Raw genomic sequence first — 144,179 nt, 5'->3', positions numbered from 1 at the left:
TGCAGATAGCTTCAAATAAACAGGGTTTAATAAACACAGAACAGGAACAAAGACGAAAACTACAAAGGACGAGGAAGAACAACATACACTGACGATGATTCAGCACCGATTACAAATAGACATGACGATTAACAATAGGAAACAGGTGTGCAGAGACAGGGAGGAGTAAACAAGGGTGGGGCAGACACATGACATGGAACATTAACAGAAGCACATGGCCAAAAGTCCGGGCTGAACCGTAAAACCGTTGTACCCTGCTCCTTTCCCATTAAGATCAAGGCAGTGGATAGCCAGCCTACAGTTACATTATTCACCACACCATGCCTATCAGCCTACAAATGTGCTGTTTCATGCTGGAATTTACATTACATCATCTCCTACTAACCCCATAATTCTCGGGTTTCCCTGGTTCCACTTACATGGCCCTCATATATCGTGGCAAAAGACGGTGTGGCTAGATGCATACAACCTCATCAAAAGTCAAGAGGGGTCCCAGGCCACACAGCAGGCACTTGACCAACTTAAACACTGATTTACCATGGCCCCCATCCTGGATGTAAACGCCTCATCCTGTGGCAGAGGGGCCACATTTCTATTCTAAAAAACTTACTCCAGCTGAGTCAAATTATGATGTGGGCAACCAGGAGATGCTCTCAATTAAGAAAGCACTTGAGGAGTGGAGGCACTGGCTAGAGGAGTCCTGGTGCCCACACTAACAGCAGACAGCAGAAATCAGACGATTTGTTCAAGCTTGCGCTCCAGAACCCCCTGACAATTGGCTTCAGGTCTCCTTGAACTATTACCTATCCCACATCACCCATGGTCACACATTGTGATAGACTCAGGGCCACACTGCTATCTTGGTGATTTTTAATAGGTTCTCAAAAGCCTACAAGTTGGTACCCTTCAAGGGCCTTCTCATAGTCATTGGAGACAACTAAAGAACTGTTTAATCATGTATTTCATGTGTATGGACTACCAGAGGACATTGTGTTTCCGATCAGGGGTGCAATTTACATCCAGAGTCTGGAGAGCCTTTTGCAATAGCCTAAAGATAAATATCAGTCTAAAATCCAGATAACCATCCCCAATACAATGGCCAAGCAGAATGCCTCAACCAGGAGCTGGGCCGTCACCTACTGTATACCACTGTATTTAAAAACAGCACCGGTGGAGTAAATTCCTACCTTGGGACGAATATGCTCAGAACTCCCTTATCCAATCATCCACCGGCCTCACTCTGTTTCAGTGCATGCTGGGATACCAACCTCTGTTGTTTTTGTCATGAAGAGAACCATTAGAAGTCACAGCTGTAGAGGACTAGTTCAGGTGCAATAGTGAGGTCTGGGAGAGCGCACACATATGGCTACAAAGGGCAATCAGATATAAAGAGAGCCAGGCCAACTGCTGACACCAACCCACCCGCAATATCAACCTGGCCAGTTTGTCTCGCTTTCCACAAGAAACCTTGTGGAGAGCAAGGTTGCTCTCCGGTTGCACTTTCGGCTTCACACTTCCGGGTTTGCATATATATAAACAGTATGCTAGCCAAGAACTGATGAGTAGTATTGTTAGTTTAGCTACAATTCTGTTTTCCATGTATGACCTGTTTTCCTCCTCCTTCGGTTTTTGCTCTTTGTATTGTTTTTTAGTCTATTTTCTACTTTGCTGCTATTACCTTTTTGGATATTCTGCCTGTTGTTTCACCTCTGATCTCTGCTTGCTGTTTTGGAATTGTGTGCTTTGCATTCACTATTAAGCAGGAAATGGATTTCTCATCTCCTGCTTCTAATTCATCACAATATCATCATCATCTACCTCCACCATAACACCAAGAAAAACATAAACCATTCGCAAAGAAAAATTCCTAATGCATGTACATAGTGAATAAAATCAATCTAATTCTAATTATGATGTAATAACCACAAATGTGTAGAAGTCACTGAAACATGCTTTGTGCTCTGAAGAATCCAAACAGAATTGTGAAATTACTATTAACCAAACATAGTGTGGATTTATTGTTTCCTTCCGTATACTTATTGAGGTAAATTATCTGCCAGTTGTGCCTGATTAAATCCAGTGCTGGATAAAAGCAAGCTCATCCTTTCAAGTGCTTTGAACATACACTGATCATATCGGCATCAGATTTTAACCAAGCACCCATTGGAACACATATACTATATTGTCTGAGCACATGCTCATTGGGATTTTTACTTTTTGCTCATCTCCTGAATTTTGCCCAGTTCTACCCGATCACTTTCCTTGTGTGTTCAGCTAACAAATATCAATTGCTGTGTAGAAACATGCCAAAGGAGTCTCGATGTTCTATAATCCAGGGAAGGGAAACAAACATATCCAAACACATCTCTCATCACTGTCACAGGAGCCTAAGGAACCACATCACTTCATTTTAAGGAAATAGATGTGAAGTAGTTCTGACATGTTTCCCCTGTCCGTTTGCATCACCTCATAGTTAATTTCCCAGACTAGCTGTGTGACAGTGATGAATTGTGAATGAATACAACTGTATCATGTTAGGCTAGCACTTACAAGTGTCAATTGCAAGCTAATGTGGTGAATACAGTCAGAATAAAAGTATACATATAATCACATTTTCTAAACTTTTTTGCTGTTTTGTAAGAGGCATCTTAAATTTATGGATATGGACCAAAGTGGAAAGTTTAATGTACTTAATATAATATATGTAGACATCAAAATATGTTTAGGTAGAATGGTGATACAGAGGCCTTAGTAGACAAATCCCTTGAAAAAGTAGATTTGTCTTAGTAGTATGCATCAATATGCAAGTTATGCAGCTTGAGCACAAAGGCACTGTCTTGGGATATCATACTGTAGAAACCACTAGGATTAAAAAAAACTGTACTCTAGCACTGATCAGAAAAAAGCACTGACCAAGTCATTTTACAGGGGTCAGGGGATTTACCTTCTGTGAGCATGATTCATACAACGTATGTCAGTGCAAATGCACGGCCATATACAAGTGAAGTTTTTTTTTATCAACCAGTCATGAGATAAGCTTAATGGAAAGGTATTTCTCCAAGTCTCTTTGAAACCAATAACTGGGTTATATATTATAAGAGCTGTTAAGCTGTTCCGACTAACCCAATGCAATCTCGAATGACATTTTTTTAAAGTAAATGGGAAAATGGGAAATTTAATGAGATCTTGGATTCACATTCACACTATAGATGACTGAAGGCATGCTTCCAGGGATCATACTTTAATTGCTCCAGTACTAAATCAGAGATCCTAATCAGGTTAGAGAGAGAGGGGGATGCCATATGCTTGACTCCCCTACCTTCTCCTTGAATTACACAGAAATACAGTGCACTGGTGTGATTGATTATATATATATATGTGGTACGGGCTGTGAGATGTAGTAGCCTAGTGTTTAAGGCATTGGATTATTGATCGGAAGGTCATGAGTTTGAGTCTCTGGTCCACCAAGCTGCCACTGCTGGGCCCCTGAGCAAGGCCCTTAACCCTCAGTTGTATAAAATAAAATGTAAGTCACACTGATAAAGGTGTTTTCTAAATGTCAGAGATGTAAATATATACACACATATATTTTGGCTCATAGGCCTGCAGAGAGAAGAACGAAGTGCCTTTACAGTGTGATACAAGAGAGTGACAGAGATTGGTCTGGCGTTCATTGCCTTCATTCTCTGAGTGATATGCCGCTGCCACTTGAGGGAGGGAAGGAGGGAGGGAGTTGGTGCAAGGAAAATGACTGACATAGAAAATGAAAGAGCTGCTAGACAAAGAGAAATCTAGAGAGTGACAGAGCAAGAAAGGGAGTTAGATAAGAAGTCAAGTGGCAAAAATTTTAAGAGAGAACAAGAAAGATGAGAATGCAGAAGTTGAAGAAGTGCAGCAACAGCCATGTATCCTCTGCTCAGAAGGTTTATAAACATGTACTTAATGCTATTTGTCTATATGGGTCCAGATATTTACTTTTATAGCTTCAATTCAGATGACATGTTTTTGATAGGGTTAAAAATGGAGAGCGAGGTGGTCATTGCAAAGCATTGATTTTGTGTTTACACAAACATTTATTAATCCTGCTTCCTAAAGGTTTCGAAAAACAGAATGTGAATGGTTTCTCCAGCTTTGTCATCAAAATCACAACAAACAGCTGAAGCAGGAGGAAATGCAGATCAAATCATACTGTTACCCAAAACTGCTTACTGTGTCCAACTGTGACCTGAGTAATACGGTTAAAGATCTTGCAACAGCAATCAGTTGCTTTTCCCCCTTTGTCTTTCCACTCTCCATATGTGCATAGGCAGTCAGCACACCACACACACACACACACACACACACACACACACACACAATAAATACGAACAAAGCCAGCCAAATGGCTCATATTTCCCTAGCGTATGTACAGATTGCTTGAACAGATTCCATTTCCAGACTAAGACAAATGAGAGGGCATTAGTGCCTCTTAATTGCAGTTCTACATTTTGTTCATTGTAGTTTGTTCAGAATGCCAAGTTGCCAAGTGGACAAAAATTAAACTGGCAGAGCAAAAAGTCTCCCAAAAGGTGCATTAGCCCATTTCAGATATTTTTGAAATAATAATCACTGTTTAATCACAGCCCATCTGTAATTCAGAGGTGCTTGGAAAGTACTAGTAGTGCTGAAAAAATCTCTATTAGTGAGAGCTAAAATAGAAATGGCTAAATGTGTGTAAGGCATTGTAAGCAAGCTGTTCGTGGCAGAACGTGAGATCTCTGAATAACCAGGGATGAGACTGGGTGATAAATTTAGGAGTTTATATGTGTTTGTATGTGAGGTAGTAATGACTGGGTATGTGTAAGTAAGAATAGTTTGTGTGATGTACACAAATTAGGCACTTAAATAGGAAATGTAGAGACAGCACAAAAGGCAGATGGGCAACAACAGCAGAAGAATACAACAGCAGAAGACTACATTAAGTTTTACTCCTATTGACAAAAATGTATTGATTATTGATGCAACATTACTGTAACTGAAGCATTTGGCTTGTATGTGCAAGATTCTATGTATTATGAGGCAAACACATGATTGGCTAAAAGGATAATTGCGTGGATAAGCAGGTTTACAGGCGTAACTATTAATGTGTCCCGATACACACCTACTGATGTTTTAAAAGGTGAGTGGAAATCATAGAACATAGAAAAAATCTTAATGTCAGATAGCGGGGGTGTCTTAACAGATAAAATACAGACCCATATGCAGGAATAACATAAAAAGGGTTTTATTTAGGGAAAAATTTAACCAAGGCTAGAAACACTGGAAACTAGGAACATAAAACACAGGAACACGGAAACAGGAACACTGACATAGAAACAAAAACAACAGAAAACAAGAGACAACAAACAAAGATAACAAAGAGACAAAGACTCAGCAAAAAACAGACACAAGACAAATGGTATAAATAAGAACAATCATTGAAACACAAGGAACAGGTGTGCAGAGGCGGGAACAAATTAAGGATAGGGTGGGGCAAACACAGGTGATGCACAAAACAAAAACAAAAGCACATGGCATAAGACAGAACATCCCCCTTGTGTTCAGACAGAAGTCCAATCTGTTCCTGACAGGAGGAGCGAGGAACACAGCGAGGCAGGTGGGGAGAGCGAGGAACACAGCGAGGCAGGTGGGAGAGCAAGGAACACGGCGAGGCAGGTGGGGAGAGCGAGGAACACAGCGAGGCAGGTGGGGGAGCAAGGAACACGGCGAGGCAGGTGGGGAGAGCAAGGAACACGGCGAGGCAGGTGGGGGAGGGAGGAACACGGTAAGACAGGTGGGAGAGCGAGGAACACAGAGAGGCAGATGGGAGAGCGAGGAACACAGAGAGGCAGATGGGAGAGCGAGGAACACAGCAAAGCAGGTGGCAGAGCGAGAAACGCGGCGAGGCAGGTGGGAGAGCGAGGAACACGGCGAGGCTGATGGGGGAGCGAGGAATACGGCGAGGCAGGTGGGGGAGCCAGGCACACAGCGAGGCAGGTCTGTCAGATAGTGGGGGTGTCTTAACAGATAAAATACAGACCCATTTGCATGAATAACAATAAAGAAGAAAAAATAACCAAGGCTAGAAACACTGGAACACTGACACAGAAACAAAAACAACAGCAAACAAGAGACAACAAACAAAGGGACAAGGAACAGACACAAGACAACTGGTATAAATGGGTGGGGGGTGGGGGGTGGGGGGTGGATAGCCTGGGGCAAACACAGGTGATACACAGAACAAAAACACTTATATTTATATTAGCATTTATAACATATAGTATACAGCAGATTATTTTATTATACAGTACAGTATATATATACTGTATGCAGTATAGTATAGAGTGTAATATAGTGTTTAACACAAAGCAATTAAAAGTATAGTATAGATTAAAGTATTTCTGGATGGATTTTTGATAGATTGCATCACAAATATTCCATCATAATCATTCACATTTGACACCAATGTGACCAACCATTTTGTAATACAGAGATTTGACAGATTTGAGTTACATATAATTAAAAATCTAAACCATCAAAATAGACATATCTTCTCTGGAACATCATGTGTTGAGCCTCATAAAAACTTTTTAGTTATTTATTCTGTTTTATTATTATCTACATCTTTATTTTCAGCAGCAGATTGTACTTGCTGATTCTCATTCTCTGCATCTTAGCAGAGATTATATCCTTCAGAGATCAAAATGACCTAAATGACTTGTTAAGGACAAATGCACTTTAATGGATGACAAAAACCACTCTGACCATCCTACTCCGAGCAGCACCTCTGGCATGTCATTTTGCAATGAGCTAAATGGACCCATTCTCCGCTACACGGAATACTAAGGTTGTTGCATTATACTGTTGTCAATTTGACACATTCCTGTATTTACCTGTGCTTTGAAGCACTTGTTGGACTTGGCAGAAAAACAAGCCCCCATGTCCAAGAACAGGTTAACTCAACTGCCAAACAATCCAAACAATGCCACATTTGTCTATGACCAGGACAACAATGGGCTCTTTTGGGTGAGATGGCAAACTTGGGTTTCACTGAACTCACTGAGCTTTAGCTGCCCTGTGGTGTATCATGAGCAGAGGTGTTGCTGGATGGCTTAGCCTTCTAGGATTGGTACATATTACTTGAATGAAATAGGTGCACAACAAGAAAAGATCAAAAAAGATTATGCCAGTCAACACACAAGGCTTCTAAGGACTCTAAATAGTACACCTAAATTTATGGACACCAGAATTCTAAAATATTAGTAGGAGTTTGGGTTTAAGAATTTGCGACTAAGGATCACTTCCCTTTCTGACATAAAGCAAAACCAGAATTTTTTTTTCATCTCTATTCCTGTGCAGCTTTAAATCTATCCTTCATCTCTGATATTCTGTATTAAACAAGACAAGCAAATGACCTAATATGATCATATCATGATTATGTTAATCTTATATTTTTTTCTACATTGATAAAAGATAAGATAAAAACTAGTTAATGAGACGGGTCAAAACAGACCCAACTAACTATGATACCGATAATGTCATAATGATATACAATGACAATGTATATCTGTGAGTATTTAGTGCAGAAATGTCCTGCATTTGTTACTGAAAAGGATTCCTTAGCTGGTGGATATGATAGTATGTGTCATTAAAATAGATAATGCTGTTGATTACATTGCTCAAAATGCTTTCACTACAGAGTTATTTAGAGTACATTTACTGTACAGTTATGAACTTGCACATAGAAGAATTAACTAATTACTACACTACATTAACTACACTTGCAATATTATTGATGTAGCCTTTGTGTATTTTCTGTAAACTCTAGATATTTCTCTAACTGTACCATATGTCATGGCTCTGTTCGTTTTTCTCACAAACTGTACTTGACCTATACATTTATTAATCATAACAAACAAGAGTGTTTTTATACTGAATATCAGAATAGTACACCAGCCAAATCAAATCTGTGCCAAAATTGGTGCAATATTGCTTTTATATAACATTGTATAATGAATTGAACTGATAGTTTAGACCCAGTATAGGCAAATACTGTAATTTGTTTGAGCCAAAGTACAGTGAGGGCTAGTCAATTGCATCACTGCCTTTGTCAGCCAGGAACTAGCTACACACCCTGGCCACATAAGGCCGGGCATTGTCTTGCACCAGGAAGAACCCAAGGCCCACTGCTTAAGAGTAAGGTCTGACAATTACTCTGAGGATTTCACCCCAGTACCAAAGTACCAAATCAGCAAGGGTATGCTTGTCTAGCAACTTACTGAAGCACCACCATACCCGTCATGCTGGATGATGCCCCACAACAGCTCACATGCATCTCCAGACACTTTAACATCTGTTATGTGTGCTTAATGTGAACCAGCTATCATCCATGAATGGAATGGGGTGCAGTGTTGGACCTGCCATCTCTAGTGTTCTCGGGTGAATGGCAATTGAGGTGCACTGAAAACAGGTCCCACTCATGCCACTCTCATGGAGTCTATTTCTGACAGTTTGCTCAGAAACATGTACACCAGAATCCTCCTGGATGTCATATTGTAGGGCTCTGATGGCAGTGCTCCTCCTGTTCCTCCTCAAACAAAGGATACAGGTGCTGCTGCTGAGTTGTTGCACTTTCACATCCCTGTCCAACTCTCCTTGTGTATTGATCCTTGTATCTCCTCCACGCTTTATAAAATGTACTGGGAGACACACCATACCTTCTGAGAGCATGTATGGATGTGCTTCCTGAAGGAGATGGACTACCTGTGCAATCATTCTGCCTCATGCTAAAAGTAGTGATAAGGACCTTAAAAAGCACAAAACTAGGAACTAAACAGTCAGGAAGGAATAAGGATAAAGAGAGAGCAATTGTCTGTGGCCACCACCTGCAAAATCATTCCCATTTCGTGCGTTGTCTTGCTGTTGTCGTGCGTTGTCTTGCTGTCTTGCCTTTCCAGTGCTTCTATTTTCACTTTCATTTGCATCAAATCAAGTGAAACTGATTCACAATTACTTTTGCTTCCTAAGTGGACAGCTAGATATCAGATTTTATTTCGTGTGCTCATGGCTGGGATTTGGATTAAGATTGGATTTTTCTCACGCCACACCACAGGATAAAGTGTAAATAATCATTAGCTAACGGGAACAAGATGGGCCAGCTTGCTCACATAGCATACTCACACATTCAGCTTGGCAACAACAACCTTACTTTCAGAATCAAAAATAAAGTAACAAGTATATGACATTAAAATTTAAATGTGGGTTCAACTGCACGAATATTAGTAGACAAATATTTTCACAAAATTATGACATTTATGATTAGATTTGTTCATACTTGCTCCAAGGACAAATGTACTATGTGTTATTAATGCAACTAAACCTCTTCAGTAAAAGCTGTATGATTGCAACTCAGTTTCATTAGGATTGAAAAAAGAAATCAATAGTGGTTTTAAAAAGACACAAAATGAAGCTTGGATTTATTCTGCAGATTAAACCTTTTTGTATCTTGGTGATGTTAAAGTGGGAAGTGAAAGCCAAGAATGCAGAGACTATAACTGGGAGAAAAAGTAAAATAAAAAAGTTAAAAAGAAGACCCATGTTACTTTTTTATTTAAAAAATAGACAATATTGCTAATAGTTATGCCAACAGCTATTAAATGGCAATAGTTAACCAATCACAAGACTGTCCTTTTCATCCTCACCGAAATCGGATTTTATTCATAAATTTCATTACCATCAAATTAAGTGACATAAACAGGATCTACACCAGCTCAATGCAAATTTTCCTTGTAGTCCCACACCTTTCAATGCTTGGTCCATTTTCTATCTTCCCTATACACACACTATCTTTGTAAGGTTATATCCTCACATTTTCATACCAGTATGCTAATGATACACACCTCATTCTCACCCTTCCCCCTTCAACATTACCGTTTCTACTCAGATTTTGGCACTGAGCATGAAAATCAAACCGTAAATTATATCGCAATGGGAAACTGTTTACTCTGTAATTACGTGCCCTTCTGGCTGAATTATTAAATTTGACAACCACTCATCACACCAAACATTTTACTCACTAATATTTTATCCATTAATATTATTTGGAGACTCAAATTCTTAGCTGAAACCCAGTAGTTCCAGCAGGCACCAAGGAAACAGCTTAGAAAGGCCAACAGTTAATTAAGTCTCTGCAATTATACACACTGAGTCAGCCCCCTTATAGCTTATTAATGTTGTTAGAGTGAAAGGCAAAATGCTCATTCACATGGAAATGCCATTTCTGTGTGTGTTGACTCAGACAAAATGGCATGACACTGTACAGTATGTAGACTTATTGATTGTATATCAAACTCATATTTGATACATTCGAGCACATTACATTTTCAAATTCTTATTAACATTTTAATAACAAAACTTTTTCACATACAAACAAGTAGCACCATGAACACCAAGAAGTGATCTAATCAAGTCTGGGATAAAATTTTGAAAAAGTCAAGTCAGTCAAGGTGTAGTTATTAAAATATCCTGAACTTTTAAACTCCCATGGAGAACGGTTAAATACATTATATAAAAAATGGAAATAAAATGCCACAGTTGGTACAACCAACAAAAGGCAATAATGATGTATAGGGCAAAGCCCAAAGGTACAGTAACCCTGAAGGTGCTACTGGCAACCACAGCACAGATGGCTCAAATGGAAGAAGTGGTTCATAGGACAACCATAGCCCAGACATTCCACAAAGCTGTGCTTTATTATACAATAAGAAAACCATAACTAGTGGGAATAAGCCACGAAAATGTAACTTTGTCTTTGGCACAAACAACCCAACAAAACATCCAGATTCTTGAATTCGTACTGCTACTTCAGCATGTAATTGCTGCTTCCATATTACACACTGTCTGTTTCACTGTCAAGGTTTCCCCAGGTCTGTTGTTGTGTCCTTAGTGTGTCCCCAGGTCTGTTTTTGTGTCCATAAGGTGCCCCCAGTTCTGTTGTTGTGTCGTCAAGGTGTCTCCAGGTCTGTTTTTCCACAGGTCTGTTTTTCCAGATACCCACAGGTCTGTTTCTGTATAATTAAGATGCTTTTATATCCATAGGCTGTCCAACAGGTTGTTTTTGTCTTTATAACTTATTTCTATTTCAGCATTCATCAACACCAAAATAGCCAGGAACTTCATAGAACATGTTTTGGTTCTTCACCTCCAGATTGAGACTCTGAACCACTGAAAGCCCTGTACAGCTCATCCATGAGGAGTCAAAACATCAGCCATCACATATTCCCACTTTAATATATGCAAGAGCCCTGCACAATGAGAAAATTCTCATTTGTTTGGCCACTTACAGTTCCAAAGTCATCGTAAAGCCTGCAGATACAGTAATACAACGATACAATGATGAGACACATTACTGCCAGGAAAACAATCACTTGCCTAACATCAAACAGACTAAGGACCTTATAGACAGGACAGGGAGTGCACTTGCATTATACGTGGTGGAACACCAGTGGAGCAGGTCAACAGCTTCTAGTTTTTTTTGTTCATATCTCTGCGAACCTCACATGGTAAACTCACCCTGATGCAGTGGTGAAGATGAGTGAGGGAGTTCAGATGCTCAAATCATACTATAGTGAGCTACCTACCCTCTAGGACATCTACATCAAGTGGTGTGTGAGGCACAGCACATCATCAGAATGGATGGAATCAAAACATCAGATCCCACATCTTCTTTCTGCAGGTCATCAGAGTTTTGAACTCTTAACACCACCACAAGCACAACCCACTCTATATTCTAGACGCTGCACCGTATCATATACATTTCCACTGGACTACGACTGATAGACTGACAGCCTGACATCAGCCACTGACTATTCATTATATTCCTATACAACTTTACATTCCATTTGCATTACTGTATACTATGCTGCTCATCTGCAATCTGTGTACCTGTCTATGTGTGTATGTGTACTGTGAATTTTAATGTAATGTAAGTCACTCTGGATATCTGAGTCTGCCGAATGCCGTAAACGTAAATGTACTTTGCGGTGCTTGTACACTGTATGTTAGGCACCGTGCATTGTATATTATATTAATATTGAGTTCTATTATATTATATGAAGATTGTCAAAACCTATATACTTATGGTCAGGTGACAATAATATAGTTATGGTCAAGTGATAATAAAGTGATTTGATTTATATGTCTATATGATGTACTCATATGATTTAATGATCTAATGATCTGATAATGGTTCTAACTGGGTAGCATTTTTTTTTACTCATAAATTGTCACTGCAGAGTAAGAAGGATCAGATCAGCTCATTTTTGTATAAATGGGAAAGTCTAAGATCTTTAATCAGACTAACTACTGAATTTTAACATGATTTCAAGACGCTGATTTCTCTTTGATCGTTTGATTGGTCCACATAAGCTTTCTTACACTCACTACTTATGGGATTTAACATACTGTATATTTAACCTACATTAATTATACTGACATCTGTGTGGTGCAGAGAGCAGCAAGGAGAGTACAGTATAGAAGAAAAAAAGTGATGTTTGGTGATCTTGGATGTCATGTTAAATTACTTGACACTGCTTAAATGGCTTTAGGGCATAAAGAAGTGGCTTGGATGAAATGAAAGCAAATCAAACTGAATTTTAAAGGTAGATGTATGGAGAATCTTCTGCATCTGGATGGAGCACCTGCAAAGTTCTACTGTTCTGCCTATACTACAGACATTAGCAGATTGTAGGGCTTGTGTATAAAAGGAAGCATGCAGACGACATATCACATACACATTTTCTTATTCATCCCCTGCTGAAAAAAAAAGAAAACTCTCTCATCACACTGGTGCATTGCACACTAAAAGCTGGTTTATACTTCTCCAGTGAAGTGCAGATTTATGACTCCACAGGAGTTCACAGACTGTAGGCTATGTATTTGTGCTACTGTGCATCACTGTTTGGTAGTAGAGGGAAGTATCAACTACTGGAAGTCAAATAGCCAACAGACATTCTAGTTGGTTTATTTTTTAATCAATTTCAGATTCTTGATTCTTATTCCGATATATTTGGATATGCTGCGTCTCATTTTAACCACTGAACTTTAATCTTGAAAGACGCTAGTGGGTCATGAAAAAGAAAATGAGAAAATGGCAACCATATAAACATATAAACATCTCTTTAGAGCCAATTATTTTGCCAGTATAATGTAGCCTGAATAGACAATTATCACATTAATCATATTAATCAATTAACATTAATGAATCAAAATAAAAGTAAGGCTTCTACCATCTTATAAAATAATAATTAGCGCGTTAATTTTTTCCATAAATGTTTTTAATCATTTTGGATTACATGCAATTTGGTATCATCTGTTTATAAGACACCAGTAAGACCCATTACAAACACCTAAAGAACATTCAGAATCGAGTACTCCAGATTCTGATGCTGACTGTGAGAAAGCCTCCCAGCTCAACAAGGCTGCACCCATGAATATGTTATTATCGGATAAAACAGAAATCTATTTGTAGCCCTTTAACTCTTTTTACCAGAGGCCAAAAAATGGAATGTCCATGTTCATGTTCACTGTTGAATTTTTTGGTCACGTCACACTCCGCATTTGTGGTTAATGGCTCATATGAAAGTAAGTCCTCAAGGCTTTAAGAATTTCTGTCAGAAGTATTTCTGTTTTTAACTCACCTACTGGGGCAAGTTACTAAGAATATCTTAGAAATGTTCTAAAAAAAATTCCCACACAATGTTTATCTCTCCAAGGTAAATGCTGATATCAAACCTATTTCTGCTCTCCGAGATGCCCCACAATTGAAGGCTTTATATTCAACCATGAAAACTTGGTTATATATATTCCAATAGACATAAAAAAATACTGAAAGCCAACAGTGACGTGACGTTAATTTTATATCAGACTTGTGACAATAAAAAAATTCATTTTTATATACTGATTGAAGGGGGCACGGTGGCTTAGTGGTTAGCAGGTTCGCCTCACACCTCCAGGGTTGGGGGTTCGATTCCCGCCTCCACCTTGTGTGTGTGGAGTTTGCATGTTCTCCCCGTGCCTCAGGGGTTTCCTCCGGGTACTCCGGTTTCCTCCCCCGGTCCAAAGACATGCATGGTAGGTTGATTGGCATCTCTGGAAAAATTGTCCGTAGTGTGTGAGTGTGTGAGTGAATGAGAGTGTGTGTGCCATGCGATGGGTTGGCACTCCGTCCAGGGTGTATCCTCCCTTGATGCCCGATGACGCCTGAGATAGGCACAGGCTCCCCGTGACCCGAGGTAGTTCGGATAAGCGGTAGAAAATGAGTGAGTGAGTGTATTTAACCGTTCTCCATGGAAGTTTAAAAGTTCAGGATATTTTAATAACTACACCTTGACTGACTTGACTTTTTAAAAATTTTATCCCAGACTTGATTAGATCACTTCTTGGTGTTCATGGTGCTACTTGTTTGTATGTGAAAAAGATTTGTTATTAAATTGTTAATAAGAATTTGAAAATGTAATGTGCTCGAATGTATCTAATATGAGTTTGATATACAATCAATAAGTCTACATACTGTACAGTGTCATGCCATTTTGTCTGAGTCAACACACACAGAAATGGCATTTCCATGTGAATGAGCATTTTGCCTTTCACTCTAACAATATTAATAAGCTATAAGGGGGCTGACTCAGTGTGTATAATTGCAGAGACTTAATTAACTGTTGGCCTTTCTAAGCTGTTTCCTTGGTGCCTGCTGGAACTACTGGGTTTCAGCTAAGAATTTGAGTCTCCAAATAATATTAATGGATAAAATATTAGCGAGTAAAATGTTTGGTGTGATGAGTGGCACAGGCTCCCCGTGACCCGAGGTAGTTCGGATAAAGCGGTAGAAAATGAGTGAGAGAGTATACTGATTGAAAAGTTCAGATAAGTCTTTCTGTTGTTGGCTTAAATAAATTTTATATAAAATGAGGTTTCTACAAGCATTTTTTAAAACTAAGGATGAAACCAGAGAACCCAGAGGCTACATACTTCATCACTGTGCTGCCTGAGAAGCACTTCAGAGTACCAAGTGATTGCAGAGTGATGGATTAGGAGTTTGGTTCAATACAAAAGTGTATTTGTCAACCTAAAAAGTTTCATTGATCAATTGAATTTCTGTCACCCACCACATGAGAGTTATATTCACCCTTTTGTTCGCAAAATAACAGTTTTATAGAGTCCTTCTATTTGCAGCAAGTTGAAAAATAATGCATTCTGGTGAACAAAATTTGAATATCACCTGCTAAATAGACTGCTAAAAAGTCTGATGAAGATAAATTGTAAAATGCTTGTTCTCTTCTGTGCTAAGAACCCATGTGTCTTTTATTCTAGATACACAGCAAATCCAAAAGTAGACTTATTTTTAGAAGCATTTTGAATATTCAGTGATTTTCATCCTCTGGTGAACGAGGAGGAAGGTTTCAGAGCAGGGGCGGATCTAGGATTTCATCTTTAGGGGGTTTTATCCCTCAGTGAGAATTTAAAACAAGAAGAGTTTTATATTATATATTATATATGACTACACAGTAAGCCAAGAGTTATGGTATTATTAAATGGCAAAAGTGGACACCAAAATGTTTTGCATGATGTAATGATGCCAGTCTTGAATCAGATCAGTTCATGTATGTGTGCATTCTCTACAAACAGTGTGTCCAATGAATGCAGTCATTAATAAAAAAATATTCACAAGACAAAGACCAAATCAATAAATGTTATCTTTATTTAGTATTGAATGGATTGTTTGCATTAATATTTTGTTTGTGCTATCAACTCTGGTAATAAGAGTAGTGAAATTTCACTGCTTTTGGTTGCCGTCTTTGCGGTTTAACCGCTGATTAACGTTATAGATAAACGCCTCCAGCTCTGACTGCGCGTGCACGCGCTGCGCGTGCCTGTGCTTCTCCGTTCAAATAAAGCAGACAGCTGAAGACGCACATTTAAAAGACTAAATCGCACGCGCTTAAAAGCAAAGTAAAAAAAATCGCTCTTGGATCAAACTGATAGATAATTTTCTTTCCCATCGACGACATGTCCTGCATTTTAACGTAATTTTTACTGTTTATTTATGAAAGTAAAAAGTATACTTATAGTTTTAGGGTGGGGGCTCGGTGGCTTAGTGTTGAGCACGTTCGCCTCACACCTCCAGGGTTGGGGGTTCGATTCCCGCATCCGCCTTGTGTGTGTGGAGTTTGCATGTTCTCCCCGTGCCTCGGGGGTTTCCTCCGGGTACTCCGGTTTCCTCCCCGGTCCAAAGACATGCATGGTAGGTTGATTGGCATCTCTGGAAAATTGTCCGTAGTGTGTGAGTGCGTGAGTGAATGAGAGTGTGTGTGCCCTGCGATGGGTTGGCACTCCATCCAGGGTGTATCCTGCCTTGATGCCCGATGACGCCTGAGATAGGCACAGGCTCCCCGTGACCCGAGGTAGTTCGGATAAGCGGTAGAAGATGAGTGAGAGTGAGTGAGTTTTAGGGTGGCTGAGATCACAGACTGGAGCTGGAGCCACCCTAAAAAGGTCTAGAACCCCCCCTGTTTCAGAGCATACTGTAAAGTTGAGTGAAAAAAGACAGAGAGATGGAGGAAGAGAGCAGGATGTGGAGGAACCACAGCAGAGTTTCTCAGCTATTGTATAAGCACAGACAGCTTGATTTTGCTTTGTTTTGAGGACACACATCCTCCCACACTCTAAAGGGCTTTTATCACTGTGATTAAAACCTGCATTTAACCCTGAGTAGGGTAATATTTTACTCTGGTAATTTAGAAGCGCAGTTATGACACTCTGCACTGAAGCAGGGATCGTGCTGCTTTTGCAGAGTTAATCCTGAATTGTGGTGCAAAGCATGTACAGTGAGAGAAGATGCGGTTGCTTAGATGCGTAGCAACAGACACCCAAACAGAAACTGAACAGCGCATGCATCATATCAGGTAGTGTCAGGTGGTGAACAACATAGAAGTGTGTCATGCAGCATGGGGTTAATACAAGACACTAATAAATTTAATAATGTAAAGGCCAAAAAAGTTTACAAAGCTGTAACAGCTAACAATACAGTACCTACTCAAAAATATGCAAATAAGAGTTTTAACCCAGGGATTAGTGTGTGTATGTACAATGTGAAACATCAGAGTGTGATCTAAATACTCAGGATTAATTGTTAACCCTAGGTAAAGTATGTGGAGTATAAAATGTGAAACAAATTAACCCAGGGTTAGCTGTTTCAAGTGTGATTAGCCTTTAAGACACCCATAGCTGCATTTGTTCTAAATAAAGCAATACTCACAAGGAGTTTTAGATCATCAAGAATTCTACAGCATGTCACCGGACCACGCTGACCCTAAGGTATGCATTCTAAGTAAACAGTCATTCATATCTTAATCAAGATGAAGTCAATATGATGAAAAATGATTATCAAAGCACGTTGTTTAAAATCGAGGGTGTGTAATTCATATCTCTAGCTTAAAAGCAACTTTCTAACTACTCAATGTCAAGTAATTGTCTAGCAATATAATACACACAATGTATAGTAGTAATTATGAATACGGCAAAATCTAAAATTGCAAGTGGAAAACAACCATCGTGACATATGAGGCAGTGTGCTGTAGGTGAGTGTGTGAAGGTTAAGTAGAGGTTTCAGCACACTGAACATGTTATTACTGAATAGGGTGTTAACAGCTGGCCGAACTGACATATACACTTTCTGCCTGCACTCCAGCAGTGCAATGTTATATGTTTTTATCTGTGAAGACCAAGTACACACAATGGCTATTAAGCATACCCTCACACAATCATTACTTGCCTGGATAAATAAGGTAATATATGTAAGCATTATACATGAAGGTCTATCCCTCTCTCCCTCTCTCTCTCTCTCTCACACACACACACAGACACACACACACAGCAACACGCAAGGGATGAATAGTTTGGTTGCATGTGTTGGAAATATGTTTGATGTACAGACCAATATACTTCTTTCGTTGTTATTTCCTTCTCTCTAACCTCTCATTCTCTTCCTGAGAGGATCTACCGTACAAGAACAATTAACTGCAGACCTGTATCTAGTACAGCTATATTTTATGATAAATTGCTATGTATGAATCACATAGTGTGACTCCGGGCAGCCCTGTGAGCAAATGACACATGATCCAATGAAACAGAGTTCTAATTACAAGAAAACCGGTGGTTCACTCTGCAATGACTTCAGTTCAGTCACACTTCTCCTGCTGATAGATAATTTGCTGAAATATGTTCAGAGGGGAGAGTGTAGAAAGAAACAGATGGCATCACTTAAGTGTTACAAATAGTAGAGATGTGTCAAATTATGGAGATCTAATTTACCAAAACGGTGGCTTAGTGGTTAGCAAGTTCGCCTCACACCTCCAGGGTCGGGGTTCAATTCCCGCCTCCACCTTGTGTGTGTGGAGTTTGCATGTTCTCCCCGTGCCTCAGGGGTTTCCTCCGGGTACTCCGGTTTCCTCCCCTGGTCCAAAGACATGCATGGTAGGTTGATTGGCATCTCTGGAAAATTGTCCCTAGTGTGTGATTGCGTGAGTGAATGAGTGTGTGTGTGTGCCCTGCGATGGGTTGGCACTCCGTCCAGGGTGTATCCTGCCTTGATGCCCAATGACGCCTGAGATAGGCACAGGCTCCCCGTGACCCGAGGTAGTTTGGATAAGTGGTAGAAGATGAATGAATGAATGAATGAATAATTTACCAAAACACCAACAGGTTTTAAGACCACATCTTCAAGTAGCATGCAAACTGAAGACTGTAAAGGACTGTCAGTAAAGAATGATATCTTATTTTCTTGGATTGATATATCCACTGTGAAAGGATTCAGAAATTGACTTCTTTTTGTGATTTCTTTTTTTGGTTTATTTTGATTTTTTTTAATCAAATCATGAATATTGCTGCTGCTGTCAACCCTTTGAACCTCATATTATAAAGCGAAGAAATATTATAAGGTGCTTTCATTTTTATGGTACTTTTAAAAGTAAGAGTTTATCTGCTTGTAATATACAGTACTACCGAATTAGGTACAGTAAGTGGCACTTTTAAATAGATCAAATACCATGCACTTCTTGGGTCGCATTAGACATTTAGACATATAGACACATTAAATATCAGCTGACAAAAAGTTTATTCGTAGTTTAGAGATGCATAACTAATAGCACGATAAAATGTTTTGCTTATTTTCTTCCATTTAACTCACTGCTTAATTTTGTACAGTAGATGGTCTTAAGGTTTACTGTCCTGGAGGCTTCTTGGGCTTCTTGTCCATGCCAAAGTTATTTTTTAGCTGTTGTTTGTCAAACAATATTATTCTTGGATTATACCACACATATATTTCATATATACATATACCATATTTGTGACTCGATAATTAATGTCTTAATAATGTACACAGCAGCATAGATGTGAACAAAGCAAAGCATTATCTGCCTCATCGACTGTATTTACATATATTTTATGGTTTAATAAACCCGGAGCTTTGGTTGGAGAATGGATCACTACTGTAGTCATTAGAATGATAAAGAAGATTCACTAAAATGGGGATGCTGAATGAACTGAATAAAGTAGGGTAAAGTGCTACTGGCTAATTAAAATAACTATATCCACTCATTTAGAAGTACACTATGTTACTGAGCAATACGAAAAAGTTGCCCTTTAAAATGTTTAAAAGTTCAAACCCATTCATTCTGAATAATAAATGTCTCTTAAGCTCTTATTTAAAGCTTAATCTTTTCTTACATACAGATAAAATATATTATTTCAGTATTTCTTTTAAGGTATTTTTTTTCTCTTCAAATTTGTAATGAAAAGAAATATAAACAATATAAACTATAAATATAAAATATAAACAATTTGGGAGTCCTTATCCCAAACTGGTCCCAGAATATTCTGTATAATTTTTAAAAAACAGAAATTCAAATCTTAATTGCTTAAAGATTGATAAAATTTTTTTGATAAAAAAATTACTCAAAGCTTAATTGATGAGCTTAATTGAAAAGTATAAAATGTACACTGTAACGCTCTCTCTCTCTCTCTCTCTCTCTCTCTCTCTCTCTCTCTCTCTCTCTCTCTATATATCTATATATTATATATATATATATATATATATATATATATATATATATATATATATATATGTACTGTATCACATAAGATTATATTCACCTGTTTAACCTGTAAGAATAAACTACTGTAAATGCTATAATTGCACGCATTTAATATATGCCTAGCTGTTTTGTTGTTTAAAGCAAATAGTGTTCCTCTAAAATGATCTTTTTACAAGTGAATTGTTTATAAAGAGATGACAAATGTAAAAAATAGAATATAAATTTTGAACTTAGCTGGAAAAAAGTGAACAAAAGAAAGAATTAATGTACATATCAGGGTTGTTTTCAAAAACAGGAAAGAAAAAGAAAGATATATTTGCAGCAAAATCCTATTCATTGCTGCTGTTAGACCCCCTAAGTTTTCTGTCAACTTTGTTACTGAATCATACTGAACCTAACCCCAACTGAAAAAAATAAAACATGATTTTAAGGCACTCTTTTGCCTAATTTACTTGTGAAGGTGCATCTGTTTGTCAAGTCGCTACTGAATTCAATGAATTCCTTAGCAATACGCAGATTATTTAAAAACACTGCAATTCATGATAATGACCCAGTACTTAAACACCACAGTGTATGTAGAGCATTTAATGAATCTGCTGTGCTGAAGAGGTACATGTAAAAGACAGATATGATTAATCTCTGTGCCACCATGATTACACATTCTTAATTCCCAAAAACAAGAAATGCTCATAGAAGCATTTCGACCTCTTAGCAGGTGAAGATATACAGGTTAGTCATTTCATAGCTAAACATGGAGCGCAGCCTTATGCAAAAAGCCATATTTCACTCGAAAGCCTTAATATACTGACACTCCATACAGCGTCCTTTACTTGCTACAGAGTAAACAGATTCTTTAAGCACTTATCAGATCAAACAGAACAAAAGCAAAAAAAAAAAGCCAAAAACATATTTCCATCTGTTTATTACTTTCTGTGTAACAGCGACAAACTTCACCAATTTGTACCTCTTTAACAGCATATTACTCCAATGAATAAGTAAAACAATATTCACTGGTTTCAGCTGAAATTTGCTCTAATGATCAGTGCATTTCCTGTTACAAAAAGATCTCTGAATGTTTTCAATTGTGTTTTTAATTATTACATAACATTTTCCTCCTGTTTGTTCATTAGCCTTGTAAAGAGATGGTTTAAAGCTTCCTAACTGCACATCTAGGCTGCTTAGCTTATTGAGACAGTGAACAAATGGCACTGCACTGCATTATGTGACCCATTTACAAATGAGAGACAGTGTGCAATGAAAACAATAATGCAAATTTAAAGCATTAAACGCTGTAGGAATCTGCAGGTTAATATTAGTACAGATTTTGCAGCTCTGTATAAAAGATAAAAAAATGGCAAAACCTGGCTTTAAGAAGGTGAAGAGGTGTGTGTGTGTGTGTGTGTGTGTGTGTGTGTGTGTGTGTGTGTGTGTGTGTGTGTGTGTGTGTGCGTGTGTGTGTGAAATTTTGTTAAATTCAAAACTCACTAGAGCCCAGTTACCCCAAAAATTGTTTTTATTATAACTTAATTATAAATTGACATATATTGACAGATAGGATACAACAGGAAAAATGAAATGTTTCCTGGGTGTTTAGTTAGAAAATACAGTAGTTTCTATTTGATCAATATTAGTCTTCACAGCTCCAAGCAAACCTAAGCCTCTGTCTCTAAACATAATTAAAATTCTTTTCTCAGAATTAATTAAAATTGTGCATCCAGTATGTAATGACATACTTTAACGTCAATATTTCAATACAGTGCGGTATAAAAATGACAAAAGACAAAACCTTTTCTTTTAGCTACTACCAACCAAGTAGAGCTTACTGTGAGAGTCTGAACAAGCAGCAGTCTGCCTGTGAATCTGTGACCTACTATGGTGTGCAAGCTATGGCAAGGTATACTTCTTACAGAAACAATGTTCATGGGGCTTCATCTTAGAATATGAAGTAATAATGGAGAAAATGCACAACTGCTGAAGTCAAGTCAAAGCTTTGCTTGGCTGTCACACATGTTGGAGCACACACAATGGGATGCACTCCATGGAGGAACACAGTATGCTGTAATACATGACAAAAGTAGGAAATAAGCAGAGGATTCAGAGGATTCAGATTCAGACTACAGTTCAGTGAATGGTTCAGTGAATGCACCACATTGTGAGATTATTTCAGGGCGGCCATTTTCCCTTCCTACAGACTTGTACTGTCACCTGCTAAGTAACATTCGGTGACTAGTTCTTAATGAAACTGCATAGTTCCACTGAAGCAAGTCAGTGATGCATGGCCACTTCTGCTTATTCAGGCAGTCACATTAAGAGCTAACTGACTGATTACAGCTAAAAGACCAGCCTGAGATTAATTAATGTGAAGGAGAATGATGCAACACCAGCCGCATTATGAAACGTTCTAATTTTAAAGTCTCTTCCAAAAACATATTTCTTCCAGAAAGGACAAAGTTATTCATTTCTAATGAAAAATATAAAATAAAATTCAAGATGTTCGCAGTTTCAAGTGTTTTTTCTGACACAGGCTTCTGTGAGCGATTAACAACCCTCGTAAACTACACAATTCATTGGCAAAGCAGATGGTCCATTGTGGATAGAGCAATAGAAAACGTTTGTGACAGTCATCAGAGGCTTTAAATTAATGTGAAATAGAGGAAACTGTGAATCATAGCACGATTTTTCAGTAGGACCCAATCATCATGCGTTCTGTAATGAAATACCTTGTCAGCAGCTGATACTACCTGTCAGAAGATCTCAACATTTCTTTGATTCTCTTTCACAAATGTGAATGCACTTAAACAGGCTACAGACTAACTTTTATTTTACACTCTTTCTTTGTTGTACATCCAGCCTATGTACATTAATCTGCCTGAAAAAAGTTTGAATTATAATACAGCCATACACTGTCATTTTCTTTACCTTTTTATACTGTCAGCTCAGTCAGATCCACTAATTTCCTATAGTGCACCAAAGCCTACCAACATTGATGTACCGTACAACAACACCTGCAACGCTCGTGTACTCCCGCCTTCATTTTGATCGCTCACACCTTTTCACAATCACCATGCACTCACAGTCATTGTGTAAAAGAACTGTCGTCTTTATCTGACACTATCCATTACTGGCAATTTAAGAAGGCTTAAAAATGAAATAAGCTTTTCATCTAATACCTACACATGTAAACAAATGTCATGTAAATAAACAGTAAAATACTAGCAGCAGGGTTGCCAGTAGTTTACTGTTAATTTTACAGTTATCCTAAAGTTATTTCACAGTATCTATTTCACAGTATGTTATGGTAATTATGCTGATTACTGAATTACAGTACATTACTGTATTTTCTTGATTTCACAGTAGACTACTGGCAGCAGGGTTGCCAGTACATTACTGTTTTTTCAGCAGTATTACTGTTATACTATGTACTAATACACAGTATAGTGCTGTATTTTATTGAAATTACAGTACACTAGTGTTAGGGCACAATATTGTTTTTTTTCTAACGTATTATGGCATTTCATAATAATCCAAATACAATACCATGTAGTAATTTTTGTAAATAGCCCATATTAATGACAGCATTGACGACAATTACTGTGAATTAAACACTGTCTTTACTCCAACATTGATTAGCGATGTTACTGTGGTATTTTATACAAAATATAATCAATGATACAGTTAATTAAAAAAAAAAAATATATATATATATATATATATATATATATATATATATATATATATATATATATATATATATATATATATATTTATTTTATTTATTTTATTTATATATATTATTTACAGTTGTAAATTTAAGTATGCATAACATATCAGAATAACAAAAATCCTCACATTTTTGTGGAGTGTAGCATATTTTGTAGACAGAAAAAATTTTGGATATAAACTAGAACATAAATTGGGAGCTAACCATGGCTGTGAACTAAGTAGAAAGCTCTCACTGACCAATGAAATTCCACTCAAAGTTTATAAGGTTTTTCAGAAGAGTGGACACATAAGTGTTGACTGACAGATTTCTTCCGAACAACTCTCCCTGTCCTTTTGGAGACTATCTTACCACGGCTGGCCTTGGTCCCTCTTTCTGGGTTGATTCCAATGTATCGCCTGACAACCACAATAGTCTGAGATTAGAGGTTGAGTAAAAATAAGATCTGTTATTATAGAAAGTAGGGCTGGTTTATGCACAGCAAAGGGTTGTAGTAAGGTGCTGATCATTGAAAATAGGCTTAGGAGAGCATAGGGGGAAAGAATTTATTGCTCCATATTCATTTTTCTTTTATTTAGATGATGTTTTGTCCCTCAGGTCTCCTTCAGAACAAGCACTGATAGATTATGTACTATCAGAATATGTACTATCAGATAAATCCTACCAGCAATAGATCATACAGTGACTACACAATCCTATTCCACTATCAATGTGAGAAAGAAAATCAGGACGCCTTCGACAAATCAAAACTCTTAAACAGTGACAGGGACTACAGCCAGTCAGATTACATACTATCACCACTATGTCTCATTTCAGACAGATTCAAATTTTTTAAAGGGTATCCAAAGAATGCATTAAAATACACTTATTGTAATGCATTATTTTTTAAAAGGTATCCAAAGAATGCATTAAAATACACTTATTTTGAATAAATTGCTGAAAGAAATACAGAAAGATAAATATCAGCTCTATATGAAAGTAACCTAAATATGTAATTAATTGAGATACTTTACAGAAAATACTTCAAGTCATACTCATCATTCAATCCATCAGATCAGAGTTCTCTATTATACAATTAGATACACCGTCTGAAAACCCTATGACCTCATGGACAGCATATAGAGTATGACTTGAAGTGTTTTCTGTGAAGTAACTGAACTTTCTGTATATCTGTTGGACGTCTACTTAAAATAAATGTCTTTTTACATTTCTTTGAGTTACCTAACAAAATATTTAATAACTTTTAATCTGTATGATATTAGACTTAATGGTTTTTGTCACTTTGTTTGAATTGATCTGATTTTCTGTAGTTCTTGTCACTGTTTATTTAGACTTTATATTTTATTCCTCACATTGATTCTCTGGCTCTGTTTTTAGACATTAAGGAAATGAAACCTTATCTAAAATCATCACTAACAGCTGTGATTACCCTACAATTTCTTGTCAAAATGACTGCTGTTTAACAGGTCTGTTTGGCAACACAAGCCTTACCTTTGAATGAATTCAAATGTACAGGCATCCTCCTCTCGGTATTATAGGCTAAATATGTAGTACACTAAAAACAGAGCAGCAAGCCCTGTCACAAATGTTGGATGGATGCCCTCAAATGGGACCTGATACTCAAGGCTGATCGCCCAGCAGCCACACATTCTGTTTCACTTGAAACAAGAAATAGTAATTTAGGAAAGCATCTTGTCCATCTTCTGTGTGTATTTCTACATGGGATACAAATAACTTTAAAAAGCTCATCTGATATGAAATACACAATATGTCATTTCAATGAATACATACTGAGCAGTATATTAAAGGTCCTCTCAACATCAGTAACTGTGGCATACTACTACAGGGAACAATCGTATTGAAAGTCGAACAATAGTATTGTAGTGGGAATGTTAGCTTCATAAAAATTAATTTTAAGATGGCAACAATTCAAGGCAATAAGGAGTGAGCCGTCTGCACAGTTCTGGGGGTATAGCCTCACTATACTTTGGCAAATGGTAAGACACTGGAAGTGTGTTTGGTTAGCCTCATCTTTCCTCATCAATGTCTACCATCGCGCTCACCATCTGCCACCAGTCTGCAGGGGAAGGTCTTTTTCCATCTGCAATGGCTGACGACATTCCCAGTGGCATTTGGTCCCATGGCACTTGAAATGTTTCCGGCCATGTTTTGGATATCTGGGATGGAAACCTTCTACTGCTTGGGCTGCTCAACTCTGATAGGCTAGACAATGAAGTGGCTGGGGATGATAAGCTTGATAATGTTAAACTGCTTTCCAGTGTTGATGAGGTGGAGAGTGATGCAGGGCTTGGAAACACTGTGGATTCAGAGTGGCTGTATTTGTCTCTAAAACAAAGAAAGCAATGCATTAGTAAATGACAACCTCACAAAGTTGCTTGTAGAATTATAAAAAACTACTCGCAGCCAAAACGTACCAGTGTTATTTGATGTCATTCATGTTTCAAGGCTTGATTATATCCACTATCCATCTACATGTGGAGTCACATTGTATTACCTAATTTAAATGCATCCAAAAGCTTCCAAGAGATGAATAACAGGCAAGAGGTCAAACCTGTCGCCCTGTTGTACATATTAGTTGCAAATTAGTTGCAATAGAGTATCTTCTGAAAGATTTGGCAATGATTTGAGAATGATGCCCTTGATTTCAGCATCTAAAGTAGGCATTGCTTACAGTAAGAGGAAGGAACGGTAGAGAACAATTAATGCCATGCCTCCCACAGTGTATTCAGGTAAGATGTAGTAATTCATCAGGTTCTCTTGGCTAATGCAGTACAGTATATATTATTAGTACCATCCCATACACCTCGAAGAATATCTCAGATGGAACTTGGGAGTGTACTTGCTTGTATTGCTCCCTCACTGACTGACACTGAAAGAAAGATTCTATTGTTTGTTTGATTGGGACATACAGTACTAAGCAAAGCACTCTCTGCCTGCCTCATTTTGTCCCAAACAAATGGACACTAGCTCAACACAATTAACAAGTGCACAAGTGTTCAAGTTATTTTTGAACACAGTTTTTATTCTTTTCAGTGTCTTGGTATGGCAATCCTCTGAGAGATCTTGAGTTTCAGCACATCAATTACCCTGTGTGCATTTCTTACATTTGAATTTTCAGATTCAGAAAAATTTTCAGTTTCAGAAAAAACGTGTCAGATTCTCACAAGTGGCACTGCAGACGTCGACGTGACAAAATAGCTCAATTACACCACATAATCTTGACTCAGAATGAACTTGAAGTACTTGATAATGTCTTTAAGCATTGAATTTAAACTCTGCAAATTTTTTAAATGTCTTTTTGCAGTCACGCAAGGCACACTTGAAAACACAGACCTGTCATAGGAACATTTTGATAGCAACTGCAACAACAATTCAAAACTGCCAATACAAAAACACAAACGTTTTAGTTCATTGAGTCCTATCACAACTCACTAACAACAACACAGGGGAAAAAAGGGCTTCAGAAAATGGGTATAGTAGGAATTGTTTCCTAGGCTGCTCACACAGACTTGCAATTGAATAACCTTTTCCTTTTCTATTTAAACTAACTCACCAGACAATTTCAGAACTACTTAAAGCTGACCAGACATTTGTTAATGCGAAAACGCACAGAAAAAAGGAGGACAACAATACTTCTAGCCGAGGATCGCAAGCTATTTTTTTTAACTGTAAGCTAATGTTACTAATCCGTTCCAGTTTCTTTAGTAGCTAATATGAAGTTAGCAGATAGATTAAATTAATTCACCTTACCGTGTAATTTGCTTCTAAAATACAGGATTTGGATGAATAGTCCTGGAAAAGAAAGTCCAGAGTTGGCTCCACGCCTGTTGCCATGCCACTTTGAGAAATGCTGCTGTCTCGTTTTTGAATGGGCTGTTTGCTGTTGATTCCAACATCACTCCCAGAATGCAACGCTATTTACAGTATATAGTATGGGTAACAGCAAGTTGCACATAGATATTTCCCATAATGCATTGTTTTCTACATTATAGTACCGTTTTAAGGGAAAACAGTATGGTACTTTTGGAATTTGGCCGTTTTCTTACAGCATTTTGTTAGTGTACATATTTGTATTTAACAACTTAAACCCTTCAGTGTTTCAACTACAGTATACGGCATATACAGATTCTACAGTGTAGTATTCAGAAAAAATTGACTGGCAGTTCATGTTTTCAGAAGTGCTGTATGGTAATGAGCTTAGTCAGCTTGGGATCTATTTGATCCTTCTGAAAATGGAAAACAGCAGTCATGGCTCGTAAAGATAATCTGAATGTGGCATTTAGTGTAATCAAAAAGACTAGTGTACATTACACAGGATATTTAAACTACTGTAATAAATGGCTTTTTGGAACATAATGGGACATACTTATCCTGCCTATAATGATTTAATACTGTATAGTGGTACTGGCTTCAACAATGACGCTGGGAAATTGGCAATTGAGAGATGAAAATGAGATGGAAAACTGTCAGGTTTAACTGGCCTAGTGTACACCAAAACACTGACAGGTGACATGAATAACATTGATTATCTTGTTACAATAACACCTCTCAAGTGGAGGGATATATTAGGCAGAAAACATTCGGTTCTCAAGTTGATGTGTTGAAAGCAGGAAAAATGGGCACGTGTAAGGGTCTAAGTGACGTTGACAAAGAACAATTGGGATGACTCTGTTTTTATCAATGCGTTACAAAATAATAAGTTAATGTTCACATCAAACATCAGAATGAAGAAAAAGCATCATGTCTGTGACTTGATCGTGGCATGGATGTTCTATCAGACAGGTTGGTTTTAGAAATTGTAAATGTTTCATAATCTTTTGATCTCCTTTGATTTTTTACAAGCAGCAATCTATAGAGTTTATACTGAACAGTGCTACTGTATGAAAAAAGGGAGATATTGAATCACTGATAGTTGCAAACTCACAAGCAGAATCAAGAAAATAAACCGGATCTGTGAGTTCTTTCAATTAATCTATGTATTAACTGCTGAACTAACAAAAGATGGTCACATGGCTATATTTCTCTAATTACAATGATACTAGGCTTCACACATAGAACTGAATGATGCATTAGGCATCCCTAAATAACAATAATAAGCTAGAAATTATGCAGCTTGTGCATGTGCAGGAGAGATTGTGAATGCTACAGACATTTTTCAGTAGAACAAACTTTTCATCATTACTATAGGGCAGCACAGCCATGTGTTATCACAGGTCAAAGACTTGCAGATGGCTGTCATGAGAAATTGATGATTCTAGCGCTTTCCATTAGTAAAAGAATGTCTAGAAGCCTATTGAGCATATCATTTCAATACACAAGTATACATGTAAGCACATATAAATATATCCATAAGCATCGTCCTTTTTAGTGCTCAGAAATGCTAGTTGCTAAATTCTCAAGAATGGCACACTGCATCTTCCTCTCATCTTCAGAAAGCTATATGCTGTGAAAATGTTGAAAGAGATAATATCAAAAGCACATGGATAAGCTTGTAACAGGCAACAGCAACCGTTAATGAAAAATGTAGGCTGGAGTAAAGAGATAAGCAATACATCACTGAGCAATTTATTGAAATATAACCAGAAAAAAACATAATATCTAGATGTGAACTGAAATTGAATAAAAACATTTGAATACAAATGGGTTCTGTGAAATGGGTTCTTTTACATTTTTAAAAATGTAAAAATGATGTGCCACTAATACATTAATTATTACTATTATTATCTACATTTAATAACCCATAAAAGGTTTTGCATTGTTTATTTATTTATTTATTTATTTTTATAAAACCATCTGCGAACCCCTGCTGTACAGTTTTTTTATTTATTTATTTTTTTCAAAACTCAATTTTGTTGTATTTTAAACCTTTTTAATATACATTTACATTTGCAGCATTTCGCAGACACCGTTATCCAGAGCAACTTACATTATCTCTTTTTTTTATACAGCTGAGCAATTGAGGGTTAGGGCCTTGCTCAGGGGCCAACAGTGGCAGCTTGGTGGACCTGGGATCGAACTCACAACCTTCCAATTGTTAGCCCAACACCTTAAATACTAGGCTATCACATGCCCGTATATATATATATGCCCAATATGAAACCGCCTATATTAAGACACCATAATGGGTAAAGCAGAGGTGCAGTGATCAATTTGTAAAAGGTGTCCTGTTGGCTTTTCATTTGATAAATGACTTCTGAAAGGACATGCAGAAAAATTGAGCATGACCTATTACTGACCTATGATCTTGTGCTACAAAAACACTTGCTTACAGGTAGAGCAGCTCTGGATAGTGTTTTGACGAACAAAAATAGATGACATTGACTAGGCGAACCTCCAGCCTTTAAAGTTTTACACAATCTCTATAAATAAGCTAAACATGTAAGCTAATTATATTTATGTCTAAAACATAATCACCCAAATGAACTGCAAAGTAATAAAACAAGCATAAAAAACAAAATATATGAGTTAATTACTATTACCATGGATTTAGCTATATTAGTTATAGGTATTTGAGTTCAACAGAAGCAATTACCGATATTAAAGCTGCTTGCTGCTGTCATTCTACAGCCACTGTGTAGTTAAAAATGTTATGAATGTTGTGACATTAAGGGAGACATGAGGCCACTTAAAAAGGTTTTAAAATGGCCTACTCCACAAATAGTCAGCTAAGGTACGCAATGTGCATTATTCAAAGCTCCTGTTTCAGGAGCCATTCCATTTTCATAATAATCCACTTCTGTGTTGTATTTAGCATTGACTGCAATAGATATAATGTTTTTTTAGTTAAATAATCTCTTTATGGGGGCACGGTGGCTTAGTGGTTAGCACGTTCGCCTCACACCTCCAGGGTCGGGGTTCGATTCCCGCCTCCACCTTGTGTGTGTGGAGTTTGCATGTTCTCCCCGTGCTTCGGGGTTTTCTTCGGGTACTCCGGTTTCCTCCCCCGGTCCAAAGACATGCATGGTAGGTTGATTGGCATCTCTGGAAAATTGTCCCTAGTGTGTGAATGAGTGTGTGTGTGCCCTGCGATGGGTTGGCACTCCGTCCAGGGTGTATCCTGCCTTGATGCCCGATGACGCCTGAGATGGCACAGGCTCCCCGTGACCCGAGGTAGTTCGGATAAGCGGTAGAAAATGAATGAATGAATAATCTCTTTATATTGAGTTTATTTCATAGAGATGACTTCAGTTCTACCAGTGTAACAATTAAAACTAGCATCCCTTTTACCCTAACCACAGAAATAAAGTGACCTCTTTGTCACATTAGAAATTAATTAAATATTCCCTAAAATCATAAAGAAACAATTGCCCTGATTACACTAGTAAGTGATTAAAATTCTGCTCACATAACTGACTCAGATTTTTATGCTCACTCACAGTGAATAAGTTTTTAAGAAACAATAATGACATGTAAAACTGACAAAACTGTGACTCCCATTTTAAAGTCTTAAAGGCAGCTCCCAGTCTCTCCCTTGTTATGTGTACTAGATTTCTTCTAGCTCACTAATAATTACCTAAATATGGCTATTTCTTCCTATATGTTACATTAATTGGGGCTGTATTCTTCTTTATTAAAAAAACAACCATTAAAGTATTATTCCTGTTGCTTAATGACTAAGTCTTCAAACTGTCATGTATGCATAAAATAATCAAATTTTATTTTTTATAATATTTGTAGCAATTTCAGAATCATGCCTCTAGAGGAAGACAGCAAACTCGGGGTAAGTCTGTATGAGAGTTTTTATTTTTCTCTTCTGCCCCCTAGCACATTTATTAAAGTCGAAAATGCAAACAGAACCTTGTGAGCTCTCTCTGCGTCTGGGCTGGTTTCAGTTTTGCTCATTGTAACATGTTCAGCTGAGAGATCGTCTAAATATATACTTAGGATAACAGAGCTTATGTTTGCCATGTTAACCATCACCCCTCTTTGCCTCTATGAAGCCATGCTAAAACCATGATCCCAACCTGGTGCACTTTGGGATATACAAGCACCAGAGAAACATGAAAAAGCAAATCGACACCATGTGTTTCTTCACAGATATGTTGTCACAAAGTTGGAAGTGCAGTCTTTATATGCTGTAACAGTACAATAACCCTTCACTGGATCTAAGACCTGTTCCAGCATCGTAATGTACCTCTGCTCCGTGAAGACATAGCTCCGTGAAGACATAGCTTGCCAGTGTTCACTTTTTAAGAACTTGAGTATCCTGCACACAGCCCTGACCTCAATCCCACTAAACATCTTTGGGATGAACTGGAACACAGACTGCACCCCAGACCTTTTTACCCATCACCTTTGCCTGATCTCACTAATGCTTTTGTGACTGAATAGCCACGTTCTGAACAGCCATGTTCTAAAATCTAGTGGAAAGCCTTGAAATTATTCTATCAGCAAAGGGAGACTAAATCTAAAACTTCAGTAGTGTCTATATCACTTCCTTTATACAAGCACAAAGAAAAAAATGCAAGATAGAAAATGTTGACTGAAGCTAGTTTTAGCTTCGTTTCCCTTTTGATGCAAATAAACTATTTTGAATAGAATGCCTAGCTTATAAATGACACTTTACTATCAGTGGACAGCTGCTATGTGGTTAGTATGCAGCCAACGTAAAACTAAGATTGGTGATTTTCCATGTTTGACCAAGCAGACACAGGGAATTATTACATACCGACATACACTTGTATATGTACAAATATGGAGAAGCTGCATGTGTTTTATGACTCACTGGTTGGTAGTAGTGGCTCAGTGGTAAAGGCTCTGGGTTAATGATCAGACGGTTGAGGTTTTCTGTCTCAGCACAACCAAGCTGCCACTGTTGGACTTTTGAGTAAGTCTCTGCTCTGCAAAAAAAGAATATATCCTCTGTTTGCTCATGACTGTAGAGTTGCCTACGTATTATCTGTAAAACTAATTACTAATTACAGACACAATATACTGTAATGTGGGATGTTTTTCATATCCTTTGGTAAGGACAAAGCTTAAGGAAGATCGTCTTTGCAAAGATTAAAGAATACCCAGTTGATGTGGCACAGGCAGTAACTTTTTGTCACTAACCTTGGGTAGAACACAGAGAACACAGAGAACTTATTTGAAAGGTCATATTCAGCATTGTAATTAAGTGGACATCCTAATTCCTAACATAATCGCAGTAATTTAATGATGATTTGTAAGTTAATGAACTTTTACAGGTCACTTGTGGGCAGACATGCACATTCATTAGGTGGCTTACCGTAATGGTATATATTGTATATAATATAAATATAACCTTGTAAGACAATTCCTGTATATTTCACAGAAATATGCATGTGTTATATCATATCTATTTGTTTTAGTAGAACAAAATCAAGGTGCACATTACCGATTTAATTCTCACTTACTAATAAACATCTTATAAGGCTTAGGCAGCTTATCCTTCAAATCATGGCCATGTTTTCTTTCAATTATAAAAGGCCTAAATTTACTCGCAACTTTTGACTAAATTCATTCATTCAAGTAATATGAGCAGAAGTAATTTTAGGGGTTTGAGCATTGAATCCAGATTATCATGTCCTTGGAAAATAATAATAACTTTTCAGCAGCAGCAACAAGAAAATCTTAGTATTTGTATTTGCTGTATCTTGTAAATCGTGTCCTATATTTTCATTGCTTACAGCAGTGGAACCTGATGTAGTCTTCTGCTGTTGTAACTCGCTCACCTCAAGGTTTGAAGTGCATGCTTTTTGGCATACCATGGTTGTACAGAGTGGTTGTTTGACTTACTGTATCCTTCCTATCAATGAAACCCTGTCCGGCCATACTCCTCAGACCTCTCTCATCAGCGACTGCACCTGTGCCATTTAATTTAATTTTTTTTTTTTTATTCTTCACACCATTCTGTAAAGACAGTAGAGTGCGAAAATCCCAGGAGATTACAGTTTCTGAAATACTCAACCCTACTCAGCCTGTCTATCAGCACCATCCATGCCATGGTCAGAGGCACTGAGATCACTCAACCTTCTGATAATTGATGCGAAATGTGACTTTAGCAGCTTGTCCATATATGTATTCCTAATTAAGTGCCACATCTAATATAGCTTGTACTTGCTACACTAGCAATGAAAGAGAGTAGCTGGTCTTGGTGTAAAGCTATTGATTGAAAGTTTGTTGTTTTTTTAAATAGCAGTTTGGAACAAACTGAATGACAGCAATATACTGGAGGATATTAAAATATACCAAAAGCAGTGATGTTGGCACTATCAGATGTGACAGCTTTGAACGCTGAATCCATTTAAGACACAGATGAGTTGTCCAATTCTCACTGAGAGGGTTTGAGGACAGAACACTTGTCATAGCCACAGATTTATTGGTAGTACTGTATGGAAGAGATGCTTTGTGCATCTATTGCTGGTGTTCTTTCCACAGAGCATGGATGCAGCTCTCAGCGAGAAAGGAAAGCATGAGGTCAGAGTGCATCACAGCTGACTGAGTCAACACAGTCTCCATGGACAGCCTGTTTAACACTGAGCTTGTTTTCTGACAGTGGGGTAATAAGATGTCACTTTGTAAAGAATGATTACAGATTTTATGTTAGAGCTCAAATCTAGAAAAAAAAAGATGACCATATAGGTAGAAACTTAATCTACAACTACATTTATTGTAACATACCATTTCTGTAGAGGTAATTTGCAATTGCTGGCAAATTTGCAATTAAGATGTACTGTATATATAATACATGTGATTTAAATAAATTAAATGTTTATCAGTTTATCCATACTATTATTCATGGTAACATTCAACATTTCATCTAATCAAAATTTCAAACGTCTCACCGCAGTATCATGCTGCTCATTCACTTAATACAAACTTGTTTTGGTGGAGTACAACTTGTTTAAAAATCTCCTCTGAAGCCCATAGACATGTATCTGATAGAAATCCATTGATGCACAGATTCACAGGGTTTCTAGAGCAGACAATGTACACTGTGTAATAATGGGAGAAAAGTTGATGCCTCGCTGAAAAACATTCACTTAATGAGTCTCTTTGGGTTCCACCCAGATATACGACTTCACTAAGAGTCAGTAAGAGCTTCAGGGTTCAAGTGCTGGTGCTTTTCGCTCTTCCCGCCTGGACTCACAGCTTTTATATATGCTGATTGAGAGGATCTCAAAGGGGCTGAACCTTATAAACAAGTGCCAATCTGTAAAACAATAATGAACATGACTTACAGCTATTTAAACTCAAATATATTTTTGCCAGCTAGTCAACATCATGCAACAGTGTTCAGATCTGTACTGTAGTGGCCAGTAGCCTAATCCTTAACTAGGTTTCTTTTTGATTTTTAATTGATAAATACAAATTATATTATATAAATCAAAATAGAGGCATGATTCAAAAATGTCCAGGTGTGTGATTAGTAATCAGATGAGTGCGAATGTGACAGAGTTTGGGTGTTATTTGAGCCATTATTTATTAAGTTTAACGACCTTCTTTGTTGAAATTTAGCTAGTTAGGAGCTTAGCTGCATTTAAGCAGCATGGGATATACTACTAATTTTGCCTGCTTGATTTTGGGGAAAAAGTGATTCATTTTAAAATATAACATTTTAATATTAGACAAGAGCTACCAGTTAAAGAAAAAAAAATCTGTTGGCTAATCCTTGTTTGTCAAAAGCATTTTGTCATACAAAAGATGTCTACAGACACTATTAATTAGAAAATATCTCCTGCCTCTTAAAGGTCTCTCCTCCACTTCTGCGAATAGTACAAATTATATATATAATACATATATAGTCCATTTATTCTTACAAGCAAATACTTGTAATGAAAAATCAATTATTAATGTTTAATTAAATAATATGTGCATTTAGGGACACTGCAGTGATTGTAAGCTGTATTTGCTCATTAGTTTTGAAATGCTGTTACTTACATTTCTGCATTTGTATCATGGAAGTGTCCAAAAGGTCTATTAAAGACATGCATATGGATTTATCTGATTTTGCTTCATACACATTGAATGCATTTCTGCGATATTGTTTTTTGTTTAGTTTTTTTTTGTTTTTTTGAAGAAAAGGCAGCAGATCTTTTTTTGTTGCTGCTAATTAAGTGAAGTAGAACCATGCACAATATACAGTACTCATGATACAGTTCACTGGCTATTTATAACCAGATTAAATGCAATTTTTCTCCATTTGTGTAATGTTTTTTTTGCTGTTGGGCATAGCAAATTAGATTTTTCTTGGCAGACTTTTTTTTTCCTAGACAGAATATAAAACTACTCAATTTAACCAGAAATGGAATGTTTCTGGCAGATTTTCAGGCACTCAGCATGCACCTACATCTGAAACTGAAACATGTGCAATAGAAAAGCTTAACACTATAATTAATAGGCATCACATGAAAAGAAAAAGTTCAGCAAATTAATCATGATAAGTTGAAAACTACATGTCATACTGTGCGCGAACCAGACTTAAAAGGGAACCGATCCTCATCAGGGTGCTACCAGTGCAATTATAAAACATTTTCCTTCTATAAGTCTACACTATATAGTCATTGGCAATTGTGTAACCAGGAGCATTTAAGCAACTTGTGTACAATTATAAGCACGAGTGTAACTTCTAATTTCCTGATTTAATGATATGTTCTAATTCTTTTCAGCTGAAAAATTCAGTTAATAGGTTTGCCCTTATGGACAGTAGTTGGCTGGTGTATTAAGTTCAAGTTCAAGTTCTCTTTATTGTCAACTCTTCCACATGTAAAGTGCATACATAGAGAATTGAAATTGTATTTCTCTCAATCCCAAGGTGCATATATTTATATATTATTTTATTGCTGCTATATAGCAAGACCTTCTGAAACCAGGCGTTGATAACGTCAGATATTTAACTTTTTTTTTGCTGCATATGAGTGACATTAAAAAAATGTAAAAAATGGTAAGAACTCTAAGATGTTTGGATAGAGTTATTGACATTGTTCACTCTATGTTCATTCTGCACAAAATAGCAGGTTAAATTGATTCTCGCTAAATCATGTTAGTCATTAACAATCATGTTTCTTGGTTTGGGTGCCTATCTCAGGCGTCATCGGGCATCAAGGCAGGATACACCCTGGACGGAGTGCCAACCCATCGCAGGGCACACACACACACACACACACTCTCATACACTATGGACAATTTTCCAGAGATGCCAATCAACCTACCATGCATGTCTTTGGACCGGGGGAGGAAACTGGAATACCCGGAGGAAACCCCCGAGGCACGGGGAGAACATGCAAACTCCACACACACAAGGCGGAGGTGGGAATCGAACCCCCAACCCTGGAGGTGTGAGGCGAACGTGCTAACCACTAAACCACCGTGCCCCTGCCCCCTATCTTCATGAAGTTGCACTCTGGAAATGTGCCTGAAAGTCCTTGAAGGAGGTGAGAAAGGCTCCAACTGAAAACTTAATGACTCTTAAGGCTAATCACAGCTAGACTTGATTGAGACTTGCAGCATGGAAAGTGGAAGCTGAGACTTGAGTCAGCAAGGTAGAGAAAGAACAGTATTAGGGTCATGAAATGTGGTGCCTTTACTGACAGTGAGAAATAATCAATTATCTGTGTATCAAAACAGACTCGACCTGCCCATTCATGTCCCCATGATGATGACGTGTGACTGACACTTGGTCTGCCTGGCTTTTGTGATTCAACAAGATAGTCAGGGGAAACAATAATTTCTATGAGGAGGAAATCTATTCTCTAAATCTATTCCTCTATGGGGAATTCCATGTGCTAGATGGCATTGTCTATAGTTAAAGCGGGTAATGTAGTACTGATGAAAAAATGAAGTAGAAAAGTAGAATTTTTATTTATCTGTAATACAATGATCCCAGAGAGGTCCTACAGGTCACAATGCCTTAACCACTGAAAGAGAGATAGAGAAAAAAAAAGATAGATAGAGAGAGAGAGAGAGAGAGAGAGAGAGAGAGAGAGAGAGAGAGAGAGAGAGAGAGAGAGAGAGAGAGAGAGAGAGAGATGATACACAGAGAAAAATCACTAAAACTAGTATTAAAGACTGTCTGTTTTCCTTTGGGATCCCTTTCAAAGTTAAAGATACCACACTGAAAAGTGCTTGGTGGAAAATAAAATCCACCATATCTTTATTCTAACACACACTGGGTTCCACAGACAGAATTCTGCTAGTAAGGCTTATCTGAGTGCAGTGTTCAGCAATGTCATGTCAATTGCTGAAGATGAATCTAGAGCTTGATACACTTGTTGAGCTGGTACTAGAAGGTCCTGCATAGGATCATGAACCTGTGGATTTGAGGGTTGCTGTATAGGCATCAGCATTGTGGGAATGCCATCACAAGCAGAGAAACAATGAAATGGTATTTTCTTTTTTAAAAGAATTTTTACAGGTGGTAGGTGAGGCTTCAGATATGGACTTTCTCTCAAACTTCACAATCTATGAGTAAAGTGACACTCTTTGGCATGGTTTGGGTGTCTTAGATCTTTTTACATCTTTTAACAGACTCTTAAAACATATACACTGTCAGCTTGACTGCATGACCTTTTTGCTTTGTGTGCTTGTATATTTTTAACTACTAGGCAAACCAAAAGTAGATCTTAACATCAAGAACAGAGATTAACAACCAAATAAATGTGCATCCTAGATGCAAAGTCAATCACTGGCCCATAGAGATTAGCAAGAGTCTGCTATCAGACTTCAGCAGAAAGTAGGAGGGTGAAAGAGATAAAATACATCGATTGTTTAAATCTGATCACGTTGCACCAGACTACTCCAGAGTCTGAACACATTCCCCATTCATCATTTGCATCATGCAGCCCAACAGTCATAGTGTTATGTCTCACATCTTGACCAAAACATGTGAACATTTGATAGGTGACAAAAGGCTTCTAAACTGAATGTTGACTCTTTAAGGCAGGTGGTTTGGAGCATGGCCAAGACTGCTCTCAGTGTTTGTAGGAAGGCCCTTGTTAGCCATATCCTCTGGTCTGCAAGGTCTGTTAGCAGTAGCACAGGGTTCATGTTGATCTGAGCTCAGAACAATGCTTCAGAAGAATTCTGAGTTTTTTAAAATGGTCTGCTAAAACCTAAAAATCTCAGATGAGCTGATATAATATAAACTAGTACTCAGTATGAACTCTTTTTACCAGAGGCTAGAAAATGTTAATTGCCAAGAGGAATGGACCAGAATTGAACCTCAATGTTGCAAAAACCTTCTTTCCAGCAGCAGAATGGAACACAATGGCAAAAAGGGTTAAACATTATGTCTCCAGGCTGTATCTTTAAGTCAGACATCAAGATGCATAGACAGCAGGCTACCAATGTCTAATAATTCTACATGAATACACATATATCACATACTCACCCTACACAACCTAGCAGTATGAACGTGATGTTTCATTGATTATTCCCCTGTGAAGTGCACATAATCTTCTAAGTGTAGTGACCATGAGGGTGTCTTCACTCAAGTGATCGCATTCATGGCATCATTCTACCACAGTTAAGCAGAGTTCCAGCCTTACAGCCACTCTTGGTAGAAATAAGCCATTTCACTGTGTCACAGAAATTCAATAAAACATGAAAGCATGTTGGCTCCTCCGCAATAAATAAGGAGTGCAGTCATCCGGGACTGAGCCATAAGCAGCAGACAGGACACTGTATCTGTAACACCAACACTTTACAAATGGAAACGGCAAAGAGGAGTTGAAGAAAGGTATTTTCTTTATACCTTTACCTTGGCAGTCAGAGTTGATCAGTGGCACTGCGCTATGGTTAACTGGCCATCTGCTGTAAACACACGGAGATGGCAAGTAGGTATACAGTAGTATATAGTGTATTTGCTATTTAATACTGTATATCATCCGTGCATAGATCCAATTAAATGTACTCACATAATGTCTTTTTGACTTTGACCTCGATTAGGAAGTATGCATACAGTAAGTATAAATAAATAGGGACATATTCGGATATACCGCAAAATAATTACATTTCAACATTTTGCAAAACTGTTACTGGCAATGACAGCTTCAAGATGTCTACAGTAAGAAGGTTTTTGCAACATTGTGGTTCAATTGTGGTCCATTCCTCTTGGCAATTGTCTTCAATTCCCAGAGGTTGCTCTGATGGACTTGCAATTTCAAAATCCTCTATAAAGGGATTTATGTGAGGAGGTTGACTAGGCATTCTTTAGTTATTTTGGTTGTATGTTTGAGGTTTTTCTCTTGATGAAACATCCATCTTCTCCCCAATTCAGTTTTGGAATATGAGATTAGATTGTCATTTTCTATGGTCTGGTGCACTGCTCCATTCATGCTTCCCGTGATGTGCAGAGAAGCCTTTCCATATCACTGAATCTATACTATCTATCTATCTACTGCATATATACTGAATCTCACTGATTCGCTGGGTATATGGAGTTCTGGGATTATATGCATGACGATTCATTGCACAAACATGACAAGCTGAACTTCTATTTTTGTGTCTTCTGACCAGGTTCCAAAAGAGTTTTAGACGAGTCTAAATGTTTGATCTACTTTATTAAGTAGAGTAAGTACAACAGAGAGAAAGAAGAGAAGAAACTGCAAACAGGGTAAACCAAATGTTCTGACTGACTGACAGATTTTGTGGTGTTCTGATCTCTAAACAGAAAACAGGCCCCTGCTGCCCCCTATTGAAGAAACACAGAACATATCAAAGCCAAATAAATAAATTATGCGGACGCTACAAGTGTTGATGTGATATGAAGGTTAAACTATAAAGAAAATCAAAGGAATTAACACACAAATACTGAACAGTTTATTTGTTTTTTTACTACAACAGCCAATAACCAGTACAGGTAAATAATTGTCACATAATGGAATGATGTAACCAGTTGTGTTTATAATTACATATAGTTATATTTACATCCATGAGACAACTGAATTTCTGTCCATTTACATTATAGCAGCTATAAACAGTCATTGCCTTACCTGTCTCCCTTCTTTGTTGAAATAAATAATACCTCAGCTTGATATGAAATGGACTTGAACGATAATAATAATGCATTTTGTCAAGACAACCAATTCCTTACAGTAATTGTCACCATATCAAGGATTATACATTTGTTAATTACCGTGCTTATTATTAGATGTAGATCATATGGCATGACACCATATAAGTCTCTGTATAGGAGTTATTGCTATAGAAACAATAACGTATTAGATCAGGCTCATTAATACAGACCTATCAATAGGATTACAACCTGAATTACTGTCAAAGCCTGGGATGTTACACAAAATTACTCACGTTAAACATCCTCTGACCAGCCAGATTTGGGATCAGAGCTGCGGTCAAAGCTGTAAGTTGTAATATGTTATTGTTTCCATGGTAACAGCTAATTCACAAGAATCTGTATGGCTGAAAGTCTGCAATAATTCAATGCAAATAACAAGCAAATTCTTACGTCATTGGCTAATAAATTCTCTCTCACTCTCTCACTCATTTTCTACCGCTTATCCGAACGGTCACGAGGAACCTGTGCCTATCTCAGGCGTCATCGGGCATCAAGGCAGGATACACCTTGGACGGAGTGCCAACCCATCACAGGGCACACACACTCTCATTCACACACTATGGACAATTTTCCAGAGATGCCAATCAACCTACCATGCATGTCTTTGGACCGGGGGAGGAAACCGGAGTACCCGGAGGAAACCCCCGAGGCACGGAGAGAACACGCAGACTCCACACACACAAGGCGGAGGTGGGAATCGAACCCCCAACCCGGGAGGTGTGAGGCAAATGTGCTAACCACTAAGCCACCATGCCCCCCGCTAATAAATTATGTTTTGGTTAAATTAGGAGATGTTTGTTTAGTTACATTAATGTTATAACTATCATATTTTCCAAGCTTTCCAGGATGAGAGAGTCTTTCAATTTTCTCTTCATTTTTATATCAGCTGAATCAGAGAGAAAAGATGGTGAAGGAAAGGTTGTTTTTAGCAGCTATAACGTAAGTGATATCAGGAAAATACTTGTCTCACAGAAGTTCCACAACAATAAAACGCAACTATAAATATTTAAAAGAACAATACGTTGTTCTTTAATAAACAATAAATTGGTATTGTTGGAAAACTGCTGTTGAATGAGACACTTCAGGATGTGCGGTTATTAGAAAATAATCAAATTCTGAGTGGTAAGAGAATCTTCTGGAATTCAGCCTTCATCACATTCCCCCAGCATGTATTATCTTTCACTAACAGCACACCCTAGCGTGTTTTATTCCTTACACAGCGGACACTGATTCCAGGATTGATTCGGGAACAGCAAGCAATATATTTCTCTGTGCTTGACATTTAAAAGTCATGGCTTTTGTGATTTTAATGACAACAGGAGCAATATCCTACTCAATCCGACAAAACATGCCACATAAACGCTGCTCTTGCAACATTATGGCAAACAGCTGAATAAAAAAACCACACAAAGAGCTTAGTCACTGCGTGTTTATTTCCATATTGCATCACTATTCACCTCACTGGTTATATATTCTGCATTTGCAGGCAGTTATTTGGACTGTTCTGGTTTCAGGCTCTCCTCGTCTCAGCTAGAGCTCTTTAACCTCTTGAAGCAGAAGAGGAGGCAATCTAGTGCACTTTTATACAAAAGATGTGAGTAGAGGCCTCTCAGAGAGGGTCTTCTGATATACATAGCAACAGCACACACTGACACTTGAATGCAAGTCACATCCTGAAGCAAAAAAAATCCTTGCAAACGACTTGGTATGGAAATAAAATAAATATATCTAGGATTAAAATGTTACATCATTACTTGAAAATGTTGAATGTTTTATATATATTTACATCATTTTTATATTTGTAAGCACACATTTGTTCATCATTCGTATTGGTTTAAGGGTGATGGACAGGACTGGACAATCCATTCTGGCTGGACTGAGGAGGTGCTGCAGGAACAAGCTAGGTGTAGACAGGACCGTCCATCTTCCCTAACTTACTTTAATGGAGGGTAGACACTTTGTCGAAATGCTGCTGTTTTGCTCTTCATCACTCGTTTTCTGTGCAAGACGAGAAGAGGTGCGGAGTCTAGTGAAGTCTGTAGTGTCCTCGGGTTAATTTGAGCCAAGAAAACTCCACAAAGTTTATTTCTTATCTAAATGAAGAGAAGTAGGGATAAATCATAAACATTTATTTACAATTCCTCTGGAATGTCCTGTATTTATTCTTCCTCCAACTTACAATACTAGAAGAAAAAAAAAACTCACAGCCTAAATTATTAACCCACAAACATTTGTACTCTTCCTGCCTTTATTGAACAGATTGATTAATAATTCACAGCCCATGCAGGAAAAAGGAAATGAACCCTCGTCTCTAATAACTGGTGGCCTCCTTTGTCAGCAGTAACCTCCACCAAATGTTTCAAGCAGCTGCTGCTGAGACATGCACAAAGGAGAGAGAGCAAGAAATCCTTCTAAAAATCTTTCAGTTCATCATTTATTTCGTTAACAGCCTTCAGGAGCTTATGCCATCAAAATGAAGGTCCTGACTCTGACTCGTTCTTGGGTATTCAGAAACCAAAATTTTCTACTATTCAAACAGCTTGTTCATTTACTTTTGTAATTTCTGTCACGCTGCATCAATTATCTTCTATTAACCTACCAGTGACACACAGCTAAATAGATTTTGAACATTTTTCTGTCAAGGATTGCAAGTACTGGGTGCCTTTGCAAAGCTGCGATGTGCAGAAATGCTTGCTTTTGGAAAGTAGTAGTCCTCATGGTAGCTTTATGTTAACAATATTCTATCACCTATCACCATTAGTTTTTCACAGTGGACCCAGAGCCCACATTAGGTTCTAGAAACTTCTTGGGGTCTTCTGTTACCCTTCAGTTCCATTCGAAGACATTAACATAGCTGGTTGTGCATTTGCTGTGATCATTCCCAGTACCAACATGACTGAAGGTCCTGTATTTGTAGACAGTTTGTCTTATTGTGGATTGATGAACACTGATTATTTCATTCAACGCAGAGGAAACCCATGGTTCTCTTCCTGGTTCGTGCATCTCTCTAAATCTTCTTTCACCAATTCTGAAAATGTTTTTCATCCTGACGCTGTTTGAAACTATAAATGTCTTTCCAGTATTGACAAGAACATACTTGTTATCGGTAATTATGTTGGCTTGTAGAAGCCAACATTCTGTTTTCCTATTTAAGCTTAGACAAAAATTTATAAAATTTAATGCGGCCTAGGGCTTTCGAGCCACATGCACCATATTCGGATATGTTGTAGACCCTAGTCTGAAATTTGTTGCTATTACTTTTCTAAGCGATCCGAGTACTGGTACTTCCGGTCCCGGGTCTCAAATTGGCCTTTTTTCCCATTGACTCCCATTATAAACTTTGGAGGTTTATAACTCGGCAAGCTTTCGAACTAACTACACCAAACTCGGCCAGCTCCTTTAGGGTGATACTCTGAACAAAGTTTTAAATTGGCCTTTCGGTTGTGCCGCAGCCCCGCCCCCAAAATATGCAAAATCAAAAAACTTTTTACAACATGGACATGTGACATATCAAAACACTCAGCACAATGAGGGGAACTTCCTCACGTGTATTCTGATGACGTCATGTGATGTCACGCGAAAATAAAAAATTTTGCACAACATGGGCATGTGACATCAAAACACTCAGCCCAATGAGGGGAACTTCCTCAGGAGTATTCGAATGATGTCACATGCTCGTCTCCACTTGCCTCCAAATGTTTTGGCACCCTATCTTTCTGTCCACTTGCCTCCAAAAGTAACATTGACCCTTATGTCCACTCGCCTCCAAAAAGCACCGGCCTTTGTGAATACTTGCCTCGTCAAAGCCAACATCAAAGTTTGTCGCAACGAACTTTACAAATCTAGTTAATGCAGTAATATTCGACAAAATTGATTAAAAAAAATGATTAAAAAAAAAACCTGTAGTGGCTCAAGGATTAAGGATTGTGTTTGTACAATGTAAATAAAATTATTGCACTACATAAAATATAACAACTTATCATTGCTATTATTATAATTATAAAAATACTTTACCTTTGTTTCCCCCTGTGTCTGCTGATTCTTGTTTTTGGCGTAACAGATAATATCTGCTTTCTAACTCCTGAAAACACATTGATCATAGTTAACACTCTAAACAACACCCATCATAATTGGTATTTTCCTCTGCCATGTCTTCAAGAGAGAGAGATACAGGCATGTGTATGTGTGTGAACAGACCTTGAGGTGATTGAGGTTGGTTTGTAGAGAGCGCAGGTATGTGAGAACCTGTCTGCTGATGCCGCATACGCTCTCTGCTGAGGATGATGAAAACCTGAGGCTGATACCCGAGTCAGCGGTGCAGCCACGGGAAAGACCCAACTCTTTCCTCCGGTACTGAACTCCATCATCGGTGCTGCTCTCAGAGCCACCAGAGCCCTGCAGCACCAGGTATCCTGCTTTATTTACAGAAACACACACACACACACACACACACACACATACACACACATACACACACGCCTATTAGTCAAGGCAACCACAACTGGACATCCATTGCATGTGATGTCAGATGCCAGTGTACATTTGAAATGCCTAGAACCCTTTGTAGACATGCCCATATTTCTGGCACACTTGAATAGACCTCAATTTTAGAGAATAGAAAACTTTTTAATCAAACAATTACAAATTTTACTTTTAAATTTTAAACAATTTTATTATTCATATCCTTTTTTTTTTTTTAACATCTAAACATCCTCAGTCCTACAGTTCTTTTTTTTTTATCCAATTACAAATACAATTTCTAAACTCAATCACTCACCATAGTCCTCAGTGCCTTCATAAAAACCCGTGTCTCCTGAGGAAGCGTCCTGAGTCCTGCATGATGTGCGCAAAGATGTTGTCCTGAGGATTCGCCGACCCATTCGTTCATCGTCGTTCTGGGCCATCAGCTGAGTTACCAGTACCTGCTTTAGAGCTGCCACTGAGAAAACAGAGAAATGTGTATCACGTGCACACAGACAGACACACACTACTTAATCACGCTAATTTGCTGAAAATCACGTGTCCATGTTCAAACACTCTAATCCCAAAATTTTAAGAGCATTTTGTTGTAGCTAGTGTAACCGACATGATATGACAACATTTCTAACATTTTCTTTGGTCAGATATGCCTGCAGGGAAAAAAAGCCATGTTCATGAAATTAATTCATTTAACTGTAATAAGAGCTTTATCTTGGTCAGAGATGATGTGGTTTAAATTATTATTTGTTTTGTTTTTCCAGGACATAAAAACTCAGAGCTAGATTAGTCCAACTTTCCGCCGGAGCAGGCAGGATTGGAAACTTTCTCGGTGAGTGAGAGGGACTGATCAGTAATTTTTTGGGAGTTGGTGTCAAAGGGTCAAAGGAACTGGTCAAAACATCTGGGGGTGCATGTGTAAGTGGATGGGACTGGTTAAACTCTCTCTGGGCATGGTGTAGGACTGGTCATACTTTATCTAGGAGTGAGGGGACTGGTCAAACTTTCTCTAGGAGAGAGGGGACTGGTTAAACTTTCTCTAGGAGAGAGGGGACTGGTCAAACTTTCTCTAGGAGTGTGGGGACTGGTTAAACTTTCTCTAGGAGTGAGGGGACTGGTCAAACTTTCTCTAGGAGAGAGGGGACTGGTCAAACTTTCTCTAGTTGAAAGGGGACTGGTCAAACTTTCTCTAGGAGAAAGGGGACTGGTCAAACTTTCTCTAGGAGAAAGGGGACTGGTCAAACTTTCTCTAGGAGAGAGGGGACTGGTCAAACTTTCTCTAGGAGAGAGGGGACTGGTTAAACTTTCTCTAGGAGTGAGGGGACTGGTCAAACTTTCTCTAGGAGAAAGGGGACTGGTCAAACTTTCTCTAGTTGAAAGGGGACTGGTCAAACTTTCTCTAGGAGAAAGGGGACTGGTCAAACTTTCTCTAGGAGAAAGGGGACTGGTCAAACTTTCTCTAGGAGTGAGGGGACTGGTCAAACTTTCTCTAGGAGAGAGGGGACTGGTCAAACTTTCTCTAGGAGAGAGGGGACTGGTCAAACTTTCTCTAGGAGAGAGGGGACTGGTCAAACTTTCTCTAGTTGAAAGGGGACTGGTCAAACTTTCTCTAGGAGTGTGGGGACTGGTCAAACTTTCTCTAGGAGTGTGGGGACTGGTCAAACTTTCTCTAGGACTGAGGGGACTGGTCAAACTTTCTCTAGGAGAAAGGGGACTGGTCAAACGTTTTCTAGGAGTGATGGGGCAAAATTTATGAAGAAGCGAGGAGACTGGTAAAAATGTATGTATCATAGCTTCATAAATTCATGTATGGGTCATAGCTTCTAAGGAATCATGAGAATGATATTGGTCAAAGTTTGTGTGAGAGGGGTTGGTTAAATATTCTGTGGGAGTAGGTGGGTTTGGTCACCTTTCTATAGGAGGGGGTTGGGTTGGGTTAGTCAAACTTATTGAAGGAATTAGACAGAGGTGTCAAAACCGTCTGAAGAAGCAGGCAGGGCTGGTAAAGCATTTTGAGTGACAGGCTTGCTAAACGTTCTGCAGGAGCATTTGGGGTTGGTCAAGTGTATCTGTAAAACTAGGAGTGCATGTTACTCACAGGTTTTTAGAGCTTCATCGGCTCTGCAGGAAGAGGATGGGGCGTCTGTCTCACAGCCATCCAGCAGCTCGGCTTCGGGATAACAGCTTTCATCTTGGCCATGTGCTCGAGTTTGCTCCTGCTCCTCATTGTTTGAGGCACGATCAGATACGGCATCACAGGCTTTACCTGAAAACACAATGTCCAGGCACACACAGTGACTGGAGATAACAGGAGCTGGGATCACCGACATCATTACAAAGACACAAGAAGCTGTAGTTACCTGAGGCCTGAACACTGCTCACACACTCACTCTCTGAAGCTTTTGCAAGTTTACCACCTCCAACTCCATTTCTCTCTCCTCTAAGAAATACAGGTTAAATGTGAAACATCTGAGTCACTGTTTACTTGGGTTTAGGAGCTTGCAGCGAATGGAGTGTAGAGGAGAAAGGAAGTACACTTACGAAGACTGAGGCAAAGGAATGACGCTGTGTGGCCTGGATTTCATTGCCTCTGCTCGCTGAATGATATGCCTCTGCCATCTAAGGGAGAAAGAATAAATGAGAGAATGAAAGTTTGAGGTACTGCTGGAGAAAATAAAACGGGCACAAAATGAGGCAGAAAATGAAAAGTGGAGAAAAAAAAAAAAAAGAGAGAAGAAATCTGAAATGAGCAACTTGCAGTCAGCACTTACATTCTCTGTTCAGACACTGTCTGGGCCATCAGTTCATAGATCTGAGCTCCGTTATCCGACATGGAGAGCACAAAGAAGGACCTGTTGTCTGTTTATGGAAAAACAGTGTTAACTGACACCATTCCACACTTTGTGCCTGTATACGTGTGTGATTAAAAGAGCTTACCTGTGGCCACTGAGCGCACCAGTACAGTGTTGAGCTTGATGACAGGGCTGAAGGTGTGCTGTGTGTCGACCGAACCTGCACGGTTCTTAATGTGGCATTTTAGAACAAGTCTCTCGTCTTGTTTCTGCAACAGCACCAGGATGTCCTCAAGAAGCAGTGTGTATAACTCTGTGTAAAAAAAAATGCATATATAAAAAATATATATATATAATAAAAAAAAAATATATATATATATATATATATATATATATATATATATATATATATATATATATATATATATATATATATATATATATATGCATATAAGCCCCTTACTAAGTGATCAAAGAGTACATATATCTTAATTCTACTATACATGTATAGTATTAAACAACATTAAAAAAAGACTGTAACTGTGTCTTACCAACAGTCTTGTCTTTATTCAGTTTCCAGGTCAGTGGACCTTCATGGATTAACTTCCTCTTGGTAAGCTCTAGATTCTGAAAAAAAAAAGATTAAATTATGCATAACATATGTGTATATTAGCAAGCCTTCATTCCAGTGTGTCAATGTGTTGTTGACATGACTAATAGACTTGCCAACCCTGAAGTGGAATAATAAGTACTTTCACATGATTTTTCACTGTTGATCAGCTGTTTAGAATACGTTTTGTACTGATCTGTGACGGACAGCACAGGAAACCATCAGCACTTTTTAATCACCGTCTAATTATCTTTATCATTAAAAACGATTTGTACTTAATATTTTCTTTTGATTTTGTTCCAAAGCTGAAATTTCTATTTTAGATCATTTGCAGCTGAAACCTTTCGGTGGCAAAGATTTTTTTATGTTTAATAAATGTTTATTAACCAAACTTGGCTGAATAATATGGCAGACCTTAAACTCGGAAATGAGCTGATTCTCACTCTGCTTCAGAGATGAGAGGTCCAGGCGTCTCTGGTAGTCCTCCAGATGCTGAATAATTTATAGCACAAAAAAAACAATTTACCATTGAAACATCATAAATCCAACATGCTTACATACAAAACCATTGATGGGATAATTAACATGGAAATGAAAAATGAAAGACCAGGCCAACGTGAAACATTGAATATAGAACAGTGAATATAATAGGATTTATATGTGTAAGAAGTGTAGTGTACTACAGAGGGGACTGCAATAGCTCAGATAACTTTCTTTGTGTATTGGGAGCAGTCAGAAAAATGAAAAAAGTGATTGTTGAAGTAAGAGCAGAAGCCCAAATGGAAAGACATTGTCTTCTATCTGAGAAACACTTCAGGGTTTTCTTAGTGATGTGGTTGCAGAGGCTTGGTGAAGAAAGTTAAAATGGCAGCTCAATCAGGTCAAAGTGATTACCTGTTTATTTTCTGACTCCTTCACTGCTTGATTAACGTGGTTCAGGATCTTTCGGCAACAATCAGCTGCTTTCCTCACCTTCTCTTTCTCCCCCGGATCACCTGGAGACAGAGGGATAGATGGACACATAGGAGAAAATGTTTTTTTAAGAACTACCTGGGATTGCCAGGTGTCTCAGTTTTCCCTAGCACATGAACAGATTGCTTGAACAGAACTCACTCTCAGGCTTAGACAAATGAGGCAGTATTAGTATCTCTTATTTGCACATTTTACATTTAGCTTGTTGTGGCATTTTCAGGAAAACGACTGGGCCAGTTTAAAGGCTCCAGAGCAGACAAATTATGAATTAATAATCAAAAAAACAGCCCATTTGTGATTCAGAATTGTCTGGATAACAGCCAGTGCCCACACTGAATAAGCCTCATTACTGAGAGCTGGGCTGGAAATGGCTGAGTGTGGCTGGGGTGGGTAAGTCCTCTGGCAGCCCTTCCCACTGCTGGCGGTCAGAACAGAGGAGGAGGCCAGAAGAAGGACAGAGCCATCGCTCACACTGTTCTAAATGCATCACGCCATACACTGAGATATAGCACTAAACAGAGGGGCATGAAGTTGCATTAAAATGAGTTAGTTTGGATTTGTGTGTGTGTGTGTTAATTGCTTACATGTGTAAGTGAGAAGAGAAACAAAATATATAGGAAAGAGAATAATGCTATGTTTACACACGCATCGACTTACAGCCACAAAGCAATATAAGCTCATTGTCATGATGGCTTGAACATTTCCCTGCCAGAACGCCCCTTGGTTTTATGCCTTGTGCCATGTGCTGTTGTTTATGTTTAGTGTTTTCATGTGTGTTTGCCCTGCCCGATCCTTATCCCATTCCTGCCTCTGGTTAGTGATCCTTATGTTTCACTAATTACCTCCCCTATTTAAACCTGTTCTCTTGTGTGTGTTTTTTGCAGAGTCCTTGTTGTTGTGCATTATTTGTTACCCGGTGTTCTGTGTTTTATGTTTTTTTTATTTTCTGTTGTCTGTTGATTTGTTGTTTTATTAATAACCCCTGTCTGTCTTCTATCCCTGCATTTGGGTCTGTTTTTTTGTTCCATTTTAGGCACCTGTCCCTGACACGCATACATTTTCAATAAGAGCAGACTATTTTCAGTGACATGAGCGACAAGGCCAATAGTGACTAGATGCTGGAATGTCCAGTGATGTGACAAAGTTTCGTTAAAAAAAAAAAAGAAAAGTTTATTTATGCAAATATCAAATATGATGCAAATGCTACAGTGATTTCCAATGGGAGTGAAGACGGTAGAGTGACGTGACGTGACCCGTGGTACTGCTTCTCTTTCTTCTTGTAAGATATGATGCAGATAATCGCTGATGAATTTATATACAAATACCAGATCTCTCTCCAGGATATTTCATTTAAGCAACAAGAATCATGATTTCGAAATCCAAAACACTGATCAACTTGAACTGGTTACTATAGCAACCAGTAGTAAAAAATAAATAAATAAATAAATAAATAAAAAAGCTTACTGGTGATTTAATAATACAGCGACTGGTGAGTTGCATTAATAATATCACTATGTGTGAACGTAGCTTTACAGTTGTGTATGCAGATTCTAAATACATGTATCTTTTAAGTAAGAATGAGTGTTGGTGTGCTTGCTACAATATGATGTGTTTAATGCTTCGGTACCAGTGTACTTGGCGATGTTCTCCAGCAGCAACGGGTACTTGGTGAGTCTTTGCATCTCGGTAGGAATGATATCTTTCAGTTGTAGCCTCCGGCACATCCGATTACTTTCTGCCTCCTGCACACAGGGAAAACAGCAGCTCTAACCCCCAGGTCAGGAAAACAATGCTAGTAGATGGCAAAAGCCGTATCAAACCATGCCACGAAAACAAACACAAATCTTGTGTTGCCGTCAGGACTCGTTTGAAAGCACCTCTTGCACTGACCGATGGCTAGAAAGAAATGCTCTCTGCATGAAAAATGAGGATATAAACTGAATAACAGTTGCAGTGAGATATTTGTTTATGTTTGATACTCACTGGCCAGTTTAATAACAACAACTGTTCATTCATGCAATAATCTAATCATAATGCATAAAACCATATAGATACAGATTAAGCTTAATGTGGGACATTAGAAATTAATGGAATGTTAAGCTTAATGCTCACATCACATAGAAGGGAGAAAATATTTGATTTCAGTGACTTTGACCAACTGAGTCTTCAGAAATGTCTAATCTGTTTTCCACACAGCTGCTAGATTGTATACAGAACGATGAGGATAAAAAAAAAGGAAGGAAACATCTTGTTGAGAAAAATCATTCATTTTAATGTAACTCGGTAATCTTGAACCGTACCTGATGATTTCAAGCATTATAATCTGATTCCTGCAGGAATAAGCAGGAGTATAGATGTTTCTATCAATGTGACCAGTGAGTGTTTGTCAAAGATGAACTTCACTCACTCACTGCATCTGTTATTCAGTTTATATACTCATTTTTCCTACAGAAAGCAGTTCTGGGCATCAGCAAATAAAGCACCATGCATAAAACTGTTCAGAATGTGTGGCTGAATCTCCCACATGAGCTCTTCAACAAGCCAAAGAGCTTAAATTACACAACAATTCACTCCAATTAAACCTCCAAATGTTCAATCCTGTGATGTGCATTTATATATTTTCCACTAAAGCAATTATTTCTGGTCGCCAAAAAAAAAAAAAAAAAAAAAATTAGAATGAGCAGCCAGTGAGCTTGAACTGGGTTCAGATTCAAAACAAATAAGAAAAACTGTTTTTTTAAGCAGTAGAAACAGCAATATTAAAGCAAGCAAAGGTTCTTGCTTTTTAATTTCTGTCACAAACAAAAAAAAGAATTGGTGTTTGAAATTGGTGTTCTTGGTACTCAATGCAAAGCAATGTGACCCTGAAGCTGCGAAGGCTCCTTGCTGCACCTCCATGCTGCCTCTAGGGTAAACACCCTGGCTCAATTACAACCCCCTGGGGTGTGTGTGTGTGTGTGTGTGTAAAACCAAAACCATGGTCAACCACGCACTGAACCAGGAAGTGCTGCCCTTACATGCATGAAGGTCTGGAATCGCTGGTCCTTCTTTTGCCGGCTTTTGATGAGCTCTAGAGCGAAGGGCTGGTTGCTACAGAAGGTGCCAACTGCATGCTTCATCTTTTCCTCCTCTTCTTTGCTGAACTGGATACGAAATTCAAGCAGGGTTTTACAGGACAGATTTCGAACAGAGCCAGAAGAGAAACTTTGTCACACTTATTTTTACTCCTTGTTAAAACAATATGTAGGACTTACCCAAGACAGCAAATCGTCTCCGATATGGTCAACCACTGACGTTTCATTCCTCTTGCGTATGGCTGCCATCTGCTCCGAAATCATCACTGGAGTGAAGTGTAGAAAAGAAGTCAGAAGAGGTATGGTGCACAGTATGTACGAATGTCCTCATATGTGCAGGTGTGTTTTTTATTACCATGGAGCTGGATGATTTCCTCCAGGTTGCTGAAAATGTTTTTAATGTCAGCAGGTGGTAGTATGTTATCACGGGTCAACTTTTGGTAGAAGACATTGTCTAGGACTTTCAGCATACGCACATGTGCACGCTCCGTGTAGAACAGCTCTGAGATAATGAAACATTGCATACATGATTATTTCTCATTTTAAATGGTACTTTTGTTCCTATTTCATGTTATATAAATTCAGTGTGTCCTCAGTGTTCAAATAAAGATCCCCGCCTGACCATTAATAACTTCCTGTCTCTTGATCTCCTGCGGTGTCAGTTCAGCTAGAACCTCCATCTTCACAAGCTGCTGCCAGTTTGGAAGATCCATGTCAGAGTAAACACCGTCGTCCTCGCTCAGAGTCTCCTCTAGCCTGAGAGAGTAAACAGAGAATGAAAGTGATGAAATGATGAGAATGGAAGAAAGGTTTCTAACAGAAGTGCTCATAAAAACACCAAATTGAATTGTCTGAAACTGAAACAAAGATTAAATGTTGACATAGAAAAGGGCAAGCAGAAGAAATACCTTCTGCTCAGCTTTGGTGTGCATACATCCACAAATCTGAAAAAGGAGAGAAAAATAAATAAATAAATAAATACCTACTTATTTCTCTCAGGTACATCGAGCAGACATAGAACTGATTCTATTGTATTTTGCATATTACTTCACCCTGTATGATTTTCAGCCTGATTTGCTGTCACAGACAAAAATCACATTTCATAACAGAATCCTTTGATCGTGAGTTGAGATCGACCATCTCGGAAAGCATAACGAGATGTGCTTAATGCGAATAAAGTTCTGGAAGTGTCAGAAATATTTTGATGGAAATCTCAGTGTGCGCACCGCTCCACTCGACTAAAATCCACCGACAGGAAGACGGCTTGAGATGACACGAAAGTTATGAGACGGCGTCAAATATGTTAGCAATGGTGAAGTGTAACAGCGATGTGAGATTTAAACCAATATCCCTAGTTCTATTATGACAGGAAAAAAAGAGATGTGTAAAAGAAATAGAAAAAAGAAAGTACAGCTTCTAGGAATGGCTCCAAAATCACTTTCGAAATTTGTTTTCTTTACTGTAGACGTCACGTCATTTTTTATAATCGTAGATCTATTGTTAGAGGATCGTCAGCATGGTCTGACATGTTATCACAGTGTCCGTTTATTGATTTTGGTCGATATTTATTATGGGAAGATCCAGTACAGTGTGACCAGCAATAGTCATATAAAACCACTAAAACTGCAGATTGTAAAATAGGCTGCAAAGCTTTCCACAGTATAGTGGAGGGAAATGCATTTAAATCCAGAGCAGAATGAGATTCCTGACTGTGTACCTGTCTCCGTCTCTGTCCTCATCAAGATGCTCTGCATTGTAGGTATTGTATTCACATGGGGGGTATGTCATGTCCAGGCCTTCTCCAGCCTGAATACCGTCACTCGGCCGCTGGAGCATGGAAGGTGGGCTCATGCCTTTGGATAAAACAAATAAATTAAATTCTTAACATATGTGTATGTTAACATATGTGGCTGCACTGATTGCCTGAAATTCACTCTCATGTCTGTTGTGGACATCAGAAATAATTATCACAGGGTAATACCAATGTACTGTAGATATATATTTTGTCTTTCTGTTTGACAGCAGGCTGAAGTTTGATAAATAAATCCATCAATAATGCTTTGTGAAAATTTCCTCACTTTCAGGAACTCCGAAAAAGTCATTTATACCTTCATTTTGTCATGCCTAGATTATTGCAATTCCTTTTGTGAAGTAAACCAGTCATTAATAGCGCGCCTTCAAATAGTCCAGAATGTCACGGCCAGGCTTTGGGTGTGAGGACGTAAATAGGAAATTACCCCTATTCTGTTCTCACTGCCAGTCAATTGAGAATAGATTTTAAAATGTTATTCTCTCACTCACTCATTTTCTACCGCTTATCCGAACTACCTCGGGTCACGGGGAGCCTGTGCCTATCTCAGGACAATTTTCCAGAGATGCCAATCAACCTACCATGCATGTCTTTGGACCGGGCGAGGAAACCGGAGTACCCGGAGGAAACCTCCGAGGCACGGGGAGAACATGCAAACTCCACACACACAAGGCGGAGGCGGGAATCGAACCCCCAACCCTGGAGGTGTGAGGCGAACGTGCTAAACACTAAGCCACCGTGTCCCCCTTAGACAGCTAACTTACATAGTTAAATAACAATAACTTTGTGAATGTTTAAATATTTATTTAGACTGTATATGCATATGTTATTATCTAAAGCCAAGAAAAGTAGAATTTGCTATAAAAATAAGCACCTTGTACTATAGTAAACATGACAAATTATGTACATATAGAACTTTGTTGCAAATGTATTTTATGAATAAAATCAACTTACTTACTAACTACTAAAATTTCTGGATGTGTGTCAGTCGTCTGGTCTTATAGATTAGTAAATACTCTTAAATCGATACTTACTTACTAACTACTAAAATTTCTGGATGCGTGTCAGTCGTCTGGTCTTATAGATTAGTAAATACTCTTAAATCGATCAGAGCAATGTCATGACGTATTACAAAGTATTAAAAACTGACAAAAGTTGTCGCCTTTTGTTGTGGTACATGTCCCAGTGGTGCACAAAAGGTACGCAGGAGAGTACATGAATTAAGGCAGTGAAGTTATGGAACGAATAAAATCCTGAACTTAAAGCAATCTTTCACCAAGATCACAATGTTTCCATAAAAACTGAAGCTAGTTTATTACATACAGGGTTTGTATGTATTATCTAATACAAGCCCGGTGATTTGTCAAGTGAAATACAATACACAGTGCTTATTACGGCCTAGAGCTAGTATCAGTGTTCTCAGTAGAATCAATCACTATGTACACAAAGCTATTTGAGCTCTGCTCTACTTTGCTTTTCATGCAAGGCTTAAAAAGATAAGCTCACACAGGTGGCTGTGGGAAAAAGGAGCTTAGTTACATATATCTGAAACAGCTGAACACTGGGAACTGTCAGGCAAAAACCACCAGAGGGAACATCCCTGAATTTCATTTCCGTATTTGAGTTGGCTATCGCTGAGAGAAATAGATGAGCAGCCATTATGCAGCCTGCACCAAAAGTATTGGAACGGCACCGTCCATTCGCTTTTACAGCGAAATGTTTTCGCTATACATTGAAGACATTTTGATTTAAGATGTAGAAATGGATAAAAGATGATAAGAGGAGGTTTTCAGCTTTCATTTCCTGATGTTTACAACTAGCTGTGTTAAACAACTTCGAACATGACACCTTTTCTTTGATCCCTGAAGAGCCGTGTCCTGAAGAGCACTGAGAATCCTGGAGGAACTGGAGATTTCTGAATTGGTGAAGCAGGTCATAGTGAGATATATTCTATTTGCTCAATTTCAAACCGTGGGTTGTTCTGTTGGTGTGAATTATGTGTGCAGTTAGTGACACATTGTAGATGGTGTGCAAGGTAATATGTTTGGAACTTTGGAGCTTTTGGTGCTTGTTTTTTTCTTTTCAGGAGAATTCTGGTGAACTGTTTTTATTGAGGACTGGTCTGTCTCAGATTCCTTGCTCTGTATTCTCTAATTTTCCTAAGCATTATAAAAGGAGACTCAACGCTGTTAAGTACTAAATGCAGATCAATAACTCCACTTTTGTTAGAATATACTTGCTTCCAGAAATGTGATTTCTCAAATTTTCATATTATGCTACTTATATGCAAAATATCTATCTGTACTGTGGGTGCCAATAATTCTGGAGTTGTTTGTACCTCTAAGCTAGATTATTTTAGAGAGATTTTTTTAGTACAGTTCCAGTACTCACTGCAGTCTGTGTCTCTGAAGGCTGTATCTGAGACAGGACTGTAAGGAGGAATGTTGCTGATGAATGTGGGGCTTTGGATGAGGTCCGGGCCCTCGCTCGACAGGCTTCCCCGTAAACGCCCAATGTCTACAACATCAAACTTTCCCATTGCTGGCTGTGAGAGCTGCTTCTGAGGTCTTGGCTTGCTTCCATCCATGGAGCGACCTACTGCTCAGACACAAACCGGCACACTGATATTGCAGAGTATTTGATACAGATTTGATACTGGCTCAAGTAGTTAGCATAAAGTTTTTATAAAGCCATACATCCATTTATCTTCTGCTCTGCTTATTCTGCACAGGGATCAATTTAGAGATAGTAATCAGCTTAGAAAGTACATCTTAGGGGCTTTTTACACTTGGTCACTTCTGCGTTTTCTGTGATCGGATAGCTATCCGATCGTAAAAAGACCAGGTCTAAATTCCCTCCGAAACATTTTCGAGACGGATGACGGTTCCGATCGTTCAAACCACTTCAGGAGGTGGTCTGGGACGCATTTCAGATGAAACTGGACAGGTGTAAATGAATGTGGTTGTTCAAGCCACATACGTCAGCGCTATACTCCTCCCAAACGGAAGTACGTCACTCACAAGTGACTCACAAGTCGTGCATCGCACCAGAAACAAATGCACTGCTGCCGCTAGCGAAAATGCAGCGAACAGTAAATGCTGTTTTTTGTAGCATAACCGTCGTAACAAAAAGTTTTTTCGTCTTTTTTTTTTTTACTGCATTCTGAAAACCGCATGCAACAAAGAAAAATGGGGTAAAATATATTTGCATTTTGGGCGGGAGAAGAAAGATCGGATTGATATCCGATTTGCCAAGATGCATTTACGTGGCCTAATGTGAATGGAACAGTTTTAACAAATCAGATAGCTATCGGATCAGAGAAAACACATGAAGTGTTCAGGTGTAAAAAGGCACTTATATATTATATTTGGCGTAGGGGAGGAAACCAGAGTACTCAGATAAAACCCCCAAAGCACAGGGAAAACAAGTTCAACTTCCTTTTACACAAAGCAAAGGTAGGAATCTCCAAACCACATAGGTACCATGCCCCCTGAACTTATCAAAAAAAAAGTTCAATATGAAGTCGAACAGAAACAATTTTGTCTGTACAGCACTTAGAGATTGTAAACAGGACAATATAATCAATATTACCAGGTGTTGTATCAATGCGGCTTGGCCGACGCTGAGGCCCCAGGATATTGAAACGAGGCTTTTTCACCTTTTCTTCTCCTTCTTTCTCCAGCTTACTGGTCTTCGGTAAGTATCCAGACTAAAAACACTCCTTCAAGTGAGTGCCTTAAAACCAACCATTGTATTTCATTCAATTTATAGAATCCAGTATGGAATGATGAAAGAACGTAGCGTAAACCTACCTTAATCTTGGGCAGGAAATTTATGCGCACACGTTTGGACTCTAAGTTACGCTGCTCTTTGCCTCTCACACCCAGGTGCTTCAAGTAAAAGTAGATCACATACTGTATAGTTGTACTGCGGGAATAAAAACAAGCATTTTACACAACTGGAGGATCATTCTGATCTTGCACTAGAATGAGACACGGCAAATCTGAAAATCTGCCGCGTGCTTATGCGGAATCTGTACATTTACATTACCATATGCTAGCTTCAAGCTTGTTGAGTATGAAAAGCTCAATGTAGACACATTCTTCTGCCCCATAAAGCTCTTACTGTACCATGTCACCAACTGCACTCTCCATTACTCTTTCTCTCTACATCAAGACTTTTAAAGCCAGATGGCATCTCACATATGTTTCCCTGTGTGTCACTATTTGTACCCCATAATGTTAAATAAACAGTTCTGACTTAGGATCCCGATTCAAAATCTCGCATTGACATGTACAGATGGCCTGCTGGCTCATTATAAGATGCTGTGACTTTATGTTTGTGCAAGGTGGACATGAAAGGTTTTCCTTACCACTTTTCCTCTTCTGCGGCTAGCGAGGACAACCTGTTGCATAAAACAGATGGTTTTAGAGAACGAGCTTTGTAAAGCAAGATGTTCAGGCTTTATGGTATTGGGAATGACTCTTACAGAATGTCATCTATTTTGGTGAGGATGTTCTCAGCACAGGATCTCTCTCTCTCCATCGCAGTGGCGTCTTTTACCTGCTCTGTGTCCAGATGAGCTAGCTCTGCCTCAGCTAAAGTCAGTCCCATACTGTGCTTCTGCCTGCATGAACACACACACGAAATGTAAAAATTAAATATTACATTGTACAGAAAATTATTACATAGGGTTACAGTTAAATAAATAATGAACTGTATATCCTGATATATGGGGGGCACGGTGGCTTAGTGGTTAGCACGTTCGCCTCACACCTCCAGGGTCAGGGTTCGATTCCCGCCTCCACTTTGTGTGTGTGGAGTTTGCATGTTCTCCCCGTGCCTCGGGGGTTTCCTCCGGGTTTCCTCCCCCGGTCCAAAGACATGCATGGTAGAGGTTGATTGACATCTCTGGAAAATTGTCCCTAGTGTGTGATTGCGTGAGTGAATGAGTGTGTGTGTGTGCCCTGTGATGGGTTGGCACTCCGTCCAGGGTGTATCCTGCCTTGATGCCCAATGACGACTGATATAGGCACAGGCTCCCCGTGACCCGAGGTAGTTCGGATAAGCGGTAGAAGATGAATGAATGAATGAATATTCTGATATTAGATATTTCTTTGGACTTGAAAACAATGTCAATTGTTAAAAGCGTTCTACCAATAAAATTTTAGTAAAAAATAACGCAGCTCAACACAACCAGTCACAAAAGTAATATTTAAATGAAAATGTTTTCCCTTAAACCCCCTGCCCCGGTTCTTTACATTACTTTATGAAGCTTAACATGAGTGTAATAAGTTTCATGGCCAATTTATTAGGAACACCCCTGCAAACTTGATCCACTCTATCCATATGATTCATAAAATCATGCAGATCTATGTAAACAACATGAGTTATGAGTTGCATGGTTGAAAACACTTTCATATGTAGGACTTTCATATTGCCTGCCCACAAATATATAAATAACCTTTTATGCCGCTGTAGAAGTAACTTTTGCCAAATTGAATTTTTCACCAACTACAGACTTTTTCTGCTCTAGACTTTGTTGATAATTATCCATGCTTTATTAATCACGCTTATCCACTCTCCTAGAGTTTTAAAGATATAGATTAAAGATATCTGAATAAAAGATAAGGCATAAAGCACATCACCAGTAGAAATTTCATCAGCTTTAAGAAAAGTGATAAATACAGTATTCAGTATGACTAACTTTCTGAGCTGAATGCAATCAGAGAATCACTCCACACTCACCTAAAGTCTTCTAGAATTTTGTTCACTTCAGGAAGAAGGGTGTCCTGCATTGTCTGAACATATTGTCTGTGCAGCTCCTCAGGAATCAGCTCTGGCCTCCTCCGCTCTAGAAACACCACAGACGTGACTCTCGGTCATTCGTGTAGAATAAAAGACACCGAGGTTTTTGTTTCTTTGTTTGAGGAAGCCTTCAAACATGATTTCAAACGCTTATCCCTACACAAGCATATACAGACTCGCACTACAGACAACTACACAAAGGTCTAATAAAGTATTACATGCTGTATATTGGAGGTTAAAGTAGACCATCAACTCAACACATCGAAACACATAACACAACATGGAGTCTACCAGAGAATAATTGTTCGCCTGCGAGAAACGCTCGAAGAACAAATAACACTTAACTCAAAAACAGCTAATTATAATCTAGACGTGTTTTGCTCGTTATTATTCTGCATCTATTAGAATAAAACTTTTAATTTCAATGCAAACTTACCGAGTTCAGAAGAGATAGATTCAGGCACGGTTACTTTTAAGTTCTGTTAAATAAAAAAAAGATGATGTTAAATAATTAGCGTCGTAATTTTTATCTGACTGTGAAGCAACTGCAGGCGCAAGAAATCTCCACAGAAATTCTGCTGCAATTACACTTCACTAATATGTACATGCTAATAAACAATATGTAAAACCATGTTAGATCAGTGTATAGGTAATATAAAAATAGACAAATTCCAGGTCACAAGCTAGCTTGTTAGGAGAGAGGGCTAGTTCCTGTTTAGATGCTCAGATTCAGCTTTGTTTTTAAGAACATGAGTATGGAAGGGAGAGTTTTACTCACAGCACCCCGGTCAATGAAGAAGGTATAGATGTCCATGAAGATGCGCCTGGTTTCTTTCGAGTTGGTCTGCTTGTAGAGGTCAGTGTAAAGATAGCAAAGCTGTAGAAGAGAAGAAACATAGAAAAAAATGTACGTACAATTACGCTGAGACTTTAGAAACCTACAAATCTTATAGTATAATCTGGAGGAAACAAGGTATAAAAATAATAAGATCTTAGATGTTAAGAGATAGAGGAATGAATCCTGGAGCTACATTGAGTCTAGTATACTTAATAAGCAGATTAGTGCTGATGCTATTGGTAGCTTCCTTCATTTCAGACTTTATTTCTGATTTAAATTAAAATAGTTTTTCTCTACTGGGAAACTGTGATTCTTAGTCTTATTACAATGTGGCTAGATGTATTATAACGACGCTGTAATTCACAAAATGCTGCCCTTCGTCACACTTCCTTATCTCACCTGCAGCTTGTGTAATATGCAGCAGCTAGATTTTTTGAGAGACTAAACAGAGGGATCACAAAATTCCATGTTTTGGCATGTCTTTCTGAGAAATTGGCTTAAAGGTGGGGTCTCCGTTGTTTGAAAGCTAATGTTGACATTTGAAATCACCAAAACAAACACGCCCCTAACCCAAATTGGTCCCACCCCTGTTTTGATAGCTCCGCCCCACACATACATCAGACAAGTATAAGCCAAGTATAACCCAGACAAGTATTATGGCTGAACCTGTTGGGGCGGCTGAACCTGTTGGGGCAGTTTACCGAGGGTATATTTTTATCAATAAATGAACTCAATGAGTAATACTATGATAATATAAACATGTTTTTGTAGTACTGTGTGTTGTACCGTGAAAGGTTTCGCTCCATTTCACGCAGAAGAAGACCTGAGGCAGAGCTAATGTTCGTAACGTTGCTGCCGATAACATGGAAACAGAAGACTTGGAGCATGTGCGCATGTTTCAGGCACAAAGACTTGCTGTAACACAAGTAAGTGTATTGATTGATTTAATATTCTGAACTTTAATTGATAGAAAGCCATATTCTGTTAGTCCTACTTCTTGCCTTATCGTAAGTCTTTCTTCGCTTTCTTTCTTTGTTTTTATCCGCCATGTCAATGTTAAAATAGCTTTCTGCTAATGTCACACATGCGCACTGAACACTTTCTCTGCCCATATTGACAAGACACTCCCCTTTCTGCTCATTGGCTACACGTTAGTTTTGTTTTTGTTTTGTTTGGCGGCCCAACGCGGTTTTCTGAAGCATTTCTCAAACAACGGAGACCCCACCTTTAAGAGACTTTCCTTTGGTTTGTGGTCAAAATGAGTATAATTAAATATTTTTTCTTACTTGTTAATACATTGAATTACATAACGTAGTTTGTATGAAAATTTTCAGACAAGAGAGACCTGAAATGGTGTTTTCTGCAACCATAATCCTTTGACCTCCTTTCATTTTTTGTGGTTGTGACCCCTAGTTTGTAAACCCCAATATCAAGAAACTGGAATATCAGGGGCATCATATAATATAGCTCTGTTTACATGCTTCAGTTTACATAGTGGCCATGGCAAGTGCACACACGTGTGTTCATGTAGAATACAATTATTCATCTTTATAATGTCAGTGAGCTGATTTCCAATGATGTGCATTAGCTACTTTAGCTACATGGATCCAGTAGGATTGCCATGGAGAAAGCAGGATTTATTTTAGCTCAGCAAAGACTTCTGAACATCTGTAAGTAAAGAATTTTTCATTATTTACATTGCACCCGAAACCTTTGTCAGTGACCTTGTTGAGCGCTGCTGGCTAAGAAATCCTCATGTTGACGTTATGTTTAATATAACATGTGAGTGGTGTGAATTTCTTTTGACACATGGTTTGCTGCTCAACACTTGTGAATGCTGTATTGCTGTATTGAATTCATAATAATAATAATAATAATAATATCTTGATTATAATACAAATGCAGTTGTGAAAAAGACGGTTGTTATAGGGTTATTACTGTACCACTGAAGCAGGGTCAAACTGGGACACCACATGATGCAGGAAAGCTGCAAGGTGTGCAGGTCGACTCTTAAGCAGCTCCAAACTCTGGAAACAGTTACACTGGACATTCATCTAGAACACACAGATGCAAAGATGCCAAGGTGATTTTGAATGACAATTCAAAATAAACTGAACAAGTGGAGAACTGAGAGCTGAAATGTACCTGCTCCTGTTCTGAGTCAAAGTAATCATCCTCAACTCCAATGATCTGTGAGACAAGTCGGGAGGAAGCATTTTTCATCCCGGGGTTGAGGTGTGAGTCCTGCACAAGACAGGACAAAGTAGTTCTGTCATAGAAAGTTCATCACTGTGTGAAAATGAATTACTTGTGTATGGAACTTAATGTTGTTTGGATCACATGAGGATCAAGTTCTCACCAAGTCAGAGGTGTCTGCATTCTCAGGTGAAGAGCACGAGTTGAAGCTGTTTCGTTGTGAGATCTTCGGACAGTTCCAGTCTTTCTGTCCAACAGTCTTAGGTGAAGCTGAGTGGCGGCGAGGCAGGATCTGTGATACACTTACAGGGCTCCACAAGCTATCTGAACTGGCCTCGTCCACATCCGCCACACAAGCACCCTCGGCGTCTCCTAGAGGCAGGCCATCCTGTAAAACAAACACCTTTTTTGTTGTGACTCATAGGGGTTTATTGTTGCCCAATAAACTCGTTTAGACTGACTGCAAGAAAAACAACAGACAATGACAGAAACACTGTGAGAGCTGTGAAGAGAAACCCAAAAAACCACCGTCAGTGACATCATCTGCACAGGGCAAGGGTGAAAATATCACAATCAACGGTTTGAAGAAGACATTGAGAAAAATACTGAGGCAAACCATTCATTAGCATTAAGAATCAGGAAATCAGATTGACAAAGAAATGAGCTGAAAGTTCTGGAACCAAGATTTACTGGAAAGGCCAAATGTGGAGAGCTCATTCATCCTAAAAGGTGGTACTAGTGTCATGGCTAGGGCTTGATTGACTGCTTCTAGAACAGGCTCACTAATCCTCAAGTCTACAGAAACGTTCTGTCTGCCTTTTTACAGAAATACATCCAACCTAATTGTGGGGCTTTTATTGTCAATTGGGCATATAGCAGATACAGTATGTAGTGAAATGAAACAACATTCCTTCAGGATCTCGGTGTGACAAAGACACAGAACTACAATAGACAACACAGAACTAAGGGTTGAATTCATCATGAATTCATCTTGCAGCAAGTAATGACCCAAAACACACTACCAACACAACAAAGAACTTTATCAGGAGAACTGGTAGACTGGCAAAGTCAATCAATAGACCTTAACCCAATTGACAAGAAGTTTAATTTTAAAGAAATCTATTCAATATTTTAGACAGGGCACATACAGTGTGATATTGATCATGCAATGACTGGTACATTATTTTCCAGATTCCTACAATTATATCCATGTGGCACTGGTTTCAGGTGCCATTTGTCCTCTATGCTTGGTAAGTATGCGAGATTGCCGGCCCTCCGGCTGTATATGTCCTGAAGCGATGGCAGATTACATCTAATGATCCCTTTTGTTGTCTAGATTATGCACTCGTCCCTGTGAGGTGAAGGAGCCGAACCATGCGGTTATTGAAGAAATGGGGATGGACTCAGTGATTGCAGTGCAAAACCGGATAAATAGAATCTGTGGAAAGAACTTTCTTAAAATGAACATCCTCGGCTGCTTTCTTCACTCATACTTCTGGCCCCTGGATATGGTTATGCACAGGAATGAGTCCACAGTAAACACCCTGAAGCCATGTGTTCAGGGGGTTAGGGGGCAATGATGAGGTCTGAGGTACCAATGTTGGTAAGATTGCTACATTGCAGAAAAAATAGTAATCATTAGAAGCTACGCCATGTTAATTCCAAAGAGAAAAACCACCCACTAGTTTTTGAGGGGCTAACAGGACCAAGGTTAATAAGTTCCCAGACACACATGCCTCCTTCAAGTCCAATGTCCTTTCTTCATTATTTCTCCTTTATTGAACTAGCTTCCATTGGCTCAAGTTTATCTCCACTTCTGTAGCAATAAAAAAGAAAAAAATAATAAACAACTCTACAGTTAAGCATCAGATGCTAGCACCTCTGAAATTCAGTCCCTCAGATAACTGTGACTCCACCAAGACAGCACACCTGCTTATCAGTGGTTTTAGGACTAATTGATGTTATCTGCTCATTTCAGGAGGCTTACATCCTTGGAGCCATTGTAGTTAGTGTTAAAACTGGAAGAGAGGTAAGAACTGATTTGCTCCTGTAGTGATTTATCCCCATTCACGAACCCATTGTTTCATGTCCATCAATAAATCCATGATTCACTGACTGGCAGCATTTTCACAGTAAGCTGGGAGAGTTTGAACTACAGCAGGATCCAAGGTGTTAACAGCCAAGCTGTGGGAATGCTCCAATATTTAGCTACAAGTTCACTTCAACACTGATTAAGTTACATGTCCAAAAAAAGATGGTCTATACCACCAACTTTAAACAAACCAACTTTATTATATCTATATTATATTATATTAGATCTATATGATGATGGCAAGCAATCATAAAAAAAATTCTAGGAGTTTAGTAATAGATTATTGCCAATACGTTGCATCATAAACTAGGTTTAATTATCACATTAAACACTAATGTGTTTTAATTTAACACTTTGGTTTTAACCTATCAGGTTCCTGACCCTCTGGAGGTAGGAATCGATTCTGTGACGCTAGCTGGAAGCCTAGCGAAGCACACAGACAATTATAAGCCAAAATACAACTGAAAATAACCCGAAATGAACATGCAGGCATTACAGAAAACACTACCAAATGAAGTAAAACAGAAACCTGACCAGATACCTGACAGAGTACAACATCCAAACATCAACTGAAATCAACCAAAGGCTCAGCAATGATAAGTACAACTCAACAGATGTATATATTATATATACATGAGTAATAATCAGGAGAACATGAGGAACAAATACAACTAAAAATGGTAGGAAAACAGAACGATAGATCGGTCGGAGCTAAATACATGCATGGAAAACCAAAACATAAACAAAGAACACATGACAAAAGCAAACTTTAACAACATGGAACAGGTGCTACCACATCGCCCTCTGGTGGTCTGTCAATGAAATTTTCCAAGCTGTTCCTAACACAATCGCTATTATTTGGCAGATTGTAAAATAGTACTTGATTCAGCAATGTGCTTTTATTTTGAACTTTATTTTATACATTTTTATTTTATACTAAGACATTATTATTATTGCATTTGATCTTTCACCTAAAGATAACTATGTATACACTTCAAAAAGCCACAAAAATTATGAATACTAAACGAATACTTATTTACTTGCTCAGTATTGTGATGTGTGTGCAATACAGCAAAACTTATCATGACATTGTAGATACATCACTGACAGCACCTTTAATCCGTAGATTCATCACTGACTGTATTCTGCTTTTGTTGTAAGTCAAGTCAGATAAAATTATGGTGCGTGAAGTACCTGTGTATCTCTGTGTGTAGTTTTTTTGGCTTCCTGGATGTCCCTCAGTAGTCGGAGAGCGGGATTCTTGACATACTCTTCCTTCGTGTTGTATAAGCAAAGGAAAAAAAAGGTCAGTACAATGCCATCCTTAAAAAATTTGATCTACTGAATTTTTCAATTAGGTCAACAACCAATCTCCAGCCAGTATGCGTGAAGAAGTCGACAGTAATAACATACAGTCCTGTGCTCATTAGAGACTAACAATGAGCTTAATACAAGACACACGACCCCCTCAGTGTTCTTCTACACTGCAGCTGACCACAACAGGAAATGCATCATTCTTTATCAGCCAAGGTCATATTTAGAGCAGTTGGCCTGCATCACATACAGTGTCTATAATAGAACCCGAATGTGAACACAAACTACTAAGAACGCTAGTATTATAGACAGTGTACTACAATGTAATACTTAGTGTGAGTCAGTTTACAATGCTTTATTTTACAGTTTACAAAATTGTCAAAATTCTGCAGAGAAATTAAGCTTTAAGCTAGAACAATCAACAGGGAAATTCTGACCTGGAAATCCTGTCTTTCTTTAGTCAGCGTCTTCTCTATGTTGTCCACTTTTAGGCTGTTCAAGATGCTGTTCTCTTCCTTAATGTTCAAGGCAGGAGATATAAAAGGTAGCAATAAAGAGCGCATGTAAAGCACCAAATCACAAAAACACAAATAAAATCCTACACTTTACACTTTATATTGGTCACAAACTGCAACAAACAGATTAATAAGACCAAAACCGTGAATAGCGGTTAGATGCATTTGCACAGTTCCACTCAAGAACGAGAATAAAACATCCAGGTTTGTAGAGATGAGACATTGTGTTTTGCTACCTTGTATTCCCGTTTGTACCGGATCGGTGGTGGAGAATGTGGGAATGAGACTGAAGATGTCTCATTATCATCTAGTGACTCTAGGTTCAGATTGACCTCTGAAAGAGGGATCTGGGGTGACCCGGGCGGTCGGCCCAACACAGTGAGGGCCACGTAGGAGCCAGCTGAAGAGAATAAAGAGGTAGGATCAGTACAGGTGACTGTGCTGGTGGACTTGTACGCTAACATCTATCAGCGTTTATGATTTTTGACCCCTAATACACCTAAGCTAAAGTAGCAGCCAGACCACTGAACAGTTCACTCAGGGTGGAGGACTCAGGATGTTAAACAGGTGCATTTGCGTCAGGAAGCAATTACTTACATATTGTTTAGTCCATTTACATTAACTACACACGAAGCACTGCGTTTCCCCGCATACAATTATTACTGACGCACAACCCGCTAAACTCTGGACATGTGATGTAAACAGAGACACTGCAAAATGAAAAATGGGGGAACGGGGAGAAAGTGGTGAGGGGCGAAAAGTAGATTCAGCCGAAAGAAAACGGCAGAAAGTTTCTAAAGTTTTACATAATTTCAAAATAAAATAGAAAGAAAACTCTGTAGTGTGTTTCTGTAAGATTGAACTGGCATACAACAACAGTATGAGTTCAATGCTTCAACATCTCATCCAAAATCATTCAGTCCTCATATCAAGCCCTCCGAGCTGAGTCGACACAAGGTAACTAGCCGATGTCCCTAAATTAGCTTAGTTTTGTGAAAGCCTAAGTGCCATTCATGTTCATAGTCTCACTCTCTCTGTCGGACACACGGACACACACACGGCCTTACCACGAAGCCCCTTGAAGAGAGACGCACATCTGCAAATATTGCAGAGTGGCTTGAAGACGTTGGTGCCAAATTTGTCATTCCAAAAGAGAATGTATTATAGCGATTAAAATGCACTAAATGGGTTTAGTTTTCACGGTAATTAATGTATGCAATTTCAGCAATAAAAATGTACATTTTTCTAAAAAGGCAACAAATTAGTTTGTCTTTTGCATATTTAGTATTCCTCTTTAATAAAGAAAAAGTACTTCTTATCCGATTACTCAATTAATCGATAGAATAAACAATCACGTGATTACTCGATTACTAAAATAATCTATAGCTTCAATCCTAATTGATTGCAAATCAGCTTTGATCTGTGAAATTTTGTGAGCCGAAAAAACAAGGTGGGACTTTTGGTACTACTACAAGGACTGATTATTATTTAGAGACCATTGCAGATTTTTGCTGAGCTGTGTACTCTCTGCTACTTGGCTCACATCTGGAGAAAGAAACCGAGATATATTCTCTAGTAACATTCTGTTTTTACACTCTGATTTAACAATGACAGCTCTGAATACGTGAGATTATATTTTTACTTTATACCAGTGGCCAAATGTGGAAATTGTGCCTGTTTTGGGGTGTCAAAACTCAGAAATGAATTTCGTTGTTATGTCACACTCCGCAGTGAAGATTAATGGCTCATATGAAACTACTTTGCTTTAATAACTGGTCATTTTTTTCTGTTTTTATTTAGCCTACTAGAGGAAAAATATTCACAGAAAAGTTCAGTAAGCTTTTTTCCACACCGGTTCAAACCCTATCAAACCCTAATCTGAGATGCCCCTTTCTAATCTGAGATGCCCCAATTGCTTTTTCATAACCACAAACACTAAAACCAATCAAATTCTGTATAAGGTTATTCAAACAGAAGTGAAAACCTCTCACACTTAAAGCCAACATTGTCGTGAATAATTTTATATCAGACTTTATATGAATAAATAATTCACTTGTTTTACTGACTGAAAATGTTTAATAAGTTGTTTTCTGATTTTTGCCAGAATGAAACATCAGCACACTGATAAAAGTGGTTAAACATTCAACAAACATTTAAGGTAAATTTTGAAACTAACCTTTGATTAACTTCACCACTTCTACATGGTTCGATTGTGTCACCAAGGTGCCATTGACCTAGAAAAAGAATTACTGATGATCATGTAGTCTGAAGGCACAACACAAAGCTTGTTCTTTTACCCTAAATATTTAAACACCTCTACAGATTTAATATATGCAGATAATTCACAGCGTTTGTGCTTGTTATCTTGTTATGCACAATAGTAGCCAGCAGGTGGCAGGCTAAATACAGAAATGTGTGTGGTATTAGAATTATAGAATTACAGAAAGACAGTGGTGGACCAGGTAAATTATTGTCCTGTTTATTTTGTTTATTCTCTGCTCATATATCTGATCCAACTAGCTCCCATTTGGGGTTCTTATCCTTTTGTTACCACACTGTAAAAGCCTGAAACGATGCCTTTAATTAATGCTATTAACACACAAATAAAGGACTGGGTTTATGCGACACACTGCAGCTGATGAAAGTAAAGAGATGTCATCAAAAATCATGCGTCTAATCTCTGCTTAGATTAGATTACTAATTTAATCTGATCAGACCTGCATCCTATACATAAGTGCTAGGGAGTAAATGGCTGGGGTCCTTTAATTTGATCTAGTTTGTATTACTGCATTGTGCACATAATATTTTCTTAAGATGAAAGATCATTTTATAAATGTGCAAAATATGTGTAAACTCATTCTATGAACTCCAGCTCCCAGCATGCACCCTGGCCTACAAACATCAGCTTCCACTCCCAAACTCACACTCACCTCACTCAACTTTTAACTAGACTCATGTTTTTTGAGTCTCCCTCTCTCTCTCTCTCTCTCTCTCTCTCTCTCTCTCACACACACACACACACACACACACACACACTTACTGAGTCTATACCTATACATCTCACCTTGTGTTTTGATTCGACTCCATTTCTGCCTCTAATTTCCTGTTTTCGTCTAGCCCTGTGTATCCAGTTTACCAGTCGCCTGACCTGCGCCTTTTTTTTCTTGACTTCGAGTTTGTCTTGTGTTTTTTGGTTATTTTTTTTGCTGTGGCTATATTATAGCTGCTTAACATAAACCTTCTGTCTCAGCTTCATTACTCTGACAGTAAATATTATAAACATGCATTACTATTCTACGTACATGATCATATAAAGCTTGTTAATTTGTTAAGATGCTCACTTGTAACTATGCTAAGTAGAACTTAGAAAATTGCAACCTGAATATTGCATTTTGTAGTGTTTCTAGCTAGATGGTTGTGATTGCACCACAAAATGTGCATACATCTCCATCATTCGATAATGGTTGATGATAAATTTCCTGTGACACTTCTCAGACGAGCCAAAAGCTGCTGTAATTGCATTGTAAACTCACCTTAATGATCCTGTCCCCGGTCTGAACCCCTGCACGCATAGCAGCTCCATCTACAAAGAGAGAGGACGTGAGCACACATTATGAGCACACATTATATATTCATTAGAGTCTGAGTGTCTGAGTCACTTTTAATAGTTTCACATAATTTCTATGCACCTCCTTCATTAGGAAAATTGCTTTCAAGAATTTCTTATATGCTAAAAAGCCCTGTACTTGAACAAAATTGAGAAGCACAGCATGTTCTAGTCATTTCTCACTGCAAGTTAAGAGCATACGTGGCTCAGGGCTCCACCCTGAGAAGACTGCTGATTATGGGATAACGCTGAGAACAATATTACAGGGAGGTGTATTTAAGTGTGTCATTACACACACACAAAATCATTCCTCCTCTGCACTTTATCATAAATTTCCATAATGTCAAAAAAGATTTGACAGAACAAACCCTGCATTATAACATATAACCGAATATATAAAAAGAATATGGGAGAGTGATTGATTTTTTTTATCCCAGTGCACCATGTGATTGGTGTGTAAAGACAAAGTTTTAAGATTGAAACTGGGTTTAGGGGGGACAGGAACCCTGCACCAGGCTTACGCTTATTTCCTCTAATTGGTAGTGCTCACAGCATAACAGTTCATCTGCTGACCTGCTGCCAAACCATATCAGCCTCTAGCCTGAGAGATAGAATCCACTTACCCTCTTTGACGAGCTGCACAAACACAGGGTTGTCTCCACTCACTGTCAGGCCGAATCCGTTCTCATCTTTCTGAATGATCACACATCTCTGAACCAGCCCTGTACAGAAATAAGACAGAATGAGCTAAATGCAAGAGAAAGTTTAAGTCAGCAATTCAATATCCATAAGTCAATTGTCTCTTCTGCTTTTTTGGAAACCAGGAGCCTATAGACCATATAAACCAGGAGGAGGGGATTCGGGCCAAAAGGCAGGCAACCCTGGATCAAGTGCCAACCCCTCACAGGGCACAATTACACACATTCGCACAACCTACAGACAAATTAGATATTCCATTCATCCTGCAACCTTTGGACTGAGAGAGGAAAACAGAATAGTTGGAGGAAACCCTTGAGGCAAGGGGAGAATAAGCAAACAGGGCAAACGTGCACACAGGGCAGAAGTGGGAATCAAACCTCTAACCCTACGGGTGCAGGAAAACCACTAATCTACCATGAAATAAGTGAAATAATTAAAGCAGATGAGAAGGAAACTTGATAGTGAAATATATATGTGGCATAGTGTAGAAGCCTGCTGGACACCTAGAATTTATTTTGACCGGTCAAATTTAAAGAAACCACAAACATCACTGCGCATCCGGAGAATGACCTTTGAGCAGTGAGGCGGCGGGAGGTGAGGAATATTCCCTGGACGGAATTCTGACACAGACATTAGGAGACGCTGCAAAACTCCAGGATTGAACAGAGAAACCTGGCGCAGTGTGCCGGCAAAAGTGTTTGATGTGCTTGTGTGCCGTTAGTGTGTTTCATCAAAACAACATGCAAATGTTTTTCTTAATTACTTGCCTTGGCTGTGGGCATACAAAGATCGTGTCAGGTAAAAATCCAGTAGAACACACATGGTGGTAAAATCACTACACAAAGTCACACTAGCTTTCCTGGCTTTTCAAGAGTGCTTATATTTACTACAACCACACTGAGATGTTTCACTGTGAATAGGTCTGTGTTCACCGCATAAAAATTAGTTTGCACTTCCTAGTTTGACACCGGTACTACAGTAGCGTACGTGCCAATCAATTCGGGACGTTAGTTCTAGCTAGCCGGTGTTTTATTGGCCTATATTTTTTTAAAGGTTTAACAATCGCAATGAGCCGAGGAATGAGGAAAGGTCAATAATTTAGCAGTGTGACCAAGTTCTAGACAATAGAAAGCTAATCACTGGACAACATCATCTTGTTTTTTTTACACGCAGACAAAGCAGAGTAGAGTAGAGCAGAGCAGAGTAGAATAAAGTCTAGAGTAGAGAAGAGTAGAGTAAGCATAGTCATTTTAGCATGGATTTTAATCCAATAAAAATATATCAGCATTTCATCAGGAAATCACAGAGTATGGCTTCATCCCAGTTCAAGGTTATAGATATAGACGGATATAGACCCCAGAGGGCCAAATAAACACACTCAGAGATGCACTGATAATACTAACAACTGGCATGACGTGATGCCATGTGACGCAAGTCTTGTGTTAATGCTTTTAAACAAATGACACAAAAACCACCACAATCTGGCTTTAATTCATGATTAACAAGAGCAATCCAAGCAAAGCAGACTACCACACTATTAGATCCAGGGTAACTTATGTAGATACAAGTGCACTAGTACCTAGTGCAACTTACGAGTGATATTCGCAGCCAATTTGTAAAGAGGGGAAAAATAAATAAAGTATAATAAATAAATTATATTTATAAATAAATATGTTCCACGGTGCCTTTGATGGATTGATAATTCTACATAATAAGCAGCTTCTTCTGATGCAACATTTAATTAGTCTTTATTAATTTGTTTTTAAAAGCCTATTTCTGGGTGGAAGGTACTGCTATATTGAATACAGACTCAGTAACGCATGTTATAAATATGGAGGATTAAATGAGTGTAAACGGGGAAACGTTGACATTTTGGGTTGGAATCATAAGTCGAAGGAAGAAGAAGGAGAGAGGCACGTAGATATGAGAAGCCGACTCTTCGTTATTCAATTTTATATAGCAGTTAGTTCCCGTCCACCAATTTTATTGAATGAGCTACGTTCTAAGAATGTTAATATTTAGTAACCACACTGGGATGTATTACTGTTTGTGACGCATTACATTCTGATGGTCTGTGTTCACCATACAAATTTATACTTCCTAGTTCGCAATGAGTTAGCAAGACTAACAGCAGAATTTTCTGGAATATAACCTTCCCTTAAAGTATGAAAGATGCAAAAGCGGGCACTTTCACAGAAAAGTACAAATCAAAATGAGCTAACCGGTTTGCTGACTTTTTTAAAATGAGTGTAGTGTAGATTCTTCAGGATCTAATTTAAAAATCAACAAACCATATTGTGAAATATGGTGTCCAAAATATCAGCTACTCAATTATAAATTTCTGGTTTATAGAACTGTTAGAACAGCGACATTGCACTCGCAGTCATTCTGAATATATACTGAATAATTGGCACGCTACAGCGTTCATGCCCACTGGGAATCACAGCGTATTCAGTAAAGCAGTGTAATTTCACCCGTGCTCTTGTGATGTTGCTAAATTATATGGTGACACTCAGATCTGAATGCAAGATTCCCTCAGGGTAAATGATATAATGTAACCCTCATGCCTGGTTCTGTGTTAATGTTAATGTCTAGATTCTTTTTACACTCTTGTGAATAGACCCAGGTGTGAATGAGGAGGTGGATCTGTTTCTGTGTACCCAGGACCTTCAGGTGAACACTGATTGGTTGGCGGAGGGGTGTGCTGTGTACCTGGAAACATTCACCTTTATTCTTTGGTTTTTACTAGGGATGAGCGAGTACAGCATTATCTGTATCTGTATCCGTATCTGTTAACCATATGAATTATCTGTATATGTATCCGTACTCGGAGTGGGTGGGGCCTAACCCAGAAGTAGGCTTGTCTTGAAATGGGCGGGGCTTTAACCGGTAATAATTAATTTGTAATATTTATAACACTAGCTTACTACCTTTATGTTTTTATGAAATACAGCAAAAACGTGTCACACTCAGTGTCTGGTTCCTGGTTAGAGACAGCTGAAGGTTTAAAAAAGAAAAAAAAATCTCTGACAGGCAGAGACGCAATGCGAGTCACATTCTACCAAGCAAGCACCACGTCTGAAAGAACCCACCTTTACCAGAACTCTACTGGTTAGTAAGTACGTATTATTAACGTTACAACCCGAAGTAAAAAGCTGAAGAAACCCTAAACGTTAACGGAAAAGACCCGCGAACCCGAGTGACTGAGGGAGAGACAGAGAGCTGTTGTGTGTGTGACTGTGAGTGAGCAGAGCGAGACACAGCAACACAATACATCTGTATGTGTGTAGGGGAGGGGCGCTGTGACTAGCCTATCACAGAACGCTGACACAATCAGCTACCCAATGATGATTTTCATTCAATCCGAGCACAGATATTGATTCGTATTACTCGTATAATACTCATACTCGGCAGAAGTGCTTTATCCGTACCGGATACTCGTTTCAGCCGAGTATCCGGCTCATCTCTAGTTTTTACAGAGGGTCACAGTGTAATATTGTTCCAAATACATTTACTGTATATTTCTTCCTCACCACATCCAGTAACATTGACACTGGGTCTTTGCCAGCTTGCTTCGCACCTCCAGGGTTGTGGGGTCAATTCCCACTTCTTTCTTGTGAGAATTTTATTCCTGTGCTTCTTGGTCCTCAGTTTTCCCACCTCTTTCTCGTGAGAATTTTATTCCTGTGCTTCTTGGTCCTCAGTTTTCCTACCACAGGCCAAAGACTAAACTGTCCACAGACACGCTAAAATTTGATTGTGTATGTGATTGTGCCCTGTGATGGGTTGCCACCCTGTCCAGGCTGTCCTCAGGAAAAGGCTACAAGTTCCCTGTGACCCTGTGTATAATAAACAGTATAAACAATTTTATAGATGGATCAATGGGTGGATCCGTTAAAGTTTCCCCACAGTCTAGAGATTTGCTCCAGAGATGTTCTCCAGTCAATTTCTAAAAAAAAAAATCTCTGTGGATGTGGGTTTTAGCTGTGTGTTGTGTTTTGACGAGGAGGCGGAGTCAAGAAGAAAAAGATTTCAGGGGACACCTGTGTATGAGTAATAAAAAAGTGTTTTGTGTTTCAGGATAAATGAGACGAGAGCGTGTAGAGGTGTGTGTGGCAACATGGATGTGTGTTTGTGTGTCTGTGAAATAGTTACAGTGGAGGATGTGGTAGGTCAGTGGTTAAGTATCAGAAGACCAGATAAGTATCAAATCCCAGCACTACCAATTTGCCACTACTGGGCCCTTGAGAAAGGCCCTTTACCCTCAACAGCTCAGCTGTATAACTGAGATAAATGAAGGTCACTCTGGATAAGAGCGTGTGCTAAATGTCATAAATATACATTTAAAACTAAAAAAAGACAAACAAATATATTACAAAGTGAACAAGCTCAAAACACAAAATAATAAACAAAGAGCCATTCTGCGTGACCCCAAATCTGCCTGTGTCCTCCTTCCCTTCTGAGCTTCAGATAAAACTGAAGAAAAAATCTTTCTAAAAATTTGAGTCATGCTGTTAGTTTCTCATGCTGATAAGGTCTTTAAAAGCTTCATTCTACGCAAACGTCTGTGCATCACGTCCTGCCACGCTTGCAGAAGTATAAATCAGCTCTCAGAGTATTGCATATATTCATTTTCCCCCCTCGTGTTGATTGTTTTGTTTCTTTAAAAGTCAATAGAAATGCCTCATTTTAAGCAGACACGTGGTGTCCTATGTCAGTTCTGCTTTTACTGTATGAGTAGAATTATGATTAGTTAAAAAAAAAGTTTTTTTTTTTTTTTTGTCAAAAAAATCACTGCTAACTTGTGAATTGTTAATTATTAATCTACTGTGACATGATGCAAGTTAAGGTAAGTGTGTATAGTTTATTTAGTTATTAAGCAACATGCACAGATACCAGGACGTATTGAACGATCAATCTCAAAAACTGAACAATTTTTTACAATTATCACTACATTAGCATTATTTTTACATTAGATTTGTTTCAGCCAAAAATGCGTGAATGATCTGTCAAAATTTGTAATGCAATTTTTATATACAGCTATGTGAACTGGTAAAATTAAAAGCAGAGAATTCTTCTTTTAAACCCCTTCGAGTGAAGCCACATATGTAAATACTATCAATGCTAACTGTACACAAAAAAACACTTTAATGAGAGGGCTTTGGCTGATTGTGTCGTGTTTTGCGGCAATTTGGAGAAAAGAAAATGCCTCTGAATATCACATAGTTCATTTGATTTTGTTTTAATAACTGTGATCACAAAATCATAAAATCCTGGACTGTTCTGTTTAAAAAAAAACAAAAAAAACACAACAATGCAGTTCACACCACAAAACAGAAAAGATTAAATGTTAGGCTGGTGAAATATTTTCCATAATTTCACATGATTACAAGCACACTTTCTTTGCACCGCTATACATAATAAAAGCAGTTAAGCTAGAGGAGATATTCTTGTAACCTCCAAAGAATTGAAATACGCTAATGTTAATTACACTAGTGTTAATTAAAATGATTAGAGTGTTTTCTATCTCTCATTCTGATTCCGAAAGAGACACAAAGTCAAGCACAGAATAATGGCTACTTCCATGGAAACTGCTTCAGGAAACAATTACAGACAGCAGATTACAGGAAAAGACTTGGGGAGAAAAAAAAAGTCCTTTCCCATTCACCCTAGTTATTATATATTTTTTTTTTGACAGCTCTGCATGAAAACCTCATTTTCCTCCTTCATACAATCGTTAAACGTCAATCGGCATGTCGTGACCTAACGTAAACACCACATGAAAGACCTGCACAAATCCTATTTTCTGTTCAGTAAAAGCGGCTAGGGAAGAAAAAAAAAAAGGTGTCTCCCATCTCTGATAATATCTTCTAGCTGGCAATAAACAGGGCCAGGAACATATGCATAGTTTATGGTCAGGAAGGTTGAATCACAGCACTGTTTGAGTCAGAGCCTCAGCAATGACTCGGTGTCTGGGCCTTGAACAGAGGACAACCGTTGCCATTCTGAGAGCTCAGCATTAGTGTGAGAAGCACAGAGCACTTCAGTTCACTGCGTAAACCACACACAGTGCACACTTTTCCAGCCTGAAAGACCGCACCTTATTCGGATCTCTGAAAAGGGCGGGAAAAAATGCTAAAAGTGGAGCAAGGGCTGAAAGAGAGACAGAGAGAAAAAAGAAAAGGGTTTACCTGTAGAGTCAAAATCTTGTGCTGAAAAAATGGAAGTCTTGTCACTTTTGGGCTTTTTGTCCGGGGAATGATCTTTGCTGAGAATGCTATTGGTTCTGCAAAAGACAAATGGCACGAAGGGTTAGGGGTCGACGCTCGTTCTTTCGTTCATCTAACTGAACAGTACAAGAAGCAAACATGTAAGGCATCATTTATAAAAGTCAAAATAAAAGTATAAAAAGTATTTTTAGTCAAATGTGTGGATGGTCACATAAGTCTCTGGCATGACAGGCTCGCATTTCACTGCAGAATGAATAGAGAAGAAGAAAAATACTTCTGCAGAGGAAATCCGAGCTCTGCAGATCACTGATAATCACTGATAGCTTGCCATTACGTATTCAAGTAAACTCCGAGTTAGCTTATAGAACACCTTTTTTTTTTAAAAAATAAAAGCTAGAAAGAAATAAAATCTAATAACAGTTATGTGAGAAAGAAGCTAGGTCAACAATTTTTTTCCTTCAACTAGCTATTACACCAGAGCAAAGCCAGGACTGTAGACCAACGTAAGTTATATTGCTAACATTATCACTAATTAAAGCCAGCTGATGGAGAGGCACAAGGTTTTGTTGGTGTGCGATCAGACCCCCCTCAGCTGAAGGTGACTTGGTGTGCAACACTGTTAGGGTTCTGGAGGTGTGCACATGTATGCCACGCTTACCCATAAACCCTCTTTATGTCTTCAACAGAAAAAAAGTACAATGCACAAACCATTAGTTTGTTTCTCTCATGTGAAAATGTGTTGAGAGTCACCAATTAAACCCAGACTGACTGTAAAGACAGTGAGGTCTATCGGTGTCATGTGAGGGGCCAGTTTTTACTTTCATGCAGGCTTCAGGGGGCTGACAAAATACTGTATGAAGCCAAGGAGAAGAAAGAGCAGCCGTGCTTAATAATATTGGAACTGAGCACTGGACTGAGCGGTGTCGTTTCTACTGTGAGACATGTTTCCGTTCATTCCTGCTCAGTCAAATTTGGTTTAAATGTCAGATGTGTTTGAATTTTAAAAACAAAACCAAGTTCATTACATAATGCACACTGATCAGGCATAACATTATATCCACAGATGAGTGACTTGAAGCACATGATTATCTCTTTACACTGGCACCTGTTAATGGGTGTGATATATTAAGCAACAAAGTGAACAGTCAGTTCTCAACGTTGATGTGTTAAAATCAGGAAAAATGGGCAAACTTAACGATCTGAGTGACTTTACTTATATGGGCCAAGTTATGACGGCTAGACGAGTGGGTCGGAGCCATTTCTCCAAAATGGTAGGTCTTGTATGGGGTTCATAATGTGCAATGGTTAGTGCATAAAAATTATCTGGGAATGGTTTAGGCAACATAAAGAATTCAAGGTGTTGACTTGGGCTTCAAATTCCCTTGATCTCAATCGGATCAAGCATCCGTGGGATGTGCTGGACAAACAAGTCCAGTCTGAAGTGAGGAGTTCTCAATTCACAATATAAACTGACAAGAGTTAAATAAACTCTTGGTGCCAGACAACACAACGCATCTTCAGAGATCTTTTGGAGTCCATGTCTTGATGTTTCAGAGCTGTTTTGGTGGCACAAGGAAGAGCTACACAATATTAGGCAGGTGGTTTTAATGTTATGGTTGATCAATGTATAGCTGCAGGATCAAGCATTCCTATAATGTTTCCTATAAGGAAGAAACAGGGGAAAAAAAACCCTGACAGGCTGCGTACTATATAAGTGGTAACCAGAGTTTTGTCAATGCACTGCACTTTTTCCTAAACCCCTGATCTAACCTTCTTTGTACAAGCTCCCTTTTCTCCGAGTCAGTTAGAGATGTGCAATTCTGCAAAATAGGCCTTTTGTGCCCTTCTGTATCGCTCAGGATCTCTATATGGTGCTCGCTCACTAAGCAGCCTGACAATCCTTCCTGTGCCTCAGCCAGGCTTTTTACTCTATGGAAAAAAAAGTTGGCAAAACCAGACGTGAAACTTCATTTGAAATCACTTACCGGATTACTTTTTTGGAAAACCTGTGGAAAGAGAAAACAATTGAAATCTAGGTAAATCATATAAACAGTTCAGGAAGATGTACAACCTTTTAAAGTTATATCTAAACACTTTCTTTTGTTTGGTTGTTTGTCTTAAATATTCAGGCCTCTCAAGCACAATCAGAACAAAGAACCTGTCTATATGTTATTCATATCGCGCTTCATAACCACAAAGCTTTCACCCGATAACCCAAAAATATATTGTAATATCATGCATTATAACAGCATTATAACATATACATTGTATAAATCCTCTATAAAATATAAAAAATATTACAATGAAACTTTAATAAAAATAAAATAATACTTTCTAATGCTTTATGTATACAATACATAAAAATATAATATAAACATATAATGTTAAAACTTTTATTAATGCTTACAACTGGTATGCATTTCTATGAAGCTCCATAGAAATCACAAACTAGAACACATGCTTTTCCTTATGGGTTTGAGACAGAACCTGGATTATGATCACAAGGAGCACATAGCCAGAAATTATGGAATCACGCTCGCTGTGGCCAATCACTCGAACTCGATACCTCTAATCACTGTTTCGTTCATATGAATAAACCTCTTCGATCAGTACACCTCAATGCCACATGTGTATGGTACGACGTGTGTATGGAAAGTAAAGAATCGTTTAAATGTAAATATGTAGTAATATTTTTGTGGTTTATTTCAATAGGTTTTAGAGTGCACTTATAAGACTGAATGCAAATACAGGATTTTAAAAGTATAAAAGAAGAAAGAATAATAGTCTAATTGACTTTGCTGATAGGAGATTTTGTACATGAGCTCAAATTGGAGCTTTGACAGCCTAATTGTATTTTATTTTCTCCTTGATCCCAACTTACACTTCCGTCTATGTACACAAAGCACATCTTTAGAACATAGGATGGCTAGAGGAATCACTAAGGACGTCGTTGGACTGTTATGAACGAGGACTTTTCCTAGTACATTAATTTTTTTTTTCTTTTCCAAGGTGAGGCTTCAAATCTCCTGTGTGTGTGAGTGTGTGGCTGCGTGTGTGTGACAGCACTCACATTTTATCCTGAACTGTGGATTTTTCCCACTAGTCTATTTAACTGCTTGATAGCCAAGTTACATCATTATAAACAGGGCTCACATGCTCTCATCCTATTGTGCTCCCTAACTATTGAATAACAATACTATCACCATTTAGCTTTGAGAGGGGAAGCAGGGGGTTGATGGAGGTCGATGGACAAACACTAACGTTATATCATTATAGTTCAAACAATATGTCAGATGGACCCTCACTCATTAGCATTACTTTTTAGTTTTCTTTACACACATGTGCAGGATGGGCAATACTATCTCTGTGCCCAAATTAATCCCGTTTTGCCTGTTACACATTATTTAAGACTGTCTACTCTTGGGGCTTACTGGATTCAATTAGGATTGTATAATATTGACATGCCCCTGGTTGTGATTTCCCATAAAATAAAATAATCGTCTAGAAAAGACAGTTAGTTAGTTAGTTGCTATAATTTACTGCCATGTCAGCTACTGAGGCTATCTTCATGGCAAGAACGGTTAATAAGAACTAAAATAACCTAAAATCACAAAGAAATAAATATAGACAAATATAGACAACTTAAATGAATTTTTTTACATTAATATATGACAAAAACTCAAACTTTTTCTGATGAAACCTTGTAAAATAGCTCTTTAAATAAATTGGCCTCATAAAATAACCTTCTGTGGTCATTATGCGCAGGACAGTCCAACAAAATATGCTTGACAGTAAGGGGAATGCTGCAGTACAAGCACTGAATGGGGTCTTCTCCTTTCAGCAAGTATTCATGTGTCAGTCTTGTATGCCCGATTCTACATCTGGTTAAGATCACCTGATCGAATCTTGATTTCATTGGTATTAGAGACCTGTTAGTAATTTCAGGGTGTATTTCAAACAGTTTGTTATTCGACCATGTATTCCATTCCTCTTGCTCTAGAAAAGACAGTATTAAAAAACAAGAAAATGAGCATTTCCACAATTTTAAGGTGAAAAATACAAAATGGTGGGATAATATCAGCTGCATAATGGGTAGATAATTTTTTTGTCTATTGCCCACATAGCCAACATGTTCTCTGTTCGGCTGTTCAACGAAGTGTTAACACTTCAGAGCTAAAAAAGTGAGTAATCAATTTCTAATTATCATCACCATTACGTTATTCACACCATTACATTAAAAGGAAAATCTCTCTCTTAAATGCAGGCCAATTTAGTCTTGTTATGGCAAAAAAAAAAAAAATTTTCATTTTGGCTAAAAAAAAAAAATAGATTGTCCCATTTCTGACAAAGAAAGGGTTGGTGGTGTCTCTAATAAATAGAGTTAACTATCTACTTGTCTAACATTAACCATGTCAGAGTGGCCTTCCATTTGAGTTTAAAACACCTTCACAAACTGTCCTAGATTCTTATGTCCACTGACTCGTGCCCTGCTTTTTTTTTTTTTGGGCAGAAGAAGAAGACTGCGCTTTTAATATACTCATATGTGATAACTCAATAAAGCAAGAATTGAACAATTTTCCAATGTTTGAAGAACTACACACACAATTTCCAAAGACTGTTGATACAATATGGTACAACCGGTGTACACATCATTGGATATAACGGCAGTATATGATAGTGTATAAAAGAATAAATAGTTATATGTCACAAAAGCCTAGAGTCGATCATGTTTCCTTTCAGAACAGACTGAAAATAGGGTGGAGTGTCTGTAAAATAAACTGACAGGACGATGACAGACAAGCTGCCTGCATCACACTAAAGGTTTTCTCATCCACATAACACACTGTGGAACTAAAGTTATTAATTATTTATGTTAAAAAAAGACTATTACCCCTTTAAGACTACAGCTGCTGTCTGAGGACAAAAACTCACATGGATCGAGTCCATTTTTAATTATTTGTTACTAATTGTACCCTGTTATCAGAAGGCTATACACCACCATGCGTAAAGAGCAGAAATGGGAAAAGATACAAGACAAATCCACTTGAGGCGGGGAGTGTGAGCCCCACTCAGACAGCTTTTCAGTCTGCAGCGAGCTCTCGCTGAACAAAATCCCTTTGAGAGAAGTCAGAAGGCACTGAATGGGCTGTTTATGAGCGAGCATGCAATACGTTCCATAGTGTTTTCCCCCCCGAAGTCTGCAGGCTATGGGGCAGAAATGGAAAAGTAAGCACAAACAAGCTGGTTGGGTAATAACCATATCATTTCACTTCTGTTATTCCTTTCCTGTGTATGATTTAAAGCAGAACTACTGGCACATTAAAACAGACTGCACTGAACAGATTGTCTATGTCTGGATATGATAATATAATATCCATATATTATGCTCGATACTACAGAGCAGTGGTTTCAAAGTGGGGTCTGAGGACCTCTGAACTGTGTTTTCTTTTTGTAAAAACACTACTTTGGATTTTTAGTCAAAAGAGAAGAAAGGACAAAGCTTCTGACTTCAAAGCATTAAAAGACAGATATAAGGTAAAATCAAATTTAACACTACAGATAATGTTGATAACAAACTGCTTTCATTTGATGTTTGTTTGCTTGTTTTTTGCTTTCGCGTACTTGGTCAGAACTTGATCAGCAGATTCAAGGAGAAAATACCAGAGAAAATATTATGCGAATGTCAGTTGACGAATTTGTAAAATGGTCTGATAAGGATTTTTTTTTTTACTACACGTATCTTACTTAAGATTCGGATCGCCGCTGCCAGCAATCAGTTCCCGACTACCCTTCTGATAATGCTATTACTCCCAACTGTACTCTCCTTTAAACCTCAAAAGGAGTAAATGTTTGTTTTCCTGTTACTTATTTTATTCTAAAATTTCTGGGTGACCACAGATTTTCCACAGATTTGAGCCAAAATGCATCGTGTGACATCATAACACACATTCCCTAGGATTCAATCCCACTTGAGTACAGCTATCATAAAAAGTAATTTCGTATGCGTCTTCACTAGCAGGAGTTTAAAGAAAGAATTTTCAAATTCTGAAAACAGGCTGTAGCAAAATCATGCAATTGCGAAAAATCGGCACAAATTCCCACGAGGCTGCTAATTGCTAGCAAATAGTTTTCTGAAAAATATGACACATTTTCTAATAAACAGTAAACAACAATTCACATCATTAGCAAGTTAGACTGGTACAGTGGACAGTGAATTTCCAGTGAGCTAGTGGATTTAAGCTGCGGGTGGAGTTAAGTTTGAAGGCCGCAGGAAGTGTGAGAATGGGCAGCTCCACCAGTCAGTTGAGGGTTTGTGTGGTAATGGAAAAAAACACTCAGTCAGACCAGGCTGTAAATGGTATAACTAACCACTACACAACACAGTGAGAAACAGCATGACCAGAAAGAGAACATATGTTCATGCAGTTTGATATGCAATAATTATACTTGATTATAATATTTCTTTTTGATTACATTGCAAGATGTTGCAATTCCCAGATTAAACCAGAGTAGTTTTTTTACAGTTAGCCTGATTAAGTATTAATTTGGCATATTTATACTATAGTACTTATGAAACGTGTACTCTTACTTAATATAATAATTACTTTATTTGAGTTTAGTATGGAGTCAACCTTTTCAATATATCGTGCTAATTCCAAATTTGCTGTGAACTTCTCATGGTCAGAACAGAGCTTCTGCACTTTGGTGGGTAAAACTAAGAGTTTCAACAGACCTCTTCTCTCAGACCATCGGACTCCTCGATACGGACATGTCCGTCTCAGAGACCTCTTAAAGTCTCATTGACTCCATTGTCATTGTTACTGCATTTAACTCATCTGGACATTAAAACCATCTCTTTCCATCCTGTAATGTTTGTACATTCTCTACCACACGTAACATGCATCATGATTTCACTTTATGTAATTATTTTTTTTATTCTCTTTTTAACTAGTATCTAACATGTAGATTGAGTATATGCAAAGTCTAAAATCAGTGACCAGGGTTTTTTTTTATATTTATTTCACAGTGTGATGTGTACGTGACAAAAAAAAGTCTTGTACCAAAACATTTACACACTGTAGTTCACACTACACCCATCCATGTGTGTTTGAAGATGGACAAACCACAAATCTACCTGCTGAAATTGAGGAACCAACTACCAAAATGTAAAACCTTTCAGGCTGGAGCAAGCAAATGAGGGGTCTCATTTGCCTCCCTAACAGCCACCAGCTTCATCAAATTTATAACTTATCATTCATTAAATAGCAAGTCAAATTCTAGCTAGAGACAGGATCATTCCAGGCAAAACAGTGTAAATAAATAATATAAAACATAATCATCAGAGTTTTAGACAAGAAATACATTTATTTTTACATGAAAGATTTTATCAGTTAAAAACATTTAATATTTGTGTAGTTTGTGCTTATGAAATGATCTATCCTTGTTTTCCAGATGAATTAATGTTTTTATTGTTGGTTATTTGAATATCCAATAAATATTCTTCATACAAAGAGGACATTTTCCATACCTGAGTACATTTAAAAGTAGCAGCATGTTGTTTTTTTATTTTTATTTTTTTTTACTTTTACTTGAGTACACTCTTTTGACTAAATATTCTCACTCTATATTTCAGGTTCTCTATACTTTCACTTCAACGTTTCTGAGTACTTTGTCCACCCCTGTTCCTAATCTTGTTCCATTTTATTCCTGCTCTGGAAACAAGAAGAAATGAGAAGCTGAAAGGAATAAGGGTTGTATGTGAGTCAAGCAGACAAAAGAAGATTGTGTGAGTGTGCGAGAGTGAGAATATGGGAGGGAGAGAGAGAGAGAGAGTGAGAGCGAGAGAGAGCGAGAGAGCGAGAGAGAAAGAGAGATGTTGGTGTTGTCTGCTCAAACACTGAGCACATAATATTTATGTCAGCAGAACTGTGCTTTAAACCAATGACATCACCACTTTCCCCTGACCTCACACCGCACTATTACAGCTACACTTAACACAACATTTCTGATGAAGCTCAATAATCTAAGACAGAGCTCATCTGTCCTGAATGTTCCATAGACACACTACTAAAAACGAAGGTGTTCTCATAAACAGCTGCTGCTGTTATTCTGCACATCGACAAGGAAGCGAAAAACAGAACTTAGAGCATATTGGTTTCCTTTCTCCAGTGTTAGCAAATTTGTCACTGGGCCAATACACTTAACCCCAACCAATGACAATGAGAGTAATGACAACGGGTTACATAATGAAACCTTGGCGAAAAACAAAACAGACAGAAGTGCCTGGGAAAGAGGTTCAGGTCAATTTTCTAATTTACTGCATACTTAATCGTATGCTTACTGTGAGCTTCAAAATAAGAACAAAAAAAAGAACAGTTTCTAGTGTTAATATCAAGCACGTGAGATAAACAGAAAGAAATGAAGTAACACAACAGCAACTGTCCAACAATTTTCAGAGCACGTCTCTAAACGTGATAAGTAGGATAATGCAATGCTAATTCTATGAAGCCATTTATAATTCATTACAACAAAGCAGCTTTATCCAACTACAACCATGGAACAGATGGGTGGCAAACACGCATTAGATTATACAACACGGATAAAGTAGATACAAAGATATCCAAGTGTAACTTTACGCTACGATATTAGTAGTTAAGTGCAAGTTAGTAGAAGTTAGTAGTTTTACTAAGATTATTTTACTTTTCTGATGTCTGCAGCTGTAGCTAAACAAATGCTTGATCGTTTGTAGCTAAATGGACAATCATAAGCTTACCGTAAATGTTTACAAGTATACTTAGATACCACTCTGCGGAAACAAAGGCTAAGCTTTCAATAACGGACAGCTAAATACTCAGAATATGAGCAAAACTCTACAGATTATTAAATGCATTGTTCTGGGCCAACATTCCCAAGTGAGAGCCAACAACTCCATTTCTATGAAACCTTGTGCAGATGAAGGATAGGTTATTTGTTGTATCTTTTCTTCTATCTTAAAAACAGCAAAAATATGATTAGTCGTTACTGCTTGAATCCTTAGTTTTGCTTCTGGTTGCTGTAGTAGACAGAAAATATTACATAATTGCCTATATATACACATGTATATATATATATATATATATATATATATATATATATATATATATATATATATATATATATATATATATATATATATACGTATATGTGTGTATATATATATATATATATATATATATATATATATATATATATATATATATATATATACGTATACATATACGTATATATATATATATGTATACGTATATATATATATATATATATATATATATATATATATATATATATATATATATATATATATATATATATATATAGAGAGAGAGAGAGAGAGGGAGAGAGAGAGAGAGAGATAGATAGATAGATAGATAGATAGATAGATAGATAGATAGATATTTCTGTTTTCATTTTCTGTACCAGGCATCATATACAGGGAGCCTGTAGTCTATCCTGGGGGTGTGAGGGACAAGTCGGGGGACACACTAGACAGAGTGCAAACCAATGCAGGGCACAATCATACAAATTATGAGATGCAAATTTGCCTACAACGCATGTCTTTGAAACCAAAGGAAACCAGAGTGCCATGCAAACTTTACAAACAAAAGCGCATAGACGGGAATCAAACCCCCAGAGGTGAAAGGCAAACATGCTAACCACTAAGCCACCGTGCCCCCGCCCTTTTTTATAATCATAAATGTTTTTTTGTTTTTTTTACTATTTCTACATTATTCTTGAAATAACCTCTTCTTACTGCAGATGTGCATGTTTATTAATATTAACAGATCCAGGAGAAAGGAGAGAGACACACACAGAATAAGAAAGGAACGTTTGGTGGATGATGTGTCAGTTACGGTTATGTCAGATAAAGAAAGATGTGTATGGTTGCATGCACACTTCAGCTTAACAACATTACTGAGTGGTTCAGGGCTTGAAGATACCTTCTCTTTCTGCTCCAATAAGCCCAATCACAACCCTTAATGACGATGAATGATGTACGATTCCTCATGCTTGACAACAGGTTCCAACTTAGGTCTTGGAGTATCGACTGTCCTGCATATTACATTATCTCCAGATGACTCAACTAAATAACTAATTATCAGCTGTTCCTGAACTGATGTGGGTGTGTTAGAATAAAAAAAAACACTACATCGAGCATGACTGCAGTGTCAGGGAGTAGTTAGCTAGGAGTAGTGACATTGCAGGCATAACTGCATATTGTAGTAGCTTGGCAGAAGATGTTCTAGTAACCTTCTTCCTCAGCACATAGTCTTGATGACATCTGATGACCCTTCCATGCAGATCATGTTTGCCCAAGCAAAGTTGCAAAAGTACAACAGTTCACCGTTCACTGCTTTGTCAGCAAAAGCATCCTCTAGTTCTAATGGGGGTTTTGCTTAATTCTCCCTTCTGTTTTAATACTACATGAATTAACATCAATAATATTAATTAACATTTACAGAAATTTAATTGAAATTTTATTCAAAAATTTTGTTTACTTCACATTTTTGAGCGCTGAAATTTTTTGAACACTAAAGCGAGGGGAGGTAGTTTTCTAGGTTGGTTACTGTAACTAGCTGGTTATGGTACGAGACTGCTAAGAAGTCATACACTAGAGACTGTATATTTTCTGCTGAATAACTGTAACGACGAAGTGAATTATCAAAATAGCTAACTGTTTCGACAGATCATAACTAACTTGGGTATAGTTTAGCCTAATCTCAAATATCAGCCAATATAAAGTAACAAGCAAATTATATATCAAATGGCCAACAAATGTCAGTACCTGACAGTGATAAAATGAAGATTTCTCAGTTGATTTTACAAATTACCTTCCATGAAGTTAGCTAGTATTAATAAGAATATTTTAATAAAACAAATACAGTCTGTAGAATTATTGCTATTAAAAATAGCATTACGGATGCTTAATTACAATTTACGAAAGATTTAAATAAAAAAATAAATGTTATTATTATTTTTATTTTTTTTTCAATATTAAAAGTTAAAAAAAAAAACATTAAAAAAAATCTAGATTTATATTTTTATGAATATTTGAAAAAAATATTAAAACAAAAGCAAACTAATATCTGGACTCTAATAATATTGGCTAATAAATAAAAATAATACTAATAATAATAATAATACTAATAATAATAATAATAAAGAGTATAGAGTAAATACTGCAAACTAATTTTGAAGTACTGGAGAAATGTGGTTTAGTCTGTAGAATTAAATATGGTTAATTTTGAGGCTTTATGTATTATGTGTATAGACTTTTTAATTGTCTTTAATTCCAGCATGTATGCATTTTTTGTAAGGAGATAAAGAACATTAACTATGTGGACTGATAATGTGACAGGCTATAAGGTATTGATGAGGTTTAGACAGGCTCCCATTATCTTAATGGACCTTCCTCTTCGATCAATGTTTTTTTCCTTTCTGGCTCTTCTACTACTTCATTTTAACACATCATTTTAGAATCATGCTGCTTCGATATTCAACTCACTGAAGATATACATTCACCAGGCACTTTACTAGGAACACCAGTTGTAGCATAAGCATATATAAGCATATGTATGCAGACATCTAATCAGACAATTAAAAAGCAGCAGTACAAAATATACAATCATGTAAATACAGGTCTCAGTTAATGTTCCTATCAAACATCAAAATGAGGACAAAATGTGATCTCTTTGACTTTAAGCGTGGCATGATTGCTGAATTTACTCAAATGCTCACTCATTAGAACCATGGTGAGCTGAATAGCATCTCAGTGTGCACCTCAGTGTACCCATGATAGTCTCAGATTCCTGTTTTTGGTCGACAGGAGTTGAATGGTGTTGTCTTCTGCTGTTGTAGATCATCCAGCTCGAGATATGATGTGCATTTTGAGATGCTTTTCTGCTCACCATGGTTGCTAAGAGTGATTAAACAAGTTACTATAATGTCAGACTTCCTGTCAGATTACAACCATTAGCATGGTGCATTTGGCCTGCAGACCTTCAACATGCAGGATTTTTTTTTTTTTTTGCAATCAATCAAACTCTAGCAACTGTGGTGTGAAAATCCCAGGAGATCAGATGTTTCTGAAATACTCAAACCAGCTTTTCTGGCACCAACATTCTCTATATGCACTGTGTTGCTTTCACATGATTGGCTGACTGGATAACTGCATAAATGAGTGTAGTTTTCCTATTAAAAGTGGACTGTAAGTGTAGTTTTTGTTGTTTTGCGTGTATAAATCCTAGCACTGTCAAACCACAAGTCGACATTATAATTAGAGCAACCAATAAGGAATGAAAAATGTTGAGAATCTGACCTAAAAATACTTTAATTACTCGTAATAGCAGAGAGTGTTTAAAGCTGTTGAAACCGGTCATAAAGTAAAACCAGCTAAAAGGACTGACTGGAAACACTCATGACTCTGATTCCCCCACAGCACTGCTTTCATTTTAATACAAAATGATCCACACTTAGCAGGATATAATGAAAATATCATGTATTGATGATGACAGAGTACAAACAACACTAAGAGCACAAAGAACGCCTTGTAAAAATAAATAAATAAATAAATAACATTAGGTTTGTGGAAATGACGAAGCACTATTTGTTGCTAGGCTTTAACTATAGGTTTTTGTATATAATATAGTAGGCAAAAAATGTTCGCCTCACACCTCCAGGGTTGGGGGTTCGATTCCCGCCTCCACCTTGTGTGTGTGGAGTTTGCATGTTCTCCTTTCTCGAATCCTTCCACGGTCCAAAGACATGCATGGTAGGTTGATTGGCATCTCTGGAAAATTGTCCGTAGTGTGTGATTGCGTGAGTGAATGAGAGTGTGTGTGCCCTGCGATAGGCTGGCACTCCGTCCAGGGTGTATCCTACCTTGATGCCCGATGACACCTGAGATAGGCACAGGCTCCCCGTGACCCGAGGTAGTTTGGATAAGCGGTAGAAGATGAAAGAATGAATGAATGAATGAATGCTATACCAGAGTGCTGTTGCAGAAGAAATCACAGTCTTAATTTGGTTTCACCATTTCTCTCTCTATAACGTTACAGATTTTGACATTATAGGTTTTATTTTTGCAGCAAGGTGCTATCACAACTAACCCATCAAGCTCTTCTTGTAAGAGGTCTGTAGTGATTTTTTTCTTCTTACATACACAATGTCTCAAAAAGTGTATGGTTTTCCGATCTGTCCGGTTTTTGTGTAGTGACGAAATATAAAACCTGATCTGATATTCAATCTGTCATTATGTTTGAATATCATATATTCAGATGTTGAAAATCTTGTACAATACAATACATAAGAAAAGAGATGTTTTTATCCTAAATATTTGGAGTAAATGTCCAGCCACCAATCTATTTATTTTCTGTACCACCTATCCTACATAGAGATACAGGGAACCTGGAGACTGGGGGCACAGGGTGGTAGACACCTTGGATGGTGTGCAAATCAACTGTAGAGATGCCAACTAGTCTTCAATGCACGTCTTTGGACTGAGGGAGGAATGTGAGCAACATGTCCAAAAAAGTTCACGTACGGTCTAACAGACACAAGTTTTCTTTATACAAAGATACCGAAATACAGACTGCTTTTTTCTCTGGTTAGTACAGTTTTTGTCAAGTTTCAGGTTTCTGGAAGCAATTCAGTCTGTGACAGTATGAATTTCATACGCCTATTTATTCCAAACATGCCTTTTCCTTCCACACGGACTAAAAGAAGTCACACATGCGACTCGATCCCTGGAGAGTGTGCAGAAGCAAAAGGAGCCGGTGTAGTGCTTTGCTCCCTGCTCCTGCAGGCTCGGGCTACACCCAGAATTACAAAAAGCACATTGACAAAGCTTCTGACTCACCTGCTGCCAGGCTTACACACTTCTATTTACATTGCTCAACTTTCGTGTTACTAGGCGTGTGGAGAAGCTTTCAGGAGCACTTTTGTCAGCTAGACTACAGGTGCTAATAGGTGTGGTTCTTCTCCAGGCCAAAATACAAGCCAGTATAAAATGCTGTTTTTCCTAGGGTATCATGGGTTCCAATTTCCTGGAGCTATCCATTTTTATTCATACTTGCCTGGAGGACAAATATGTTTATTAACCATATAAATGAATTATAACCTGTTTCTTATTGATTTCGAATTAAAAAAACGTTTTGAATCTGGTACGTATGCATAAACATGTTGTGCTTCATCGTAGTGTGACACAGGTCGATGTTTTTGGTTCATTTGTTTGTTTTTTTACTGTACAAATTAATTTATGTACATGGAAGACTCAGGAATTTGTAGTTATGTGGAAATCCACAGCTAACTTTGTAAGATGATGATAATTAGAATTATTAACTTGGTAGTTTCTCTTAGTCTGTATTGGTGTTGGGTGATTTCGGATAAATATCCGATAAATATCTGATTTATTTATTTAAATATCTAACTTCTGATGGGAGTGAACAGTAGCGCGACTGCGGCAAAAAGCACATACTGCTTCCCTTTCATCTCGTAGGATATGATGCAGTTAAAGGTGGGGTCTCCGTTGTTTGAAAGCCAATGTTCACATTTGAAATCACCAAAACGAACACGCCCCTAACCCAAATGGGTCCCACCCCTCTATTGATAGCTCCGCCCACACATACATATGTAACCCAGGCAACTAATGGAAAGAAATGTGTCTTTATCATAGTTGAAGGGAAGAACAATACGATTGCCGATAAACAAACAAGCAAAAATGAGACACAAGCATAATCATGCAAAGGCTGATAATATTAAGCTCAACACTTACTACACAAATAACACTTCTTTTCTACCGTAGTAATGTAGAGAGGCAGCTACAACCCAATTTTCCTCAAAATTAGCTTTCCTCCTTGGTGGACAAAATACACAAGTCTCTATGTACAGACGACTGAGAGAGAGATTACAAGGGACCGTCTGCAAAGTGCAAAACCCGAAAAGCGAATACTACAAAAACAGTCAATAACTTCACTGTAATACACTGTACTGTCACCAGCTCACACATCACTGATGTCCTTATAGTTTTACTACAATACTTATTTGGTCGTAATGTCTTTTTAATACATACGGCCAACTTTACTTAATATGCGGCTAACTTTACTTAAGTCCCTCGGCGTCCCATCGCAGGCCTTCCCGCTCCTTCAGTTCTCTCCAGCGCTGGAAAGCTGATCCTATATTAACACGGGTCCTACTTCTTGCCTTATCTCAAGCCACTCTCTCTGCCCATATTGACAAGACCCGCCCCTTTCTGCTCATTGGCCACACGTTTGTTTTGTTTGGTTTGGTTTGCCGGCCCAACTCAGTTTTCTTAAAGGGGTGGTAAAACACGATTTCACTTTTCTAACTTTAGCTAGTGTGTAATGTTCCTGTTTGAGCATAAACAACATCTGCAAAGTTACAACGTTCAAAGTTTTGCTTTTAAAGAAATCCATTTCTAAGGACTACAGCAAACGGTCGGTAGGGACTACACGACATTCCTCCAGGGTTGCTGACGTCACTAAGCCCAATATTTACATATACATAATATTTACATAAATCCCAGGTCCACTTTGTTCAGCCTTCCTAGGGACGGGGAAGTTGGGGATCAATGGTTAAAATTTATTTTTAACTCGGTCCCTCATAATTATTACCCAAATCTCGCTCTCTGTGCTGCACATTTTACGGAGGAAAGCTTCCGCAATCTTCGCGAGTTCAATGCAGGATTCGTTTTACAGCCTAAACAGTAATGTAAGACAATGAGTATATACTGTACAATTAACTTATGTTCGCCTTTTAAATATGAAAAAAGGATTATACAGAACTATTAACACATTATGCATAATTTTGGTACTAGCTTATTACACCACCTTCTGTATTTCTTTGCAGCAGATGTTTTCCTCTTCAGTTGGCATTTCTGCACTGTTATTACATGTACACCTAATAATTTTTTTTTTTAATAAAAAAGGTTCTTGAATACACTTTTGTTAATAGACAAACACTTATTGTTGTAAATTAAACATCTACCAAACATACATAAAGCAACTATTACAATTAGTACAAATAAATAACAACGTATCTAAAAAGTATGAGACAACAACAAAAAAAACATAACATTCTGAAACGTTGTTTAACAGCCGTTCTTGAACAGGTTCTGCTCGATCCTAAGATTCACTAATTTCATCTTCACTAAAATTTTCTGGGTCCGATTCGGGCTCAAATTGGTATGGTTTTATTGACGCCATTGTTTCTAAGCACAGACAAGGGGCGTGAAGTTTCCGAAAAACATGCACTAGGTGGTTAGCGAATCACAACACACTGGGCCAACCAATCTAAGCCCATTGCTATTTTTGAGGGACTGGCTTCATAGAACCCGGAAACCATCAGACCGTTTTACGAGGAGGGACAGAGCAGTGTAGAATAAAGGTAAAATATTTTTTTTAAAAACGAAGCATGAACACGTTACAGTGCACCCCACAAACACAATCAAGCCTTCGAAAAAACGTGTTTTACCACCCCTTTAAGCATTTCTCAAACAACGGAGACCCCACCTTTAAACACTGCTGAATTTCTACACAAACACCAAATCTCTCTCCAGAATCCTTGAAAAAGAAAACTGATTTGGAACATAAGTTGTGCCACCGACTAATAAAAGTTATTACCATGGCAACCAGTACAAGGAAAGCTTACTGGTGACTTCATAGTACAGCAAAGACTGGAGACCTGAAGCGCTAAAAACTGTGAACGTAGCATAACAGGGACTACTTATAGCAGAAATGTTAACAAAGTGTACAACAAAATGATTTCAAAAATGAAAATAATCTAACATGGAAAGATGATTATCAGATAAGTGAGTGTTTTTATTACACTGCTTGCTGCAGTGGAAGTCATAATGAGAATCAGCGCTTTCTATTTGCCTTCTTCGTTACAACCTCATTACTTATTTTACTTAAGGAGTGATTTTTCAGACGCTTTTGTTTACTTCTGCAGTACTAGCTGTGGTGTTGTGATGCTGTGGCGTGCTCAGTGCGTTATCTAAACTTTGGCACACTCTTTAAGGGTGATTTCTTTGGAAGTTCCAAATTTCTCTGGAAACAAATTTGTTGTGCTTCCTAAATCTGTCCATCTCGCCTTTGAATATTTTGAAAAACGACCGTTCTGTGCCGTGCCTGCTGCATGTAAACAATTCCACGTCACAGCTGCGCCATTCGCCTGTGTGTGTGTGTGTCTGTGTGTGAGTAAGGTGTGTGATGTATATAATAAATACTAATAAACGAAATCATGAATAAAATAAAACTCAATTAAATTATATTCAATATGTATTCAATTTATATTTTCCATACGTTTTCCCTTCCCGTTGATTTAGAACTAGTAACCTAGGGAGCTTTCAATAATTAAAATACCATTTTAGTAAATCACACGTTTTTATTGTGTAAAAAAACCCTTGTGTTCTCCATGCACGTTTCTGATAAACGTGAGTTGAATGCAAATGCACTGGTGCTGGGCAGAATCGGTCGAGACTGAAACCAGACCAACACTGCAGAGGCACATCAATACTCAGATTTGGACCTCAACCGATTGTGAAAACCACCAAAGATGTCGTGTCATGACCGATCTGACAAAATAAAAGGAACACACGTCCAAATTTCAACAATGTAAAGGTCTGAGTCAAATTTCCCTGACGATGTTACGCAACCTTCTCTGAGTGACAGGAAAACAAATAAATAGCGCTTTCATCAAAAAAATTAGAGCACATTTACTTTTCCTCTCTCAGTTATTTATACACAAACTAGTCTAGGTTCTCAATCCAGGTTTGTTCATTTGTTACTGAAACCCCTTGTCAACTATCTTCTCCCCCCAAGTCAGTAAATTCTACAAAAAAAAAATCGTATTTCTACAACATTGCATAAGCTTCTTCTAACAAGCATTACCACAGAGTCAGTAATATGGCTACAAGATCTTTATGGGTTCTCTACATCCGTGATTCTCTATGTAGGATCCCGAGACAGCCATTTATTTATTTATTTGTTTTTATTATTTTAATTTTGTAGAAATCACAACCCATGAATAGATCCCAGAATCACCGATGCTACACAACTTCATCAGCTGTTATGTGGAAATACCACCAAGAAAGATCCCCAATGAAGCCTAATCCCAAATCCTGCTTTCTCACAAAAATAAATCAAGTTGGGTATGACCAGTTGGGTAATGACATGCCAGGTCATTTCTTACAAAAGCACTATAATTGTGCTCACATTTCTCCACATACCCTCTAACACTAATAGATGGATGATTAGAACCCGGATTCAGGAATCTGCTGTGCATGACATCGGATGATTTTTGATTGCCTTCCAGATTCTCATTGGCTGTTTCTAAACCAGTATAAAAAAAGGAAGAAAAAAAAAATCTATAGGCTTGTAGGTCAGAGGTTCTCAGGTAAACAGTGCGAGACCCACAAAGAAATGTCTGTATCTCAGTAACCCTAGTCATGGTCACTTTAGATCCAAAGACTATCCTGAGAACACTGGGCATGAAGACAAATCTCAAAATAAAAAGATCGACTGCTCGTTATCCATTTGATAGATTTGGACCTGTGTGAGATGATTAAGGTACACAGTTGAATGGTCAGTATCCATTTTAGCAACAGGAGATATGAAACTTAAAGGGTTACATGGCGCAGACTGCCACTGTTCACTGACTTTCTCAGCTAAAAGAGAACCAAAACGTCCTACTATTAGTAATGAAGGAGCGTAAAGACAGACACAAGCAACCCTTCTATAGTGTCACACACTAGACTTTTTTCATTTTTTTAATAACTCACACCATGCAAGGGAAAAAACCCCCAAACAAAAAGTTACTGAGCTCTGAAAAGAGAGTCTGTTGTGAACTCGAACTACGTCGATTTTGTTTCTCACCACACCCATGCGCACAGCACAAACCTGTCAGCTACATCGGCTAGAATAGAAAACAACAACAATGCCAACAGTGACATTATTCACACATTTAGCACAAGAGGAAACTTTTAGAAATAAAAAGACATTTAACAAACACTACAAAACTGCATGTAATAAGGCGTGATTAAGTAAATACTTAGTCTGCAACTCAAGAAAAGAAAATTAGTTTAGTAGGCAAGGTTTGTTGTTATTTTTTGACAGTTAACTATTATATAATGTAGTTCATGTTCTTTTATTAATGTCCATTCATGTTCTGGTGTATTGAGCATTATTTATTATTATTATTATTATTATGAATGTCAGGTTAGGATGAATCCCAGAGCATGGGATAAGCTCTGGATCCATCATGATAAAGGTCAGGATAAAGCAGTGACTGAAAATGATGATAAATTCTGTATTAATCATATACGGTATTAATCGACTCTTTTAGCTGTTAAATCCATATCACTTCATCTGTTCAGTAACCAAACACATTTTAACGACACTGTTTATTTACTGACGTGTTTCCGGCCGCAATCCTCATCAACCGTAAGTCTTAATGTGTAGAAGATTGATAAGATCCTAAAGTCTGTGTGTTCACATGCGAGCTGTGCTGTAATATGTGCACAGGGAATCCTGTAAGGGAAACTTGAATGGAAAATGGATCTTACCTGTCACTGAATGTTGGCTGTGTGTCGCTCATTGGGCTTTTGTTTTACAGCTTTTCTGAGATTTAAATCCAACCGGCATATTTATTGTCAGGTCAGTGCAGAACATCAGTGGGATGGAGAGCAAAAAAATATATAATAATAAAATTAAATTAAATTAAATAAAAAATAAAATAAAAATTCAAAAAATAAAAATAAAAAAATAATAATAATAATAATTAAGAGGAAAAAAATCTAGACCATCTTTCTGTAACTTTATCTCATCTTTATCTCAAGACAAGAAAAAAGGTACAATTTAAAGGGATGAAAAAAAAATACTCAAAAAAAATGTCCAAACTTCTGCATGGATCATTAGATGAAACTGAAGGCAAAACTAGCACTTGCACTTGACTAGTCGACAGTTCCAGTCGGTTGTAAGTGTAAACAGCTTGACTGATGTAATCTGAAACCTTAAATCCTTGCTTTCTTAAACTTTCCTCTCCAACTTATCCTACATTTCCCTACAACTCAACGCGATTGACGCGATTATTCGAATATTTCAACCCAAAAAAAGCAGATTTTTCTGTTTACATCCAATATAGAGACCAAGAACTTGTTCCTTCTCTACGGTGTGACAAAAAATGGCGTCAAACGCGAAATGTAAACCAGCACAAAATCTTGCTATTTGTTTTCCTGCATAAATATACAAATATATCAGTTTATGATCTAAAAGTCACATATACATATGTTACAACTGCATTCTGCAAGGCCTCCAAAACAGTTGTTAGAGCTACTAAAGCTAAAGCTAACTCCGGCTAGCATCCAGACAGAAAGAGGGAGCCGTTTCACAACAAATCAATCTGACACACGTTTGTGTTGTTGTCCGTGTCTGTTAATTGTTTTAAAAGAGAGAGAGAAAGTTGTTGTTGTTGTTGTTGTTGTGTTCGGGCATCAATAGATAGTTTGGGTGAATCTTTCTGTGCAGAGATTTTCCCATGAAGCGCAAACAAACAGCTTGAAAAACAAACGCTCGGGTTGAGAACACCAAAGTGCGCTGAAACAAATGTAACACTGATTTTGTAAGACTTGTCCGTTGTAAGGAGTTTCCAAAGAGAAAAAAACAAAGCGACCGCGTTCCGGATAATCCAGATAGTATGGAAAGTGTGGTGTGTTGAGCTGAGCCGAGATGAGCCGAGCTGTGTGTCCGGCGGTGTCGAGTTAAAGAGTCGGAGCGGAGTCTCTCTCTCTCTCTCTCTCTCTCTCTCTCTCACACACACTCTCTCTCTCACACACACTCTCTCTCTATCTATCACACACACACTCACTCTCTCTCTATCACACACACACACACTCTCTCTCTCTCTCTTTCTCACACACTCTCTCTCACTCTCACACACACTCAGGTAAGAATTAGTAAAGGTAAGTATCACTACAGGTACACACTCTCTCTCACTCTCTCTCTTTCTCACACACACACTCACACTCTCTCTCTCTCTCTCTCTCACTCACGCACACACACACACTCTCTCTTTCTCACACACACGCACTCTCTCTCTTTCTCACACACTCTCTCTCTCACTCTCACACACACTCAGGTAAGAATTAGTAAAGGTAAGTATCACTACAGGTACACACTCTCTCTCACTCTCTCTCTCACACACACACACACTCTTGAGTCAGAAGGGACAACCCAGCTAACCGCTATAGCTTACAACGTTTTTTTTTTTGTTGTTGTTTTTTTATTGAAATATAACACTTGAGTTTGGTGGGACATTATGGCTTATTACAATCTGTAAATAATGTGAATTTACACAAACTTTGCATGGGTCAAAGGACGCATTTATAACATTGTCTGTACGATACTGTACTAATACTTACCTGTACTAATACTGACCTGTAGTGATACCTACCTGTAATAATACTGACCTGTAGTGATATTTACCTGTACTATTACTCACTTGTAGTGATACTTACCTGTAGTGATACTTACCTGTACTAATACTCACCTGTAGTGATACTGACCTGTACTAATACTCACCTGTAGTGATACTTACCTGTACTAATACTGACCTGTAGTGATACTGACCTGTAATAATACTTACCTGTAGTGATACTTACCTGTACTAATACTCACCTGTAGTGATACTGACCTGTACTAATACTCACCTGTAGTGATACTTACCTGTACTAATACTGACCTGTAGTGATACTGACCTGTACTAATACTCACCTGTAGTGATACTTACCTGTACTAATACTCACCTGTAGTGATACTGACCTGTACTAATACTCACCTGTAGTGATACTTACCTGTACTAATACTGACCTGTAGTGATACTGACCTGTAATAATACTTACCTGTAGTGATACTTACCTGTACTAATACTCACCTGTAGTGATACTGACCTGTACTAATACTCACCTGTAGTGATACTTACCTGTACTAATACTGACCTGTAGTGATACTGACCTGTAATAATACTTACCTGTAGTGATACTTACCTAGCGGTCACTGCACGTCGGCAGGTTTTAATAATGTAAAAAGCACATTTTTTCAGCATTTTATTGCTATTACTTTATTTGATTTGTGTATACATGTGTATGTGTGTAATTTAACTGTTACCAAAGACTTTGCAATGTAAAGCCTTTTACTATGCAAATATCTACTTCAATCTTCTGTGTGTGTGTGAGAGAATATGTTGGGTTTACTGTTTTTTTTTTTCAACTATAAATTTATCTGAGCCTGTCCCAAGTCTTTTTTTAAGCACAAAAGCTAAAGTGATGTGACATACGGCTAAGTATGGTGACCCATACTCTGAATTTGTTCTCTGCATTTAACCCATGCAAAGTGTACACACACACACACACACTGTGAACACACAGTTTTAAACTACATCCAGAAATATATCTACAAAACTGAGGTTAAATTATTGCCAATGAGAAATATTATGAAAATGATAAGATATTTACTTCACACCCAAATATGAGTAATCTACCTCATGCTTTCCTGGTTGAACTAATAACTTATTTTACAATTGTAAATAAATAAACAATTTTCTACAAATTGTATTCAATGCAATTATACAATTGCTATGCCCACACTGTACAGAACACTGTGCCATGATATTAGTGTACTTGTAGTAAGTTTGGGACGTGGCTTAGTCATCAAACATGTGTACAATGTTTCCACCTGGAGGTCATCCTCAGTATTACATTAATCTTTCGTTCAGGCTTTTTTGGACTAATTAATTACTACTAACCGAATTAACTAACCGAATAGACTCATTAAACCATTTTTTATTTGGTTTTGCTTTTTTGTTTAAAAACAATAAACACAATTTTTTTAGTGCAAAAAGAAGTGAAATGGCATTTATTATCACTGTCAAAATTATTTGAAATCCTTAGGTTTACAAAAACAATGTAAACACCACAGTAAATGCACACATAATATTGCACAAGTTAAAAAAGTGTCAAAACTCGAATGTGGCTTTTCAACATTACAATATTACAAAATTAATTTCACGCAAGCAAACCTTCGAATGCTTCACAGTGTGTTGCTTATTAATACAGTGTGTTATAGAGTTCTAAAACAAAGACATGACACAAAAATGACTTCTAAGTTTAACATCCAAGTCCACGGATCATGTTAGATTAAGAATTAATTTGAAGGATTTCAATATAATAACCATTTAAAAAAAAAACATTCTCCATGCTTCAGTGTTCTGAGCAAGAGATTTAGGAGCCTCTTCTACAGTATCAAGCTTGAAGGGCTTTTGAAATTCTGACTAAAAAAAGACTTGGCCAAGTTAGTGTTTTATTACAAAAGTTAAAAATTTGAGGTTAAAAAAATCGAAAAATAATTATTTCCTTAAACAATTAAGCAAAACTACTATTTCGAGTTTAAATCAATTATAAAAGCCGTCTCTGTCATATACCTCTACATTCATGTTCATAAAAAACATAGTTAACAAAGTTAGTCAAAGTTGATATCTGATTAATACCTGTAGAGGTGTATATTCTGATCAAAATAATGTCCTGGTTGAAGAGACCTCCCTACTAGTCTCTCTTAATTGCGTGGCTGTTGGCATCGGTATTTACTTGCACTGGACTCTTCCAGTGCTGGAATTTCACGCTGCTTTTACGGTATGCAAAACGGAAAATGTCAGCTACGAACACCCACGACAAGATGTACATGGCCACGCCACCACACTTGATAATGAACTTTGGCCTGGGTGAGATCAGCTCGCAGTACAGCATGGCACCGCCCACGAATACTCGCATAATGACGAACAAGAGCACAAACAGTACGTCCACCAAGTCACCCAGGAAAGTGTTGTAGCGGCCAGAGTGCTTCAAGAACCACCGGGTCTGCAGCAGCGGGTTGGTGATCTCACTGCCAAAGATCACAGCGCAGGACTCGATGCCTGATTCACCAAGCCACAGGGTCAGCAGAATACCCAGGATGCTCATGGTGTGATGGGCAAGCATTACCAGACCCTCAGTCTGGAAGTACACGCACCAGGCCATGTCGAAGATGAAGTAGCCAAGACTGACCACCATTGCTGTGATTTGGAGAGGGGTGTTCTTTGTGCCTAGAATTACATAAAATAGTAAAAATATTTATAAAAAACAAACAAAAAAAAGTTTTGTAAAGATAACTTTAATAATAGTTCCTATTAGAAAGTATTTTCCATTGTCTTTTTATGTTAGAAACTAAGAATAAAAGTACTATAAAAACTATGTACTATGTATAAGCCTGTCGTTTCTACAATCCTAAATATCTATACATATATATTCTATACACAGTATATTTCTACAATAAAAGAGCACCAGACAAATTAAATGTCAATCCAATAATCAGTTGTGGTTACTTGTAGGGTTAATCTCTAGTGTATTGGAGTTTTTACCTGGGTAGGTGAAAGGCCATGGTCCATCTACGTAGCCTATATAGGCAGTTATACACACTGCAAGGATGCCGTGAAACAGTGTGACCAGCCGACAGTTCCATTCATAGCCACAAGAGCCGTTTGTGTAACACAGCAGTGCATAGAGAGCAATCCACCCAGCCAAGCAAACACCTACTCCAAGAACCAGTGGCGACATCTTTGAGCTGTGGGCTGAGATTTTGACAAACAAATATCACTAGGCTTTCTTAGTGCCGAAATCGAAGCAATGTCATATCAAATAAACTTACCGAGAGACTCTGGTGAGACTTCTAAACAAACAATCAAAGCTTTATATAATCACATCAATACTTGAAGTCCTTCTCTGACCTCAGACCACTCCCATGTGTGTATGTGTGTAGGAACACAGTAGCATTGCCCAGCAAGGATTGAGAAACACTTAAGATCTGGTTGATTTCAGCATTTAGACCAAAAGTTATTATGGCAAGAATGCAGCAAGTCTCACATACCAAAAAAAAGTTAGATGTTCCACTGTGTTTTTAACCATCCATAGACCAAGTATACAAATTATATTATATAGAGAAAAGAATGTGTGCATCATAATATTATAAACATCACAACATAACAGTACAATCATGATCATTATATATTTATGTTATTATATTAATATTAGACTTGATTCTTCTTTAATACCCTGGATTACAAACATGGACCTATTTACATAAAAATAATAGTGTGTTTATTCCTCAGATTGTACCATTTGTAGCACAATTCGAATCATTGTCTTACAATATCTTTACATTCATTATCAATGTAAACATAACAAAATACATTCCTCATGTCAGCTAGTTTCTACTCATTCGTCCGTTTTAATCAATTTCTACACTGTTTTAACAAATTAAAATGGTTAATTAAAATGCCTGTTTTCTGAAAACCTTCAGCACCCTGCACATGCATACAACAACCATCCATTAAAAGAAATAATCACCTGAATTACATTGTAGCTCGGTGGCTTCCCAATAATGGCCGTATCCGCCTGTGTCTGCATCATAATCTGTCGCCGCCTTCTGCTCCCTCGTCTCCATGGAGACGGGGAGCGAGGCACCGTCAAACAAAGGCAGCATAGACCAAAAGAGACCTGAAGCTCCGCCCACACGTCTAAAAACAACAGCGGCCCCTGGTGGTTCGGTGACTCCACTGCACATTTCTGCTGTATAAACTTGGAGTTCTTAAACTTTTCAGTCTCAATATTTTTTAATTTTTTTTTATTTAGTCGTTTATTTTAAAATTTACTTCATATTTACTTCATGTTCTTTTTTTTTTATTTATTTTTGTCCCATGATAGCACTAATTAGCCTTATACATAATAGAGCTTTTTTATTCAAGTTCAGTTGACATTACTTAAGCTTGTTTTTGGGTTAGATTCAATCTGTTTAAACCCTTAGAGGTCTAATGCCTTTTTTTTAAGACCATTGAGATGAACATTGTTCTTATTTCAGTTACCTAATGCATATTAATGGCAAAACTCTCATTACACTATATTCAGCAACATGCATGTTTGTAATTTTTAAGTTTAGTAATAATTTTTTATTTTTTTTTGAGATGTTGAGACCGGTCCATATGACATATGACATAAGACATTATGCCCTGGATTATGTACATAATTGTTTTTGACTGTTAAATGTGAAAACCATCCTGTTCATTCGTTCACATAAAACAATGAAATCATTAACATTTGTATGCCACTTTTTGTTTGAGAAAGGCTGTTTTTAAGGGAGTGTCAACAACCATGAATATTGATATGTCATCAAACATGGGGAGACAACTGTCCAGCCCCTAGAGTCTATGTGTCTCATGTTGCCATATAGTTCCTTAGGGAACTTATAAGTGGGTGTTTACCATATCTGTCCATTTAAAACTAGACATTTCAAAGTTTCTATAGACACATTTCTCATGTCTGTGCAACAAGGATGGTGGAGTATTTGTGACTTCCTCCGCTTTAATCACAGCCCCTGTGGCTACACCTCACTGAAATTAATAATCATGGAGTTGACTTTAAAAACTACTGTAACACAATGTAACTTGAATTTTGAAATCTAGCAGACTGTTACAAACCTCCATACAACAAGAATAATATTGAAAACAAGATGTGCAATTTTTAGAAAGTAATCGGAATAGTGTGATACAATACAAATGGTTGTTACTACCATTTATTTTTTTTTGCTAATAACCATAAGATCCAAAGTGTTTTATTCCCTTTTATATAGTGATGGATTCGATATTCAGTCAGGTATTCTGCCACAACACAATGCATACAATAAGAACCCATAAATATAATCACAGAATGTAAAATGACTGTACATCAGAAATGTAATAATGGCCTGGGCCTGAATTTTTATCCAATGAGTGGTCTGTAAAAGCCTAACTGCTTTAAAGTAGAGCTATAAAAGAGGATTGAAAAAGAGCCCACAAAATGCATTAAAGAAAAAAAAAAAAAGATTTTCATCAAAAGTAAGACAAAAAAGACTAATGGTCTTCAGCAGTCAATGCTGACAGTCTTTTAAGAGCTGCACTATGTTTATTCTGTGGATGATTTGGTGGATTAGTTCATGCTTAGCAAGGTTTGGAGGAAGCTATGCCTAGGATCCTGCCCAAGGGACCAGGATTTACTAACCATTTCTGCTGTTACTATTCAATCTTCTTCAGGAAGCACTTTATTCTGGTCATGGCTGCAGTGGATTCCAAGCTTATCCCGTAAATAACGAGCAGGAACGGGTGACCAGTCTATGGCAGGACACACACACACACACACACACACACACAAACACAAACATTTTGTTCTTTATTGTTCTATATTTGGCTTTCTAAAAACTTGTGAACTTCATCTGGTTCATAATTTGCAATCAAAAGGATAACGCTGAAGGTTTATTGGAACATAGATTTTATTTCAAATTATTACTTCATACTCATTTAACATTTTCGTAAAAAAATATTTTTTTACACAATTCTATAACATCTACCTATAAAATAAATCAGTAAACACTGATGCGTCAAGGCACTTTAAATTATAAAAAGGTATAATTTGGCATTGAGGATTTCTCATTGCCTTACTTTTTTGCAAGAGATTGTATTAACTGAATCAGTTGTTTTAGTACAGTAAACAATTAACACATTTTTATGGAAAAATACAACTGCAAATGAAAAGAATGAATTATTTGCTAATCAAAGCTCTCTCTCAGCACAATATCATTTTTGGTCCTGCTTGATAATGGTTTAACATGTGCTGGCAAGAACACTTGCGGTAATTTGGGGATCAAATGTTGTGTCTTGTTGAAAACAAAATCAGCACAAGGTGGCAGTGTTGGGTGGAATACGGCACTGTGAAGACAATATTGGTGTTTGTTTTTAACACACTGCAGATATATATGCTTGAAAACATTCATTCATTCATCTTCTACCGCTTATCCGAACTATTCTCGGGTCACGGGGAGCCTGTGCCTATCTCAGGCGTCATCGGGCATCAAGGCAGGATACACCCTGGACGGAGTGCCAACCCATCACAGGGCACACACACACTCTCATTCACTCACGCAATCACACACTATGGACAATTTTCCAGAGATGCCAATCAACCTACCATGCATGTCTTTGGACCGGGGGAGGAAACCGGAGTACCCGGAGGAAACCCCCGAGGCACGGGGAGAACATGCAAACTCCACACACACAAGGTGGAGGCAGGAATTGAACCCCCAACCCTGGAGGTGTGAGGCGAACGTGCTAACCACTAAGCCACTGTGCCCCCATGCTTGAAAACATGGCTACTAAATGCATAGTTGGGGGTATTTTTGTAAGAAAATTAAAATACTGGTGATGTTAATTTCCTAGAACCTTATAATAATAAAAAAAAAACATTAAGAAAAACTCTACCCTGAAATATGTTTAGATTTAGAATCTGATTGGGTTTGTTATTCAGTGCCAATTCATTTGTTAGTGTTGTATTTTTGGATAGTTTAGTAATAAGCAGGAGTCTTCTGCTATGACATCTTAGCAAGACATCACTATAACAGTGTTTAATTGATGAGAAATTTCTCCTAAAGAGCTTTTTCCAAGTCATCTGCCATTTTTCCAGACACGTTTATGTCATATTAATATGAAAATCATCTTAGCATTATTAGAGACAGCAAATGCTGGACTCAGAAGTTCCAGAATGTATTGCATATTAATACTGTATCATAATGACACACTTATGCTGAGATACAGCTTGGCTAGTTAGCGATCTAGAAGATGACCATGGTATTAGCATCTGTTAGGAGGATGTGAGACCGCTCCACATGCTATAAGGACTAAAGCATTACTGCAATGCTCTCCTTAGTCAGACATGCAGACAAATCCTTTTAGCACGACTATTGGTGCAGTTGAACAGCATTGTGGCTGACGCAGCCATTTAACTAAACTCAGGAGATCCCAGGTTAATTGTAAAGGTTAAAAGGCAAGTTGTTCAGGGTGGATTTTTCTTTAAAATAAGCAGAACTTAATAAGAGTGAAACAAACAAACAAACAGTTATAACCCAACAGTGAGATAGTGTTTCATACTGCACTGAAATATCAGCAAAGGAAATCTTATCCCAATTCTTCGTAACATCATCAGTCTGATCGTGATACCTAAGGGCAACAAAATACTTATTAAAAAAAAAAAGTGAGGAACATGTTTTCAGAACATGTAAATTAGCCTTGTGCTTTTTCAATAATTTCCCATAGCAAACAATAAATTAGAAGACATATTGAACAGAAAATCCTGGCTGAACATGTTTTTGGTAATCAACAGATTACAGCTTGTTAGACTATCACTTGATTCACAGTTGCTTGGTCTACAGGAAGTGGATCTGCAGGTTCTGTAGACGCTCCTGTCACCTCCGTTAATCCGTTAATCGTAGTGTAACCTTTTGAAAAGTCTGCTGAAATAAAGTCGTTGTGATTTCACAAGAACTCACAGAAACAAAGCTGTTCTTCGTCTTATGTTTTATGCAAGATTATGCCATGCATACTCTCAAGCATGGATAGTTGAGTTCAAATAGCTCGGGGCTCAAACAAAGAGTGAACAAAAAAAAATTGCCGATGTGAAGCTGAGCATGCACCGCTAAGTCTCCTCCTCCCACAGACAGAGCTGTTTATGAGGCGTGTAGTATGTAAAGTCATAGCCTTTGCTGCAGCTCTTGATGCCGCACTTGTACGGGGCACTGTGTCCCGAGGAATCCTTGTTTCGGCAGTACTTGAGCAGACACGGGTACCACTCGAGCCTCATGCTGTAACTGCAGGAGCAGGCCTGCCAAAGATCCGTCACGGAGCGGCAGCTCTTCAGCCCAGGAACCTCAACAGCCTGCGGGAGAGTCTCAAACACGGAGTTCTCAATACCTACAAAAACAGGGCACAGGGAGTTAGAACAATGCATACTTAAACGAAAACTGTAGCGGATGTGAGATTAATACAAACAACATTTGATACATTTCAGTGTACCGAGAAAAGAAAAGTGTTCGTACAAAACTCACTTATGATTAAAATGTATGGGGAAGTTGTCAGTAAATCACTCAATAAACTGAATCATTTTATGCATCACTTTTCGTGTACAGGGTCATGGAGTGGGGGGCAGATTTTTGTGGAGCACAAGCAAGAGACACCCTGGATGGGGCAGCAACCCATCACAGGGCACAATCGCACAGATGCTTTATGGACTGGGGGAGGAAACTGGAGTACCTGGAGGAAACCCTGGGAATCAAACCTCCAACCCTAGAGGTATGAGGCAAATGTGCTAACCGCTAAGCTACTTAAGCCACCTTGTACACACTCCCATGTCAAAGAGTTTTGTATTCTAAAGTATTTTAAACCAAAACTACATGTCCTTACAGGATTACGACAAATTTTTCCTTTTCTATCACATCCTATTTCTAACTGTTTAACACAAGATTCTACTCATATGAACAATTGTTATGCCAGAAATTTATTTAACATTATTCGGGCACAGTATTTCCTCGTTTTGTACTGAGCTCCAAGTTCTCCTCTAGAATCTCAAGCTTCCTCTCAAGCCCCCATAACTGAAGGTTAGTGTGTGATGAAATAAAGCATTGCGGTGTTATTTATACCATAGAGGCAAATGTCACATAATACATTCTTCAACGTTCTACATTCTCAGCTGCTGTTTTTCAAAATAGCCCTGCTTTCTAACACTAACATTACAGAAACACTCCACATCACATCTGTGTACACTGGAAATAAAGTATGCCATTTCACTGTATATGTACATTTGTGCATTTGCTATTTGCAGTTATGCTGACACTAAAGAATGAAAATGACTGGGCCAGATCCTTTAAAAGGAAAATGGCAGTAGACTCAATTAGAGTGTGTGTTTTTGGCAGGCTGTAATTAGAAGTACTTGCCCGTGTCCAGCCAGTGGTGCATGTCGGCCTCACGGGTGTACACGGCGTCATGCGCCACACTGCACGTGTTGTAGACGAGGGTACTCAGCTGCCATGCCAGCATCACGTTAACCGCCACGTTCATGCTGAGCGTCTCCGTTGGCTTCTTCTCCTCCGCCGTTCTTACGGTGTGTGGGTTTTTCTGTGCACAACCCAATGCAAATTCAGTTACTAAACTTGCCAGCATGTTCAAACTAACACAAAAGCTTCATTTTGGTTACACATTTTGGTGACCCTAAAAGCAATCATTATAGGTCTGCCCTTTGCATCATGTAACAGCCACGCACCTTGGAACACACACACACGAACACACCCCCACCCCACCAGGAGGCTGCTATAAAGCTGCACTTGCAAGCAGTAATGATGCTTCAATGATGTTTACATTAGCATGTGTACCTGTTAATGTTAATCTGCTCCTGGCCTCTTAGTCTAATCTTTGCTCACCCCTGTTCTAAGCCTGGCCTGGAAAAACAGATACAGTACCAGTTTGATTTCATTAGGTCATGTGTTGATTTTGGCATCCATTTCAATTCTTAAATTCTATTACAAGATTTAAATATCATTTCTGATTCTAATTTTGTAACATTATACCTAAAACATATACCTAAGACAACTAAAACAACAATTTTATATATTTTTATGTATATTTTATATACAACAATAACATTTTAAAACTCTTAAGATCAGATTTAAAATCAATTCAACCAGTGTGCTACTGCATTACTAATATATTTCTTCTTGTTTTGCGGTAGTACAATATTAGCTGACTCCTGGTAGGATGAATACTAATACTATACTCCTAGAATTAATACAGGTAGCACATTCAGACTATATTTATTGTACCTACTGGGCAGCTCAAGAATGAACCCTTCAAGAAATAAAAAATTTTAAATAGTGACATTTTCTTTTAAAAACATAAAGGAAAAAAAAAAAAACAACGCAAATTGTTTAAATCAGGTGTTTGGTCACTGTAATCACCAGAACAGCTTCAGTTGTCCCAGGCATATATTCTACAAATCAGTAAAAAGTAACTGAATGGATAAACATTTTTCTTCCAAAAGATATTTCCCTCAATTAAAGTTTTGACTGATTGACGTAGAAAGTGTCCAGAAATCTCTCTAAAATCTCTTGCATCTTCCAAATGAATAGAAATATAGATGTGGATCAGTAGTCCACTATTTAGGACAGGGGTCCTGTGAGACGCAGCAAAAATGAAAAGGGCCCAAAGTTGGTTTTCCCAAAACATTTGCTTATTTTTAATGAAGGATGCCAAAAGTTCTGGAGTTGATTGATGACTACATACAGAGATTTTATTATATATATATATATATATATATATATATATATATATATATATATATATATATATATATATATATACACACACATACATACATATATACACACACATACATACATATATATACACGTGTATATATTCATATATATATGAAAAATGAATCTTTAGCTTTGTTTCTCTCTTCAGGTTCTTCCTGACCAAGAAAATGTACACAGCACAAATGTCTTTTAAACCATTTCATTTGATTTAAGGTTAATTTATGAAGGGGTGTGAGGAGGAAATGCTGCTAAGTGGGTGGATATTTATGACTAAATTAGACTACTTCATAGTCTAGTGTAATATACTTATAATCCATTTAAACCCCTGATTCTCTGAGACACCCCTCCAGGCTCACTCTCTTCTTTCTCCCTGCTGTGTGTCTCTGAAGGAGGACACTGACCTGCCGGAGTCTGGCCATGGACTCGCTGGAGATGATCTCATTGTGGCTGAGGCGTGTGATGAAGCACAGTGCCTGGTACTGGTTTTGCCCTCTCTCCAATTCTCCCAGAATCAATGCCCGGAAGATCTTCACATCCTGAACAAAAAGGGAAACACAATTTTGTATTCATATGTGACGTGGCCTGGGAAAACCCTCTATAGCTGCACTATATGGCCAAATGTTTATAGACACCTGACCATCCAATACCCACATTTTATTTTGTGAACATCTCATTCCATATTTATCCCACTCCGTTATAATAACCTCCACTTGTCTACACTATTCTAGCAAGGCTTTCCTCTAGATTTTGGAAGGTGGCTGTGAGGATTTCGTGGCATTTAGCCACAAGAGCATTAGTAAGGTCAGGCACTGATTTTGCCTAAGGAGATGCAGTCATTCATTCCAAAGAGGTTCAGTTGGGTTGAGGTCAGGGTTTTGTGTAGGACAGTCAAGTTCTTCCAGTCCAAGCTTGGCAAACCATGTGTTTATGAACCAATTCCAAGGAAATTGTAATTCTAAAGCATAAATAGACATTCAAGACAAGTGCATGGTTTTAACATTGTGGCAACATGTTTTGGGAAGAACCACATATGGTTGTGAAGATCAGTCATCCAGAAACATTTTGCTTTATAGTGCAGTTCTGCTGAATTACAAAAGGAAAAGCTGCATTTAAATATTCCATCAAGTTTCCACAGAAGGAAACCCCGGCTACCTCTACACGTATAATCTAAGCTAAATTTACTATTGAATTGAATAGAATTGCTTCATTGCTGATCAATGGCATATCCTGACATGGACGATGCTGATAAACTAACTTGTCGCCTGTGGTAAAAGTCAGTCACTCATGACATTAAAACACATCGTTGTCCCATAACTTGAGTGATCTCTGTTCATGCCAACATCATTGAGGAAAAAATTCAGGCAGTTCTGTTCAACATGTCAGTCATTTTAAATGCTTATCTGTAGTCATCTGTCATCAGTTATCTGGGCTCAGTGTATAAGAGCTCTTCTATGTTTTGATGATGTGCCAATGCAGGAGCATGTACACTTTGAAAAGTTTGTATTTTTCTTCTGAAGTTATTACTTTATTGCCTTTTATAATAGGGAAAAAATGTAAAATAAAATTTAAAAAAAACCCATTCATGCCCACTTATTTCACCCCAAACCATGTTGCTGACGAGACAATGTTAGAGGTTTTCAGACATAAGTGTAAAAGTTAATAAAAGCAAAACCTGCTTACCTTGTGAAGCATGACGGTGGTAGCCTAACTCTATGGGATAGATATCGGAGAGAGAGAGAGAGAGAGAGAGAGAGAGAGAGAGAGAGAGAGAGAGAGAGAGAGAGAGAGAGAGAGAGAGAGAGAGAGAGAGATAGATAGAGAGAGAGAGAGAGAGAGAGAGAGAGAGAGAGAGAGAGAGAGAGAGAGAGAGAGATAGATAGATAGATAGATAGATAGATAGATAGATATCGAAGATATCGAAGATATCTAATATATCTTCTCTTAAGCCGGGACTGAACTCTTTAGTTAGGCCTTTGTTGGGCAGGTTAAATAATGAAAAAAAATTATTCTAACATGATAACAAACCAAAGCTCAAATTAAATGGTATGTATACTATAATTGATTGTGTACAAGTTCTTGGTAGAGTGTGAGGAAAAAAAGTTGCCCTTAACTGAGGAAACAGCAGACAGAGTTTAGTGTGTGAGTAACAGATTTATAGAGTTCTGAGCCAGAGAAGTGGAGAGGCGCTGTATATTTCAGAACATTACAGGGTTACCACTGGCAACACGACCGGAACCCTGGCAAGGATTCTGTATCTATAAAGAGTTCCATGTGAGGGAATGATGGGAAGCTACAGACAAGAGCGAGAGCACTATTCATTCATCAACTGTCTGTCCCACACACACACATGCACACACACACACGGTCACACACCAAGGTCTCAGAGCATAAGGCCAGCAGAAGCAAAGGCCTTCTTGAGCCTTGTTCTTTCTGCACAATCAAAACTAACAGAGACCAGCTGACATTTTTTGGTCTGGAGATTAATCACCTCCAACTTTCCGCACAGAACGTTTCAATGTCGGCAAAATAACAAAACACCTCTGCATGCAGTTAGCAGATATCTCCCTACAGTCCAGACACACAGGCAGCCAAGAAACCCTCAGCCTTTTCTGCTATTTCATTTGAGCGCTGATCAAAACGTCCAGATTTTTCGCGTCAGTGGGGGAAAAGAACTGGCCCGTAAAGAGACCATGGTGCCACGGGACATGACTCCTGAATACACATGTCTCAGATGACAGAACAATCAGTGGAACACAAGAGATGAAAGAAGACCTCCCAGTTATGGAGAAAGGGAATGAAAAAAGAACTAATTGCCCTGACTGTGGGCATAAACGCAGATAAAATACACAGGTTTGTCATTACTCTGCTCTGGTGACATCACATCAATCTAGCCTTCTATTAAGTTTTACTTATATCAGAGTCTTTATTGTTGTTATGCAAAAAGCCGTATCTTCACTGACTGACAATTTCCTCTCGTTATCCTAATGTTTATCTTTTATTCATATTATTTATTCACTGTGGACTCCAGTTTCAGTCCCCTGTCAAACACATTGCAGTCTGCTGGTCCTCATCATAACCAGCCCATATATCAGTTGACTCTTTGACTCTGCCTGTCTTTCTCATTCACTCAGCCTCTTCCGTAGACTCTCTGTCCATCTTTTCTTCTCCCACTGGTAAGCACGCACGCACACACACATACACACACGCATACAAACACACACGAAGACAAATTCACATACAGACTCACAAACCCACACCCACAAAGAGACTGACACAAACACCGATTCACATACAGACGGTCTCACATACAGACTGTCACACACACATGCGCGCACACACATTCACACACTCACTCACTCACACACACACACACAGAGACTTGCAAACACAGCCTCTCTCACACAGATACTTGCAAACACCCACACACAAAGATAGCCCCAAACACAAACACACATTCACACAAAGACAAATTCACATACAGACTCACAGACCCACACCCACAAACATAAAAAGACTGACACAAATACAACGATTCACACACACACACACAAACACAACGATTCACACACACACACACATACACACAAACACACAAACACACACACACACACACACACACACACACACACACACACACACACACACACACACACACACACAGTGTAGTATATAGTGGTGCAACGGACACCCTCAGTTCCACCTTGGTAAAATATCAACACTAAGAAGGGGCGAGTCACAAGACTAAACACAAACCATGATGCACAGCAGGTTTATTTTAACTGGTTGGGTGTCATCTCCAAAAGCAAGAAAAACATCAGGGGCCTGTACTTCTGCTAGTGCCTGTGGAGTGTTTGTTTGAAATACGCCATCATCTGTCTTATTGCCTGTCGAGAGCCAGCTACCAGCAGAGCTTGGCATGTCTCACCACACAGCAACGAATGCTAACTCATTCTCAAACTGTGGACCGATTGTGGATCAAGCATGAAGAGACAGAACGGTAGTGCAAAGGCCAGTATGGCACCAGGCCATTCTGAACAATATCGACGATAATTAAGACATAACAACTTAAAACAACCATAACACTGATAAATATAATAGAAATAAAACAAATATTCAAGAAAATCTACAGATTTTACAAATAGGAAGGAACCTTCTATGTCCAAAGTGATAAAGCAGTAAAGTAGCAGCATTGCCTGCTTCTTTATAGGTCCAGCACACAGCACACCACTCTAAACCCATAACACACACCACTGCAAAGCCACACCGACCTTCAATCTCTGCTCCATTTCCAACACTTTAATGAGCCAACACATTCTGAGTCGTGTTTTAATTGTCAGGTCTGACGCTGAAAATCAGCTAGTATGAGCGTACCAGTTCACCAGCATGACCATTGTGCAAGTAGTAACCAAGACCATGCTAGCTACACTAAACAGTAAACTAAAAAGGCCAAGAACAGTTTGGCAAAAAACACTTTAGTGTTACATCAGGCCATCCTTAAAAATATTCTTGTTTGCCGTAACCCGACTGACCCTGTCAATTTAGTGCCGACTCAAATTTGTTATTTTTTTTGCTTTAAGTCCGACCGACTTGCCGGTAAATTTGCGTTAAGACCGACCAATTTTTTTTTTTACTCTTCAAACAACTAATACAAAAGCAATAAAATAATATTAGTTATATTTTAGTAAGTATTGTAAATATATAAATTGCCTAGGCCTACATACAAACGAAGGCTCCATTATTTCGTTTAAATAAAAACCCGTGACGTCATCTATGTTTACACTATTGGTTAACGGATGTCACACTATGGCCTGTGCGTTCGCTTCGTCTCATACTCTAATTCACTGTCAAAGTCAATGGTTCGTGCTTGGTAATGATGGCTGTGGCTGCAGTAAACAAAATGTTCGCGGTCACCGTTCAAACAAATTTGTTTATGGTCTATATAATCTGCATCAAAATGAGGTTTGCAATGATGCACCCGAAGGCACGGGTTGAAGACCCAGTCAGTGACGTCACGATATGCTAATTTGTTTAAATTCATACCTACGTAATCACCATCACCAAAATTGTACTTTTTTTTTTTTTTTTTACATTGAAACTTGAAAAAAAATATAGACCTGCCTACTGACCCTTTTGTTTTTTTTTACTGTTACTGCAAACCAAAATATTTTTAAGGATGGCCTTATATGGCTATGTCTTAGTGGATGCTAAACTTCACACCCATATGTGATTCTTCCCCTAAATGTTTTTACAAAGTGTGAATCACACAATTAAACAGGAAGTCAGTGTATGCAACAGTGTGACCCAAACATTTTCAGCCATGACAATGCCCCTATGTACCAAGCAAGGGCGATGAAGACATGGCCTGTCATGGTTGCTCAGGTAAAGACAAATCAAGAATCCTTTTGTCATTTCAACCATTTACAGCTGGTAAAGTACAATGTAAAATAAAACAACGTTTCTTGGAGCTACATAAAATTACATGAGACGCCACAGAACTAAGTGTGCAACCAGAGCAAGATAGTTTTGTAATGAATAAAGTGCAACAGTAACATGCTGTGGATATGAACACACAAAATACAGAGATCTGCAAAAATGTTGTAGGTCGTCCATACAGCATTTGTTTGTAGCAGCAGACTAAAAAGAAATGTGCAAAAAGTGCACATTGGAGAAAAACTTGTGGGTCCTGCATAGAACCCTGAACACCTTTGGGATAAACTGGAATGTCGACTACACCCCAGACCTTCTACCTGACCTCACTAATGATCTTGAGGCTGAATGAACACAAATCCCCACAGCTACGGTTCAAAACCTAGTGGTAAGCCTCTTTAGAAGAATAGAGGTTATTAAGACAGCAAAGGGGGATTCAATCTAGAATGAGATGTTCAAAAAGCACAAGTGTGATAGTCAGGTGTCCATACACTGTGGATAGAGGTTTAGTATGAAGGATCCCAATTTGGCAAAAAAAAAAAAAGTGGAGTTCAAAAGTGCCTGCTGGAATCCACTAAACGTAAGCAGGTATACAAGGAAGTGTGCGCAGCCAATCAGATTGTCAGCAGCTCGGTACAAAGCGGACAAAGTCTAGCTGAAAAACCGGAATGTTGTGTACACAATATGTAAGCAAGGAATAAAACACGACAGAACGTGTTGCTATAGGAAAATAATCATCAGAATGATGTAATGCTTCCATTCATTTGAATTCAATACAATATTATTTGTATAGTGGGGTTTTTTTTGTGCCACTGGCATTGACACGATGCGGCTTTACAAAAATCCGGATGTAGATTTATATCTTTTAAGAGCTCAGTTTACAACCAAAGGTTACAACCGTAATTAAAAAAAAAAAAACTTCCAGAAAGGACACAAGGAAGAAACCATGAGAAGAACCAGACACATACCAGAACCCGTCCTCTTCAGGGTGAATGGGTAATAGTGAGATTACAAATCTTTACTCTTGGACAACTGTGTATTATAATGCCAAACAGAATGGAGTGTGCTGTAAAGACGATGAATATGAGCATCATGGTTACAGCAGCTACATGAGATCACTCAGTGAAAAAAGGGTGAGAACTTGCACAATATCCATGCCCAGGACTTTCATCCACAAGGGCATCCATGTGTGACCTACAGCTACCATTATACCATTTGTGCCAAAGGGTTTCAAATTTATCTTACCTCGTAAAAGTATCAAAGTTTACAGTTTGTAATTCATTACCAAATGACTTATTAAACATTCTAATATTTTATAGTTACACTCAAGGTTGTTTATTGTGTGTGAGACAAGTGCGTTCCTATTATCGCTTGCATCATCACGGCCAGGAATAGTTGTTCCTTCCCCAGTTCCGCTTTTTCACTCTTTTAAAGTTAAGATGAAGAAAAATAAACTGTATGAAATACTTTTTTGGCCGGCCGTTCATAATACGATATAACCATGATGCCTTGAGTCATTTCTAAATGCACGGCAAATGACCAACACTGCTGGTCATTAGTGAATCAGAATCCCAGCAATCGGTGCCACAAACATCTTGGCATTTTGGTCTTAACAAGTACTTTTTTGTACTCTACAGCCATCCAGACTCTCCGATGACATGCAGTTTATTACATGCAGTCTGATAAATTACACTGGTGCTGTAATTTACTACATAGTAACTATAGGGCTCTAAAATGACATCACCCACATTTTATTATATACAGAAGTTTAATTAATAAACAGTGACGCACTTTGAAGGTTTCTTTATTCCACTTCAGTTTATTCTGGTCTCAGGTTTCTCTATTTAAACTTTTCTAGCAGATGTGCAACTTGAACAGAATTAAGAAGCTTGCTCAGAATGCCGGTTATATAATGATGTCTGAGGACTTTGTGGCTGTGTTAAATGGCAAAATCTAGCACACAATTGACGTGGAAGTTATATTAAGTGCCTTTGTTAAACGGTCTCTTTGAACATGGAAGGAAAACAAGCCGCTTAAACAGCCTGAGGGTTCTCTTGCGCACAAGTACTTGTAGGCGAACTGCATGTTACAGAGAGGAGCTGTACTCAGATCGCCTTAAGGGCAAACTAATATTCGTGACGTATTTTTTTTTTTGTGTGTAGGGGGGTCTGAACACCTCCCTCAGCGGACACACAGCTGTCTCTTATCATGTATAATGCAGCTTTATCTGGAAAATCCCAGGAGAGCTTGCTGCACTTCCTGTTTTCCAGCCCCCTCACTGTGCAGGTCTCTTTAATGAGGCCTGCTCACCTGACACCCCATTATCTGCCTTAGTCAAACCTTTGTCCATTGAGCTGGAAAAAAAAAATCTCACAAATATTAATATCCATCAGGTTTAATCTAGCAAAGCATATATGCAGAAAGAGAAGCCTGAGAATTAACTGCGGCATGGAGCCAAAGAATAAAGCAAACAAACTGTAAGGCAAGCAAAAAGTTTAGCGATTAAAATGTTTACGGTTAGGGTGGTTTAATGCTTGCTAAGAGAAATTAAGAAAAATGGTATTGTGTGACATTTCTCTCGCAGAAGCGCTGGGGATTATGAGTCATTCGTCTACAGCGGAGGTATTTGCGCTAGCGGATGAAGCGGCCCAGAGAAAAGGCACAGGTGCGAAGCGTCCTTTAAACTCTACTTGTAAAAGACTGGCGATTTCTCACAATGGCACGTAAAAGGGGGGAGGAAGCCAAGCTGGCGAGAAATGCTTGAGTTGAGGCTAATTACACCAAGAATGTGAAGGAGGAAACATGTTAAAGCATAATCCTGCTTAACATGAAAACACAAATGGAAGCAAAGAGGGACACAGATTTGGATATTTCTTAAACAACAACAAAGTCCGTGTTTCCCAATCGTGTTTTGCCTGATAATTGTTAAATCCGACTCGGCTTGGTCGTTGAGCAATCCGCAAGTTTCCCAGGCCCGGTGTCAGAAAACGTTTCGCTAAAAGCAGAAACCACAAGAGGAAGCATCAAGAGAAGCACTTCTCTGAGGTCACATTCAACAAGGGACATTAGAAAAGGACACTCCAGTAGCATCCGCATTGTGACACGTGATCTGTGGCCTCTACTTGTGTGGCTAACAGAAGAGTGTTTGCTTTCAGCCGACTGCCTGTTTGTGCTCAATGGAACATCGACTGTTCTGCTTTACTGAAGCCTTTTCTCCTCCAAGAAGCCCCAAACACGCGTGACCTAGCAAGACCTAATGAGCACGGAAGCCAAAAACACTGCCTGGTGTAGCACGGCTAATTAACTTCCCCACCCCCAGCACCCCCCATCTCGGGGAAAACTCTCTTGTAGTTTTTGCACACACACACACACACACTCAATAATAAATCAAGTTCATGAAACTGGTTTCATAATATCCACACACTCAGATCAATATTTCAACGGTGCTTATCGTGCCAAACTGTTGCACAAGAGAAAGAGGGTTGAAGCTGGAGAGTGGAGGAGGTACACATGTGAGGTTTTTAAACTTCAGGAACATGACAGTCTTCCTGCTGAAGCATTTTCGGAACTACAAAGACGCTTTGTTGAAATAGAGCAGAAAACGGAACAGAAAACCGATGAACAAGTTGGTGAATAAAAATTATTTTAAGGGTTGGGCAAAGAAACAGATTTGACCAGGGTTTCAAATAAAAAAAAAAAGAAAAGAAAGTTTAGATCATGAAAATACAGAACTGAATATACATCAGACCACCAGCACCAACATTAAAGAATTTGCTCACAGTAATCTCCAATCAGGAGTGACACCATGGTATCATGAATGGCAGCTCTAACCTTAACACAACACACTCCATCACTGTCATGGGTGGAATGTGTTTCCGAGTACTGGGTCATGAGGAGTCATTGCGCTTAGCTTCGTATGCTGCTCTCTCTGGGATCAGGACTCTTTCATTATCTGTGGCACTCAAAAGGCCAACAAGGCTTGGCTCCAGTCTGAATAAAGATATCAGAGTATGGTGAATAGAGCCGCTGAGGTGTCCTAAGGGGAAAGCGCTTGCAGTTGACACAATGGATGGGAAAATAATTCCAAACTGGTTAGAAGACTGCCGAGATCTTTGTTTAGGCAGCTGCGAGAGCAGCAATCACAGCTCAGGGAAAGCAAACCGACTGGTCAGATATTTTCCGAAAAGTCATGCGAGTGTGCGGTTAGGATGCTATGAAAACGTGATTTAACTAGTGATGAAAATTCTTGGCTGAAACTGAAATTCAAGACACTGGGGACTGAGAAACTTTGCTGGACATAATAACATTAATATGTAATCTATTAATCATTAATATGTTATTATGTTAACACAAGATCACTGTCATGGGACTGCCTGGTGTGTCATGTTATGCTTATCTCAATTACCTAGATTAAAATGAATGAACTTTATCGACCAGAAAGAAAAGAAAATAGTACTTGAATCCATGGCACATCCTGTTTAAGCCCTAAACAAATAGGCAAAAATGTTTTTTTTAGCTGACATGTCAGTCATGTGCTATGGTGTAATACTGTAGATGCATACTCACTTGTAACAGACTGTACGTTATGTTAGCACTAGTTATGTAAAGTTGCTTTATTTTTGTTGAATTTTCTTACTGTTTCTACATACCTTACATTCCTGCCTTATTCTGTAAATACTGTTAAGCATATGTTCAAGTGAACTATGCCAACTAAGAATTCCTACCAACATCCAGACCATTTTCTGGCGTCTTGTGGCTCTGCACAGTAATATACATATAAACCATGTGACACGCTATGTTTAAACAAACATCAACTCAAATGTTTACTTTGCAAATGGCAAGATGGTTTCCTACAATGCCAAAAACTAACCAGTACCAACTTAATTCAATGCACTTATCCCAACCCAGAATTCACCACTACTCTGCGATCCTGCAGCACTACCCGATTCGTTCCACCATCTCACAGGGTACAAAGGCGGTACGCATCGAGACTCGTCTCTGTTTTGATATCTGGAAAAGTGGAATAAACTACCTCAAAATGTCTGAGAGCAAACGGTCTTCCACCAAACGTCTAAAAACCTCTCTTCCTGAAGTACTAAAACAAACACTTAAAACTAAAACTTGCGTTGTCTGTGTGATTTTATTTGCTGTGTTACCTCTCAAATAATGAATTCTTAGTCCGTGACCCAGTGAACCACCATAGATGTGTTCATTGAGACTTGAGACAAAGAACTTCTGGATAAGAGACTCTGCCAAATTCCATAAATGTAAATGTACATGTCAGTAGAGCTTTGGCTCAGCATTCTCTGATGATTGGATGAGTGAAGTAAGGAAAATAAAAAAAAAAAGCCATTGTCCGTTATATCAACATCTACCTCTATATAATCTATGCTTATTATATTAGCTCTGTCTTCATGTTCCTAGGCCAAATAAATCTTGTATGCGTTGTCAAACCCAATTGAGTCGTTTTTAATATAGTTAGTTGAGGCAAACCTACTAATAGGAGAGGAAGTGCTGATAATGCCTACTTGACATAAATGGCCAAAGGTTGCAAAAGATTTCGCAGAAATGTTCAGATTCTATTCAGTTACATTACTCACAATCGGCGCAAGTTCACATGAAGTCAAAGTCACATTTGATTTCTGGAAATGAAAATAGAGTGACTCAGCAGCACAAAGTTACTTTTCATATTGCCTAATTTGAAGGCATCTCAACACATCCCTCTCTGTTTGGAAAGAGTGACATGAGCACAAAACACCCACGACATGTCCGTGCAAGTGACACCACTGTTTGAGAGTTCTGCATCCAGACAGAGAACACAAACCTTTCAGGCAATAAACATGTTTGTGCGGGGGGTTTACTCTAATGAATGCGACTGCTACTCCACATCCTGAGTTTCCTGTTGCCAAACAAGACCAGGATAATGGCAGGCAGCCCATGTAGATATACTAGCACATAAGCACGCAGAGATAAAACCCTTACTATACAGTCAACAATGAAACAACAATGACGAGCACAGACTGAGGACTCAAGTATCTGTTTTCTTTGGTACTGGATGAGTCATTTGCTATTTTCCTGAAGATAATACACTGATTTTATTGACCACCTGTGAAGTCATTTAGCGTGTCATATCTTACAGTTCTGCTGGAGCGGAGATTAACAGTATTTTCAGACGTATAGGGCAGCGTTTTGCTCCAAAACTGTGAACTTCAATTATTACAATGTTGTATTTTCTTTTTGGCCTAGTTTGCTTTTACATGGCAGAGTTTGACAGCAATCCAAAAATGTGTTTGCGCAAGCAAACGGTTCTCTCACTGATCAGAGTAAACCTGTTTATGTTCCAAGGTTCTGCTCATAGCAGTCAAGATGGATAGTTGACAGCTCCATTAGCTTGTTGTGGCTTTCTTTTGAACTGTATTCATTATATTGATGGGTTACAGGTGGCTCAGATGGTTAAGGCTCTGGGTTGTTGATGGGAAGGGCAGGGCAGCACCACCAAGCTGCCTCTGTTGGGCCCTTGAGCAAGGCTCTTAACCCTCTCTGCTCCAGGCACTGTACCGTGACTGACCCTGAACTATGATCCTAACTTCCTAAGCCGGGATATGTGAAAAGTATTTCATTGTGCATTAATGTATACGTGATTTTGTGTGTAACAAATTTAAGTGGGAATCAATGTGTCATCTGGACAACAAAGTGGCTTCGGAGAAGAGACACTTCATTTTACAAATCAAGAGTTTGTGCTTTGATTTTTGACTTGCCATGTCCATGCTTATCCACAAAATTCTTTGTCACCAAAGATCTACCAAACAGTGCAATCCATGCTGTGCACTACAGAACGCAGAACGCAGATTGGTAGTCTTGTGTAGAAAGACCTTCAGATTGATGGCAGACGGTCTGGACTCCATAGCAGCTTTTATTGGCCAAAGACTACAAAGAGGTCATGTGACCATCATGTAGTTTGTTTGTAGTCAATTAGTCATCACCAGTTTGTTTTGTTCAGTGTCTTGATTAGGGGTTTAAATATAAAGTCAATGTCCCTACTAAAACAGCCCGGCATGCAACCATAGATAATTTATTTAAGAAAGTTGTACAAATGAAGAATTCTATACTGTAGACTTTACATAAATTTGAAAATCCAGTGTTTAGGCTGTCCCTCATAAGTGCTTATTGTCACAGCTGTGATAGAAAGCGACAGATTCCTTCTTCCATGAGAGAAGTAGAATGTCTTGACAGCTTGTGGACTTTTAGAAAATGTGACACATCTCCTGGAAATCTTGTAGAATCCAACCGATCAGATGACAACTTCAAAACTCCTGATGTGTTTCCAATTTTGTGTGGCATATGATCAGATGCAGGGGGGCACGGTGGCTTAGTGGTTAACACGTTTGCCTCACACCTCCAGGGTCGGGGTTCGATTCCCGCCTCCACCTTGTGTGTGTGGAGTTTGCATGTTCTCCCCGTGCCTCGGGGGTTTCCTCCGGGTGCTCCGGTTTCCTCCCCCGGTCCAAAGACATGCATGGTGGGTTGATTGGCATCTCTGGAAAATTGTCCCTAGTGTGTGATTGCGTGAGTGTGTGTGCGTGTGCCCTGCGATGGGTTGGCATTCCGTCCAGGGTGTATCCTGCCTTGATGCCCAATGACGTCTGAGATAGGCACATATAAAATAATCTAAACAAACAAACTAAGTGAGAAAACACTAAGCAAAATGCCCTAAGATTATGATTTTCATAATTTGACATTTTTATAAACAACGATTGTAGAAGTTTGTATGGAGTACTTGCACTTGAACCAGTGCTGGTGTTTAGCTACACCTGTCTTTTTCTTAAAGTTGAATCTTGTTGCATTTGAATCACTGCACTCATCTCATCTGACAGTTTTAGATCTGCAGCAGGTTCCGCCATGGTGGATAAAAGTGCCAGGAACTGAATCAATGTAAATGTAAGTACGACATTTGTTAATGTCTTTGCTAGAGTACTGGCCTTACAAAGTCTTAGGAATGGAAATGGAATACCAGGAAACAACAAGAAGGATTTTTTTTAAACTGAATGAAAAAAACAAACACCCATTACATTCCTATTGATGATGTGAAAGTTTCCAGCACCATGGCCAAGGTTACTGCAAGATAGAATATGTAGCTTCGATAAAAGACAAGGAAGAAGAAGAAAAATGAGAAGAAAGGATGGGTCACTGCCAAGTATTTCAAGGATACCCCAGTGTGGAAATGCACAAAAGGGCCAGATACTACACTCAGCAGTGGGTGTGAGGTGAAATGAATCAATTCACATTCATCAGCGCATACTGTGTAGGCTTTTTCCGTAGTTGCCTCTTTTCCTTTGAACACAGCCTGGATATTAAACAGCCTAAGGGCAGGAAGGGAGGGAACCCAGAAACATGATACAGTTAGAACTGGAAAAAAGAGTGATTTAAGACAATGCCAGTGTGAGTATTCACACTTGCATGTTTATAGCACATTCTTGGGACTCTGTGACATTACTGCCCTGTTACCTCAGACACCTCTGCTTTGTTTTGATGCCTCCCAACCACCTAGGAGCAATGCGGGCTGGTAGACTAGGGTGTGTGTGAGAATTAGGATTATAGAGCTTAATATTATTATTATTGAGCCTATATTAATCACACTTTCACAAGAGAACATGTCTTTCACATAATAAGCTATCACCCAAGGCACAATTTGCACATCGTAAAGGATAATCTTTGATCGTAAGGTGAGATCGATGGTCTTCAAACTCAAGTTTTATTGACCACACACACCACCATACACGGAATCATCACACAGACTTCTATCATGGTGTTAATTTGTTAAGTGCTATTAATTTTGCAAAGCTTTCAAAGATTTATCATTTATTATTTCTCATTTTACGGGAGGTGTCTGGGGTGTCCGTGCCATTGGCGAGCCTTGGCGAAGGAGTATTTTAATGTTGCGTTTTTGTGTCTTATCAATTTGCAAATGTGACTGAGGGAAAATGTTGGTGAGGGAACGAGATGCTCTAATGCCAACTAAACTTTCCTGAACAATATATGCAACTCTTAATGCAAAAAAAGCAGGATTTAAAGTTATCTATCTGGTGTCACCATTTTACGTGTGGTTCCTCTCAAGGTGTCTTCCTCATGTCCTTGCCACATGGCTTGCTCATTTGGGAGAAATTAAAATTCTACATTATATTTCTGTGAAGCTGCTAAATTTATTGCAGTTTGGTTAAAACAAATGGTGTGTGGCTCATTAATAAACTATAAATTGTAGTCATTGGTAAATCATTGGAATAAACATTTCAGGATGCATTGCAGTGGGAAAATAATCCACTTGAGGGTGACAAGGATATCTATAACAATGCGGTCAGTCATGTTTCATTCCTTACATATGTTGTGCTTATTTTGATAGTAATATGCCGTGAACTTTTAATAGCATGATATAACAAGCAGTAATGTATAGCACTCACGAATTGTGATTTCTAATGCAGACAATAATATTAAGACAACAATTAACTGAAACACTGGGCAGCCATAAAATCTCATAGAATCTCTTCCAAGACATCATGGTTTAGCACAAGAAAATGGCTACATTTCTGAACCCCTCCTATATGGAACAAGAGTTCAAGGATCTAATAAATATACACAGGAATCCAGTTTGTTGCATTTATCTGTGTCCTGTTTGATTCCCAGCCAAATGGATCTGCCAAGAAGACAAACGACAATTCCTTTACACTCCTTTTAAGACCATCACTGGGAAAAAAAAACCTTTTGTTTTGCAAAAACTTGTCATGCCAAGCATACAATGGTTGCTCTTTGGTTAATAAATATGCGTTTATATATAACTTTACAACTTTATTTAGCTGGACAAAGTACTGAAGTGAAGCAAATTTTGGCAAAATCTAACAGCTCAACTTTAACAGGCACAGTAGAAACACATGTAGAAAACACATAAGGACTGATCAGGTAAGCACCATGTTGGTAGATCCAGTAATTGAAACAATAACAACTTAAACAACAACATTGAGATCTTTTCAAATGAAAGTGCACAAAAGTTAATTTGACAGCCCCAGTCATGCCTGGAGACCTGGTGTCTACACAGCTACTTGACACGCAGCATTGTCTGGATGTATGAAAGTCTATCTTTTGGCATTGCCGTAAAATTACTCGCTAACCAGTACGCAGTAAATCCGAGAAGGCAGCTGCAAGTCAGAGTTAATTCAAGTTTCCATAAATCCTTGCAGATGACATAGATGAGAAACACATGTGAGGGGAAAGAAGGAGACGGGACTCTGTGTGGAACTGATAAAAAGTGGAAAAAGAAAGAGGCTGAGTGAAAAAAAAAGGAAAATGACTCTGTCAGCATTCCTACTGCAGGAGATAAACTACTAAACTTAGAGACATTTGTAAAGCATCCAAAATGGTTATTGCATACAGATCGCTAGGTAATATCATACTGCCATAATTGTTTTTGATAACTGAATAAGTCATACATACAGCACGATCTAATAGACGTGAGAAAATGGAGTATTATTATAGAGGTTGCTCAATCAGGCAGTGCACAAGTTGGGTTGAAACTAAAGTCGGCAGGAAGGAGGTACATCACCGGGAGGAGATCTGGTGAGTGCTATCCTTGGGTCAAGCTGAAAACATGGATATCTTATTGCTACAAGTTCAGATAAGACCTAATTCATGTAATGGTGTCTGAGAGTTCCCAAAAGTAATTTAATTTACAGCTTCTTTCATAAATAAAAGGTCTGATATTATGCGTATGGTGGAATAAGTACCATCGGATGAACCACTTGGATGTGAGATAACAAGACTTGCAGTTTTAAGTGGACAACTAAGATGCAGGGTTATAGGCCTGTTAGAAATTGTTAAACAAATCTCTTTCATTTATGCATTTATTCATTCATTCATAGTGGAACTGGAAGAGGGGATGCACTCTAAGTCAGTCTATCAAAGAGCACACACATTTACACACTACTTAACACCTATAAGCAATTTATCATAGCCAATCCACATAATGGCATGTTTTAATGAGCTGGGAGGAAAACAGACAACCTCAACACAGACAGGGGAAAAGCATCCATGGACAGTAACCAAAGCTCAGGATCGACCCCACAGCTTTAATAAAATACATCAAGGTAATAATAAAACCACTGACAGTTTTTAGTTGCTCCGGGCATGTCAAAATGTCTACAGTCTTCGGAAAAATATATGCTCCATTTTTACAGTGTGCACTTCTGGGATCACCTTTAAATCCTTAAAACAGATGCTTTGCTTTTCATAATATGGTATAGGTAGAACTTCTTGCACTTTTTTTTTGCTTCCATAAGAAACATCTGAACTCTTTCCTACTACAAATAGTTGTATTATATATACACAATATATGATATTATATACACAAATACAGTATTTAGAGAAAGAAACCTAAAGAAAACACAGTGACAGTGTCAAGACTTAAGGGGAGTCTCCAAAAGAATAACATCAACAACAGCAACAACAACAACAATTGAAAACAGTTTTTTTTTAAAAATCATCTACTTAAAAAAAAAAAAAACATATATTTCTTTATTGATGCTCAAAAACAATCTTTGGTGGCACTTTAAGTTTTAAAAGCATACTGATGCACTTTTAATAAACCTTTTTTAAGGACAAAACACGTGTGCGTAAATATTAAGAACAATTGACAGTAATTATACCTGTGATAAAAGGATCTCAGCTGAGTTCTACTGAAAGGAACACCAGAGTTTATAGATATGATGTAATATGAATGAAGACGGTGTGTTTGGGGGTTTTCCTGATCTCACCTGTTTAAAATCTGCCACGAAAGTGATGAGTGTGCCATCAGATTGCCGGTACTCCACTGTGATGGAGTCTCTGTCACTGTCCGCCTCCAGCAGCTCTTCAGCGATTTGGCCATCAGAGAGTCGAACCCTTACTTTTAGCTCGGAGCACAAACCAGCTCTGAGCACTAAAGCCCAGAGGAACAAGATGACTCCGAATGAACGCGCCAACATCCCAAAACGAGGCGAAAACGCGCACTCAAACCGCAAAGCGCACAGAGACGAGCCACAGAACCGTCTCCGAGTGAAGCGGCGGTGAACCGATTCGCCTCATTCCACCGAGTTCCCACATGCACACACACATACACACAAACCCCAACAACCTCACAGGGGTTTTCTTAAAGCTTTTCATCCATGTTCTCGCGCCAGAATGACAGAAACCATCCGTCTATAATGTAAACAAACAAAGAAGTTTGAATCTCAGCGTTTGACTCGGTGAGCTGTGAGAAGGACGTGACTGAAAGCAAACACGCTGCTTACGCCGAGTGGCAGCTCACACTAACTGCGCTTCACGCTTACTTCAGTTGTAGTTTCTGTTTTCCTCCTCCTCCTCCTCCTCCTCCTCCCCCTCCTACACCTCCACCTCCTCGCTGTTTTTGACTTGAACGCGCCGTCCGAGAGCTGCCACTTCCTTCACCAAGCCAAAGTGCAACTCCGCACTCAAGCGGCCTCCAAAGTTTCTGAGCTGCCAGCTCTTAAAGGCACAGTGCCCTGACAAATCCTCACTCAACTCATCTTAAAAATGCCAACTTTAAAAAATAAAAATACAATCAGCCCATGAAGCAAACATTCATCTTATACCAGAACAATATACTAATAATTGAGAGCCTTAAGGTAGTGATCACAGCCATCAAAGGATCATCTTCGGTCTTGAGTTTAAAAAAAAAATACAATCAGCCCATAAAACAAACATAAGGAAATAAAGCATGACCTAAAGTGTTTTATTCCTCTTATACCAGAACAATATACTAATGATTAAGAGCCTTAAGATAGTGATCGCGGGGGCACGGTGGCTTAGTGGTTAGCACGTTCGCCTCACACCTCCAGTGGATTCCCACCTCCGCCTTGTGTGTGTGGAGTTTGCATGTTCTCTCCATGCCTCGGGGTTTCCTCCGGGTACTCCAGTTTCCTCCCCTGGTCCAAAGACATGCAGGGTAGGTTGATTGGCATCTCTGGAAAAATTGTCCGTAGTGTGTGTGATTGCGTGAGTGAATGAGAGTGTGTGTGCCCTGCGATGGGTTGGCACTCCGTCCAGGGTGTATCCTGCCTTGATGCCCAATGACGCCTGAGATAGGCACAGGCTCCCCGTGACCCGAGGTAGTTCGAATAAGTGGTAGAAAATGAGTGAGTGAGAGTGAGATAGTGATCACCGCTATCAAAGGATTATTTTTGGTCTTGAGTAAAAATCAGTGATTAGTAAGTGTGCTGTATTCAACAAAGCTTTGGTAGTGTCAAAAACCCAACAAAACAAATTCCAATGTGTTTGAAAATCCAACATAATGTAGATGATTTCACTAAACTTGTGAAACGGCTACAAATGTGGTAGTAGCAATGGTAATATGCAAACAACAAAGAAAAGCAGATTCTTGATGTCCAATCACAGTTATATCATGACAGGATAAAATGAATGAATTACAAAAAATGGAAGAATGATTTACAGGTTCCAGATGTGCAGCTAGCTTACTGAAGCATGCTATTACAAGATACAAATAATCAGCCACAGGGTAATGTGATGCAGACTAACTGAAAGCAGAATTACTGTTATATTCCGTAAAAAGATTTCTAGAACCGCATGTCCCAGATGTACAGTATGTGTTTAATTCCTCTCATTCCACAGCAATGTTCCAACAAACTTTTATTTTTATTAATGAATGAAACACCGTACATTTTCATCCTCACTGAGCTTATCCTATAAATGACAAACTTTTATTACAATCATCCAATAAACCATGCATAGGACCTTTTATTACAATCATCCAATAAACCATGCATATATATTTTACTTTAATAAAATATAATAAAGTGCGTTGTTAAAAGAAAATAATCAGCAATATGCTTGTGTAATGTGCAAAAGTCCTGTTATACTAGAGCAATTTGCTAATGATGACAGTTTTCATTTTCATTTCTGCTGTCCTTTAAGTTAGGACAGCTTCAAATGGTCATGTCTTTGCCCATCATTTTTTTCTCTAGTTAATAAAAGAAAAATGCTTGTTATTTTACTGAAAAAACAAAAACTACCTGAGGCTTGCTGTTACAGAAAATTAATCAATCAGATTTGGAAACTTAACACTGCTATGAAAAACTGAAAAAAATAAATGTCATGAATTATGAAGTATATTTCTCTGAAAACTTCTGTACTATACTTACTTTTTACTTTACTGACACTGGCATACTCTATAGATTCTTTTTTCTATATATGTATGTATATAAATGAATGGTATTGTGTTTCTGGAAGCCATTTTTTAACCCACTGGGATGTATAGTGACAATTATTTCGGCCGTAAATTATTTAGTGAATGCACTATAGCCTATTCATACTGTCTGCCAACACTGGTAATTAAAATGTCTCCACTGCTTTATTTTTTATTTCATCCCTTAGGGAGCATCTGACAACACTGCAAAAAGAGGTAGTGCCACACATCAAGAGCAACATCTGGAAATGTTTACAGTGATCAAAGTGACACATTGAAACTAGTGAATTGCTTCAGAATGAGAAGACGCTCCTCAGACTTTGCTCTAGATTGCTCGTCTTTCCAGGTGCTGAGCTTCTCGCTGGGTGGCCCAGGTAGGGTAGGCCACCATGGAGAAAACCATGCAAGAGTGGGAGTGTGTGGAGGAGGGTTGTGATGGAGGACAGAGAGCAAACACACAGGCTCTGAATGTCATCAAACAGTGTCATGTGGCCCAGTACTCTGGTCATTGCAGTGTGAGGAAGGGGTCAGGTAAACATATCTCCTTTTGTGGGGTTTTGAAGCCAAAATAGATGCAACTGTGCTTTCAGTTATACATAAATATTTGACACACGGTTATTTTTTTCCTCTCCTGTTTTCCTTTATATATTAAAGTATAGGGAAGTTAAATATTACACAATGTTATTAAACTCTATGGTCCTCAGTGTCCATAGTACACTGCAGAGTTTATTCTGTCCTTATCACGTTGCTTACATTGTGTTTATGATTAACTCGGTGCTCGAGTCATAATGTCATCATACAATTGTACACACACACACACACACACACACACACACACACACACACACACACACACACACACACACACACTTTAGATTTTACATAATAGCTGTTAAAAAAACTGCACCATGGGGAAGTTCAGCCACAAGGGGAAAATCTATCAAATATTCCTATCCCTGTGGGGATGTTTGGTGCTCATCAAGACCTAAAAACATGCCTTCACACACACACACACACACACACACACACACACACACACACACACACACACACATACTCTACAGCCCCATCTTACTTATATAGCAGAAGAGTGTTTAAACCACTAAAACACCTCCATAGCCATAAAAGAGCCAAGTTATTGGTCTGTATTGGAACTAAAAAAGTAGCTTACTGACACCATCTGTGTGCCAGAACTGTCTCTCTGTTGCAGATGTTAGTCACATGGACATGGCTTTTCTAATTCATGGTCCATCCTTTTACTTTTCTGTAGTTACATATTTGTAAGTCACTTCAGATTGCGTTATTCACGCTTCATACATTTTGTCTTGTATTCTCTCTTTTTACATTTGTTCTTGACAATGTTACAAAGTTGTTAAGGCACCAGCTTATCTTGATTATGTGTAATTGTCTCAATGTTATTTTATATTTATACAGTTTAAACACTGACTTCAAATTTATCTATTGCTTCAAATGAGGTTTATGGATAAAAGAGATACTATAACCAAAGGAGGTTTTTCATACTGATGCGCAAAAATAAAAAGACTAAATTAAAAACTAACTATATTTGTTCTGGTGTCATCAGAAATTCCAGGTTTTAATACTGCAAAATGTGCAAAAAAAAGTTCAACGGGGTTGAATATTTATATAAGACATGACAAAGCCATTATGCTTTGACTGATATTTCCAGATGTAATAAAAATTGTCAGTATTTCTTAAATTCTCCTTTCCAAGTCATTTCCAATTTTTTTTGAGGAGATCATATTCATGAGGAAACAACACAGCCTAAAGTGCTGATCATTCCAGAAAGACTAACAGATGCATGCTGTTCTGCTTTCATGTCATTTCTTTGCACGTAGCAGATAAGTCATGTATGTTTGTTGTAAGCAAATTGTGAGTTTGAAGCACAGTACAATAATGTCAATATTTTAAGTGGGACATGTGCTGACAAGTCCTGTCCCCATTCCCTAGCTGTTTCCGTTCTATAATAATCAGCAGAAAATCATAAGGGCTTGTGAAGCTTCAGTTTCATTGAAAAAGGTGCCACAGTAAATGCTTTATAAAAGCTCCTTTCTTTTTCTCTGGCAGCTCAGCATTTTTGCCTGGTGGTGCTTCCAAGAAGGCTGAGTCTCTTTTCCAAATCAACAGTGAATATTCATTTGATATTATAAATATACCATTTGGCACTATTTCTCATTGAAGCACTGCTGAAACAAAACTAACATAGCTAACAAACGAACGTTTTACTCTTATCATGACCAAGCAGTTGACTAAAGTTGAAGGGGGTGAGGGGCTTGACACATAACAGAGACCATCCTGGATGGGTGAAGTTATCACATGCTGTCTCCTAGAGACATAAAGCCATTCACAGCATCTTTTCACTTCTACTTATGCTATTAATGCAATCAACTAAAGATCATGATGTAGCAATTCCAAGTAAGAAACAAAGGAAATGCCTTCTCAATGAGGAACTCACAGCAAATGACATCAACTCAACATGGTCGCTCACAGCATCAGCAGGGAACACCACTAGCACCACGCTTACCTTTAAATGCTGTATATATACAAGTACATGCTTTAGATCAATCGACCTACAGACATATTTGCTTGTTCAATCTATAACAATTATAGCATGAGTATACAGTTTGCTGATATGACGAGCAAAATATACACCATTCAAACCAATTAGCTGGCCATATTGTTGCTAACAAAAGATGAACATTAAGGCTTACATGTTTTTTTCACCACTTTGTCGCTTGGACAATCAGAGGTTGAACATGACGCAATGACGTTCTAAAAATGTCTGACTTCTCATCTGAGGTAAATCAAATGCCTTCTTCTTCTATCTTCTTCATTCATGAGCCCGCAGAGGCTGGACAATTAACTGACTAATAGGAAAGAGAATATGATCCTTCTCATCCAGAGATTATAGCCAATTTTGCTCTTTTGGACTCCTGGCCATAGATATGGCATTTCTGGGTTTTGAACTCTTAAATTCCCAACAGTTGGGCAAATGTTTTCTGTACCACCACTTGAGAGTTTAAAAACATTACTTGCTTACACAAGTATTTCATACTGAAGGTCTGCAGTTTTTAAACTACATACGATAAACCGAGGAGTGAATGAGCTTGTTATGGACTGGTGTCCCATTTGGAGTGTGGACCAGAATAAAGCAGTGAATGAATATGGAAGAATCTTCAAATTCATATTCAAATTTTATTTGTTACATATACAACCATACACAATACGACATTTAATGAAATGCTTTTTTGACCGTCAGTGTCACAAAAATCAAAATGGAATTGACTAAGAACAGAATGATATAAATCGAAATGAACTATACCGGTTATTGACTATTATAAACAAAGTCTAAATGTGATTGAATGTGCAACTGTAGTGCAATTTTTCAATATGTCACACAACGTGAGGTAGCGAGTGTTATCCAGATTAGTCCGGTAAAGTGACAACAACGCTATAAACAGATCCTGGAGCCTAAAGGAGTTAAAAGAACATACCAAATTCCAGTTTACTGCTAGATTATCGGTTGCATTAAAGTTCTGTGAATATATCAGGACGCCATGCTCGATTATGTAGGATGAAGTCTTTATACTTGAAACTCAACATAGTTGTGTTCAGTAAGGTCACAGTGTCACATGAACTACATCAGAATTCACAGAAAAAAAACCCAACAGTAAAGCATTTGAAGCCAATAACAAAGATGAGTTATGTGTGTTCCACTGTAGGAATAAACATTAGAACTCAACCTTTGTGTAACTTTGTTTTGTAAAGTTCAGTTAGAGAAAAAGACACCTTGTGTGATTAATTATAAACCAAGTCACTGTTTCTCACTAAAAGCATCTCTGAACCGTTTTCTCTCATTAACCAGAATCAAGCTGTTCTTGTACTGAACTTTTCAATTTAATTTGTGTTTAAACTCACAGTTCTAGCACAATGATGGATGCTTAAGATGTTTGTATTTTTTTTCTTTCGGTTCACTTTGGCTATTCTGTGCCTTTATTAGAAATGTTAGATTAAATGCAAAGTGTGCAATCCCACAGGACTATACTGACCATTATAATGAGTTCCAGCTGGTATAAAGCCTCATACTTTCTATTCTCTTAAAACACAAAACCATGATTGCAGTTCTTGGTAAATAATTCCATCAGAAACAATGCGATCATATCACCATGTGTGATGCAGCAGGAAACCTAGGGGGGGAAACCTGCTTTACTCATTCCTGCTGTTCATTTACAGTTGTCCATGGAGTTTTATCTCAGATGAGACCTTTAATTAAAGACATCCGTTTCTGCTTCACTATTATATGAGATTTTTAATGGATTTTAGATTCAAAAAGACGAGGGTGTTATAGTAGAACAGAAAAGAATGTGGAAAAAAATAATGTAAAATGCGACAGTTTTTCTATTTACATTTTATTGTTCAAAATTCTATGGTTTGCTCTTGAACGACCTGAACAATTACACTTTGTTCACACAGACCATTACTCTGAAAGCTTTAATAAAACCTTGAAGAAGAAGAAAAAGAAGAAGAAATATCACTAGATCCCAATGCTTCACAATGTTTCCTGATATGAAACCAAACACTAATTACTATTTGCCAGGAGGCCTGCTGACAGCACCAATAATGCCACATACTGTAGCCACCATAGATATGCATGAAATGCATCTTTCACAACACATATATGAAAACACACAATAATTCAGAAGTATAAACCAGGCCTAAGTGCCGACCCATAGACTCTTATGCATAAATTGCATAAATGCTCCTGAAGGGAAATTTCATCACTGAAATAGAAGTTTAGTTTAGTAGCACAGAAGATTGGATAAGATATCATCTGGGAATATCATTGTAGTGTCTTAGTGGGAAAACTTTTATTAGGCACTTCAGTGTGTGCTTCTCCCAGGACAGAGTAAACTCACAAGATATACAGAAGAGACGTTTACATAGTACCACAATTCCACATGTCTTCACCGTTGAGAAAAAGACACATGGCTCATGCTTCTAAACCAACAGTGTGACAGCATGTTGACAAATCAGGTTTTGTCTTAAGCAACTTCTCATTGAAGGGCTGACTGGAAAAATGACTCCTTCACTGTACACCGTGAGCCGAAAGAATGATTAAGCTTAAACATCATGAGGCTTTACTTTTTCAAACGACAGTGTGCTCTGTAGGCAAGAGCTTTAATCACTCTTCCAGAAAAAAGAAAAAAAAAAAACAATGTGAGAGTAGGAGTGCAATATTTAGATAAAAAATGGATCCAAGCGTGTGCTGTATAAGTAATGGAAATATCTGTAGCGTGAGTACTGAAAGGCTGCCCAAGTCTGCGGTATCCAGCGTGGCAGGAGGAACACCATCTTACACGTGTGTTTGAGCACTTCAGACCACTTCACCCAGTTGGAGCACAGGCACAAATGGAGGACAGGATTCAGAGATGACTAAACAATGTAGCATTAAAACCCCATCCAGATATTTCTCCTAATGGTGATTCGATGATATAACTTTTTAATCCTTTTTACACACACACACACACACACACACATATATGAAGGCACACTAAACCATTCAAAATTGTTTTAACCCATCTTAGACAACTACAGTATATCACAAGGTATTCTTTGCTAACAGTGTGTGTATTTTGCTCTTAAATGAATGTTGAAAAGAAAGTAATCGAGGAGTTGAACACATAGAATTAACAAATACACAAAATGTAGATAACTAATAAACACACCAATGGCATGACAATAATAAAACATTAACATTAATAATTGACTTAAAATGTGTTTTTTTGTTTTGTTTGTTTTTTCCCCAACTTGCTCTATTATGCTTGTTAGACAGGGATATGGTTTTGACCCCATAGCCTTTCTTCCTAAATAACTTGTCCGATCTGGCTATGTCTATACAGTAGAGAAATGTACTTTAAGCTGTTTTCACAGCTGAATAAAAAAAGTAGTTAGTCGCTGAAATCCTCCACATATAATGAGCAGACATGTATGGGCCTTATCTATACTGGATATAATTTCTTTGGAGCTTTCAACAGCTCGTATACACGAGCAAGATCAAAGGCATTCGAGACTTGGTGTGGCTTTTTGCCAAATCATTTGTTTATTCTTTTAAAGATTCTACTGTATATTTGGGATTTTTTGTCTCCTCTGTAATGTCTTACAACTCCTCATTACTGTAATAGTCTAAGTGTGTATGTGTTTGTGTGAGCTGGGGTGAGAGGGATTATATCACATTTGTACTGAACTGGTTGTTAATATAACATACTATAATTTAAGTAAGATCCATGTACAAAGTGACTAAGCCAGTCAGTGCATCAATATGATGAAAATAAAGATAAAACAATGAGGAATTTAGCTTTTCTTCTTCCCATGATATTCATGAAATTCTTTAATCATGTTGATGGTTTGAGTAAAATTTTTTTTAAATAATAATCTCTAACATCCATTGATAATGTTAATTCCAGTGCATAATGTTAAATGAATTTGAAAATGGATTTTAATTAAAAATAATTTTAATGATTCTATTCATTTCAAGGTAAAGTGGAGTTCTAGGGGTCTGGAACAGGCAAAAGAAAATGTATTGAATGTATTCTCTGAAATATGCACACAGTTTTTTATTGCAAAGGACACTTTACCCATGTTTTAAGTGTCTTTTATTATTATTATTTTTTTTTTACATATTTGCAAAGGTAACCTCAGTGGAACACAAATGACTCACATTGTACTTAAGAAATGTAGAAAACTCTACTCAAACTCAGGCAAGTCCAGTGTTGCTTCAGTTTCTGTCTCAGCTATACAAACACATCTGCACTGCACATGTACAATACATCGCATTCCTCATTAGATCCAACCATAACGTCTACATTAGACCTCACATTCGTTTTCAGCACTTATTGTTCTGATGGAGATTTTTTCTGAAACAAAGAAGGAAGAAAAGTCTGAGAAGTGATCAAGACTGGATCAAGATTTCTCCTTTGCTGTAAGGCAAAAAAAGGTAGTTGAAACCATCACTGTATTAGCTTTGCAGCTTTCTCTCTGCATCTTATTTACCCACCAACTTCTTCAAGTGACTTCCAGATGGGACAGTTTATACTTCAGCTCCAAAGGCTGTGTTTAAAGAGGAGCCATGTGAAATATCACTAATTTAACTCATCTGTTGCTACGAGATGCCTACAAGATTTCAAGGCAGGCTCCGGAACCTTTTCCCTGTGGAAATTCCCATTGTCGGGAGTGGGGTGGAACGAAAAGGAGAAGAAAAACCCCAGGTATTTTAGATTTCAAAAATAAACAAACATGTTTGGACATATCCTGGGAAAGTGCTTAGCCCCTCACAAGCTTCTCTAATGCCATACCTTAAATGTAAGATGAAAGAGAATCCGCATTTACCCACTACTGGCAGACGTATCATTTATTGCACTATTATGCAAGGTCAAAGCACTTAGAACATAATGGCTGTTGCTCCCTTTTTAGTCTGTCTTTAAGGTGCCATGTGCAAGACGGCATCTTTCCATAATTACAGAACTGGAGCCAAGCTTTCATAAGCCTTGCATGTACGTATATCTTGAGGCTGCTTGATCCATTTGTCTTTAAATGATCTCCTGACAGGACAGTCTGGAGCAAATGAAGCTGAATGAGCACTAATACTGTTTCGTGTGAAGCCCTAGCTGCAGGAATCAAATTGCAGTTTTTGCAGACATGTGACACATTTGTAGTGGTGTGGTTAGGATGGCAGAGGATTGCTAGAAACTAGGAACAACCAGCTGATAAAGTCAGATAGTCCTTGAGACATAATTAGTGGCCATGTGCTGTTAATAGAAGCAGGAAACTGTTTTTGGTCGATGTCCATGGAAAAAGTTACAAAGACTGGCTCTCCTCCTCTGCTCTTCTAAATAGTAATAATCCTAGCAAATCCACCCCTGGAGACAAACAGTGCCGAATGATTTGACAATTTTCACAAACAAACACAGCGTTCTCTTTCCGTGTTTATATTACTTTAATGTGCACATAATTACACCTTTCAGCCCTCTTTGTGTCCCCTATTTTATGAGGGCGCTATAAAGAACAGACTCCAGCAGAAATAAAGTCCTGCAGACTTTTGTGTACAGCAGAGTCTGGCAGGAAGTGGAAGATCTCTGGTGCACTAACAATAACTGCGGATAACCTGCAGGCAGTAGGAGTTACCCAGGCCGGATTTGGAGTTTGAGAGCAAGATCTTTTCTCATTTCTCCTAAACCCCTCTTCTCAAAGTCAAATGCAGTCTCAGAGGATGACAAGGCTGACAGATACAATGCTGATCTTCTCCCAAAGCACAACAAAAATGCTCAGAGGAGATCAGCATCAATCAAAAACATCCATCTGACTTTCAGTGGAAAATTGCATCAAACTGCCAGAGGTTTTATAGCAGATCAGATACTCAGACTTCCATCCATTCATTTTCTGAACAGTTTGTTCTGAAACAGGGGACTGGGGGCACAAGGACACAATTGCAGGGCACAATGACACAATCACACTCACACTACAGACAATTTAGAGATTCCAATCAGCCTGCCACAAATCTTTGCACCGGAGGAGGAAAACAGAGAATCTGGAGGAAACCCCTGAAGCACAGGAGAACAAACTCCTCTCATGCAGGACAGAGGCAAATCAAGAATCCCTAACCCCAATGGTGCAGTCCCATACAAAAGTTTAGGAACCCCTGACAATTTCCAAGATTTTCATTTATAAATATTTGGGTGTTTGGATCAGCCATTTCATTTTGATCTATCAAATAACTGAAGGATACAGTAATATTTCAGTAGTGAAATGAGGTTTATTGGATTAACAGAAAATGCGCAATATGCATCAAAACCAAATTAGACAGGTGCATAAATTTGGGCACCCCAACAGAAATAACACCCTCAGCAGAAATAACAGCCTCTAGACACTTCCTATAGCCTGTAATGAGTGTCTGGATTTTGGACGAATGTATTTTGGACCATTCCTAATTACAAAACATCTACAGTTCAGTTGGGTTTGATGGTTGCCGAGCAAGGACAGCCCGCTTCAAATCACCCTACAGATGATATTCAGGTCTGGGGACTGTGATGGCCATTCCAGAACATTGTACTTGTTCCTCTGCATAAATGCCCGAGGAGATTTTGAGCAGTGTTTGGGTTGTTGTCTTATTGAAATATCCAGCCCCGGCGTAACTTCAACTTTGTGACTGACTTCTCAACATTATTCTCAAGAATCTGCTGATATTGAGTGGAATCCATGTGACCCTCAACTTTAACCAGATTCCCAGTACCAGCACTGGCCACACAGCTCCACAGCATGATGGAACCTCCACCAAATTTTACTGTGGGTAGCAAGTGTTTTTCTTGGAATTCTGTGTTCTTTTGCCGCCACGTGGCATCACTCCACAGCACCTTATTCCAAAATGAAGCTGACTTGTCCACATGTGCTTTTGCAAACCTCAAGCGACTCAGTTTGTGGCGTGTGTGCAGAAAAGGCTTCTTTCGCATCACTCTCCCATACAGCTTCACCTTCACTGCAAAGTGCGCTGAATTGTTGAACGATGCACAGTGACACCATGTTGTAGGTCTTTGGAGGTGGTCTGTGGGCTGTTTTTGACCGTTCTCACCATCCTTCGCCTTTGCCTCTCCAATATTTTATGTGGCCTGCCACTTCTGGCCTTAAAAAGAACTGTGCCTGTGGTCTTCCTTTTCCTCACTACGTTCCTCACAGTGGACACTGACAGCTTATAACCTAAGCCTAAACCATAATGTTGAATAATCTTTGTTTTCAGTTTTTTAGTCTTTTAAGGCCTCCATGTTGCCACTCTTCAGAGGAGAGTCAAAGAGAACAACAACTTGCAATTGGTCACCTTAAATACCCTCTCATGATTGGATTCACCTGTTTATGAAGTTCAAGGCTTAATGAGCCACCAAACCAATTGTGTGTTCCAATTAATGAGTGCTACTGTAAGTAGTTACAAGTATTCAAATCAACAAAATGGCAAGGGTGCCCAAATTTATGCACCTGTCTAATTTCTTTTTGATGCATATTGCACATTTTCTGTTAATCCAATAAACCTCATTTCACTACTGAAATATTACTGTGTCCTTCAGTTATTTGATAGATCAAAAAAATAAATGAAATTGCTGATCCAGACACCCAAATATTTATTTAAATATTAAATTATATAAATGAAAATCATGGAAATGGTCAGGGGTTCCTAAACTTTTGCATACGACTGTATATACTTATGAATGCTGTAGAATTATATATTTTTGTCCTGCTTTACTGCAAAAATATCTGTTGTAAAATATTCCAGCAAAAAGAACTTTTTAGTTAATCACATTAAAGTATGCCATTTAAGTACTGTATATATATATATATATATATATATATATATATATATATATATATATATATATATATATATATATAACAAAAATAATTACATTCATGCAATATGCAAAATATAAGTAAACACTAAAATAAAGTGAGATGTGATTTTACTGGAAAATAATCAACAGTTGGGGTATCATAATGTGGCATGAATTTGGTAGATGCTGTCACAAAAAGCAACTTACTTGTCTTGCTCAAGGGCACAACATTGTCAGCTTAAGTAGAAGTCCTGGGGTTTAAACTCAGAACATTTTTGGATAGGTAGCCCACTGAGCTACCACTTCCTAACACATAGGGACATAAGCATTTCCAAATATAAGCATATCCTGAGGTGTTTTTTATTATTGCACTTTGCTAATGACATTTTTAATTGTATTTAAATGAATTGTAAAAAACTACTACACAATTTAGATTTTCTTATTATTTCCCATAAACTGCCCTTTCCCCAGCAGCCTCTCTATATTCTCTCTTTTGAAATAAACACATATTACATACAAACTTTGTCCTGATGACTCTTACTGACGCTGGAGACTCCTTCCAGAAATGTTAAACAAACAGCTTATTACAGAAAACAGCATAATTTCATTAATTGTACTTCATACTTTTTAAATTTGTTAACTATAAGTATTATTATCTGCATCCATCATACAGGTCATTATTAATACAATACCTTCTGACCAATCAGATTTGAGAATTCACCAACCGCAGGGTGTAACATGCAATTTGATATACTCTTTCATCACAAGTTTCATCTAACCTACTAAAAGGTTTTTTGTTTTGCCCCAATGGGAAAACACTTAAGGTTTCATGTAGAACAGAGGGATTCATTTTCAAAGAGTTCTCTCTTCAGATGAGTTACAGTAAGGGCTTTAAAAAAGGGACATAGTTTGCTAAAAGTTTTAACAACACAGTTTAATGAGGAGCAAAAAATGTAACAGTAAACTGTAAGCAAATGAAATAAGCCAAATATCTGAGGGTATTTATGAACAAGATATAAGCTTTACACTCATAAATCATGCCTGTGAGATGTTTGGCTAGCATGCGGGATGTTATGACAAGTTGCAGACTACAGGATCATACTCTGTCTACATGAGTCAGTGGGACAAGGTCTTCTGAGGTCAGACATAGAACTTTTGGCCCCCCCAGTGGAGTACTTAGATATTTGTTCCAAATTTCAACAGACTGTCTAAATATTCTGGACCTTTGCTGTAAGTTTTGATCACTACGCGCAATAGTACAAATGCCCAGATTTCCATTGAGCGGAAGTCTGTTGCAGGTGTTCCATTTTTAAGACTTTGTTCAGGATGTGAGACAACCCAATCTTATAAAAAGTCAAAGGGATTTTACTTTCTCACGAAGAGAAAAAATGCCCCCCAAGCCTCTGCTTTGTACCTCACATGATTTGAGTTGCACTGTTTGTGTGAGTATTTATTTGCTCCCTCGTTCTCCGTCTGGAAGTGAGATGAACAGGCCGTGCGTGTGAGCATAGAGATCCTGATGTGTAAAGGCACCTTCATGCTTGAATAAAAAGTACTAAAGGGAAGGTCAGGGTTATTACTCGTAAAGCAGAAATCATTTACCATGTGCCCATTGGAAATAATAAATGAGCACATACAAAAGGGAAACTTTTTAGAGATTAGTTGTCATTCAAGACGGGAAATTACAGAGGGATATTTCATTTGAAGATATGAGTCATCAAGTCAGGGAGGGCCGAGAATCTAGGGAGAACTGAAGAAGGGTTCATCCCACGCAATGACCCAAAGCTCTGAACTGATCTTAGAAAACATATTGCAGAGAAGAAGATGAGGACGTTCTCAGAACAGTATCAGGGTGTGGACAGTTGAAGAATATAGTTTAAACTACACTGATTGTGAAGAAAAAAGTTCCATAAAAATATTTGTAAGACTTTTTTTTGACTACAAACAAACTGAATCATTGGAAAAGTCCCTAATTAAGCAAGAAAAAACATCCCAGGGTGTGGTGTTAAAGGAAAATAGTCCATGATGGCATGGTGTAACAGAGCCCAACATGAAATGGAGAATTATTTCTTATTGCCAATGATAATAATTGATTCAGAAATGACATCATGCTTTTTATCCATTTACAGTCAATAGTTCCTTCACCACCCTCTCTTTTGTCCCCTTTTTCATGAAGTTAAATAATGGGGCAGTGGTGGCTCAGCTGGTTAAGGCTCTGGGTTGTTGATCGGGGTTCAAGGCCCCGCACAGCCAAGCTGACACTGCTGGGCCCGTGAGCAAGGCCTCAACCCTCTCTGCTCCAGAGGCGCTGTATCATAGCTGCCCCTGCACTCTGACCGCATCCTCCTCAGTTGGGGTATGTGAAGAAAAGAATTCCACTGTGCTGTAATGTGGTGATAATAAAGGCTTCTATGCCCCCGTTCTTCTATATACAAAAATAAAAGTCATCATGTTATCACAGAGTCTTGAAAGACTTTCACTTCCTATTACAAAGCACTGACACTGGAAACTCTTTCCATAAATCTGAAATAAGCCATAATTTTGGAATAAATAAATATACATGGATTTTTGTTTTTTGTTTTATAAATATATTTTTCCTTTTAAGTCACAATGCATGTTTTAATCCATTTATTATTTGCTTTACCTGTGTATTATCGTCCAACATGTATGTCTCTGTGAATTAGCTGCTAATTCCACTTCTGCTTTCAATTTGACTCGTTCCATTTGCACTACAGGGAGCTTTTACAGATTTCGATTTACATTCCAGTGAACTTTCACAGGCAAGACATAGGTCTGATAAGTTGTGATAAGAAACTAGGGAAAGGTTTAAAGCAGGATCAGATTACCAAGCGGCCCACATCTCCCACACGCTGTGGTTAGGACCTACTACTATTAAAAGACACACATTAATTGATTAATTTGATGAGTCCAAGTCAAACAAGATCTAAATTAATCTGTGGTTTTGAAGTGTCCTAAACGCTTGGGACTGTTTTCAAAACAAATATGATGCTTCTTAATGTGGCAAAGCTATCAAATGGGGGTAGGAGGGGTCGGGTATCAGGATATAATAGACACTATGATATATGTTACCACCAGCAGAGTAGATGAGTGAAACTTGTGAATATGAACAATAATGCTTATTAATATGAATCTTCTCATTTTAAGTAATCACCATACGTAGTGGCTGTAGAGAAATGTTGCCACCCTGTGGAACAAAACAATACAGCTTAAACAATACAATACAGTGCAAATCTAAACTCTAATTCTGTTCATCCCTTAAATTTATCTAATCAGCTGATTTACTCCCGTCCCTCTTCATTTTGTTTCCATTACGTAGCTGTAATTTTGCTTCTGTCACAGCTGTGAGGTTTCCTATTCTCATCACCTCACACCTCATATATAACCACTACACACTGCAAGCTATTTGTCAGCTGAACATGCCTTTGGGTTCTGGCAGTACATCTTGGCACGCAACTAAAGACTGGTGGTGGGGCTGATCAAAATAACAGCTTAGTCAAAATAGAATCACTATTTTACCTCATTTCTCATTCCACTAACATTTTTCCTTATAATATGTAATGCAATATGTTACAGTGGTTTATGTGATTATGAATGCATGCATAACCAGTTTCTCGCAAATTGCTATGTTAAATTTGGTGAACACTCAACTGTTGATAAGTTTGATAAGATAGACTGGTTACATAATCATACTTCCTGATCATATACTACACAGATATAAAAGGTAAATCATTTTTTTCCTTGAGGATGAATTCTCTCTTGGCCCTCTCTTTATCTATCATTCTACAGATTAAAGCCAAATTTAATGTAAACC

At 38.2% G+C, this 144,179-nt stretch overlaps 3 protein-coding genes across 7 annotated transcripts; all 3 read right to left on the bottom strand.

The window, feature by feature from the left end:
* Nucleotides 1-42,363: 42,363 nt before the first annotated feature.
* Nucleotides 42,364-98,802, bottom strand: arhgef12a (Rho guanine nucleotide exchange factor (GEF) 12a). 3 transcript variants are annotated; one of them, XM_060887852.1, is made up of 39 exons: nt 97,600-98,802; nt 79,967-79,987; nt 77,943-78,037; nt 71,676-71,774; nt 70,979-71,028; nt 69,622-69,679; nt 67,682-67,845; nt 67,368-67,445; nt 66,811-66,891; nt 63,688-63,912; nt 63,474-63,572; nt 63,272-63,382; nt 61,269-61,367; nt 60,927-60,969; nt 60,431-60,536; nt 59,172-59,309; nt 59,055-59,087; nt 58,495-58,609; nt 58,274-58,391; nt 57,074-57,280; nt 54,590-54,725; nt 53,781-53,816; nt 53,495-53,628; nt 53,228-53,374; nt 53,053-53,138; nt 52,816-52,941; nt 51,426-51,540; nt 49,721-49,821; nt 49,241-49,318; nt 48,768-48,843; nt 48,362-48,529; nt 48,196-48,283; nt 47,966-48,043; nt 47,785-47,864; nt 47,523-47,690; nt 45,726-45,887; nt 45,146-45,360; nt 44,963-45,029; nt 42,364-43,041 (listed from the first exon to the last, which is right to left on the bottom strand). In XM_060887852.1, exons 1-39 carry the CDS (start codon nt 97,629-97,631, stop codon nt 43,031-43,033), a joined length of 4,044 nt encoding a protein of 1,347 aa, XP_060743835.1. In that variant the 5' UTR covers nt 97,632-98,802; the 3' UTR covers nt 42,364-43,030. The 3 variants fall into 3 exon arrangements, with proteins under 3 accessions (XP_060743835.1, XP_060743833.1, XP_060743834.1); XM_060887850.1 differs by having other exon boundaries at nt 45,146-45,363; nt 97,600-98,801; XM_060887851.1 differs by having other exon boundaries at nt 42,364-42,946; nt 45,146-45,363; nt 97,600-98,801.
* Nucleotides 98,803-100,922: 2,120 nt separating this feature from the next.
* On the bottom strand, nt 100,923-103,619 carry tlcd5a (TLC domain containing 5a). 3 transcript variants are annotated; one of them, XM_060888772.1, is made up of 3 exons: nt 103,477-103,532; nt 102,483-102,692; nt 100,923-102,167 (listed from the first exon to the last, which is right to left on the bottom strand). In XM_060888772.1, exons 2-3 carry the CDS (start codon nt 102,676-102,678, stop codon nt 101,632-101,634), a joined length of 732 nt encoding a protein of 243 aa, XP_060744755.1. In that variant the 5' UTR covers nt 102,679-102,692; nt 103,477-103,532; the 3' UTR covers nt 100,923-101,631. The 3 variants fall into 3 exon arrangements, with proteins under 3 accessions (XP_060744755.1, XP_060744756.1, XP_060744754.1); XM_060888773.1 differs by lacking the exon at nt 103,477-103,532 and adding an exon at nt 102,770-103,440; XM_060888771.1 differs by having other exon boundaries at nt 100,924-102,167; nt 103,468-103,619.
* A 1,784-nt stretch (nt 103,620-105,403) lies between these two features.
* On the bottom strand, nt 105,404-128,095 carry oafa (OAF homolog a (Drosophila)). Its single transcript, XM_060887853.1, has 4 exons — nt 127,513-128,095; nt 110,689-110,823; nt 108,911-109,091; nt 105,404-107,891 (listed from the first exon to the last, which is right to left on the bottom strand). Exons 1-4 carry the CDS (start codon nt 127,720-127,722, stop codon nt 107,617-107,619), a joined length of 801 nt encoding a protein of 266 aa, XP_060743836.1. The 5' UTR covers nt 127,723-128,095; the 3' UTR covers nt 105,404-107,616.
* Nucleotides 128,096-144,179: the final 16,084 nt, after the last annotated feature.

Source organism: Tachysurus vachellii, chromosome 15 (genome assembly GCF_030014155.1).
Source record: "Tachysurus vachellii isolate PV-2020 chromosome 15, HZAU_Pvac_v1, whole genome shotgun sequence".
NCBI lineage: Eukaryota > Metazoa > Chordata > Actinopteri > Siluriformes > Bagridae > Tachysurus > Tachysurus vachellii.
The sequence above is the reverse complement of the archived record's forward strand: the minus strand, read 5'-3'. Positions and strand labels throughout refer to the sequence as shown.

Coding starts and splice junctions, on each gene's coding strand:
- arhgef12a (XM_060887850.1), bottom strand. CDS start 97,631: ATGAGCGACACACAGCCAACATTCAGTGACAG. Junction 59,088..59,171: donor ACCAAAATAGATGACATTCT/GTAAGAGTCATT, acceptor TTTATGCAACAG/GTTGTCCTCGCTAGCCGCAG. Junction 49,822..51,425: donor GAACATCGCCAAGTACACTG/GTACCGAAGCAT, acceptor CTCTGTCTCCAG/GTGATCCGGGGGAGAAAGAG.
- tlcd5a (XM_060888771.1), bottom strand. CDS start 103,603: ATGCTGCCTTTGTTTGACGGTGCCTCGCTCCCCGTCTCCATGGAGACG. Junction 102,693..103,467: donor CGAGCTACAATGTAATTCAG/GTGATTATTTCT, acceptor TCAAAATCTCAG/CCCACAGCTCAAAGATGTCG. Junction 102,168..102,482: donor ATGGCCTTTCACCTACCCAG/GTAAAAACTCCA, acceptor ATGTAATTCTAG/GCACAAAGAACACCCCTCTC.
- oafa (XM_060887853.1), bottom strand. CDS start 127,722: ATGTTGGCGCGTTCATTCGGAGTCATCTTGTTCCTCTGGGCTTTAGTG. Junction 110,824..127,512: donor TCGTGGCAGATTTTAAACAG/GTGAGATCAGGA, acceptor CTTTTTGTTCAG/GATGTGAAGATCTTCCGGGC. Junction 109,092..110,688: donor CCATGGCCAGACTCCGGCAG/GTCAGTGTCCTC, acceptor GGTTGTGCACAG/AAAAACCCACACACCGTAAG.